General features: G+C 45.3%; 2 protein-coding genes across 2 annotated transcripts in view; both read right to left on the bottom strand.

The window, feature by feature from the left end:
* The window catches only part of LOC115461310 (gastrula zinc finger protein XlCGF26.1-like), a 56,080-nt gene extending 2,977 nt beyond the window's left edge, over positions 1-53,103 (bottom strand). Inside the window, exons 1-3 of the mRNA XM_030191060.1 lie at positions 52,963-53,103; positions 49,520-49,646; positions 1-452 (exon numbers count right to left, since the gene is read on the bottom strand). The exon at positions 1-452 is cut by the window's left edge and continues 152 nt beyond it. Coding sequence (XP_030046920.1) covers positions 1-452; positions 49,520-49,646; positions 52,963-52,986 — 603 coding nt within the window. The 5' untranslated portion in view covers positions 52,987-53,103. The remainder of the gene's footprint in view (positions 453-49,519; positions 49,647-52,962) is intronic.
* Positions 53,104-79,421: 26,318 nt separating this feature from the next.
* LOC115461242 (gastrula zinc finger protein XlCGF57.1-like) lies at positions 79,422-136,689 on the bottom strand. The gene is made up of 3 exons (XM_030190973.1): positions 136,614-136,689; positions 81,412-83,046; positions 79,422-79,510 (listed from the first exon to the last, which is right to left on the bottom strand). The coding sequence occupies exons 1-3, from the start codon at positions 136,687-136,689 to the stop codon at positions 79,422-79,424; spliced, it is 1,800 nt and encodes a 599-aa protein (XP_030046833.1).
* Positions 136,690-144,179: the final 7,490 nt, after the last annotated feature.

Here is a 144,179-nt window from a genome sequence, read left to right as displayed (position 1 = left end):
TGTAAAGGATTTCTCTCTTTCATGATTCCTTTTGTGCATTTGGAGTTCTGAAAATAAGAGGAAGCTCTTACTACATTCAGCACAAATAAAACTGATACTCCTATTGTACGCAATACATGTAAATTCTCTCTGTTGTTTTTTTCCTTTCCTCTCGCCATGGTGTAATTTAGAAGTCACTTGATCGCTATTATTAATTTGGAAGAGTCTCTGGTCCTCAGGGATGTCACTGAGCTCCTTGTCATTTCTCTCACACTTACTGGGTCCGTCTGTTGAATCTCCTGCAGGGTCTCTCTCTTCCTTTGATTCTTGCTTACAGTTCTTTGTATTAATCTTCTTAGTTCTCGGGGAAATATTCTCACAGACATTTTCTGAGTGTTTTTGGATTTGTTCCATTTCTACAGGATGTTCTCCCTGCTTCTTTTCTCTCTTCCTTTCTTGTGTGATGTGATGATCTGTTGGATATAAATAGAAGGTATTAATAAAGTGTTAGAAGACTGTGATTTCCAAGATATTTCCTCTATATAATGGCGGGATTGGTTATTTTACACAGCGATTTTCTAAGTGTGGCTTAAGAACTGGTTTGCAAGTAAGAAACAGACCATTTCATGAAGCGTTTTTCTACAGTTACTGCCACAAAGGTAGGCCAGAGCAGGGCAAAGGGCTAGACAAATATCTAAAAAGAAGAAACATTACATCCTATATAATAAAAAGCACTTTCAACGTTCTGAAGCTGACTCCATGGCACTTAAACCTTGAGCCAATCGTGCTCTCCATCTCATGAATTGACGTCAGTACTTCCAGGTACATCACCAGCGTCACTGACCAACCACATGAAAGCAGCACGAGGCACACCACAGTGTTCCCGTACGTGAATGACACACTCTGCCCTCCCACCCCTCTCGCTCCGCTTCGGAGCCCTGCTGATATGAAAAAACAGTCACCTGGATCAGTTCCTCGCGCCGTGTCCCACCCTCACGCCCCTCTCGCTCCACCCTCCCACCCCTCTCGCTATGCCCTCCCGCCCTCGGAGCACTGCTGATCTCCAGCTGAAAAGACACTGGCCGTCGCTACAGCAGCACACCTCCTGACTGAAGAAAACCTGACCCATGTGCTGCAGGCATTGATACTGCCTGCTCTGCTTCGCCTGTATTCATCGTGGAACTCCTACACTACTGCAGGCTCCATCAGTGTGCCTACCTGCTGTCGAGGTAAAAGAAGTCCAAACTACAAAAACAACTTTTGGATCAGGAGGTGATAAGGTGCAGGGCTGGGCTGCGGTGGTGTGGGGACTAGCCAGAGTTGATTTCATGTCACTCTCTCTAGGGGGGGGGGGGGGGGGGCGAGAGGGGAGGAGGGGGGACGACCCTGGAATACGGAGGAAGGGGTGACACTGGAACTGGGAGGGGTGCCCCTGGCACACACTCTCACACAGACACACTCGCACCCAGTCTCAATCTATCTCTGTCACACACACATTCACTCTCTCTCTCTCACAGTCACTCTCACACATACTCTCTCAAACATACACACTCCGAGGAAAACCTTGCTAGCGCCCGTTTCATTTGTGTCAGAAACGGGCCTGTTTTACTAGTAGTAACATAGTAAGTGACAGCAGATAAAGACCTGTATGTACGGTCCATCCAGTCTGCCCAACAAGATAAACTCATTTTAATTGATATGCGATACTTTATATATATATACCCGAGTTTGATTTGTCCTTGCCATTCACCGAAGAGAGGGACTGCTCAGACCTGTTACATAGTTTAAAAACATTAACGACAAGTGTGTGTGAACTGTGTGGCAGTGCTGATGAGAATGTATGAGAGTTTGGTGCACTTTGAGCAAAAAAATAGTGATATTATAAGCTCCTCATAGAAGGGACTGATATTATAAGCTCTTCAGAGAAGGGAATTATACATATAATTTGCCTTAAAAGAAGCCTGCATGGAGGTATGTGCTTTAACATCAGCTCCGTATTGCTGCAACATTCTCGACTTGTATTTAAAGGAGGTAAAGGAAGATACCGAATAGCTGCAGTGGGTTATGGTACAGAAACGGTCCTTGCATCCCTACTAGATGATCTTCACAGAAACTGAGACAAGGGATTCGCCTCCATGTTAGTATTGCTTGATTTCTCTGTAGCTTTTGACACCGTGGATCATGATATCATGCTAGCACGACTGACAGAAACAGGTATCAATGGAACAGTACTTGCCTGGTTCAGATCCTACCTATCAGACAGGCAACCATCCATAATGTTTGGCAGCAACTCATCACCACCATGCGGGGTACAAGGATCGATACTGTCACCTATTCTGTTCAATATCTACCTCAAACCACTAGCTGAGCTGATTTGGTCAATGGACACTCGGTTCTACATCTATGCAGATGATGTGCAGCTACTCATACCCATTCAACCTGACTTACCTACAGCCTTGAATAAACTGATTACCTGTCTAACATCAATTCAAGAATGGGCTAAACACAACAAACTTTGCCTGAACCCAAGTAAAACCGAGCTTCTCTGGGTCCCTAACACAAGTGGATACATACCTGACATCAAAATCCCTTTTGGGAAGTATGAACTCCCCCTCAAATCACAAGTCAGAAACCTTGGAATACAATTAGATTCAACAATTACACTGATTCCCCAAATCCAAGCAACCTTCAAGAGCTGCTTCTACTATTTGCGACAGCTACGCTATTTCCTTACATCGAGAAGGTACATTTTATCCCAGTTGTACATGCCATGATAACATCAAGCCTGGATTACTGCAATGCTCTATACAATGGTCTGACTACAAAGGGCCTGCACCAGCTCCAGTTGATTCGAATGCAGCAGCAAGACTCATAGAAGGTTGTAAGCGACGTGACCATATCACACCATTTTTGCAAAAACTTCATTGGCTACCAGTACAATACAGGGCTAAATTTAAAACTCTATGTCTGATCTTCAAGGCCCTGAAAGGAAATGGTCCTGAGTACCTGAAAAATAGGATGATCCTCCACACACCGCCAAGGACACTAAGGTCCTCCCAAGGACTTTCACTAACCACACCCTCTCCAAAAAACATTACATAATGTGATATCCGCAAGCGAGCCTTCTCCGGAGTAGCCCCCACACTCTGGAATGCACTGCCTGAAAGGCTGCACTCAACACAAGACTATCTCTACTTCAGGAAGCAGGTGAAAGCTTTGCTCTTCAACCAGGCCTTTACTGGAAGAAGTAACTAACTCGTTAGTCTCACTCACACACACAAGGAGTACTCAGGCTGCATATACTGCAGCAGGACATGTTTATCCACTCCTACCCTAGCTAAGATAACATTTAACCATTTCTCTGACCTCATGTGCAACTTTCTTTAAATCAATCACCTTTCTTTCTAACTCTTCCTACTTTCTTATCCTTCTATATGTTACGTCTTTGCTTTACCCTTCACTATAGTAACATAGTAACATAGTAGATGACGGCAGAAAAAGACCTGCATGGTCCATCCAGTCTGCCCAAGACAAACTCATATGTGTATACCTTACCTTGAATTTGTACCTGTCCTTTTCAGGGCACAGACCATATAAGTCTGCCCAGCAGTATTTCCCGCCTCCCAACCACCAGTCCCGCCTCCCATCACCGGCTCTTGTACAGACCGTATAAGTCTGCCCTCCCTTATCCTCGCCTCCCAACCACCACCCCCTCTTCCCCCCAACTGCTCCGCCACCCAATTTCAGCTAAGCTTCTGAGGATCCATTCCTTCTGCATAGGATTCCTCTATGCATATCCCACGCATGTTTGAACTCCGTTACCGTTTTCATCTCCACCACCTCCCGCGGGAGGGCATTCCAAGCGTCCACCACCCTCTCCGTGAAAAAATACTTCCTGATATCTTTCCTGAGTCTGCCCCCCTTCAATCTCATTTCATGTCCTCTCGTTCTACCGCCTTCCCATCTCCGGAAAAGATTCGTTTGCGGATTAATACCTTTCAAATATTTGCACGTCTGTATCATATCACCCCTGTTCCTCCTTTCCTCCAGGGTGTACATGTTCAGGTCAGCAAGCCTCTCTTCATACGTCTTGGAACGTAAATCCCATACCATCCTTGTACCTTTTCTTTGCACCGCTTCCATTTTTTTAACATCCTTCGCAAGATACGGCCTCCAAAACTGAACACAATACTCCAGGTGGGGCCTCACCAACGTCTTATACAGGGGCATTAAAACCTCCTTTCTTCTGCTGGTCACTCCTCTCTCTATACAGCCTAGCAATCTTCTAGCTACTGCCACCGCCTTGTTGCACTGTTTCGTCGCCTTCAGGTCCTCAGATACTATCACCCCAAGATCCCTCTCCCCGTCCGTGCCTATCAGACTCTCCCCGCCTAACACATACGTCTCCCTTGGATTTCTACTCCCTAAGTGCATCACTTTGCATTTCTTCGCATTGAATTTTAATTGCCAAACGTTAGACCATTCTTCTAGCTTCTTCAGATCTTTTTTCATGTTTTCCACACCCTCCGGGGTGTCCACTCTGTTGGAAATCTTGGTGTCATCCGCAAAAAGGCAAACTTTACCTTGTAACCCTTCGGCAATGTCACTCACAAATATATTGAACAGAATGGGCCCCAGCACCGATCCCTGAGGCACTCCACTACTCACCTTTCCCTCCTCCGAGCGAACTCCATTCACCACCACCCTCTGGCGTCTGTCCGTCAACCAGTTCCTAATCCAGTTCACCACTTCAGGTCCTATCTTCAGGCCGTCTAGTTTATTTAAGAGCCTCCTGTGGGGAACTGTGTCGAAAGCCTTGCTGAAATCTAAGTAGATGACGTCCATAGCACGTCCTTGATTTAGTTCTCCTGTCACCCAGTCAAAGAATTCAATGAGATTCGTTTGGCACGATTTCCCTTTGGTGAAACCATGTTGTCTCGGGTCTTGCAACTTATTGGCTTCCAGGAAATTCACTATCCTTTCCTTCAGCATGGCTTCCATTACTTTTCCAATAACCGAAGTGAGGCTTACCGGCCTGTAGTTTCCAGCTTCTTCCCTATCCCCACTTTTGTGAAGAGGGACCACCTCCGCCGTTCTCCAATCCCTCGGAACCTCTCCCGTCTCCAAGGATTTATTAAACAAATCTTTAAGAGGACCCGCCAGGACCTCTCTGAGCTCCCTCAATATTCTTGGGTGGATCCCGTCCGGTCCCATGGCTTTGTCCACCTTTAGCTTTCCAAGTTGTTGATACACACTCTCTTCCGTGAACGGTGCTATATCCATTCCATTCTCAGGTGTACTTTTGCCAGTCCCTCGCGGTCCTTCTCCAGGATTTTCTTCAGTGAAAACCGAACAAAAGTAGCTATTTAGTAAATTGGCTTTTTCTTCATCATTATCTACATAGCGGTTCGCTGTATCTTTTAGTCTCACAATTCCCTTTTTAGTCCTTCTTCTTTCACTAATATACCTGAAGAAATTTTTGTCGCCCCTCCTTACATTTCTAGCCATTTGTTCTTCCGCTTGCGCCTTCGCCAGACGTACCTCTCTCTTGGCTTCTTTCAGTTTCATCTGGTATTCCTCCCCGTGTTCCTCTTCTTGAGATTTTCTATATTTCTGGTGGTGATGGAGATGAAAACGGTAAAGGAATTCAAACATGCATGGGATAAACACAAAGGAATCCTGTTTAGAAGGAATGGATCTACAGAATCTTAGTGGAGATTGGGTGGCGATGCTGGTATTGGAGAGTAAAACCAGTGCAGGGCGGACTTCTACAGCGCAGACTGGATGGACCGTTCAGGTCTTTATTACTACTACTACTTAACATTTTTAAAGCGCTACTAGGGTTACGCAGCGCAGTACAGTTTAACAGAGAAGAACAGTCCCTGCTCAAGGAGCTTACAATCTAAAGGACAAGTGTACAGTCAGTCAAATAGGGCAGTCAAATTGGGGCAGTCTAGATTTCCTGAATAGAGGCATGTTAGGTGCCGAAGGCGACATTGAAGAGGTGGGCTTTGAGCAAAGATTTGAAGATGGGCAGGGAGGGGGCTTGGTGAATGGGCTCAAGAAGTTTATTCCAAGCACAGGGTGAGGCGAGGCAGAAAGGGCGGAGCCTGGAGTTGGTGGTGGTGGAGAAGGGTACTGAGAGGAGGGATTTGTCCTGTGAGCGGAGGTTTCGGGTGGAAACGTTAAGGGGAGATGAGGATAGAGAGGTAATGAGGGGCTGCAGATTGAGTGCATTTGTAGGTTAGGAGGAGAAGCTTGAACTGTATGCGGTACCTGATCGGAAGCCAGTGAAGTGACTTGACGAGAGGGGTGATATGAGCATATCGGTCCAGGCGGAATATAAGACGGGCAGCAGAGTTCTGCATGGATTGAAGGGGGGATAGATGGTTAAGTGGGAGGCCAGTGAGGAGTAGGTTGCAGTAGTCAAAGCGAGAGGTAATGAGAGAGTGGACGAGATTTCGGGTGGTGTGCTCAGACAGGAAAGGGCGAATTTTGCTGATGTTAAAAAGAAAGAAGCGACAGGTCTTGGCTATCTGCTGGATTTGCGCAGAGAAGGAGAGGGAGGAGTCGAAGATGACTCCGAGGTTGCGGGCAGATGAGACGGGGAGGATGAGGGTGTTATCGACTGAGAGAGTGGAGGAAGAGAAGTGGGTTTTGGTGGAAAGACGATAAGCTCAGTCTTGGCCATGTTCAGTTTCAGGTGGCGGTTGGACATCCAAGCAGCAATGTCGGATAAGCAGGCCGATACTTTGGCCTGGGTTTCCGCAGTGATGTCTGGTGTGGACAGATAAAGCTGGGTGTCGTCAGCATAAAGATGATATTGGAAACCATGCGATGAGATCAACGAGCCCAGGGAAGAGGTGTAGATTGAAAAAAGAAGGGGTGCAAGGACAGATCCCTGAGGAACTCCAACAGACAGCGGGATGGGGGTGGAAGAAGAACCATGAGAATGTACTCTGAAGGTACGGTGGGAGAGATAAGAGAAGAACCAGGAGAGAACAGAGCCCTGGAACCCAAATGAGGACAGTGTGGCAAGAAGTAACTCATGGTTGACAGTGTCAAAAGCGGCGGATAGGTCAAGGAGGATGAGGATGGAGTAGTGACCTTTGGATTTGGCAAGGAACAGGTCATTACAGACTTTAGAGAGTGCCGTTTCTGTCTAGTGTAGAGGGCGAAAACTGGATTGAAGTGGATCGAGGATGGCATGAGAGGAGAAAAAATCAAGGCAGCGGCACGTTCAAGTATCTTGGAGGGAAAGGGTAGGAGGGAGATGGGGCAGTAGTTGGAGGAACAGGTAGGATCAAGTGATGGTTTTTTGAGGACTGGTGTGACTACGGCGTGCTTGAAGGTGTCAGGGCCAGTTGCAGTGGAGAGAGAGCGGTTGAGGATATGACAGATGGGGGGGGGGGGGGTGACAGTAGGAGAGATGGTGTTAAGTAAGTCGGTGGGGATGGGGTCAGAGGAACAAGTGGTGCATTTCAAGGAGGAAAGAAGGTAGGCAGTTTCCTCTTCAGTGATATCAGGAAAAGAGGAGAAGGAGGCCTGGGTTGGTTGGTTGAGGGAGTGGGTTGAAGGGTGACGAGGAGGAGGTGGCTTGGTAGTGAACTCAAGGTTGATCTTCTGCACCTTGTCGCGGAAGTAGTCAGCCAGTGATTGAGGAGAGAGTGAGGGGGGATGGGAGCGGAGGGCACTTTGAGGAGGGAGTTAAGGGTGGCGAAGAGACGACGGGGGTTGGAGCTGAGAGAATTAGTCAATTGGGTGTAATAGTCCTGTTTGGCAAGGAATAGGGAGGACTGGAAGGAGGAGAGCATGAATTTGTAATGAAGGAAATCGGTATGGGTGCGAGATTTCCTGCCGTCATTTACTATGTTACTGACCCTGTGTGGGGACAATATGTTTATGTTCCATAAATGTATATACCTTCTACAAATCACATAGCACAGCACAGCAGAGGTAGACTTCTGTGTATGTATAAAATTTGCAGATACTGTTACAAAGCGATTACAGTAACTAGAAACCAGTTACCCAGAACCTGAGCCACAAAATCTCATCTCCCTTTGTAGGACCCCTGATTTCCCCCCATCCTCTCAGTCCCATTCCCTAGCCCCAAGTCTGCCCAGCAGTGTAATGTTCTATTACATATTGTGTTGACATTGTAAATAGTATACCATGCCATACTTTGTATTGTTTTTGAATAATTTTATTGCTGTAATTGTCTATTGCTCATGTTTGACCTATTCTTACTGTACACCGCCCTGAGTGAATTCCTTCAAAAATGCAGTAAATAAATCCTAATAAATAAACCGACTTTGGAATGTTAGGAATTTAGGGGGGGGATGATGTCTGGGTGAGACATGACAGGTGGAAAGAATAAACAGGCAGATGAGAAGGAAGGGGGAGAGAGCTGGATGAAAAACCTATAAAATGAGAGAACGCCTTAGTCCCTGGGGGAGCACCGGGGAAGCCAGCTGACTGATAGTTCTTCCCACTTCTAATCTTTTTTTTTTCTTTCTTATGTTTTAGTAAACAAAACACTTCTTGGAATCACTGTGGATTGAAATTCCATGTGTAAGGGGGAAAAGGATAATGATAGGAGTGTACTACCGTCCACCTGGCCAGGATGAACAGACGGATGCAGAAATGTTAAAGGAAATTAGGGATGCAAACAAACTGGGCAACACAATAATAATGGGTGATTTCAATTACCCCGATACTGACTGGATAAATGTAACATCGGGACACGCTAGGGAGGTAAATTCCCTGATGAAATCAAGGACAGCTTTATGGAGCAGTTGGTACAAGAACCAAGGAGAGAAGGAAAAATTCTACACCTAGTCCTTAGTGAAGCGCATGATCTGGTGCGGGAGGTAATGGTGCTAGGGCCGCTTGATAACAGTGATCATAATATGATCGGATTTGATATTAGCTTTGAAGTATACATAGGAAATCAAATACGTTAGTGTTTAACTTTAAAAAAAGGAGACTAGGGAAAGAGGGCCCGTCTGCCATTTTGTAAAGTGCTGTTACCACGCATAAAGGGGGGTTTGGGACTCCTAGACTTAAAATTGTTTTCCCTGGCCAGCAGTATGAGACATCTGTCCGACTGGTTCCGCTCTACAAATTTTTTCTCTTGTACAGAGGCAGAGGTGGCAATTCTGGGAAAAATGCAATTTTCTTATTGGCTCCATGCGCCCTCCAGAGAATTACCGGGGTTGGGCCCCTACCGACCAATCCTTTTGCCCTTGAGGGCCGCATGGAGATGGATGGGCAGGATCCTGCGGGTAGATACCAAGACTTCGGCTTTACTGCCCCAAAAGGGTAATTTGGCTTTTCCGGCGGGTGGTGCTTTGGTCCCTTTCCAGAGGCGGGCTAAAATGGGAATTAGGTACTTATTCCACGTGGTAACTGAACAAGGGACATTAAAACCATTTGAGGAATTGAAGGAAGAGTATGGTTTGAGTGTGAATGACTGGTTAGCATATACACAATTACGACACTATGTAAATTCTTTACCGGCAGAATCATTAACTAATGTTTCCTGGGAAAAACTTAATGAAATATTGGGTCTTGAGGCACAGTCACGAGTGCCCCTGAGCTATTTTCATCGTGGTTTGAGGGACTCTTTGCAACAAATTGACTGTCACCGGGTGGCACAAGCCTGGAATGAGGAATTGCAGAGTAATCTATATCCTGAGCAGATTGACAAATGCCTTAAATCTATCACTACAGTCACAGACAATGCTACCTGGTGGGAGCTACAATATAAATTTCTGCTTCGGCTACACGTCTCCCCGCACAGAGCATATAAAGCCACGCTTCGAAAATTGGACAATTGCCCAAAATGTAATGATATTACGGCTCACTTGGGGCACATGTATTGGACATGTGCGCCGGTTAAAGCCTTTTGGACTGAACTGAGTAAACATGTCTCCCAAATTTGGAACCATACATGGAAACCGACTCCTAAACTACTGTTTGATCTTTTTGAAATACAGCGGCCTGTGCCGGCAGGATTCACAGCATTCTTGAAAAGGACAGTATTAATGGCAAAGCGTGTCATATTGCAACTATGGTTGGTAACAGATCAGCCGAGTATAGCACACTGGAGGTCCGCAATGATTCAAGCTTGTGCCATAGAAAAGAAAGTTATAAGAGACTTAACCTCCAAGAGAGGTGATCAGTTTTGTCACATTTGGTCTCCATTTTGGGACACTCTCACTCCAGTGGCAAGAAGCAAAATCTTGAACTCTTGAAGTGATTTGGGGATGGGGGGGGATAGGGATAGAGGGTAGGAGGGATGGGGGGGGGGGGGAAGAGCTGTGTTCAAAAATGTAAACAATTCAGGCAGACAAATATTATGTTGTATTGTATTTTACATTGTGTGCATTTGTTGAATTGTCTGAATAAAAGGATGATTTAAAAAAAAAAAAAAAAAAAAGGAGACTATGACAAAATGAGAACGGTGAAAAACAGAGAGTAGGGTTAAATGGTCAATATTCTTAATGAAGAAGGGTAGTTAGTGGGGTTCCCTAGGGCTCTGTGCTGGGACCGCTGCTTTTTAACATATTTATCAATGACCTAGAGATGGGAGTAACTAGTGAGGTAATTAAATTTGCTGATGACACGGGGAGGAAGTGACGTCACCGTCCATGATGGCAGCCTAGCTCTATGGCTCCCGCTCCCTGCATCCGTTAAAAGCAATAACCTACGGTCAGCGGCACCTCTGGAGGAGTTAAAAGCAAAGAATTAACTCACGGAACAACAACCATCATGAACAAAGCGGTTTCCGCACGGAGCGGCAGGCGGGTGGAGGGACGAGTAAAACACCAAAGCGTCACGAGTCTCGGGCGCGGGCCTCACCGTCAGATTCGGACTCCGCGATTTCATTGGCAGAGTCCCGGCAGCCCCCTGCAAAAAAAGGCATCTTCAGCAAGCTCCGCCAGCTTTTAACTAGAATCCAGGACGATATCAAAGCGTCTAAGGAGGAGATCCTGGACCGCATGGAGGTAATGAGCACGGACCTCCAGGAGCTGGGGGGCAGGGTGGAGGAAGCAGAAATGAAGATCAAGGAGCACGCTGAATCCCTGCAGCAGCATGAGTCACAAATCCAAGCGCTGGAGTTGAAAAATGTAGAACTAGCGTACAAACTGGATGATATCGAAAACAGAGACAGAAGGAACAACCGAGGGATTCCCGAAGGTGGGGAGACAGAGGACATCCCGCAGATAGTGAAAACCTTGTGTACAACCCTGCTGGGAGCTGAGGCGGAAGCGGTGGCGACTGAACTGGACAAAGCGCATAGAGCTCTTGGCCAGCGGCAGGAGTGCAGGCCGAAGGATATAATCACCCGGATCAATAAATATGAGGTCAAAGAGCAGATACTCAACTGGGCCTGGAAGGCACAGGACTTAGAGTATGGTGGAGCTAAAATCTCTGTGTATCAGGATCTTTCGCAATATACTCTACAACAGCGACGCCAGATGAAACCGGCATTGGAAGTTCTGATTAAAGACCGCACGCCATACAGATGGGGCTTCCCGTTCTCCTTAAACTTTGAGCTGAAGGGAACCAAGTATAGAGTCCAGTCACTATCGGAGGCTTGGAAGATCCTGCATGTGGCAGGGCTGGTAGCTACGAGAACACCCCCGGGGACATTAGCACCAGCGACAAAAGAGAAGCTACAAAACGGCAGCGGGTCCCTGAATCAGCTAAGCGCAGTAACCCAAAAAGAAGAGTCGTGGTAGCTGAGACCTGAATAAGTTTGGAGAAGACTAGAGAACATTGTTCATGCAGGATGCACTGCCCTGAGGATGATCAGGGGGTTATTGGACAAAGTGTGGTAAAAGTGGGCCTGAAAGGAAGGGCTCCACAACCGGTATTATGAGTTAAGAACTTTGCTTGTTACTTTAGCCATGTAGTCTATATACGGGGGGAGTTTGTAAAGTGGGTTAGTGGGAAGAAGGGAAGGTGGGGATGGGAGAGCTGAATAGTATGTGTACAGTAAGTGGTGGGGGGGGGGGAACCCAGGGGGATGAGCAGATGATTGATGAGTGAGCGGTGGATGCGTGAGTTAGGATATGGGGTGGGATGTTGAAGACATGGGGGGGGTGCAGGGGGGTGGGGTTGGGTTGTCAGGGTTAAGGTGGGTTACTTCCTCTTTTCCTATTTAAGGGATAAGTGTCCTCTGGTTGGTGTTCGTGTTGGGGGACCAGGGGGGGATAGGGGGGGAGGGAGGGGTATCAGTAGGGTGTTGGATGGGGGGTGGGACTACTGTGTAAAGATGGAGGCTCCTACCAATTAACTGAATTGGTTCCCTGTGCAAGTTATAGGCATCACTTGTTTGCATACCCAGGCATGAGTGCTGACCTAAAAATTATATCTTATAATGTTAAAGGCTTGAACATACCTCAGAAAAGGCAGAAGTTTTTCAAGGAGTTATTGCAGTTAAAACCACATATAATTCTTTTGCAGGAGACACACCTTCGCCAGGTACACGAAAAACTCCTCTCCCACCCTAGCTACCCAAAAGCCTTCTTTACCTCATCCACTGAGGGCTACAAAAAACATGGAGTGGCGGTGTTGTTTCACTCATCGGTAGCAGCTCAAATAGTGAGGATCAAGCGAGACCCAGGTGGGCATTTCTTGTTTTTGCATATAGTTGTGGATCAGCTGGACCTAACTTTGGCGTCAATATGCGCTCCAAATGATCACCAGGGAATTTTTTTTGCCAAGGTGAAGAACATTTGTTCAGGGATCCTTGATCTTGGGGGGTGACTTCAATGCAGTAATGAATCCGGCCCTAGATAGATCAGGAGTTACCCAACAGATGGAGAACTAGGAATCACTAGCTCTGGGTTCATTAGCTTATTCCCTGGGTGCGTTGGATGTGTGGAGGTTGAATCACGCGAGGGAGCAAGACTACACATATTATTCGCCAGTGCATGCTTCTTACTCTCAAATTGATTACATTTTTCTTGATGTAGCCTTGGTTGAGGGGGGCCCGAGGGCAGGAATTGGAAGTATGACAATATCAGATCATGCCCCGGTATGGACGTTAAACATGAATGTACTGCAAGAGGCAGAGGTGGTGAAGGGCTGTAGGAAAATGTTGAAGGAGTATTTGGAGTTTAATATCAAGTCCGGGCCACCTCTTAATGTAGTCTGGGACACGATGAAGGCAGTGTCGAGGGGCTTCTTTTTGCAAATAGCTAGTAAACGTGCGAAGGTCCGGAAGGCGCAACTGACAAGTTGCTTGGAGAAAATTAGACATCTGGAAATGCAACATAAGGCTAGTGGCTCTCCAAAAGTCTTGGAGGAATTGTGCGGATTGAGACTGCAGCTAAACTCCATTTATTCAGAACACTTAAGCTTGTTGTAGTCAAGAAATAAAGTCAGCTCTTATGAGGTCACTAATAAGGCAGGACGTCTCCTTGCTATGCGGTTAAGTAGGCAAAAGCTGGACCACACAGTTACCCCTGTCCAGAATGGGAGGGGTGATATGTTACTTACCTCAGAGAGTATACGTAGGCGTTTTGGGGAATTCTTCCAAGCTCTGTATACGCAAGAGATTAGTCCATCCTCGGAGTCTATAACTGACTATTTGGCAGAGAGCGAACTCTCCTCCCTCACTTTTCAGCAGCGGGCCACCTTGGATAAACCGGTGACTCCAGTTGAGATTCAGAAGGCTATCCAAAACTTGCCTTCCTGTAAATCTCTGAGGCTGGATAGATTCCCCAATGAATTTTACAAGAAATTTGCTCCGGAGTTGGCTCCTCTCCTGGCAGATCTGTTTAACCAGATTGGCAGGGGAGTATCCTTGCCCCCGTCTATGCTGGAGGCGTGGATAGCTGTACAGCCTAAGCCAGACAAAGATCACACGGAGTGCGGCTCCTATCGTCCTATCTCAGTTTTAAATGCTGATGTAAAAATACTAGCTAAAGTGCTGGCTAACAGCCTGGCACCCTTACTACCGGCAATAATTCACCCCGACCAAGTAGAATTTGTCTCGTACAGAAAGGCAATGAATAACATACGGCGTGTAGTAGATTTAATGTATTTGGCACAGAGAGATCGGAGGCCTTTGTGCCTTCTCGGCCTGGATGATGAGAAGGCCTTTGACAGGGTCCACTGGCCATATATGTATAAGGTGATGGAAGCTTTTGGGATAGGACCACGATTTTGCGGCTGGATTCAAGCCTTTTATGATTCCCCTAAAGCATGCATGAGAGTAAATGGCGGCAACTCTGAAATGTTTACGCTACACAGAGGTACTCGACAGGGTTGCCCACTGTCCCCACTACTGTTTGCTATGGTTATGGAACCTTTTGCCTCAAGGGTACAATCGAGCCTGGATATCTCTGGAGTTACAGTAGCAGGGAGAGAGCATAAAATGGCTCAGTTCGCAGGTGATGTGTTGCTATTTGTTACGTGCCCTCTGGTTACTTTCCCCAGTCTTCTGCGAGCTATCAATGAATATTCGGTAGTATCAGGCTTTAAAGTGAATATGACGAAATCTGAGGCTTTGAATGTAACCCTTCCTGAGGAGTTGGTGGAGTCCTTAAAATCCTCTTTCGCTTTTCGGTGGGCCACCAAGGGAATTCGCTACTTGGGAGTGAATTTAACGGCTAAACTATCTGACCTTTTTACAGCAAACTACAAAGGAATGGCTAGAGTTATCTCTGCTGACTTGGAAAGGTGGGGGGACCTGGAGTTCAACTGGTTTGGCAGAATAGCCACAGTAAAGATGAATGTGTTGCCGTGCCTGCTGTATTTATTTCAAGTCCTTCCGATAATGTTGCCCAGAAAGTTCCTTGCGAACTTGCAAGATCGTATTGTCCGCTTCATTTAGGCGGGAAAACGCCCACGATTATAGCATTCCTTTCTTTATCAAGACAGGAGGTGGGGAGGGCTGGGGGTTCCCAACCTGGCCTGGTATAATCGAGCAGCTCAAGCGCGTGCAGCAATTGAATGGTTCCAGAACTACCCTGAGAGACAGTGGGTGCACTTCGAGCAACACTCTGTAGGCCCAAGACCTCTCGGGACACTTGTGTGGCTTCCAAGCTCACTTAGATCACTTGGGGAGGGATTGTGTCCTTCCATACACGTAACTCTTTCCTATTGGGACAGTCTTTTTCCACAGAAAAGGTATGTGTTATCATGTTTGTCACCTTTAGCTTATAACCCCTTGTTCTGCCCTGGGACTGAAAGAGGAGTATTCATCAGATGGTACGGTGAGGGTTTGAGAACATGGGGACAACTGTTTGAGGGCGAATCACTGCTGTCATTTCATGAGGCCTTGGCCAGGTTCCCAGTGGTGGAGAGGGACGAATCTGCCTATCTTCAATTGTCCCACTTAGTACAAGGGCAGTTCGAGAGGTGGTATCCCGGGAGAAGGGGTTTGCAACGACCAGTGGTTTAATTTCTCGTTTATACAATTGTATCAAACTGCAAACTCCACGTTACACTCTTTATTTTATTTATTTTGTTACATTTGTACCCTGCGCTTTCCCACTCATGGCAGGCTCAATGCGGTTTACATGGGGCAATGGAGGGTTAAGTGACTTGCCCAGAATCACAAGGAGCTGCCTGTGCCTGAAGTGGGAATTGAACTCAGTTCCTCGGTTCCCCAGGACCAAAGTCCACCACCCTAACCACTAGGCCACTCCTCCACTCCACTTCTGCGCCTCTGCTCTTCCTCTCTCAGATCATCACCTGATCACCTTCACACTTCATCACCCTCCCCCTCAGTCCCACCCAACACTAACCACTACTTCCAGACTGTCGACCCTCCCACATTATCCTCTCAAATCTCTAATCTCCTCCCCTCCATCATGTCCTCCGAGTCTGTTGAAAAGGCTGTCTCTACTTACAATGCCACTCTCTCCTCTGCTCTGGACGCCCTTGCACCATCCATCTCCCGTCCCACAAGACGTACTAATCCCCAGCCCTGGCTGACCTCTTGCATCCGTTACCTTCGCTCCTGCGCCCGATCTGCTGAACGCCTCTGGAGGAAATCTTGCACCCATAGCGACTTCATTCATTACAAATTCATGCTATCCTCCTTCCAGTCCTCCCTATTCCTTGCCAAACAGGACTATTACACCCAATTGACTAATTCTCTCGGCTCCAACCTTCATCGTCTCTTTGCCACCCTTAACTCGCTCCTTAAAGTGCCCTCCGCTCCCATCCCCCCCTCACTCTCTCCTCAATCACTGGCTGACTACTTCCGCTACAAGGTGCAAAAGATCAACCTCGAATTCACTACCAAGCCACCTCCTCCTCCTCACCCTTTAACCCACTCCCTCAACCAACCAACCCAGGCCTCCTTCTCCTCTTTTCCTGATATCACCGAGGAGGAAACCGCCCACCTTCTCTCCTCCTCGAAATGCACCACCTGTTCCTCCGATCCCATCCCCAACTTACTAAACACCATCTCTCCTACTGTCACCCCCCCATCTGTCACATCCTCAACCTCTCTCTCTCCACTGCAACTGTCCCCGACTCCTTCAAGCATGCTGTAGTCACACCACTCCTCAAAAAATCTTCACTAGACCTACCTGCCCTTCCAACTACCGCCCCATCTCCCTCCTACCCTTCCTCTCCAAAATACTTGAACGCGCCGTTCACAGCCGCTGCCTTGATTTTCTCTCCTCTCATGCCATCCTCGATCCGCTTCAATCCGGTTTTCGGCCTCTACACTCGACAGAAACGGCACTCACTAAAGTCTGTAATGACCTGTTCCTTACCAAATCCAAAACTACTCCATCCTCATCCTCCTCGACCTATACGCCGCTTTTGACACTGTCAATCATAAATTGCTTCTTGCTACACTATCCTCATTTGGGTTCCAGGGCTCTGTCCTCTCCTGGTACTCCTCTTATCTCTCCCACCGTACCTTCAAAGTACACTCCCCTTAAATCTTCCTCCACCCCCATCCCACTCTCTGTTGGCGTTCCTCAAGGATCAGTCCTTGGACCCCTTCTTTTTTCAATGTACACCTCTTCCCTGGGCTCACTGATCTCATCTCATGATTTCCAATATCATCTTTATGCTGACGACACCCAGCTTTATCTCTCCACACCAAACATCACTGCGGAAACCCAGGCCAAAGTATCGGCCTGCCTATCCGACACTGCTGCCTGGATGTCCAACTGCCACTTGAAAATGACCATGGCCAAGAAGACCGAGCTTATAGTCTTCCCACCCAAACCCACTTCTCCCTCCCACTTAACCATCTATCCCCCCTTCAATCTGTTCAGAACTCTGCTGCGCGTCTTATCTTCCGCCAAGACCGTTATGCTCATATCACCCCTTTCCTCAAGTCACTTCACTGGCTTCCGATCAGGTAGCGCATACAGTTCAAACTTCTCCTATTAACCTACAAATGCACTCCGATCTCAGGACAAATCCCTCCTCTCAGTACCCTTCTCCACCAACGCCAACTCCAGGCTCCGCCCTTTCTGCCTCGCCTCATCCTATGCCTGGAATAAACTCCCTGAGCCCATACACCAAGCCCATTCCCTATCCATCTTCAAATCCTTGCTCAAAGCTCACCTCTTCAATGTCGCTTTCGGCAGCTAAACATTGTACCTCTACCCAAGGAACCTAGACTGCCCCAATTTTGATTGACCGTACTTTTTTGTCCTTTAGATTGTAAGCTCCTTTGAGCAGGGTCTGTCCTTCTTTGTTATTTGTACAGCGCTGCGTAACCCTAGTAGCGCTCTAGAAATGTTAAATAGTAGTAATAGTAGTAATATAAAATCAAGCACATATGTACATACTTACAAACACAATATCATTAACAATGCTAAAAAAACAATATTAATAAGTGTAGAAATATGGTACAGCCAGAAGCCCCCACTGGAAGGGTGGAAGGCTAAACCTTAGGCTCAAGCTATTAGAAACGTTGGCTAAGTCTGAAATCTAATGGCTAGTATGGCTGGAACCTTGTTGGAAAAGCAAGGCCTAGCTTGTAGCCCAGATTGAGGCCTAAATAATATGAATTGGAAAAGTTTGGTCAAGGAATTTGAAATCAAAATGGAACCTGTCGGATACAAAATGGATTCCTTTATTTCTGTATCTGAATTAGAAAAAAACTTGTTTTTCTGAAATATCACCAGGTGCAAGAAAAAAAGGGGAAGTAGCTGTCCAAGAGGGGAGGGAGGCTTTCCTGTGAGGCAGTTGTGGTTAAGCAAGTTTGAGATAAACAACTTTAACCTTGAAGTCAATGTAAACCCATTGGTTTGAATGCAGCCAGAATAGTATAAAAAGAGCAGCAAATTTGGGTGGAGTTGGAGAAGTCCCAGATGCCATCCAGAGGTGCTATCAGTCAGAAGTCCTATTGATGTTCCTGATTGCCTTGTATTGCCTTGGTAAGAAATAAAATATATCTTTGCAATCTATCTTTCCTATCTCTTTCTTATACAATATTTAAAGTGGTAATTAATCTCTGGGGTAGAAATGGGTATAGGCGGGTGCTTATATTTCCCCCCATTTACACAGAGTCAGATGGTCAGGAGCAGCCTTCTAGAAAGTCTCTCTGGTATGTGGGCAGCTACCCAGCGTACCAGAGGGGCTCTATGGGGTAGTTTTCTCCCCGTAAAATTCATAAGTAAAATATATTAATAAATGCCAACCGAAAGCTAATGAAAGAAAGGAAATGTGGTCCTAAAACAAACAATCCTGAACTTCCAAAATGTGCCAATGTTACCTGATGATTCTAATTCTATTGGATATGTGCAACTGTCTTATTGTGCAAAATACGGGGCCTTTTTACAAAGGCGCGGTAGGCTCTACGCAGATGCGTGGAGGAGTGGCCTAGTGGTTAGGGTGGTGGACTCTGGTCCTAGGGAACTGAGTTTGATTCCCACTTCAGGCACAGTTCCCTGTGACTCAGGGAAAGTCACTTAACCCTCCATTGCCCCAGGTACAAATAAGTACCTGTATATATAAGCCGCATTGAGCCTGCCATGAGTGGGAAAGCGCGGGGTATAAATATAACTAAAATAAAAAAATAAATAAAATGCAGCTTGCGTCAAAAAGAGATTATCACCCGGCTAGCAAGCCTCCTGGTGGTAATTTCAGATTTGGCACACACCCATAACGCCATGACAAATTATAACCAGCAGAAGAAGGGAGGTGCTGATGTCCCTCTACAAGTCGTTTGTGAGGTCCCACTTGGAGCATTTTGTTCAGTTTTGGAGGCCGTATCTTGCTAGAGACATAAAAAGACTGGAAGCGGTGCAAAGAAAAGCTACAAAAATGGTATGACATTTCCATACAAGGAAACTTGCTGACCTGAACATGTATACCTTGAAGGAAAGGAGAAACAATGGTCACATGATACAGACGTTCAAATATTTGAAAGGTATTAATCTGCATAAACCTTTTCTGGAGATGGGAAGGTGGTAGGACAAGAACTGAGGTTGTAGGGGGCAGATTCAGGAGTTATGTCAAGAAGTATTTTTTCACAGAGAGGGTGGTGGATACATGGAATGCCTTTCCGCGGGAGGTGGTGGAAATGAAAACGGTAACGGAATTCAAACATGTGTGGGATAAACACAAAGAAATCTTGTTTAGAAGGAATGGATCCATTGAATCTTAGCGGAGATTGGGTGGCAACGCCAGTAATTCTCTCCTCTCCTCCGCTCTCTTTTACTCTTTCTCTTACTCTCAGCCGGTGACATCAATCCCAATCCTGGCCCTCCTCACCAACTATTATCCCAACTCTACAGATCTCACCGCGACCTCTCTAACCTCATCTCTATTCCTCTACTCCCCTCCTCTTCTCTGCCCTTCTCTTGCGCCCTATGGAATGCCCGCTCTATCTGTAACAAACTCCCCTATATCCAGGACCTCTTTATCTCGCGTCACCTCCATCTGCTCGCCATAACAGAAACCTGGCTCTGCCCTGATGACTCTGCTTCAGTCACAGCCCTCTGCCATGGTGGTTATCTTTTTTCACATACTCCTCGCCCTACCGGTCGCGGGGGCGGTGTTGGACTACTTCTCTCTCCCTCCTCCAGATTTCAACCCCTTCTTCCACCTCAATCTCACTGTTTTTCCTCCTTTGAAGTCCACTCTATCCGCCTTTTCTCTCCTCTGCCTCTTCGAATAGCGGTCATTTATCATCCCCCTGATAAGTCCCTTTCATCCTTTCTCAGTGACTTTGATGCCTGGCTTGCCTTCTTCCATGATCCTTCCTCCCCCTCTCTCATCCTTGGTGACTTTAATATTCCTGCTAATGATCCTTCCAACTCTTATATTTCCAAGTTACTCGCTTAACATCCTCCTTTAATCTCCAACTATGCTCCACCTCCCCCACTCATCAAAATGGTCACTGTCTTGATCTCATCTTCTCCTCCAACTGTTCACCCTCTAGTTTCCTTGCCTCTGATCTTCCCCTCTCTGATCACCATCTTATAACTTTCACACTTAAATCTCCTCCCTCCCAGTCCCGTCCTATTATATCTAATTTATCTAGGAATCTTCACGATATTGACCCTTCATCTCTATCCTCCCATGTTTCAAACCTCCTCTCTACTGTGGCACCATCCACGTCTGTCAACGAGGCTGTTTCTTCTTACAACAATACTCTATCCTCTGCCTTAGACACTCTTGCACCTTTGATAACCCGCCCTATAAGGCGCAAAAAACCCCAACCTTGGCTGACTTCTAATATCCGCTACCTACGTTCCTGTACCCGCTCCGCCGAACGCCTCTGGCGGAAATCTCGGGCCCTTGCTAATTTCCTACACTTTAAGTTCATGCTGACCTCCTTCCAATCTGCTCTTTTACGCGCCAAACAGGATTATTATATCCAACTGACCTACTCTCGGCTCTAACCCTCGACTTCTCTTCACCACACTGAACTCTCTCCTCAAGGTGCCCCCTCCCCCAACTCCCCCTTCATTATCTCCTCAGACCCTTGCTGAATTCTTTCACGACAAGGTTCAAAAGATAAACCTTGAATTCTCTACCTTGCCACCTCTCCCTCCACTAGTCCGTTCCCCTCTCTCTCCTTCCCCTCATTCTTTTTCCTCCTTTCCTGAAGTTACTATAGAGGAAACTACACTTCTCCTTTCTTCCTCAAAATGTACCACCTGTTCCTCTGATCCCATTCCCACCCACCTTCTTAATGCCATCTCACCTGCTCTTATTCCTTTTATCTGTCACATTCTCAACCTCTCACTTTCCACTGCAACTGTCCCTACTGCCTTTAAACATGCTGTGGTCACACCTCTCCTTAAGAAGCCTTCACTCGACCCTACTTGTCCCTCTAATTACCGACCCATCTCCCTCCTTCCTTTTCTCTCCAAATTACTTGAGCGTGCTGTTCACCGCCGCTGCCTTGATTTTCTCTCCTCACATGCTATTCTTGACCCACTACAATCTGGTTTTCGCCCTCTCCACTCAACCGAAACTGCTCTTACTAAAGTCTCCAATGACCTATTACTGGCTAAATCCAGAGGTCTCTATTCCATCCTCATTCTTCTTGATCTTTCCGCTGCTTTTGACACTGTCGATCACAGCATACTCCTCGATATCCTGTCCTCACTTGGATTCCAGGGCTCTGTCCTTTCCTGGTTCTCTTCCTACCTCTCCCTCCGCACCTTTAGTAACATAGTAGATGACGGCAGAAAAAGACCTGCACGGTCCATCCAGTCTGTTCACTCTGGTGGATCCTCTTCTACTTCTATCCCTCTGCCTGTCGGCGTACCTCAGGGTTCTGTTCTTGGTCCCCTCCTCTTTTCTATCTACACTTCTTCCCTTGGTTCATTAATCTCATCCCATGGCTTTTCCTACCATCTCTATGCTGATGACTCCCAAATCTACCTTTCTACCCCTGATATCTCACCTTGCATCCAAACCAAAGTTTCAGCGTGCTTGTCTGACATTGCTATCTGGATGTCTCAAAGCCACCTGAAATTAAACATGACCAAAACCGAACTTATTTTTCCCCCCAAACCCACCTCCCCACTCCCCCCGTTTTCTATTTCTGTTGATGGCTCTCTCATTCTCCCTGTCTCCTCAGCTCGAAACCTTGGGGTCATCTTTGACTCTTCTCTCTCCTTCTCTGCTCATATCCAGCAGATTGCCAAGACCTGTCGTTTCTTTCTTTACAACATCCGTAAAATCCGCCCCTTTCTTTCCGAGCCCTCTACCAAAACCCTCATCCACACCCTTGTCACCTCTCGTTTACACTACTGCAATCTGCTTCTTGCTGGCCTCCCACTTAGTCACCTCTCTCCTCTCCAATCGGTTCAAAACTCTGCTGCCCGTCTCGTCTTCCGCAAGGGTTGCTTTACTCATACTACCCCTCTCCTCAAGTCGCTTCACTGGCTCCCTTACCGTTTTCGCATCCTGCTCAAACTTCTTCTACTAACCTATAAATGTACTCACTCTGCTGCTCCCCAGTATCTCTCCACACTCGTCCTTCCCTACACTCCTTCCCGTGCACTCCGCTGCATGGATAAATTCTTCTTATCTGTTCCCTTCTCCACTACTGCCAACTCCAGACTTCGCGCCTTCTGTCTCGCTGCACCCTACGCCTGGAATAAACTTCCTGAGCCCCTACGTCTTGCCCCTTCCTTGGCCACCTTTAAATCTAGACTGAAAGCCCACCTCTTTAACATTGCTTTTGACTCGTAACCATTTGTAACCACCTGCCTCCACCTACCCTCCTCCTTCCTGTACACAATAATTGATTTGATTACTTTATTTTTTGTCAATTAGATTGTAAGCTCTTTGAGCAGGGACTGTCTTTCTTCTATGTTTGTGCAGCGCTGCGTATGCCTTGTAGCGCTATAGAAATGCTAAATAATAGTAGTAGTAGTAATTGGAAAGCAAAACCAGTGCTAGGTTAGACTTCTATGGTCTGTGCCCTAAAAATGGCAAGGAGAAATCAAACTCGGCTACATATATAAATTTACTATGTTATTTTTTTTATTTCCTGATGTTGGTGGGGGTGCAATTATGAAGGTCTAGATCATGCAGTTCCGATGCTGATAATATTTTGTATAAAGAATAACCATATCTACAGACGGTAAAGTGTGGACACATTTTTTCTTCTATGGTGCTGTCTCAACAATATGGATCACTTCTAATTGCGGAATATTTGTATATAAACTGTTTGGAATCGAGGATGAGCCTAATGATTAGTGCAGCAGGTTGCGGTTCCCCAGGATCTTAACCCAATGCTGTTAGGCAGCAGTGGGTTAAGATCCTAGGAAACCAGGTTCAATTCCCTTTGCAGCTCTGTGTGACCCTGGAGTCACTTAGCACTCCATTGCCCCAGGAACAATATACTTAGATCGTGAGCCCATCAAGGACAGTGAAAGTACCTGTATAGCTATATGTAAACCACCTCGATTCGTGCTTCAAAAGAGGTGGTATTTCAAATTGATAAACAACTTATATCCAAACAGACAATGGTTCAAAGACTGAACCATTGCCTTAAACAATAGGTCTTCCTGGTGGTTCAGTAGAAGACTTGTGAATCTTTGGTAACACGTAAATTGTAGGGATCACAGGATTTTTCACTATCAAACATCTCTTTCTTTCTTGGTTAGGAAGCCTCTATGATCTGCTAATTCTAAGACTTCTTCTATATCTTTTTGTATATCAGAAGATGGATCAGACTCAAGGAGCATATAGTATTGTCTATCACACAGCTGCCCATAAACTTCTGTGATATAATCATCCCTATCTTGTATCACTATTCCTCCACCTTTGTCTGCAGGCTTAATCACAGGTTCACACCGTATACAAAAACACACAACCTACAGCATAAGAGGCCAAATAGACTCGGAAACATTCTGGCAACAGATATACAATAACGGTTGGACAGCAGAAATGGACCCAATATACTACCTCTCAGAATGGGATAAAAGATGTAGAAGCATACTGGACAAAATAGCACCCATACGAACAAGAACCTCACAATCCAGGAATCTCGAACGCGCATGGAAAAAAATAAAAGATGAACACACACTCAACGCATGAAAACAAATACAAAGAAAATACAAACACGCAATAAGACAGACCAAAAAGTCTTACTATAAAACTAAAATAGGGATGGATTACAAAGACACGAAGAAATTATACCAACTCATGAACAATCTATTAGACATTACCTTGGTCACCACAACCAATACAGACATCCCATCTGCAGACAATCTTGCTAAATACTTCAACGAAAAAATTGCAAACCTACGTAAAACACTACCTCAGGACAACACTGATATCGAAAACTTCATCAATGGTTTGGACCCAACCCCTGTTGAATGCCCAGCGGACTGAACCTGGTCAAACTTCGCTCTCCTCACTGCTGAAACAGTTACCCAGGCGATTAATAGGTTCTCCAACACTCATTGCAAACTGGATACCTGCCCCAGCTACCTAACAAAATCCGTCCCCCACCGCTTCATAGCAGACCTTACATCCAACTTAAACTACATGCTTCAACAAGGTCTCTTCCCTAAGGAAAATGGCAACATCCTACTCACCCCAATACCAAAAGATACCAAGAAAAAAACAAACGAAATCATTAACTACCGCCCAGTAGCAGCTATCCCACTGGTAGTCAAACTGATGGAAACATGGTAACCAAACAACTTATTGATTGCATAAACAAATTCACAATACTACATGAATCACAATCAGGATTTCGCCCCCTCCATAGCACTGAAACAGTACTAATTACTCTCCTAGCCAAATTCAAGCAGGAAATAGCAACAGGTAAAAGCATACTTCTCCTCCAATTCAACATGTCTACTGTGTTAGACAAGGTAAACCATAAAATACTATTAAGACTCCTAGATTACTTTCTAGCAGAAATCACCAACGAAATCAAGATCAGCTTGAACATCATGGACTCATGGGCAAATGCATTTCAACTAAAACTCAACACAGATAAAACACATTGTCTCATCATCTCATCCCAATACAATATGAACAAACTCACAAACATAAACACCCCAGGTTACACCCTTCCTATCTCAGACAGCATGAAAATTCTCGGTGTTACAATCGACCGTAACACCACTCACTAGAGAACCAAGCAAAATCTACAACAAAGAAAATGTTCCACTCAATGTGGAAACTCAAACCCGTGAAACCATTCTTCCCCGAGGGAAACATTTCGCAACTTGATACAATCAATGGTACTAAGCCATGCAGACTACTGCAATGGAATCTATGCAGGATGCAAAGAACAAATAATTAAAAAAACTTCAGACCGCTCAAAACAAGACAGCCAGGCTTATATTTGGAAAAATGTGATTTGAAAGTGCCAAACCCCTCCGAGAAAAACTGCACTGGCTCCCAATCAAAGAATGTATTGCTTTCAAAATCTGCACACTGGTTCATAAAATTATCTACGGCGAAGCCCCGGGATACATGACAAACCTCATAGACCTACCAACCAGAAACACAACAGGATCAACACGTACATACCTAAATCTCCATTACCCAAGCTGCAAAGGACTCAAATACAAATCAACTTATGCATCCAGCTTTTCCTACATAAGCACACAACTATGGAACGCATTACCAAAAGCCTTGAAAACAATGTATGGCCACCTAAACTTCTGGAAATCACTAAAAACTAACCTGTTAAAAAAGCATACCCTACGGACCCAACTTAAATGCCTGAACCCTGCAACACAACGAAACCAAAGCTCGTAATGGACATAAAATAACTCTTCCTCTCTACAATTCCCTAATGTGTCTGTTACACATGAACCTTATTCTACCACAACATCACTTTCTATTTGTTCATACCGGAATTGGCGAACGCCTTTACGGTACTATGTAAGCCACATTGAGCCTGCAAATAGGTGGGAAAATGTGGGATGCAAATGTAACAAATAAATAAATAAATATTGAGTGATTGCTGGAGAGTGAACGTACGGCCTTTTCTTCAATCCTAAATAAATTGTAAAAGCGCTGTTTGTCTTTTCAAGATGTTCCACTTCACGAAGAACACACTGGTTGAAGGTATTGATAACTGGATTGATTTCTCCACGACCAATCCATGTGGAAGGTTTCTTAACGACAGAAAGATCCATGTTTGACAGTGAATTAGTGGAGAAAGCTTGTATGATCTGCAATTTTCTTGTAAATCTAAACAAGTCAACTTGTGTCTAAAATGCATTATCGTGAGTAGCAGGTACAAAGGGTAAACCTTTCTTTAAAACTTGTGTTTCTGTTTCTGTCAGTGAAATACTGAAAACTATTTCCAACTGTAGTTCCTGTGGAATTGTTGTGTGTGATACTGAAAGGGCCTGTCCTGAGGTGATCTGTGGTAACCTCTTCCCCTCCCGCTGTCCCTCTGTGGACCTTGATTTTTGAATAGGGGGGGCATTCTTGTTTCGGTCATGTACCCCATGTACCATATTTGGTCTAAAAAGGGGGGATGGCTCAATGAGTTCTAGGTACTGGACGAGTGAGTGGTGAGGTATAAGATTCACCTCATTCACTTCTGATCCTTTTCCTCCCTCTATCGGGCGATGTCTAAGTACGTGGTGGTAATCTTGTGCCCTAGGTGGTTGCACTGTACTAGAAGAAGGACCCTACAGATCTCTTTTGTTTTGTGCTACGTGTTTATTTTGGGATTTTTGTTTGGTTTATGTCTTTGCTAAGTGATATGGATAACTAGAGCCCTTTCTGTAATCTAGCTCATTTCTTTTAAACTTATTGTATTTCACACCATAAATATCATGTCTGAAACAATCAATATGTCTATTTACATCTAACTTCACAGCCTCATAGTGTTTACTGTTATCTTTAAGAAAATGTAACTTCACGTCAATCTTAAGTATCAAGTCTTCACTTTTTGTCTAGCAGTTTCTGCTAAAAGTACCATTAGGTATAAAGAACACTTATTTAAAATAGAACTCCATTGGTTTAAAAATGATTGACAAATCTAAATACATAGTTGGTGCCTTATTAATTCCAAGTCCTTTTGGTATCATCTTTGCTCTACAATAATTGATAAGAGCTATAATGTTGGTCACATCTGACAATGTCTTTTTTCATAGGAAAATGGTTTAAAAAAAAAGTTAAAAGGATCAGCTTCAAATCTTAGGACAGTAAATCAGGAATAGACATTATTCAAAAATAGAATCAACTAAAGAAACAAAAGGGGTGTGGAATCACTAATGCTTAAGCTATAACATGAAAACAATCCACAAATATTACTATTTCACACCTGTGTAGAAGCAGTGGCATACCAAGGGGGGGGGGGGAGTCCGCCCCGGGTGCACGCCGCTGGGGAGGTGCCTCACGCCTGTTGGCTCCGCGCTCGTTCCGTGCTCCCTCTGCCCTGGAACAGGTTACTTCCTGTAAAGATGCACCCGGAGAGGGGGGGGTCCTTTCACCGGGAGGGGGGGTGTCACGCTGCACCCGGGGGGGGGGGGGGCATCAGCGATCCACCCAGGGTGTCAGCCACTCTAGGAACGCCACTGTCTAGAAGTTTTCTGTTACTTTTCTTTTCAGTTCTTTGTTGCATCAGGTATAGTAGTTTCGGTTTTACTGTTCTCTGCAGATCAGCTTGCTGTGGATTTTTTTTGTGTGTTGTTCAGTGAACAGGAAGTGGTTTTTGAAGGGGAGTGGCATGTCATAGGTTAAGGCTTGGGTCAGAGGCATTCAGTGTGTTTGGAGCTGCAGCTGGAGGGGCGAAGGTCTGCTTGCAACGCTGCCAAAGGTAATGTCTGGGAGGGGAACCAACATGGGTGTAGTTTGATGGGGGGAAATGCCTCCCCCTCCCAAACAAGCTGCCTGTCAGGAAGATGAAGGGAAGGAGATAGATGCCATACGAAGGGGGGGGGGGGGGTGGCAGGAAGGAAAGAACAGAGCAAACAGATCATGGGGATCAGGGAGAGTTTAAGACCCTCCAGCTGCCTTGGCTTTGTGTTCAAGGGAGTGCTCTAGCCAAGTGTCTTGGCCCAGCTGTCTCATCAGCTCATAAGCTTGGGGTCATCTTCAAAATATTTACAGAAATTAGGAAAGCTGGCAAACTGGGAAACCTGGTGGCAGGCTCTGTCCCCACTGGTCTTTACCTCCTCCTCCCTGGGCCTGTGTGAGCCTTCTTGACCTCCCTGTTTCTCTCGCCATGAGGCATTCTCCATCTTGCTTCAGACAGCACTTGTCCTGCTTCACTCCTTGGAACAAACTTGTTTTTTTTTACCTTGAACTTCATAATGAGATATTGCACTCTCCAGTCACCCAGCTCTGAGCCACTTCTACCTGTTCAACTATTTTCTCACCTGTGCAATAAAGCTGCCTCTCTTCAAATTTTGTGAAAACAATCTACGACCATCATTAAAGACCTACTTATTCAGAAAAGCATTCCCCACCGACATAAATTAGATGCATCAACTCTGCAACACAGCAAAACCATAGACTGTACTGGACACTATATATTCCTTCCTACCCTCGATCCCTATGTACCTGAATAAACCAACCTACCCGACCTAACATCAAATTGTATTTGTTTCCATACCGGACTTGTCGATCTCCTTTATGGTACTATGTAAGCCACATTGAGCCTGCAAATAGGTGGGAAAATGTGGGATACAAATGTAACAAATAAATAAATAAATAATGGGTGATTTCAATTACCCAATACTGACTGGATACATATTACATCAGGGAGTGCCAGGGAGAGAAAAATTTCTAGATGTAATAAATGAATGCAACTTGGAGCTACTGGTCCCGGAACCGACAAGAGGGGGAACCATTTTGGATCTAGTCCTTAGTGGCATGCAGGGCATAGTGTGAGAGGTGGTGGTGTTAGGTCCCCTAGGAAACAGTGATCATAACAAAATCAAGTTTGAGCTATCTAGGATGAACCGACAAAGGAAACCTACTGTAGCTGCATTTAAATTTCGAAACGGCGACTATAATAAAATGAGGAAAATGGTTAAAAAAAAAAAAGTTAAAAGGATCAGCTGCAAAGCTTAGGACACTAAATCAGGAATGGACATTTTTCAAAAATAGAATCAACTAAAGAAACAAAAGGGGTGTGGAATCACTAATGCTGAAGCTATAACATGAAAGCAATCCACAAATATTACTATGAAACTCCAACAAATAAATAGTGTAAAAAGGAAGGGAAAGCCTCAAAGATGCTCAGACCCTGCTGGGTTTTAAGGAGCGGTAGCAATCTAAGCACATCACGACTTCATCATTGGCAAAATTTTCTGACAGCAAAATGTTCAGTGCTCTTCTGCTAACACCGAAGACACAAGCGCACATTGAGGACCACACTCACCTACGTGATGCAATATAACTCTTTCAAGCCGTACTGCCATGGTGGTGAGGAAGCATTGGGACCCAGTGAGAACTATACCTATTTTCAGTGATGTTTGCTGACGTTTTCTTTTTGCCATACAAAGAATCTAAAAGAACATGTAAGCCCCGTCGTATTACCGACTCTACAATCTGAATCTGCTATTGGCACCAGACCTGTCGGTCACTTCAAGTGCAATGCCTGTTCACTATGTGATATTATGCCGGAGACTGCAATTTTGGTTAATTCACTTGATCGCAAAACTTACCATCTTAAGACCAATACCTCTTGCAAATCTGACTACATTGTCTACTGCCTGATTTGTCCGTATAACTTGTTATATGTCGGACAAACGTCACGTGCATTGTTTACTACTACTACTTATCATTTCTATAGCGCTACTAGACGTACGCAGCGCTGTACACTTGAACATGAAGACACAGTCCCTGTTTACACATTTGACAGAACACAAGAGTGCTATACACACCAACAAGCCCGGTCTCCCTCTAGTCATGCATTGTTTTTAACAGGGCCATTCATTTCAACAGTTACGTTGGGTAGTTTTATAACACCCTTTTTCTAGAGGGGGTGATTGTCAGCACACTTTACTTCAGCTTGAGCAAAGACGGATTTTTAGACTCAACACACTTGAACCAAAGGGACTGAACACACACCTTGATTGGTGTAATTTTTTCTAACATGGATTTTCTATTCATCTTTTTTAACAAGTACCCTTTAATTCATAGCTGGTCTGTGATTGGTTGATATATTTTTTGGAGTCTGATGTCATTTCCCCTTTAAATGACGGCCATTTTTGTGCATCTTTATGCATGCACGCTCCGGATGACCTGTTGACTGGTTTTGGCGTCTGACGTCATTTCCTCTATAAATGACGGCCATTTTTGTGCATCTTTATGCATGTACGCTCCGGATGACCTGTTGACTGGTTTTGGCGTCTGACGTCATTTCCTCTATAAATGACGGCCATTTTTGTGCATCTTTATGCATGTACGCTCCGGATGACCTGTTGACTGGTTTTGGCGTCTGACGTCATTTCCTCTATAAATGACGGCCATTTTTGTGCATCTTTATGCATGCACGCTCCGGATGACCCGTTGACTATTTTTGGCGTCTGACGTCATTTCCTCTTTAAATGACGGCCATTTTTGTGCATCTTTATGCATGCACGCTCCGGATGACCTGTTGACTGGTTTTGGCGTCTGACGTCATTTCCTCTATAAATGACGGCCATTTTTGTGCATCTTTATGCATGCACGCTCCGGATGACCCGTTGAATGTGCCTACATTAAGTGTTTGCAAGTGGACCCTGTTTTTTCTTTATACTATGAAATTCTAATTTTATATATCCTTTTGTTTATTCTTCAGAAACACTTGCCATCTAGACCCCGATGCAGTTTTAACGAAATGCTGGCAATCGCTGGCCCGGGGGCAAGTCACTACTTTTGAAATCCGCCAAAAGTTGTCTCCATGCTATAAAGATAAGTTGCTCTATAAAATTTATTAAATTTGATATAACTTACAGAAAATGTTTTTGAGCACGTTTGAGCACTGGATATTTTACTGTTGGAAGGTTTTTGCCAATGATGATGTCAGGATCTGCTTAGATCGCTACCGCTCTTTAAAATCCAGTAGGGTCTGAGCGTCTTTGAGGCTTTTCCTTCCTTTTTTTCACTATTTGATGGAGTTTCATAATAATATTTGTGGACTGCTTTCATGTTATAGCTTCATTTTTCAAAAATACCATCTTGGTAGCCCAGTCCAGATGCATTCCATGCATTTGCAAAGGTGGAAAGGAGAGAAAACGACAGCCAGCATAGTTAAAAGGTGAAGTCAAAGAGGCTATTACAGCCAAAAGAATCTCATTCAAAGAATGGAAAAAGGACCAAAATTAAGAAAATAAGAAGCAACATAAGCACTGGCAAGTCAGATGCAAAGCGTTAATAAAGAAGGCTAAAAGAGAATATGAAGAGAAACTTACTGCAGAGGCTAAAACTCACAGTAACAACTTTTTCAGGTACATCGGAAGCAGAAAGCCTGCAAGGATATCCATGGGACCATTAGATCACGAAGGAGCAAAAGGGGCACTCAGGGAGGACAAGGCCATAGCGGAGAAACTGAATTCTTTGCTTTGGTCTTTATGGAAGAAGATGTGCCTGTACCGGAAATGGTTTTCAAGGGTAGGGTTAAATGGTCATTTCTCTCAATGGAGGAGGGTGAACAGTGGAGAGATCAGTTCTGGAATTAGTGCTATTTAACATATTTATAAATGATATGTAAATCAGAACGACGAGTGAGGTGATTAAATCTGCAGATGACACAAAACTATTCAAGGTTAAAACATGTGCTGACTATTTCAGAGGGCCTAACAAACATGGTGTACTGCACTGATGCTGTTCACTGGCTCCCACATCAGGAATAGCATTTAACCAACTCTGGAACTATAAGTAAAATCCTAACTTACCACAGAAAAATAAACAGGCGATTTCTGGTTTCCAGGAACAAAGCACTACAGTAAAATTCCTTGGCACAGAATATCCCCCAAATTAAAAAGTCTCTAAAACGTGAAACTGCACACTCTGACATTTTATTTTATTTAAGAGGCAGGAAAAGCAACAGAGAGGAGAGCTGCTTGGGGGGATGGGGAGGGACCTGGTACCACTATGTTTACACCCAAAAGGTTATGAGAGAAAGCCTTTGCCCCAGAAGCTCAACTGAAGCCCCAAGAAAAGGCCAGGAGCCCACCACATGAAAGGGGAAAGGTGGTGGAGGGGAAGAGAGACCTGGCACCACCAGGTTTACACCCAGAAGGCAAATTTAATAAAGCCTTTACTCCAGCTCAACTGAAACCTCAAAGGAAACAGGAGCCCACCACAGGAACCTGAGACAGAGCTGCACAGCAAGGCTCTACTGCATGCTGGAGATAGAGAGATACTGAATGGAACCTAGCGCACAGCTGCCTTATGTGGCAAAGTTCTAATTAGCTCTCTATCTCCACCTGCTAGTAGTCATAGGGTAGAATTTTCAATAAAACAGTAGTAAAACATTGTAAAGTTGGGCTTGGTAGTGTATGATAAGTTGAGCTTGATAATGTATGACTAGGATAAAAGAGGATAGACAGGATAGGATAGTATGATTTGGGAGAAAAGGGGTAAGGAGGGATAAAATTAAGTTCAAAGTTGCAGTCATTTACCGCCCCCTAATAAGTCCCTCCCTTCCTTCCTTACCGACTTCGATGCCTGGCTCTCCATCTTTCTTGAGCCCTCATACCCATCCCTCATTCTTGGTGACTTCAACATACACACTGATGACTCATCCGACTCTTACGCTTCTCAGTTCCTCACTCTAACCGCCTCCTTCAACCTCCAACTGAGCTCCACCACCCCTACTCACCAATCTGGCCACTGTCTTGACCGCGTCCTCTCCTCTACCTGCTCACCCTCCAATTTCTGCGCCTCAGCTCTTCCTCTCTCTGACCATCACCTGATCACCTTCACACTTCATCACCCTCCCCCTCAGTCCCGCCCAACACTAACCACTACTTCCAGCAATCTCCAGGCTGTCGACCCTCCCACCTTATCCTCTAGTGTCTCTAATCTCCTCCCTTCCATTATGTCCTCCGAGTCTGTCGACAAGGCTGTCTCCACTTACAATGCCACTCTCTCCTCTGCACTGGACACCCTTGCACCATCCATCTCCCGTCCCACAAGGCGTACTAATCCCTAGCCCTGGCTGACCCACTGCACCCGATACCTTCGCTCATGCGCCCGATCGGCTGAACGCCTCTGGAGGAAATCTCGCACCCATACTGATTTTATTCATTACAAATTCATGCTATCCTCCTTCCAGTCCTCCCTATTCCTCGCCAAACAGGACTATTACACCCAATTGACTAATTCCCTCAGCTCTAACCCTTGTCGTCTCTTCGCCACCCTTAACTCCCTCCTCAAAGTGCCCTCCGCTCCCACCCCCCCTAACTCTCTCCTCAATTACTAGCTGATTACTTCCGTGACAAAGTGCAGAAGATCAACCTCGAATTCACCACCAAACCATCTCCTCCTCTTCACCCTTTAACCCCCCCCCCCAACCAACCCAGGCCTCCTTCTCCTCTTTTCCTGATATCACCGAAGAGGAAACTGCCCATCTTCTCTCCTCCTCGAAATGCACCACCTGTTCCTCTGACCCCATCCCCACCAACTTACTCAACGCCATCTCTCCTACTGTCACCCACCCATCTGTCATATCCTCTCCACTGCAACTGTCCCTGACACCTTCAAGCATGCTGTAGTCACACCACTCCTCAAAAAACCATCACTTGACCCTACCTGTCCCTTCAACTACCGCCCAATCTCCCTCCTACCCAAGTTACTTGAACGCATCATTCATAGCCATTGCCTTGACTTTCTCTCCTCTCATGCCATCCTCAATCCGCTTCAATCCAGCTTTTGCCCCCTACACTCGACAGAAACGGCACTATCTAAAGTCTGCAATGACCTGTTCCTTGCCAAATCCAAAGGCCACTATTCCATCCTCATCCTCCTCGACCTATCCGCCGCTTTTGACACTGTCAATCACAATTTATTTCTTGCCACACTATCCTCATTTGGGTTCCAGGGCTCTGTCCTCTCCTGGTTCTCCTCTTATCTCTCCCACCGTACCTTCAGAGTACATTCTCATGGTTCTTCCTCCACCCCCATCCCGCTCTCTGTTGGAGTTCCTCAGGGATCTGTCCTTGGACCCCTTCTTTTTTCAATCTACACCTCTTCCCTGGGCTCCCTGATCTCATCTCATGGTTTCCAATATCATCTTTATGCTGATGACACCCAGCTTTATCTCTCCACACCGGACATCACTGCGGAAACCCAGGCCAAGGTATCGGTCGGCTTATCTGACATTGCTGCCTGGATGTCCAACCGCCACCTGAAACTGAACATGGCAAAGACCGAGCTTATTGTCTTCCCACCCAAACCCACTTCTCCTCTCCCTCCACTCTCTATCTCAGTTGATAACACCCTCATCCTCCCCGTCTCACCTGCCCGCAACCTCGGAGTCATCTTTGACTCCTCCCTCTCCTTCTCTGCGCATATCCAGCAGATAGCCAAGACCTGTCGCTTCTTCCTCTATAACATTAGCAAAATTCGCCCTTTCCTTTCTGAGCACACCACCCGAACTCTCATCCACTCTCTCATTACCTTGACTACTGCAACCTACTCCTCACTGGCCTCCCACTTACCCATCTATCCCCACTTCAGTCCATTCAGAACTCTGCTGCACGTCTTATCTTCCGCCTGGACCGATACACTCATATCACCCCTCTCCTCAAGTCACTTCACTGGCTTCCGATTAGGTACCGCATACAGTTCAAGCTTCTCCTACTAACCTACAAATGCACTCGATCTGCAGCCCCCCCCCCCCACCTCTCTACCCTCATCTCCCCCTACATTCCTACCCGTAACCTCCGCTCTCAAGACAAATCCCTCCTTTCAGTACCTTTCTCCACCACCGCCAACTCCAGGCTCCACCCTTTCTGCCTCGCCTCACCCCATGCTTGGAATAAACTCAATGAGCCCATTCGCCAGGCCCCCTCCCTGCTCATCTTCAAATCCTTGCTCAAAGCCCACCTCTTCAATGTCACCTTCAGCACCTAACCACCTACCTCTATTCAGGAAATCTATACTGCCCCAACTTGACATTTCGTCCTTTAGATTGTAAGCTCCTTTGAGCAGGGACTGTCCTTCTTTGTTAAATTGTACAGCGCTGCGTAACCCTAGTAGCGCTCTAGAAATGTTAAATAGTAGTAGTAGGTCAGTATTTAAATCAGAACAGAATTGGGAGTGGAAGTTGGTGAGATTAGGTTGGGGTATTAGGGTAGGCTTGCTTAAAGAGATGAGCTTTCAGCATTTTTCTAGAGGGCAAGTAGTCGTTTATTAATCAGATTGATCTGGGTAGAGCGTTCCAAAGCTGGCTGCCCAAAAAGGAGAAACTGGATGCGTAGTAGGTCTCGTATTTAATTCCTCTACAATTGGGAAGGTGTAGGTTAAGATAAGTTCGTGAAGAAATAGATCTGTTTCTAGCAGGGAGGTCGATCAAATCATTCATGTAGCCAGGGGATCCACCGTGGATGATCTTGTGGGTCATTGTGTTGATCTTGAAATTTATTCTTTCTTTGATGGGGAGCCAATGAAGCTTTGCTCGAAGAGGAGATGCACTTTCCAATTTTGATTTGCCAAAAATAAGTCTGGCCATGTTTTGGGAAGTTTGGAGTCCCTTCAGTATTTGGGTTTTGCATCCTAAAAAGACACTGTTGCAGTAGTCGGCATGGGTAATAACAGTAGACTGTATCAGGTTTATTTATTTATTTTATTTTAGTTACATTTGTACCCCGTGCTTTCCCACTCATGGCAGGCTCAATGCAGCTTACATATACAGGTACTTATTTGTACCTGGGGCAATGGAGGGTTAAGTGACTTGCCCAGAGTCACAAGGAGCTGTGCCTGAAGTGGGAATCGAACTCAGTTCCTCACTTCCCCAGGACCAGAGTCCACCACCCTAACCACTAGGCCACTCCTCCACTCCGGAAAGTGTTGAGTGAGAGATAGGGCTTAACTCGTTTCAATATCCACATCATATTAAACATTTTCTTTGTGGTGAGTTTAGCGTGGTTATCAAAAGATAAATGGCTGTCTATCGTTACTCCCAGTATCTTTAAGTTGTCGAATATGGGGAGTGTGACATCAGGGGTGTTGAGAGTAGTTGGGAGATAAGGGGAGTATTGGGAATTCTTGGAGTTACCATTGATTGACACCTAACACTTGAGAGTCACGCGAAAAACACAACCAAGAAGATATTCCACTCAATGTGGAAATTAAAAAGAATAAGACCTTTCTTCCCAAGGACCGTCTTCCGTAACCTGGTACAATCAATGGCACTCAGTCATTTAGACTACTGCAACGCACTCTATGATGGCTGCAAAGAGCAAATAATCAAGAAACTTCAGACATCCCAGAACACTGCAGCTAGACTCATATTCGGTAAAACAAAATATGAAAGTGCTAAACCCCTACGAGAAAAGCTTCACTGGCTCCGTCTTAAAGAATGCATCACGTTCAAAATATGTACCCTAGTTCACAAAATCATTCACGGAGTTGCCCCAGCCTACATGTCAGACCTGATAGACTTACCACCCAGGAATGCTAAAAAATCATCCCGCACATTCCTTAATCTTCATTTCCCCAACTGCAAAGGTCTAAAATACAAACTAACGCATGCGTCAACCTTTTCCTACTTGAGCACACAATTCTGGAAAGCGCTGCCGCACAACTTAAAAACGATCTATGAACTAACTTCCGCAAACTACTGAAGACCCATCTCTTTAACAAGGCATACCACAAAGATCAACAAATGTGAACTTCTCCACATATATCCAGAATTGTCTTATAATATTTGCTTGTTATACTACTATCATGCTTTATCATTATCATGTTACCCAAGATCCTTCTGTAATACTAAATGTCTATTTTCTTATATGTAAAAAGAATTGAAGCGGTGCAAAGAAAAGCTACGAGAATAGTATGGGATTTGCGTTACAAGACGTATGAGGAGAGACTTGCTGAACTAAACATGTATACTCTGGAGGAAAGGAGAAATAGAGGTGATATGATACAGACGTTCAAATATTTGAAAGGTATTAATCCACAAACAAACCTTTTCCGGAGATGGGAAGATGGTAGAACGAGAGGACATGAAATGAGATTGAAGGGGGGCAGACTCAAGAAAAATGTCAGGAAGTATTTTTTCACGGAGAGAGTAGTGGATGCTTGGAATGCCCTCCCGCGGGAGGTGGTGGAAATGAAAACGGTAACGGAATTCAAACATGCGTGGGATAAGCATAAAGGAATCCTGTGCCGAAGGAATGGATCCTCAGGAGCTTAGTCAAGATCGGGAGGCGGGGCTGGTGGTTGGGAGGCGGGGATAGTGCTGGGCAGACTTATACGGTCTGTGCCAGAGCCGGTGGTGGGAAGCGGGACTGGTGGTTGGGAGGCAGGGATAGTGCTGGACAGACTTGTACGGTCTGTGCCAGAGCCGGTGGTTGGGAGGCAGGGCTGGTGGTTGGGAGGTGAGGATAGTGCTGGGCAGACTTATACGGTCTGTGCCAGAGCCGGTGGTTGGGAGGAGGGGCTGGTGGTTGGGAGGCGGGGATAGTGCTGGGCAGACTTATACGGTCTGTGCCCTGAAGAGCACAGGTACAAATCAAAGTAGGGTATACACAAAAAGCAGCAAATATGAGTTATCTTGTTGGGCAGACTGGATGGACCGTGCAGGTCTTTTTCTGCCGTCATCTACTATGTTACTACATTTCCACCATTCATGATGTATTGTAAGCCACATTGAGCCTGCAAAGAGGTGGGAAAACGTGGGATACAAATGCAATAAATAATAATAATCTCTCTATATAAAAAGCAACACCAACGTTCTATGAAGCCTCCAGCCGGAAGTGTGAAGGGGGCGAGATATCCGGTTTCCCTATGAGTTTCTGCCTCGCCCTCTCTGTAACACAGTCAGTGAAGGAAAACAGCAGAGCACGAAATCAAATCGCTGGCTCTAACAGTGAAGGACTCAGAGGGGGGAGGGGAGAGAGGCCAGAGTTCAGGGACACACACACTCCCACATGCACACAAAAGAAAACATTCCTAGCCCCCGTTTCATTTGCATCAGAAACGGGGCTTTTTTACTAGTAAATAATAAGAGAACCAGGCACTGCGTTTTTTCAGATCTGCAGTAAACAAAACAATAACACTAACAGACTGGATTACGTGAGAAAAACTTGATCTACTATTCATCACTGAAACATGGATCCATGACCAGAAGGCCCCTATTATCTTAAACCTATGTCCCCCAGGATATAAAATCACCCACTGGACCAGAAAAGAAAAAAAAGAGGAGGGGGCATAGCACTTATATACCGATCTCATCTCACGACTGAAACCACCGCGGAATCCATAACAACCCACCTAGAAATAGCATCAATCAGAATTCACCATAAAATCCTGATCGACCACCTAAATTGTGTACTATTCTACAGGTCACCATGCAACTGGAACGAAAGTCAGATGGACTTTATGGACTTCGTTTCAAATGTATGTATATCCAACTCCAATACACTAATACTAGGAGACATTAACCTTCATTTTGAAGACCCAAACTCTACCAACGCACGAGAATGCAAGGATTTCCTTCATCTATGTGATCTTAGATGGCCACACACGCAAACAACCCATGTGAAGGGTCATACACTAGACCTCATCTCATACAAACTGTCCACCTACCAGAATATAACCATAACACAAACTAGATGGACAGAAACACCATGGTCTGACTGCTACAAATTAAATCTCTCTCTAAAATGGCGGAAAAGGGGCTCGGTCACCACACGAGAACACACAACACACCACGAGAGGCCAAATAGACCCGATTACCTTCTGGTAACAAATATACAACAATGATTGGACAACACAAACAGAATCCATATACTACCTTTCAGAATGGAACAAAAGATGCAGACACATACTAGATGAAATAGCACCCCTACAAACAAGAACTTCACACAGACACAGCTCAATACCATGGCTCAACGAAGAACTAAAAAAACTAAAAACACAAGCAAGGAAACTGGAACGCACGTGGAAAAACAACAAAAAAAAGGACGAACACACACTCAACGCATGGAAACAACAAAGAAAACACAAATACGCAATAAGGAAGACCAAAAGGTCGTACTACAAAACCAAAATTGGACCAGACTACAAAAACACAAATAATTTATACAACCTCGTGAACAAACTACTAGACACAACGCCAGTCACTTCAACCAACACAGACATCCCATCTGCCGACAACCTTGCTAAATATTTCAATGAAAAAATCATAAACTTACAAAAACTATACCTCAGAACAACACGGACATAGAAAACTCCATAAATGGCCTACACCCAACCCCTGGTGAATACCCTGCTGACCAAATATGATCAAACTTCGCTATCCTCAACACCGACACAGTTACTCAGGCGATTAAAAAATACTCCAACAGCCACTGTCAACTGGACACCTGCCCCAGTTACCTCATACAGTCTGCCCTTCACCGTTTCATAGCAGATCTCACATCCCACTTAAACTTTATGCTTCAACAGGGTAGCTACCCTAAAGAGAAAGGCAACATCCTGCTCACCCCAATCCCAAAAGACACCAAGAAAAAATCAAATGACATTACCAACTATTGCCCAGTAGCATCTATCCCATTAGTAGTCAAACTAATGGAAGGACTGGTGACCAAACTCAATGATTACATAAATAAATTCACTATACTTCATGAGTCGCAATCAGGATTTCGACCCCAACATAGCACCGAAACAGTACTACTCACTCTTCTAACCAAATTCAAGCAGGAAATAGCATTAGGCAAGAGCATTCTCCTCCTCCAATTTGACATGTCAAGTGCGTTCGACATGGTTAACCATAACATACTGCTAAGAATCCTAGAATACTTCGGAATCAGTGGCAACACCCTCAACTGGATCAAGGGTTTTCTAACTACAAGAACTTATTAAGTGAAATAAAAAACAAACACATCGCTACCGTGGAAACCAGGTTGCGGAGTGTCGCAAGGATCACCATTATCACCGATCCTCTTCAATCTCATGATGACTCCACTAGCCAAGGCCTTATCCACCCAAGGCCTAAACCCATTTATCTACACTGATGATGTTACACTATACATCCCCTACAAACAGGATTTGGCAGAAATCACCAACGAAATCAAGCTCAGCTTAAACATCATTAACTCACATATCATCCCAATACAATACATACAAACCCACAAACATTAACACCCCAGGCTACACCCTCCCTATCTCAGACAACCTGAAAACTCTCGGAGTGACAATCGACCGTAACCTATCAATAGAGACCCAAGCGAAATCCACCATAAAGAAAATGTTTTTAGCAATGTGGAAACTTAAACGTGTGAAACCATTCTTTCCGAGGGAAATATTCCGCAACCTGATGTAGTCAATGGTCACGCTGACTACTGTAATGGAATCTATGCGGGATGCAAAGATCAAATCATAAAGAACCTTCAAACCGCCCAAAACACAGCAGCCAGACTAATATTTGGAAAAACACGTTTTGACAGTGCCAAACCACTACGAGAAAAACTGCATTGGCTACCAATCAAAGAACACATCACTTTCAAAATCTGCACGACTGTTCACAAAATAATTTATGGCGAGGCACCGGGATACATGACAGATCTCATCGACCTGCCGGCCAGAAACACCACAAAATCTACACGATCATACCTAAACCTCCACTACCGAAGCAACAAAGGACTCAAATACAAATCCATCTACACAACCAGCTTGTCCTATTTAAGCGCATAACTATAGTACACACTGCCAAAAGACCCACGGCACCTCCAAAATGGCGCCCGCTGCCAACTCCGTCAGGCAAAATCATCGCCCCCCCATGCTCGTGCCAGCCTTAGCATCTAGGCAGCATGTGCTGCAAAGCCCCGCTGCTGATCTGTGTTTCCCACAGTGGGAGCAGCGCTTAACCCCTTCAGCAGCCATCAAATACAGAAAACAAAATGGCACCTTCGTGCCAAAACTTACCCCGCACAGAGCACTGTCAGTGGGAACCTCCCCGGAGGAGCTGGGCACCACTCTCACCTCAGTAGACCGAGTCAAATGAGCTTTGGTCAAGCTGCACCGAACCAGGAGCTCTGGAGAAAGCCTCAGAAATTGCCACGCTGTGAAAGAGAGCCTCTCTTTTTTTTTTTTTTTTACTGTGAGGAAAGTTAGAGGCAGGCAGCCACAGAGGAACTCCGGGAGGAGGGGGAATGGGGTAAGGCAGGACAGGGAAAACCAAGTATGCCTTTAAAGTGGGCACCATCAGCCACAATACCCCCTGCTCTACTGGCAAAGCACAGGAGCCACCCGAGGCAGAAATCCAGGAGCTGAGAAAGCAACGTCCACACCTGCTGGGAGATATACTGAAGGCAGAGGGGCCTGGGCGTCCAGGAACACCATGTGCTTTCAGTGTTCTCTATCTGCACCTGCTGGTAGGCGGATACAACTCATCGGTTAATGGATTCATCTGCTGTTGATGACAAGGAAATGGTTGTTTCAAATGAATGCACATCCCTAAAGAGTTTAGGCAACTCGATGAAAATATATACAAATATCCCACGCTAAGAGAGGACAAAGATAAATCAGTATTCACAAATTCAAAAGACTTTGCCTTCTCTTGAGGTGTGTAGGAGAAAAGTATTGAGAGGGGGTAAGTGACCACTGGGGAAGTAAGAGGAGGTGATCACCGATCCCTCCAGTGGTCATCTGGTCAGTTCGGGCACCTTTTTGTGCCTTGGTCATAAGAAAAACTGGACCAGGAAAAGTCGTCTAAACGCTCATTAGGGACGCCCTTTTTTTTCCAAATATGGGTCGAGGATGCCCATGTGTTAGGCATGCCTAAGTCCCGCCTTTGCTATGCCTCCGACACGCCCCCGGGAACTTTGGTTGTCCCCGTGACGGAAAGAAGTTGGGGACGCCCAACATCAGCTTTCGATTATACCAATTTGGGCGAACCTGTGAGGACGCCCATCTTCTGATTTGTGTCGAAAGATGGACGTCCTTCTCTTTCGAAAATAAGACTGATGGTGTACTGCCCCGATGCTGTTCACTGGCTCCCACACCAGGAATACCATTTAACCAACTCTGGAACTATAAGTAAAATCCTAACTCAACACAGTGAAGAAAACAGGCGATTCCTGGTTTCCAGGCACAAAGCACTGCAAGCTCTGACGTTATATTTTAAGAGGCAGGAAAAGCCGCAAGAGGAGACCTAGTTGGGGGGACGGAGAGGGGCCTGGTACCAACAGGTTTAAACCCAAAAGGCTATGAGAGAAAGCCTTTGCCCCAAGAAAAGGCCAAAGCCCACCACAGGAAAGGGGAGAGTTGGAGGAGGGGTTGCAGGAGAGACCTGGCACCACCAGGTTTACACCCAGAAGGCCAATTTATAAAGCTCAACTGAAACCTCATAAAGGAAAAAGAAGCCCACCACAGATCTAGCTGTCATCATTGATGATACACTGAAACCCTTTGTTCAGTGTGCAGTGGCAGCCAAGAAAGCAAACAGAATGCTAGGAATTAAGAATGGAAAACAAAAGACAATATTTTAATGCCTCGGTATCCCTCCACGGTGCAACACACCTTTGATTATTGTATGCAATTCTGGTCATCACATCACAAAACGGAAAGGGAATGGGACTTATATACCGCCTTTCTGTGTTTTTTCCCAACTATATTCAAAGCGATTTACATATTATATACATGTACTTATTTGTACCTGGGACAATGGAGGGTTAAGTGACTTGCCCAGAGTCACAAGGAGCTGCATTGAGAATCGAACCCAGTTCCCCAGGATCAGAGTCCGCTGCACTAACCACTAGGCGACTCCTCCTCCTACTACTATTAAACATTTCTATAGCGCTACTAGACTCACGCAGCGCTGTACAAATTAACATGAAAAGACAATCCCTGCTCAACAGAGCTTACAATCTAAATTGGACAGACGAACAGATAGCTAGGGGTGGGGAAATTGCAGTGGTAGGGGTGATAAGTGAGGGTGTTGAGTAAGAGAGTCATGGTTAGGAGTCAAAAGCAGTAGCAAAGAGGTGGGCTTTAAGCCTAGACTTGAAGACAGCCAGAGACTGAGCCTGACGTACTGGCTCAGGGAATCTATTCCAGGCATAGGGAGCAGCGAGATAGAAGGAACGGAGCCGGGAATTAGCAGTGGGGGAGAAGGGGGACGACAGGAGACATTTACCCAGCGAACGGAGTTCACGGGGAAGAGTGTAGGGAGAGATGAGAGCGGAAAGGTACTGAGGAGCTGCGGAGTGGATGCACTTGTAGGTCAAAAGGACCACACAGCAGAATTAGAAAAGGTACAGAGAAGGGTGACCAAAATAATAAAAGATAGAATGACTTCCTTATGAGGAAAGGCTATAGAGGTTAGGGCTTTTCCGCTTGGAGAAAAAACTGCCGAGGATAAAGGTCTATAAAATAATGAATGGATAGACATGACTAACTTGTTTACTCTTTCCAACAATAAAAGGACAAGAGGACATATAATGAAGTTACTAAACAATATATTTAGAACAAATTGGAGAAAGGATTTCACTCACTCCCTGCATTCAGAGCCCAACCTGACAGGAGCCAGCTTTGTCAGTCTCTTATATGTACAGTGCCTGCTGCCTCCACCTAAAAGGGTTTTAGCAGGTAAGAATTCCACCCGCCCGAACAGAAAAATCCTCATGAGAGATTCTCTCACCTCCTCCCAAGCACAGGTTGCTATGGAGAAGCGAAAAAGATATATTTCACTGACAGCCAGTCTTCAGCACACAGATATAGCTCATCAAAACCGACAGAGAAATCTCACAAACCAAAATGCCGGACTGCTGAAAATCTTACTCCATAGAGCTCCATTGGGATCTTGTGTGGTATAAGTGTATCATGTAAATTTCTACACTGATTGCCAAATCAAGGACACTAGCATTCCAAAGAGCATCTGTACTTCATCTTTGTGTGTGAAGTTGGTAACAAGACAAATTTACACTGACACAAGTATGAGATAAGATCTGTGGGCCTCCTTGGTTGGTGCCAGTACTTGCAGGGAGTGTGTCTGAAATAACTATGGACTTCATTGTTCTCCAGGCCTGGATGTCACCTACTGGACAGGAGGAATGTGTTATCCGATTGGGCCAAAAGAGTCACCTGAGGACAAAAATGTCCACTCTATCAAAAACCACCATATAGTAAACATGGAGGAGCATAATCGAACGCGAATGCCTATCTCCATGGGCTTCTATGTCCGAAAACGGGTACGTGAAGAGGAGGGACAGACCGTATTTTCGAAAAAAATGGACGTCTTTTTTTGTTTTTCAAAAATACGGTTTGTACGGACCAAATTCCATGGATTTGTTTGTTTCTGAGCTGGGCGTTTGTTTGTTTTTTTAGCGATAATGGAAACTAAAAACGCCCAGCTCAATAACGTCCTAATCCGAGCCATTTGGTCGTGGGAGGGGCCAGGATTCGTAGTACATTGGCCCCCCTAACATGCCAGGACACCAACTGGGCACCCTAGAGGTCAGTGCGGTGGACTTCAGAAACAGCTCCCACATGCACAGCTCCCTTACCACTGGTGCTGAGCCCCCAACCCCCCTCCCTCAAAACCCACTACCCACAAATGTACACTACCATAGCTCTTAGGGGTGAAGGGGGCACCTACATGTGGGTATAGCGGGTTTTGGAGGCCTCCCATTTACCAGCACAAGTGTTACAGGTAGGGGGGACGGGCCTGGGTCTGCCTGCCTGAAGTGCACTGCGATACCCACTAAAAGTGCTCCAGGGACCTGCATACACGCAGGCCTCTAGGACTTGTTGCTGCTGTATAACCTTGGCACACCAGTTAACACCTGAAGACTAATCGCTCCGAAAACGTCCTTTATTGGAATAAGCACATTTACTCACAATTAACTGCTGATCAGAGGTTGTGCCCCACTGGCAACGAGCCTCCCTGGTACTGAGATTAGCAGTAGGTCAGAGCTGGCAGAATGCTGTACAATGCCCTCTTTCAGCAACATTCAAAGTAAGAACTAGGTTCTCTAACGTTGCTAACACATAAAAGGGATCTAAAAGTGGCTTACAAAAATGGCCACTACCTCATGGACTACTGGAAACAAAACAGGGCACACTCTGACCCAGTAAGCAGGGGGAAAAAGCACCATGGGAGTAGAGCCTACCAACTACCAACATCGTGAGCATTTAACACAAGCTAGTGGAATCTCGGAGCCCAATACCCTACACCCACCACAATGCATTGCTGATGTGACTCTGCAGTGTGTATAACAGAAAAGGTGTCACACACAGCCCAGAGCCGCTGTCAGAGGACAGAAGACATTCTGCTGTCATGGAGGTGGGTATGGCATTTGTGGCTGGCATAGAGGCTGGAAAAAATGTTTTTGAAGTAGTTTTTTTTTTTGGTGGGAGGGGGTTAGTGTCCACTGGGGGAGTCAGGGGAGGTGATCCCCGATTCCCTCCGGTGGTCATCTGGTCAGTTGGGGCACTTTTTTGGGACTTGGACCTGAAAAAAAAAGGGTCCAAATAAAGCGGACCAAATTCTTGTCAAATACGCCCTTCTTGTTTCGATTATCAGCTAAAGACGCCCATCTCTCCTTGGCCGATAACCACGCCCAACCCTGCCTTCGCCACGCCTCCGACACGCCCCCGTCAACTTTATTCGTCTCTGCGACGGAGTGCAGTTGAAGACGAACAAAATAGGCTTTCGATTATACCGATTTGGGCGCCCACGGGAGAAATACGCCTATCTCCCGATTTGGGTCAAAATATGGGCGTCTTTCTCTTTCGAAAATAAGCTGGATAGTAACATAGTAGATGACGACAGAAAAAGACCTGCCCGGTCCATCCAGTCTGCCCAACAAGATAAGCTCATATGTGCTCCTTTATATGTATACTTGACCTTGATTTGTTTCTGCCATTTTCAGAGCACAGACCGTAGAAGTCTACCCAGCACTAGGCTCACTCTATCAAAAACCACCACCCCTGACACATTCTCCAGGCTTACTGAATCCTCAGGTTTAGTGAGGCAAAAGTGATACCCACTTGCTCCCACCTTGATGATTCCCGCTCTCAAATTAGCGGTGCGACCTCTAGTGGGAATATTGCCGAATTACTGCTAGGGGGTCAGAAGTCCATATACAGTGATGTGAAAAAGTCCTACATCACCTGTGCGATAATGATAACTTTCATCTCTCACCAGCTTTCTGCCCAAATGTAAGGTGGAAAATATTGCATATCATATGCCATTTTCAGAATTCAAGTTTGCATCAGTTGAATGTTTTTCTGATATTTTTCAGTGCCTGTAATGGTTTTTATCCCGCCCATTGGTGTTCCATTAGGAGCTTCTAAATTTGATGCATTTTTGGATTAAAAAGAACCAAAGGTGTTGAGAGTTTTTTGATATTGGCATTGAAGGAAGTGAAACTAGGAAATCAAGTACGCTAGCGTTTAACTATAGAAAAGGTGATTACGACAAAATGAGAAAAATGGTGAAAAAAAGACTGAAAGGAGCAGCTCGCAGAGTAAAAAACTTGCATCAGGCGTGGATGCTGTTTAAAAACACCATCCTGGAGGTTCAGGACAAATATATTCCACGTATTAGAAAAAAGGGAAAAAAGACTAAACGTCAGCCGGCGTGGCTAAACAGTAAGATAAAGGAAATCATTAGAGCCAAAAAACAATCCTTCAGAAAGTGGAGAAGAGAACCAACTGAAAGTAACAGGATAGATCATAAGGAATGCCAAGCCAAATGCAAAGCGGAGATAAGGAGGGCAAAAAAGGACTTTGAGAAGAAATTAGCGTTGGAAGCAAAAATACATAGTAAAAATTTTTTTAGATACATTAAAAGCAGGAAACCAGCCAAAGAGTCGGTTGGGCCGCTGGACGAAAATGGTGTTAAAGGGGCGATCAAGGAGGACAAAGCCGTAGCGGAGAAATTAAATGAATTCTTTGCTTCGGTCTTCACCGAGGAGGATTTGGGGGGGACACCGGTGCCGGAAAGAATATTTGAAGCGGGGGAGTCGGAGAAACTAAACAAATTCTCTGTAACCTTGGAGGATGTAATGGGTCAGTTCAGCAAGCTGAAGAGTAGTAAATCACCGGGACCTGATGGTATTCATCCCAGAGTATTAATAGAACTAAAAAATGAACTTGCGGAGCTACTGTTAGAAATATGCAATCTGTCCCTAAAATCGAGTGTAGTACCGGAAGATTGGAGGGTAGCCAATGTTACTCCGATTTTTAAGAAGGGTTCCAGAGGAGATCCGGGAAATTATAGACCGGTGAGTCTGACGTCGGTGCCGGGCAAGATGGTGGAGGCTATTATTAAGAATAAAATTGCAGAGCATATACAAAAACATGGACTGATGAGACAAAGTCAGCACGGATTTAGTGAAGGGTAGTCTTGCCTCACCAATCTAATGCATTTTTTTGAGGGGGTAAGCAAACATGTGGACAATGGGGAGCCGGTTGATATTGTATATCTGGATTTTCAGAAGGCGTTTGACAAAGTGCCGCACGAAAGACTCCTGAAGAAATTGCAGAGTCATGGAATCGGAGGTAGGGTATTATTATGGATTAAGAACTGGTTGAAAGATAGGAAGCAGAGAGTAGGATTGCGTGGCCAGTATTCTCAGTGGAGGAGGGTAGTTAGTGGGGTCCCGCAGGGGTCTGTGCTGGGTCCGTTGCTTTTTAATGTATTTATAAATGACCTAGAGATGGGAATAACTAGTGAGGTAATTAAATTCGCCGATGACACAAAATTATTCAGGGTCGTCAAGTCGCAGGAGGAATGTGAACGATTACAGGAGGACCTTGCGAGACTGGGAGAATGGGCGTGCAAGTGGCAGATGAAGTTCAATGTTGACAAGTGCAAAGTGATGCATGTGGGTAAGAGGAACCCGAATTATAGCTACGTCTTGCAAGGTTCCGCGTTAGGAGTTACGGATCAAGAAAGGGATCTGGGTGTCGTCGTCGATGATACGCTGAAACCTTCTGCTCAGTGTGCTGCTGCGGCTAGGAAAGCGAATAGAATATTGGGTGTTATTAGGAAGGGTATGGAGTCCAGGTGTGCGGATGTTATAATGCCGTTGTATCGCTCCATGGTGCGACCGCACCTGGAGTATTGTGTTCAGTACTGGTCTCCGTATCTCAAAAAAGATATAGTAGAATTGGAAAAGGTACAGCGAAGGGCGACGAAAATGATAGTGGGGATGGGACGACTTTCCTATGAAGAGAGGCTGAGAAGGCTAGGGCTTTTCAGCTTGGAGAAGAGACGGCTGAGGGGAGATATGATAGAAGTGTATAAAATAATGAGTGGAATGGATCGGGTGGATGTGAAGCGACTGTTCACGCTATCCAAAAATACTAGGACTAGAGGGCATGAGTTGAAGCTACAGTGTGGTAAATTTAAAACGAATCGGAGAAAATTTTTCTTCACCCAACGTGTAATTAGACTCTGGAATTCGTTGCCGGAGAACGTGGTACGGGCGGTTAGCTTGACGGAGTTTAAAAAGGGGTTAGATAGATTCCTAAAGGACAAGTCCATAGACCGCTATTAAATGGACTTGGAAAAATTCCGCATTTTTAGGTATAACTTGTCTGGAATGTTTTTACGTTTGGGGAGCGTGCCAGGTGCCCTTGACCTGGATTGGCCACTGTCGGTGACAGGATGCTGGGCTAGATGGACCTTTGGTCTTTCCCAGTATGGCACTACTTATGTACTTATGCTTTAGTTTATAGCCAAGTATTAAAGCTGATAAATTGTTTCAAACGATCCTTTTCAGGGCCACAGAATTAATACAAAAAATAATTAATAAAAAAGTAAAAGTGCTACGCTAACACTTGAACTTGTGATCTATATAACACACTTAGCATCATACTATACATGGCTCAGAAAATAGGACAGACGGCATTAAATAAAAAATGTCAATGCTAAGTACGTGCAAAATTGAATTTACAACTTATGAACTTTCAACTTACTTATGAACTTAATAATATATATGAATTTGGTTTCATTAACTCATAGAAGAAAGAGAAATAAACGAAAACATGATTTTCTGAACAGGTGATGCAGGACTTTTTCACACCACTGTATGGGCATTTTCCTGCAGGGCTTTTGGCTATATATGGACATTAGCATTATAGGCCCACCCAGGAAACTCTAACCTGTATTTCAATTAACAGACGGTAAACATCGACACAGCTGTATTTCAAGTAACTTTCACTGTTTACACAGTTTAAACACTGTCATGAAAAAATATTTTGCTTAATATACTTGACTGGTTTTAACAGGAGATATCTACTGGAGCTTATTTTTACCTAGGACTAATATGTACCAGTTTGTGAGGAGAGACTATCAATTGCTGGCTATTTGTTTTCTGATGTGATCAATTTGAGTGTGACAGTGATTCTACATAATTTTATTTTTGAGCATTAACATATTTGATTTTCTGTGTGACTTTTTGCTCTTTGTTTGCATTTTGGCTTTAAAATGATGTCCTAATACTGCTAATAAAAACAGGAAATTATCCCTTACCCAGCGAGATCAGTGTCTGATAATTCTCCTTCATCACCTCCCTGTAAAGTTCCTTCTGCTCTTCATCTAAATACTCCCACTCCTCCTGGGAGAAAGAGACAGTGATGTCCTCAAATGTCACCTCCATCTGAAATGCAAACCAGAAACTCACTCAGCATCTTTTGCATCGTGTCCATCAGGAGCACCAATGATAGCGTTCATTGGGGAAGAAAACGTTTGCTAAATGCATATAATTTAGAATTACATAACACACAATCCCACAGGATTATATATAAGACCAACAAATACAGGGGCTCAACAGAGCCGAGGGAGAGCTGTCTCTATGTACTGTTTTTATTTACCCCTCTCTAGACCCCCGTTGGACCCTTGCCCACGGAGGTGAAGAGAGGGTTTCAGAAGGCTCAAAATAAGACTGTCAAATAGTATCTCAGCTTTCTGACTTCTAATATCTAAGAGCATCTTTGTGTATCTACTCTCCCACATGTGTAAATGGGTAGGAGTTTCCTTGCTTATGTGGATATTATAGAGAATAATCTGTCTGTGTAGGTGTATTAAAAGAAATAAGTATGTAACCAAGAAATAGATACAGACAAGGGAGATAGATGCTAAAATTGATCTTTATTCTTACCCAATGCAAATTCAATCAAGCTGGCACGCTCATCAGTCAAAGTCTCAGGTTGACCGACCGTAGTTCTGCCCTCTGGGTAGAGTTGGGGAAATCTCCAAACTCCTCCCAGATTGGCATTTCTTAAATACCCTCTCCTCACTCATTAGACCCAATGGGCGCACATTTTTTTTATATATGAATCATATTTTTCTGACATTTAGCTTAACCGCAGATCGGAAGCCCATCTCCCTCCCTTCTACCTATTTCTCAATAACTGTCACATCCTGAGTTGTAAACAACCCTTCTAAAATGCAGAGACAAGCATCCATATTTCATGAAAAGGACTCCATCTTATAAAAAGGGACTCCATTTTCTTGACCTAACTCTTTACTATTCCAGCCATTTATGCCTAGGGTTACCATTCGTCCGGATTTCCCCGGACATGTCCTCTTTTTGAGGGCGCTGTCGGGAGTCCGGGCGGATTTGTTAATTTGCTGGCTTTGTCCGGGTTTTTTCTTCTACGAGACTAGTCCTGACTCCTCCCATCCGTCGTCCTCCTGCCTATGCACGCAAGCGACGTGCAGCGTGCTTGCCAGCCTGCCCCACTCAGCTGATGTTTGTAAATAATGATCCTCCTCCCTCCCTCCGTCCACGGTCTGCAGTCTTGTGAGGGAGAAATGCGCTCCTGTAATACGATCTCTTCTTGAAAGCCTGGCAAGGCAGCGTGCTGCAGACAGAAGCTGTATCAATAAGGAGCTCTGTTCCTCTCCGAAAAGGGCTTCCTGAGCTGCCTTTGATTTGCAGATTCCCTAAAGGGAGGGCCTTGTAGGAGAAGTTGCTCAGCTCAGGTTTTGGCGGCACTTCTGACTGACTGGCTTTCAAACTATCGTTTCTTGTGCTTTTTTTTGAGCTCCTGTATCTGAGTTTTCTTCCGTTTTCTTCCAATTGCAGGAATAGTAAAGAGTGTTGTTGGGTTTTTTTTTTTCTTGGACGAGAGGTGCCTCGGTGACAGCAGCTTTAAGAATGAAGTTATCATTTACAGGAGCGTAAGAGGTAGAGTCTCCACATTAATGCATGCATATATTTACAAAACTGTATGTGTACTTGTGCACATAGGTAGATTAATGTGAAATGGGAGGCAATTACTCATTGTTATTTCTCTGTAATGTTCCCCAGCTCTAAAAGGAAGGTTGACAATTAAAGATTTAGATAAAGAGTATACCTGTAACGTCATTGAGAACCTCATTTTAAGCACCTCTTTAACTTTCTGAAATTCTTTTAAATGACTGTGACACCTTTACCAACTTATCCTGGAATTGTGGTGAAACGGAAAGATATAGAAATATTTATGAAAATAGCAGTAGAAGATTTTGGACAGTGTATTCCTGCCTCTTGGAATGAAACTCTTTGGAGACAAGACTCTAAACAGCCTCTTATTCCTTAATATTTCTGGTGTTTTACCTTGTCTATGATATACTTTACTCTGGGGTTCCTCAGGGGTCTGTGCTAGGACCTCTGCTTTTTAACATATTTATAAATGATTTGGGAGTAACTAGCAAGGTAATTAAATTTGCTGATAACACAAAGTTATTCAAAGTCGTTAACTCACGACAGGATTGGGAAAAATTACAAGAGGACCTTACGAGACTGGGCGGCTAAATGGCAGATGACGTTTAATGTGAGCAAGTGCAAGGTGATGCACGTGGGGAAAAAAGAACCCGAATTATAGCTACGTAATGCAAGGTTCCACGTTAGGAGTTACGGACCAAGAAAGGGATTTGGGTGTCATCGTCGATAATACACTGAAACCTTCTGCTCAGTGTGCTGCTGCGGCTAGGAAAGCGAATAGAATGTTGGGTATCATTAGGAAAGGTATGGATGTTATAATGTCGTTGTATCGCTCCATGGTGCGACCGCACCTTGAGTATTGTGTTCAATTCTGGTCGCCGCATTTCAAGAAATATATAATAGAATTGGAAAAGGTGCAGCGAAGGGCGACTAAAATGATAGTGGGGATGGGACGACTTCCCTATGAAGAAAGACTAAGGAGGCTAGGGCTTTTCAGCTTGGAGAAGAGACGGCTGAGGGGAGGGAAACATAATAGAGGTATATAAAATATTGAGTGGAGTGGAACAGGTGGATGTGAAGCGTCTGTTCACGCTTTCCAAAAATACTAGGACAAGGGGGCATGCGATGAAACTACAGTGTAGTAAATTTAAAACAAATCAGAGAAAGTTTTTCTTCACCCAACGCATAATTAAACTCTGGAATTCGTTGCCGGAGAACGTGGTGATCCGAAAGGGACGTGTGGGCGGGGCAGGGGGCGTGGTGAGGGTGGAGCAAGGGGCGTGACATGTGTCCTCTTTTTCAGAGGACAAAATATGGTAACCCTATTTATGCCTTCATCTTGGCCCTTACACTGTTTTTAGATGTTACACTAGATCCTGATAAGGCTTGCCAGCCGGCCCCTGCTTCAGCAAGTACTCAGCTGCAAAGCCATCATCAGATTTACTGGCTTAGTCAGTGCTTCTTAGCAGCCTAGGCTATAGAGCTCGGCCCACCACTATTCCAGTGGAGGGGCCTCTAGTTGTAACACATATTAACAGTACATACTTTGTAGTCACAGAGCAGACTTCCAGTAACTAGAAACCAGTTACACACAGAACCTGGGACACAAAATCTGCCAGGGGCAATGTGTCCAAACAGGAGCCCTGATCTCTCTCATTCTCCATAGCAGTGTCTCAAGGTGTCACTCCCTACCCCTGGGTCTACTTCAGTCCGGACCGTGCAGCAGTGCTTGTCTTCATTTCCCTGTCATTTTGTTATAATCGCCTACCTGAGCAGAAGCCCTTTTAGGCATTTTATGCTCTGTTTTTGTAGTCTGCAGGGGGAAGAAACAGCAAAAACTTAGATTTAGAGCAGTAAGTTCCTGGTTAACCTGGAACAAAGAAAAGGCTCAGCGACACGTCCGCTTCCAGCTCTGCAGTGTGCACACACTGATGACATCACAAGGAGGGGCGGCGCTTTACACAGAGCTCAGTCGGGGGACTTTTTTTCTGGGATCTACTCCGTTTAGTGCTGATTGGTCAGAATGATCCATGGGGCGGGTAGACTAGAAGTGCCCGCCCCTATCACGTGCAAAACAAGAAAAAGAAAAGCGTGTTTCAGCCGGGATAGAGCTCAAATTTCCTCCTCTTCCCGCTCCCATGACTATTCTTGACTACAGTTTTAGGCTCCGTCTATCTAGCCACACAGCTGAAGTGACTCCACGGTGACGTCACCGACTCTGCCAAAGCACAGAAAACTGAAGAGCTCTCTGCGCATGTCCCTGCCTTCCCGCCACTACAGGCACTATGTATATATTGCACAATCAGTCCCGACCCCCTGGCCCCTTCATATAATTTATTTTCTTTATTCATCCCGGTGTGCTTCATGCCTCGTCAATTTTCTGACTACAATTCTATCGTCTCCGGTGTTTTAGAAGCAACGTATGATATAGCAATGCAGCTTGTCAGAAGATGTTCACAAGTTTACCATTACTTCAGGAAATTTTCAAGTCTTCCCTTGTCATGTAAATAGCTTGCTACTCCTACGGATTCTGTTAACCAGGGTTGCCAGGTGGAACATTTTTTTCCCACCCAATCCAGCCTAAAAACAGCCCAAAACCCGCCCAAACTCAAACCCCGCCCCTGACACCCCCACCCCCGTGTCATCACCCCTGCCCCCGCCGTCATCAACCCCGCCCCCGCTGTCACCGGCCCCGCCTCCCCCGTCATCGGCCCCGCCCAGAACATCACTAAACCCGCCCAAAACGTCACTAACCCCGCCCCCGCGGCCGAAAAAACCACCCGAAAAACCGCGGAAAAGAAAAAAGCCCAAAAAACCGCAAAAATTTCCTGCGGCGGGTTGCGGAAAACCGCCCACCTGGCAACACTGCTGTTAACCCTCCCGCTCTAACGCCGGGGGGGGGGGGGGGGTCAGGATCAGGTTACTCCTGCATTGGCTTTGCCACTCTTACCGATTCTGTTCACCCTCCTGCTCTAGCGCCTGGGGGTCAGGCTCAGGTTCTTCCTGCAATACACAGTATGTCCGGCGCAGTGCATGCCACTGACATGGAGGCAACCAGAGCCATGCACGATATACTGCAACATCACTCTTGATGCTGATACCGACTTCGAGCAAACATCAAAGACTTTTGGAGTTCAACCTGACAGTGCCACTCTTACCGAGGTGGAGGGGGGGAGCACAGTTTAGCCCGCCACCAACCCCACTACCACCAGGTATCTTTGCTGGCAGGGGTCCCCAACCCCCACCAGCCGAAGTCTTCAGTGCCAGTCTCCGGAGACCGGCACTGAAGAAGACTTTGGCTGGCGGGGGTTGGGGACGTCAGGACTCACAGAAACAGATCAGCGAACGTGCCGCAGACCGGCGCTGAAGAAGGCTTTGGCGGGGGTTGGGGACCCCAGGATGTCAGGACTCACAGAAACAGATCAGCGAAAGTGCCGGAGATCGGTGCTGAAGACTTCGACTGGTGGGGGTTGGGGACCCCCGCCAGCAAAGGTACCTGGCGGCGGCGGCGGAAGGAGGAATTGAAAGTGGCGGGGGAGGGTCGGCGGTGGGCTCGAAAGTAGATGTGGCCAGGGCTAAATCTGTAGGGACCCATGCCCCTGTGGCCCCACCTAGCTACACCCCTGGTTCAGGATCAGGTTCCTCTTACAATACTCACTAAGTCCGGCACTGACCATGTCGTCAACATGAGGCTACTGGAGCCATGCAGAATGCATTTTTCAACAACATGACGACTCCTCAAAGCCAATACCATCTTCCAGCAAACATCAAAGACCCTCTGGTTTTTTAACTTTTAAAGTGCCAGTGCCTGTCATAGTACTGATGAAACAGCAATGCTCTCTTACCAGAATATGAGTTCAAGACCCAAGCAGTGCTAGTTCTCGTGAGTGAACTGACATGCACAACTCCAATATATACCCTGCCAACTCAGACAGGGCAGGCCCAGGAGGGAGGAGGGACGACGGAGACTGCAGAGGAGACGATCAGCTGTTCTTCCCTGTGCAGCGCCCTCACATAGAGGTGAGAGGCGCTGCACGGCCCGGTAACAAGGAGGGGGGCACCGGTGGAGGGGGGAACGGCGGCGACGACTTCAGGGAGGGGGTGTGGCACGGGGTGGAGAATAGCGGGAGGCGGAACTGGGAAGAAAAAGAAGGGAGGGCGAGCCGGGGCAGCTTAAACTTTGGATTTTTGACAAGTGGGGAGCAGCGGCGACCTCGGGCGGTGGGGGGGGGGGGGCAAGGATGCTCATAAAGGATGCTCCTGACGAGCGCCTTTGCCCCCTCCCGAAACACACATGTTTTGGGGTTTTTTTGTTTTGTTTTGACATTTTGGGACATGCGCAGAGCAGCCAGCATAACGCTTGGCTGCTCTGCACATGCCTTACGGGCCGATTACGGACGTTTTTACCGAAGGGTTAGTGAATACAAGTGAGCTGCAACGAACAGCTCATTTGCATTCCCTATCCTTCGTGCATTCTTCGTTTCTTTACATTCAGTAACTTCTTTAACGTTTTACATTTTTTTACGTACGGTTGATGCATCTGGGCCTTGATGTGCCTGTTTGTTCTCGGTCAACAGCAACGCACACCAATTAGTGCTGCTGTTTTTCTTTTGTGTTGTACCTTCTCTAAAGATAATTGATCTACTCATTCAGTCTGGTTTTACTGTTTTTATCAGAGGGTTTCAGCCTCTTCTTGGTGTGTTTCTGCTTTCTAGACACGCATGCTATCTAAATACAAGACTTGTCTAAAGCTCAAATAAGTCAGATACAACTGTACTTCAGCTGTTTACTTAATTCTTTCTTCGGCAAGTCACCAATCTGAATGAATTGCTTTGTTCCTTAACAGGCTGATTGCAGAGTAATTTAGAAGTTGGCAGGTTAACTCTCAGTAACTTCTCCCAAATTTATGTTTTATTACAGAGGGCCTGCTTCTTCTACAACTAAAGCCTTTTATCAGATACTTTCTTCCTACAGTAACCACTACTGATCTGTAGTGTAATGGTTAGAGCATCTGCCTACTAAAGATCTAAATACTGAAACTCAAAACTGGGGGGGGGGTTCATGTTCTGCTGTCACTGTCATAATATTTTTATTAGTAATAGTATTTAATAAAATATTGACTAATTTTTCTTGTCAAATCCCCTTTGGGTGTGGAGTTTTCTGCAGAATTATTTATAAGTAATTCTGCATTCCAACACTAGGGGGTTTGTTACATAAAGATTTGTTCTGTTTTTCACAACATTGTTGGTTTCTTAACCTGTGACTTTTTTCCAATAAAATAAAAATGAACCATGTAGATTAAAGCTTTCTCAAATGGATGGGGTGGACTATCAACATTTTTTGTGTGACCTACTTCACTTTCCTACCTGGCTGTCTTCAAATCTAGGCCAAAACCTCACCTTTTTTTATGCTGTTTTTAACTCCTAACCCTTGCTTGTTCAGTACCTGTGTTTTCTCATTCCCACTTTAGTAATTCCCTCATCCCTTATTTGTCCTGTTTGTCTGTTCTAATTAGATTGTAAGCTCTGTCGAGCAGGGACTATCTGTTCATGTGTACAGCGCTGCATACGTCTAGTAGCGCTATAGAAATTATAAGTAGTAGTAAGTGGAGTAGTACGTACAGGTTACCCTCTTCTTCCGAACTCAATGTATGTATTTCCTAAGCACACACATGGATCACTCCTTTATATTTGCTGCTCATATGGTAGTCTATTATTGTGCTTCATTATAAATTTCTATCATATTGGATAATCTGTTCGAGCCATTCAGGAAAAAACAAAGACAGTCACACCTCCTTCAGTCAATCCTTGACCACTTTGAAGGTTGATGAACCTTATGCATTACCCAGCTCTTCCTAACTGCAATTAAGCAGTTTCTGAAGTACCACTGGTGTAATTTTATTGCTGTTTCATCTAACCCTGACACCATTGATGGCATACTGGCCATAGCTATTCCTTTTGCATTCTTCCTCTCGGACATTGTCTTCTCTATTTCAGGGTGCTGATAATTACTCAGAATCGCTATTAACTCAACTTCATTCATTCACCACTATGACTTCTATTTCCTTCTCTGCTCCAATGGAGCAAATACATCTGCTAGAACTGTACAGGTCCCAACTTCAAGCAGCATAAGTAAATGGAAAGCTGCATTCCACCCTAGTAATACTGGATTTTTTCATCCACATTTTTCTTATAAGAGCAGATATCAGAACAGTTATTTCAAATTGTTCTGGTTAGAACCCAATCAGGCTCAGGAGTATTTCTACTCAATCTGACATCAGCACCATAAGTGTTCACGTCATGTTTGGTCACATGTCTGACCCATTTTCATCAGAATGGAATAGATGTTTTTAAAGATGTTTAATAATGGTCTATAGACTTTTCCTATAGGAAGCCATCCAAACCTTTTTTAAACCCCGCTAAGCTAACCACCTTTATCACATTCTCTGGCAACGAATTCCAGAATTTAATGTTGATTGAAGAAAATTTTTCTCAGATTTGTTTTAAATTTACTGCTTTGTAGCTTCGTTGCATGCCCCCTAGACCTAGTATTTTTAGAAAACGTAAACAGACGCTTCACATCTACCCGTTCCACTCCACTGATTATTTTATAGACCTATATCATATCTCCCCTCAGCCGTCTTTTCTCCAAGGTGAAGAGCTCTAGCCACTTTAGCTTTTCCTAATAGGGCAGTCATCCCATCCCCTTTATAATTTTCGTCATCCTTCTCTGCACCTTTTCTAATTCCACTACATATTTTTTGAGATGCAGAGACCAGAATTGAACACAATATTTGAGGTGCAATCATGTCACACCATGGAGCGATACAAAGGCATTATAACGTCCTCATTTTTGTTATCCATACCTTTCCTAATAACATTCTATTTACTTTCTTAGCCACCAAAGCACACTAAGAGGCATATTTTCAAAGCACTTTGGGAGGCTAAGTTCCATAGGTTTCTATGGAACTTTGAGAGGCTAAGTGCTTTGAAAATGAGCCTCTATGTAGGTTTCAACATATCGACATCTAGATCCCTTTTTTGGTCGGTGATTCCTAACGTGGAACCTTGCATGACGTAGCTATAATTCGGATTCCTCTTTCCCACATGCATCACTTTGCACTTGCTCACATTAAACATCATCTGCCATTTAGATGCACAGTCTCCCAGTCTCTTAAGATTCTCTTGTAATTTTTCACAATCCTCTTGCGATTTAACAACTTTCAATAACTTTGTATCATCAGCAAATTTAATTACCTCACTAGTTACTCCCATCTCTAGGTCATTTATAAATATGTTAAAAAGCAGCAGTCCCAGCAGAGACCCCTGGAGAACCCCACTAACTACCCTTCTCCATTGAGAATACTGACCATTGAACCCTACTGTCTGTTTTCTATCTTTTAACCAATTTTTAATTCACAATAGGACACGACCTCCTATCCCATGACTCTCCAATTTCCTCTGGAGTCTTTCATGAGGTACTTTGACAAACGCCTTTTGAAACCCCAGATACACAATATCAACTGACTCACCTTTATCCACGTTTGTTCACCCTGTCAAAGAAATGTGATAGATTGGTGAGGCAACATTTCCCTTCACTAAATCCATGTTGGCTTTGTCATTAATCCATGCTTTTGAATATGCTCTGTAATTTTGTTCTTTATAATAGTCTCTACCATTTTGCCTGACACCGATGTCAGACGCACCAGTCTATAATTTCCTGGATCCCCTCTGGAACCTTTTTTAAAAATCGGAATTACATTGATCACCCCCCACTCTTCCAGTACCACCCTCTATTTTAAAGATAAATTACATATTACTAACAATATTTTTCAATTCTATCAGTACTCTGGGATGGATACCATCCGGTCCAGGAGATTTGCTACTCTTCAATTTTTCCAATTGCCCCATTACATCTTCCAGGTTTATAAAGATTCATTCAGTTTCGCCGATTCATCAGCTTTGAATACGATCTCTCTCAAATCTTCCTCGGTGAAGACCGAAGCAAAGAATTTGTTTAATATCTCCGCTATGGTCTGATTCTTTTGCTGGCTTCTTGCTTTTTAATATACCTAAAAAAATCCATTTTACTATGGGGCTTATTTTCAAAGCACTTAGCCTCCCAAAGTTCCATAGAAACGTATGGAACTTTGGGAGGCTAAGTGCTTTGAAAATATGCATCTATGTGTTTTTGCCTCCAACACAATCTTTTTTTTCAGAGTCCCTCTTTGCCTTCCTTATCAGTGCTTTGCATTTCACTTGACATTCCTTATGCTGTTTATTCTTTTCAGTCAGTTACTTTCATTTTCTGAAGGCTTTTGTTTTAGTTCTAATAGCTTCCTTCGCCTCACTTTTTAACCCGGCCAGCTGTCGTTTAGTCTTCCATCCTCCTTTTGTAATACACAGAATGTATTTGGCCTGGGCTTCCAGGATGGTATTTTTGAACAGCAGACACGCCTGATGTAAGTTTTTGCCCCTGATCTTCTCATTTTATTATAGTCTCCTTTTTGAAAGTTAAACATTAACGTATTGGATTTCCTGTATGTACTTACTCCAAAGCTAATATCAAATCTGATCATATTATGATTTCTGTTATCAAGCAGCACCAGCACCATTACCTTCTGCACCAGATCATGCACTCCACTAAGGACTAGGTCTAGAATTTTTCCGTCTCTTGTCGGCTCCTGTACCAGCTGCTCCATGAAACAGTGCTTGATTTCGTCAAGGAATTTTACCTCCCTAGCATGCCCTGATGTTACATTTACCCAGTCAATATCGGGGTAATTGAAATCACCCATTATTATTGTGTTGGCCAGTTTGTTAGCCTCCCTCATTTCCTTTAATATTTTTACATCCATCTGTTCATTCAGGCCAGGCAGACGGTAGTACACTCTTATCACTATCCTTTTCTCCTTTACACATGGAATTTCAATCAATAGGGATTCCAAGATGTGCTTTGTTTCATGCAGAATTTTCTATTTCATTCAATGCTACCCCTCTTAACATACAATGCTACCCCTCCAGCAATTCGATCCACCCTTTCACTACGATATAAATAAAATGTCCAAAGCACAAAACCTTGTTAGAAACAGCATTTTTGAAAACAAAAGATAGACATTTTTCTTTTTTGAAAATGAACTTCTTTCCTATTTAGATTTTGGACGTTTTTTTGCAAAACGTCTAAAGCCAGACAGACGTCATATCGAAAATGTCCCTCATTATATGTCAGAAGCAAAAGCCCATTATACTCACCTTCTCCTACAATGTGTGCAGGCCCTCCTTCCTTCCCTCTCTCAGCTCCCCCCCATCCTGTCTCCTCTTTCTGCAATGTGAGCACACTGAGTAACCTGTACACGGATACACACAAAACCTATGGAGAGAGTGAAAAAGGGGTTTTTTGTGTCTGCAAGATTTTATAAATCTATGTAATGGTGTAGTAAAGTGATCATCTCATGAAAATACTTGGAACTATAAACTCCTAAGTCCTCATGCGGGCTGAGAGCACCTTGCAGGCCTGCCTGGAAGAAAAAATATTAGAACCCTGTAGAAAGAAAAGAAAGAACGTTTTACTTTGTGAGTTTGTGTGAGAAAGAGAGGCCATACAAACCTTTCATGGGATTTGAAATGTGAAATAGATTTTTGTGAAAGCCCCTCCCGATATCACCATATTAACAGTACTACTACTACTTATCATTTCTATAGCGCTACTAGACGTATGCAGCGCTGTACACTGGACATGAACAGATAGTCCCTGCTCGACAGAGCTTACAATCTAATTAGAACAGACAAACAGGACAAATAAGGGATAAGGGAATTACTAAAGTGGGAATGAGAAAACACAGGTACTGAACAAGTAAGGGTTAGGAGTTAAAAACAGCATCAAAAAGGTGAGCTTTTAGCCTAGATTTGAAGACAGCCAGGTAGGAAAGTGAAGTAGGTCACACAAAAAATGTTGATAGTCCACCCCATCCATCTGAGAAATCTTTAATCTACATGGTTCATTTTTATTTTATTGGAAAAAAGTCACAGGTTAAGAAACCAACAATGTTGTGAAAAACAGAACAAATCTTTATGTAACAACCCCCCCCCCCCCTCCGCCCCGTGGTGGAATGCAGAATTACTTATAAATAATTCTGCAGAAAACTCCACACCCAAAGGGGATTTGACAAGAAAAATTAGTCAATATTTTATTAAATACTATTACCAGTGCTTTTTTTGTGCCGGTACGCGCCGGTACGGCGTACCGGCACCTTTTTTCCCTAGGGTTCCTGACTTGCGTTCCTGCCGCCCGTCGAAATCCAGCGCCCCTGCCCCAGCTGCCCGCCCTCTTTGCTTCCCGACAGCCCTGCTTTCCGGTCCAAACCTCCCCCCCCCCCCCCCCCGCGACGCGTTTCAATCTTGTATTTATTTTTTTTTTTTTACTTGCAGTCACAGCGCCGGCGTGGTTGAGAGGACCAGGCTCGCCTCCTCATGCTTTCCTTCCCTTCGATGTTCCGATTCGCTGCCTCTCAGTGTCCCGCCTTCGCGGAAACAGGAAACACGTCACAGGAAGGCGGGACACTGAGGCAGCGAATCGGAACACCGAAGGGAAGGAAAGCATGAGGAGGCGAGCCTGGTCCTCTCAACCACGCCGGCGCTGTGACTGCAAGTAAAAAAAAATAAATAAATACAAGATTGAAACGCGTCGCGGGGGGGGGAGGTTTGGACCGGAAAGCAGGGCTGTCGGGAAGCAAAGAGGGCGGGCAGCTGGGGCAGGGGCGCTGGATCTCGACGTCGGGTGGGGAGAAGGTCTGATTTGGGGGTTGGATGAATGGCAGAGCCTGGGGATGGGAGAACAGGGCACATGCTGGGCGCTAGGGGTTGAGGAGAGAGAAGGGTATTTTGCTGGGGCTGGGAGAAGGGAGCTGATTTAGGGAGAAGAGTCTGACTCTGTGGCTGGGAGAAAAAGGGACCAAGGACAGACGCTGAGGTTTGGGGCTGAGGGTCTAATGCTGGGGCTGGAGAAGAAGGGGAGGGCAGGAAAGAGAAAATTGCTGGAGAGGGGAGAGAGGATAATCAGTGGACATGGATGGCAGGGGAGGACAGGGGGCAGAGAAGAATGGGTCACGGATGGCAGGGGAGGATGGAGCAGAGAAGAATGGCTGGTCACAGATGGCAGGGGAGGACAGGGGGCAGAGAAGAATGGGTCGTGGATGGCAGGGGAGGACGGAGCAGAGAAGAATGGCTGGTCACAGATGGCAGGGGAGGACAGGGGGCAGAGAAGAATGGCTGGTCACGGATGGCAGGGGAGGACGGAGCACAGAAGAATGGATGGCAGGGGAGGACGGGGCAGAGAAGAATGGTTGGTCACGGATGGCAGGGGAGGACGGAGCACAGAAGAATGGCTGGTCACGGATGGCAGGGGAGGACAGGGGGCAGAGAAGAATGGCTGGTCATGGATGGCAGGGGAGGACAGGGGGCAGAGAAGAATAGCTGGTCACAGATGGCAGGGGAGGACGGAGCACAGAAGAATGGCTGGTCACGGATGGCAGGGGAGGACAGGGGGCAGAGAAGAATGGCTGGTCATGGATGGCAGGGGAGGACAGGGGACGGAGGAGAATGGCTGGTCATGGATGGCAGGGGAGGACAGGGGACAGAGGAGAATCGCTGGACATGGGAGGGGAGAGCAGGGGAGAGAGGAGACATGCTGGACATGGATGGATGGAGGGGTTGGCGGGGAGAGAGGAGAAATGCACTTGGATGGAGGAGAGGGGAGAGAGAATTATTTCTTTATATGGATACAGGGGAGGGAAGAGAGAGGAGAAATGCTGGACATGGATGGAGCGGAGGAAAGAAAAAAAGAAGATGCACATGGATGGAGATGAGGGAAAGGAAAGAGAGGAGAAAAACTGCACTTGGATGGAGAAAATAGGCAAAAGCTGGATCCATGTTGTACCTCCTCCAGTCAATTCCGCAGAGGAGGATCCAGCTTTTACTTATGGATGTAGGGCAAGAAATGAAGAAGAGGAAAGGAAAGAAATAAATGGAGTTAAGAGAACAGATAGAGAGCAGCAGAATCAGAGGCTGGGACCAATATGGATAGAAAAACAAAGTCACCAGACAACAAAGGTAGAAAAAATCATTTTATTTTCATTTTAGTGTTTACATCTGTTGTCTTATTTTGCACTGGGTATACTGGAGCTGTAGCAGCTTACAGAAATTATTTATAATGAAAAAAATCATGATATTTTTTTCTCCTATACTAGTATATTTTCAATGATGTCTGTTTATATGCACCATGGCTGCTATAAGGGGTGTGGCCAATGTGGGTGTGGCTATCATAAGGGGTGGAGCCATATGTGGTGACTCCGCCCACAATGAGTACTGGCACCTTTTTTTCTACAAAAAAAGCACTGACTATTACTAATAAAAAAAAATTAAAGCATTCAAAGATGTCACATTTATGGAGTACTATTTGCTGAGGTTTGATGGTAGGGCGACAGAATGGTAGAAGGTGTTAAAGTCTTTGCTGCTTTTTTACAAATTGCAATAAGAAGTTCTTTGGCCAAGGACCAGGAAAGCTTCCTGCATTCAAATAGTGAGGTGTGGTAGCCGTGTTAGTCCACTCTTAAACGTTATCAACAGAAATCAAACAAAATAAAACATGGAAAAGAAAAGATGATACCTTTTTTATTGGACATAACTTAATACAAGAAAAATCTGCTACAGTACAAAGAAAAAAAAAGCCACAGACAGAATTCCCCTTGTAGTGACATACAACCCAGAGCTGGAGAAACTGAGGAAAATCAATTACTGAAAGAGATATTCCCATCCCCACCAGTGCTGGCCTTCCGACAGCCACCAAATTTAAAACACAAGCTGATCAGAAGTAAACTTCCAACACAGACGGAAAAAGAAAAGGGCACGTTTCCGTGTAACACAGCCAGCTGCAAACTATGCCAAAACATTTCACAAGACCCCACAGTCATTCACAAAGGAAAAATATTCAACATAAAGGACTATTTTACATGCTCATCTTCCAATGTGGTATATATCATTCAGTGTAAAAAATGTAACGAAGGATGCTATATTGGAGAAACAGGCCAGATGCTTAAGACAAGATTCAATCTGCACAGACATCACATGAAAATAGCCGGTGCCAGTCAGGCCCCCACCCCTGTGGGCCAACACTTCACAAGACCAGAACACGGCCCCAGTGATTTCACAGTAAGAATACAGAAAGGTAATTTTAAAACAATACAGGAACGTAAGACCTTTGAAATAAGAATGATTGAATATTTTGACACCCAACAAACAGGACTTAATAAGGATCTGGGTTTTCTAACTCATTATAAAACATAAAGCTGTATTTCTCTGTTTATTACCCTCCTCTCACCTACCAACACCCATTCTGTTAGAATATCAATGAAATGCTTTGATGTCCCCATGCATACCCCCCCTCCCACTCTGTCAGACTGTCAAAGTAATGCTTTGATGTTTCTCTCATATATACTATCTGCTACCTCATTTGCTTATTTCCGATCTGAGGAAGAAGGGCAACCTTCAAAAGCTAATCAAGAAATGTATTATGTCCAATAAAAAAGGTATCATCTAATTTTCTTTTCCATGTTTTATTTTGTTTGATTTCTGTTGATATGCATTCAAATAAAAAGATAAGCGGGGAACTTCTCACCTAGTTCCCACCCTTTACTCCTCAAATTCTCTTTTAGGTTTTTACCCCCTGATGGCTTCGTCAGGGAGGTGGGCAAGATCTCCCAGAGGTGGGCACCTGGCAGGAGGCACGTGCAGTACCAGGTTTTAGGATGAGAGTTCTTGGTGCAGGATGCTAATTTTTCTTAGGTGTGCTTTTCTCATAGGAGTCGGTGTGTCAACTGGGACACTTTAATGCAGGCTTTCTTGGGGTATGGATACAACTCAGGTGAGGCTTCCTCCTCTTCTGGGCAGGCCTCTGCTTCATCAGGCAGACTCTCACCCGGCCAGCTTCCCTTTCTCTGCACAGGTACATATGAGACTGGACACACACACATGCCAGACTTCTCAGGGATAGGGATGTGCCACCCCCCCCCCCCCCCCCAACCATGCCACACCACACCCTTCCAAGTTTCTCTCTCTGGCCCAACTCTCCTCAGCACTGCCCAAGACTACACAGCTCCTCGTGGCCAATATGGCTCCCAGCAGAGCCCTGTTCTACTCTGTCAGATCTGCCCTAGTCTCAGCCCAGCACAGTCCCACTGGCTCCTCAGCCTCGCTGTCCATCTGGGATGGTCTCTGTTATGTCTACTAGGGCTCCTCTTCTCGGCTTGCCTGTCTTCCTGCAGTTCAGCTTCTCTTTTACCCCAGCTTGCTTCACACTTAATGGGTTGTTACTCGGTTCCCTCCGTGCCTCCGCAACAGGGACTCGGGAATTCAGCAACAAGCAGGTTTTAACAAAAAAAAAAAAAAAAAAAAAAAAAGGCCTCATATACATATTTAAAAAAAAAACAAACCAACCTCATTCTCCCTCATGTAACTCAAATTCAGTCAGGTAAGTGTCCTATGGTGAGTATATCGAACATCAGTCCACTCAGATCTGAGATTTTCTGATCTAAAATAAACAGGTAGGCACACCATGTTATTACTGGTATGTTGAGTCTCTGCTAGCTGTGCAGTTGTCTTGCGGTAAGCATCATATAGTAACATAGTAGATGATGGCAGAAAAAGACCTGCATGGTCCATCTAGTCTGACCAAGATAAACTCATATCTTGAATTTGTACCTGTCTTTTTCAGGGCACAGACCGTATAAGTCTGCCCAGCAGTATTTCCCGCCTCCCAACCACCAGTCCCGTCTCCCATCACCGGCTCTGGTACAGACCGTATAAGTCTGCCCTCCCCTATCCTAGCCTCCCAACCACCAACCCCTCTTCCCCCCACCTGCTCCGCCACTCCGTTTCACATCTCTTCGGGCGTCGGCTCACCAGCTCCACAACTCCAGGGTACCTACTAACCTACCTAACTGTAAAAACACAAAAAGAGAAAACGCTGACTCCCTGCCTTTGGTGAGTGCACCCTAGCTTCATTCAGTGGTTTCTTTGGCCAAGGACCATGAAAGTTTCCTATATTCAAATAAAAAGTGGGGAATTTCTCAACTAGTTCCCACCCTTTACCCCTCAAATTCTTTTAGGTTTTTACCCCTTGATGGAGTTGTCAGGGAGGTGGGCAAGATCTCCCAGAGGTGGGCACCTGGCAGGAGGCATGTGCAGTACCAGGTTTTAGGATGAGAGTTATTGGTGCAGGATTCTAATTTTTCTTTGGTGTGCTTTTCTCTTAGGAGTCGGTGTGTCAACTGGGACACACTTTAATGCAGGCTTTCTTGGGGTATGGACACAAATCAGGTGAGGCTTCTTCCTCTTCTGGGCAGGCCTCTGCTTCATCAGGGAGACTCTCACCCAGGCAGCTTCCCTTTCTCTGGACAGGTACATATGAGACTAGACACACACATGCCAGACTTCTCAGGGAAAGGGATGTGCCCCCCCCCCCAGCCATGCCACACCGTTCCAAGCTTCTCTCTCTGGCCCAACTCTCCTCAGCACTGCCCAAGACTACACAGCTCCACGTGGTCAATATGGCTCAGCACAGCCCTGCTCTACTCTCAGTCAGATCAAATAGTCTCAGCCCAGCACAGTCCCACTGGCTCCTCAGCCTCGCTGTCCATCTGGGATGGTCTCTGTTGTGTCTACTAGGGCTCCTCTATTCGGCTTGCCTGTCTTCCTGCAGTTCAGCTTCTCTTTTGCCCCAGCTTGCTTCAGACCCTTCCCTTCCTCTTCTTGCCTGCTTCAGTGCTTTGCACCTCCCAGGACTTGCCTGCAGCTCTCACTCTCTTTCACAAATTAGGGTACAACAACTGCTGGGCTTTTCTCTCTCTCTCTAGACTACTTACAGTTCAGCATTTCTTCTCATGTGCAGGCTTGCCTTTCCAGTTCTTCAGCTGGTATCTCCTCTGTTCAGGCTTGCCTCTCCTTTCCAGCCTGCAGCCTCCTTTCTCCTCAGACTCCCTTCTCTGCCTCCAGCCTGCCTGCTACCTCTCCTGCCCGGTCTTGTTTCTGTCCTGAAAGCATACAGCTTCTAGGTTGGCTTACTCTCTGCCAACCTCCAGCTGCTTCTGCCCGGGCTTCTCTCCTGCCAGCGTGCTGCCACGATCTGCCCAGGCATGTCCCGTCTTACCTCCTGATTCCTGATTTGTCCACATTTGCGCCCTTTTTCAGGCTACCAAGGCTCTTTGCTGCCTCCTAGCCTCTAACTGGCTGCTCACTGCCCCTCTATCCCCAGCTTTCTCCAGTCCTCTATCTCCCAGCACATACTGGGGCAATTAAAGCTCCCAGTGTCCTCCAGGGTCTTGAACATAAACAAAACAAAGTTAACATAGCTTGCTTGCTTGCTCTAGTAGTTTTTATGAAAAATTGTTACAGAACAAGTCTTTATACATGGATTGTTTGCTCTAATAGTTTTTATGGAAAAAGAAATTATAGAACAAACCTTTAAACATGGATTGCTTGATCTAGTAGGTTGGGGGGGGGGGGGTTGGTTTTTTAAACATACAAGGTTTTGAGAACAAAACACATGAGGGGTGGACATGAAAACTTTTACCACAGATAGCCTTTTGAATTTTTAAGAATGTGGCTATGAGCCACTGGGCCTTGTTCATGAGAATCCCTTTTTGCTGAATAGATTTTTTTTTCTCTTTAACTGTGGGCACCTGAGGATTGTAATCCAAAACTAGTTCTTTAAAACTCAAAAATTGATTTTCTCAGTTTTCACTGTTAAATGTAATCCCTTTTGGGGAGGAGTCAAGATGGCGGCTCCGCGGTCACATAACTACTACTACTTAACATTTCTAAAGCTTTACTAGGGTTACGCAGCACTGTACAGTTTAACAAAGAAGGCCAGTCCCTACTCAAAGGAGCTTACAATCTAAAGGACGAAGAGGCAGATGCAGCAACCAAACGTAAAAAAATCTAAATCGTTAAAGTCCCTAACGATTTTAAAATAACGAATTATGCACCAAAAAAAAAAGTCACACATGCTGGAATCGGTATTGAAACGTACAATGTATCAAAGAATCACAATACACATCGTTAATCGGCCCCCAAATCATGCGCAGAGCAGCCAAGCGTTATGTTAGCTGCTCTGCGCATGCCACAAACAGTCAAATCACAAGCACATGGCAAATTGAATTGACACATAAAAAAATAAAACTAAAAAAAGGATCGGGAGGGGGCAAGGGCGCTCATCAGGAGCGTCCTGTACAGACGGCCTTGCCCCCCCCCCCCCCGCCGCTGCTCCCCACTTTCCGCCGCTCCCCCCACCCCGAAAAAGCAAAATTGTAGCAGCCCCTGCCCCCCTCCCTTCCTCACTACTCTCAGCTCCGCCTCCCGACATCCTCCGTCTGTGCCCCGCCCCCTTTGGGGGGTCGTCGCCGCCATTCCCCTTCTCCATCGGGCCCCCCTCCCTCTTACCGGGCCCGTGCAGCGCCTCTCTCCTCTGTCCGAAGGCGCTGCACGGGCAAGAAGAACGCTGAATCAGCTGATGCCTGCCTTCGCGATAGAGCGTCTTTCTCCTCCTGGGCCCGCCCCTGTCTGACGTCAGTAACCTACGTAGGTTACTGACGTCAGACAGGGGCGGGCGCAGCAGGAGAAAGACGCGCCATCGCGAAGGCAGGCATCAGCTGATTCAGCGTTCTTCTTGCCCGTGCAGCGCCTTCGGACAGAGGAGAGAGGCGCTGCACGGGCCCGGTAAGAGGGAGGGGGGCCCGATGGAGAAGGGGAATGGCGGCGACGACCCCCAAAGGGGGCGGGGCACAGACGGAGGATGTCGGGAGGCGGAGCTGAGAGTAGTGAGGAAGGGAGGGGGGCAGGGGCTGCTACAATTTTGCTTTTTCGGGGTGGGGGAGCGGCGGAAAGTGGGGAGCAGCGGCGGGGGGGGGGGGGGCAAGGCCGTCCGTACAGGACGCTCCTGATGAGCGCCCTTGCCCCCTCCCGATCCTTTTTTAGTTTTATTTTTTTATGTGTTTTCTGAGGTCCTTTGGACCAATCACAGCGCTTTTAGCTCTGCTAATGCGCTGGGATTGGCTCAAAGTTTGTTTATTTTTTCACTTAACACTTTTTCCTGGCACAGAGCTGTCCTAACGAGAGGTCCAGACCTCTCGTTAGTTTTCCTGCCTTTTTCCTGCGTAAAGGCAATCGGAAAAGGTTAGTGCATGTCGTTTCAATGGGGTTTTCACACTAATTGCTCATCTCCATTCCGTTTTCGTTAGCTGCTACTGTCGTCGGAAAATAGGCTTAAGTGCATGGAAAGGATCGGAAATTCTTCCCCGAGGGCTCATTTAACGATGAAAAACGTTTAGTGCATCTGCCTCGAAATGTCAAGCTGGGCAGTCTAGATTTCCTGAGTAGAGGTAAAAGGTTAGGTGCCGAAGGCGACATTGAAGAGGTGGGCTTTGAGCAAGGATTTGAAGATGGGCAGGGAGGGGGCTTGGCGTATAGGCTCAGGGAGTTTATTCCAAGCATAGGGTGAGGCGAGGCAGAAAGGGCGGAGCCTGGAGTTGGCGGTGGTGGAGAAGGGTGCTGAGAGGAGGGATTTGTCCTGTGAGCGGAGGTTTTGGGTAGGAACGTAAGGGGAGATGAGGGTAGAGATGTAATGAGGGGCTGCAGGTCGAGTGCATTTGTAGGTTAGTAGGAGAAGCATGAACTGTATGCAGTACCTGATCGGAAGCCAGTGAAGTGACTTGAGGAGAGGTGTGATATGAGCATATTGGTCCAGACGGAAGATAAGACACGCAGCAGAGTTCTGAACAGATTGAAGGGGGGATAGATGGCTAAGTGGGAGGCCAGTGAGGAGTAGGTTGCAGTAGTCAAGGCGAGAGGTAATGAGAGAGTGGACGAGAGTTCGGGTGGTGTGCTGAATCTCTGTTTTTAGTTACTTTGTTTCATTATGCCGCATACAAAGAGGAAGGGGGCAGTGAAGGGTATACCACCGTCAGCCCAATCACTGCCCCCGAGTCAGCAAACGCTCCTGTGGTTTGCCACAAGCACCCCAGCAAGTACTGACGAGAGGGATCCTGCTGTTGGACTCGTCGGAGGAGTGGCGTCTCCACTTGGGACAGAGACATCATTGTCCCCGCCAGATCTTAATCCACCGCTTTGCCCTGCAGCCCTTCGGACGAGTGAGGAGGACTCGATGGGACTGGAAGTCGGTAACAAAAGGGCCTTAGATGGAGGAGCTCTACCTCAGGATGCAGATGGTGTGGTCACAGAACCACCGGTTCCCCAAGCAGTGACTCTACATACTATCTGGGCAGCTATTCAGCAATTAACAACTGCGGTCACAAAAACTTCTCAGAATACAGCTTTGCTGGTAAACAAGTTTGATTCTTTAACATCAGCCCTTGAAACTGTTAAGACTGAATTATCTAGTCAAAAGTCTGAAACATTATCATTAAAAACTGTAACAGACACTCTGATAAAGGATAAAATGAAAGTTTCCTTAAAACTAGAACACCTGGAAAATTATAACAGAAGATTAAATTTGAGGCTTTTGAATTTCCCCTTTTCAATTGGAATAACTCCAATGGTTTTTCTTAAAAAGTATCTACTAGAAGTTTTGGCTTATCCTCACTCCGCAATTCCACCTATTAATAAAATCTACTATTTGCCTGATAAACTCTCCAAAGCGAATCCAGTTGAAAGTAATCAAGCTTCAGAAATAAATCTTCAGGATATATCTGTGTTTCTAGAAGAATCTATTTCAGAAATAACTACTCGAAAGACACTATTGATATCCTTTGTTTTTGAGCAGGATTTGAAAGCGATGTTAAGACTTTATTTTAAAAACGCACATAAACTTTTCCATGGTCAAAAAATCTGGATTTTTCCAGACGTCATTAGAACTACTCAGGATCGCAGGAGAGCTTTTCTTGTATATAGAGAGGAGGTTTAAAGCTATGGGGGCTACTTTTTTGTTAGCTTACCCGTGCAAATGCTGTATCAAATACTTAGGGAACAAATACATCTTTTTTGAACCAGACCAGCTGAAACTGTTTATAGATAGCAAAAAATTGACCAAGTAATGTTTCAATATTTTTATTGATGACATAATACAAAGGCAATTTAAACAACGCAATAGTAACCTCTCATGTTTCAAAGTTAAAGAAAGTGCATATCAGCCATCAAATTTGTGGTTTAACAACTTTTTCTCCCCCCCAACCCCCTTTACCCACCATCCCCCCCTTCTCAAGTTGTTATGCTTCTATAGATACTTAATGATATTAGCATACATCATCCAGAAATTTCTTTGTATCAGAAGGTAACACCATGGAACATATTGAAACATGGGTAATATAGACAATATGAAATCCTTATTAACAGAACCACCCAAAACTCTTCTTCCCTATCTCCCAGAACCTCCCCCCTCCCCGAACACTGCTCAGATTCAAATTCCCTTCACTGGTTCCAAGGAAGTCTATTCAAAATATGACTTCTCGCCTTAGACGAGATAGTGTTTATGTATGCCCCCCATATTGCTAGGAACCTCCGCTGCCTTCCCAGTGACCGACCCGCCCCTCTAGATTCCCATGTCAATAATTCATGAAGTTGATTCCTCCAGTGCCAAAAGGAGGGCGGGCAATCACTAGTCCAGTAAAGGAGGATGCATTTTTTTCCCAATATGCAGGCCTTTCCAAGAAACAATTTCTCCCCCTTTGTGGATCCCATCCAGAGCCTAGGCACGCTAAATACGGCTCTTTCAAAGGTTAAATTTATTGTGCGCCCCAGCACTTTGGTTAAGTATTTGCCAATTGCCAACCAGAATAGTGATATTGGCCTACATTGCCAGATCCCATGAAAGAAGTTTGCCTCCAATCTGTGGCACTTCCTGCAATGCTGTATAGTCGATACTCCTGCTCTAAAAGCTTGTCTCTGAGTGAAATATGCTCGATGGATAGTGCGAAAGTGACACTCCTGTAATTCTGCACTGTGTACCATGGCCACCCCACTCTGAAGAGCTGATGATATCAGTTGTGTACAAATGTCTTTGCCCGACTCTATACTCCAACTATTTGCTACCTCTGTCAAATCCCGCTCCATTGAGAGCCTACCCAATTTGCCATAAAACCAGGACACTGAAATTTGCCCCGCTGCATCTCCTTCTAATAATTCTCTTAATTGTCTCCCGAACTGTGGGCGCAGACTATCCGGTGGGAGGGTACTCACATAATGAGACAACTGCCTGTACGCCAACCAGGCCGCCGTCCCCTGCCCACATTTCTCCAAAATGTCAGTGTACGAGAGCAGAGATCCATCTTCCATTACCAGCTTTTCCAACGAATGGATTCCCTTATTCTCTAATAGTCGGAAGATCCTATTTTCATCTCCAGGCCTAAATGATACATTCCCCCTCAAAGGTAACCATACGCCCCCAACATGTGAGCACTGTCTTCCAAACATGCCACATTGACTTTAACAATACACTTCCTCTTACTCTTTCTGGCAAATCTCTCCTTGGAGAATGTAACAGGGAAACCAGATGCCAAGGCCTAAAGTGGTCTCGTTCAAGTTCCACATGTGTGTAAACATCTGAATCCATCAACCAGTCTCTCAGATGCCTTAACAGGCATGCCTGATTATATTTCCGAATGTCCGGGAGCCCTAAACCACCCATCTTTTGTGCCCCTAATAAATATTTCCACCTCACTTTAGATTTTCCACCCCCCCCAACAGAATTTAATCACTAATTTCCTAAGGGCTTCTAAGTCTTTTTTGAACAACCATAGAGGAAGGGTCTGTAGAAGGTAGAGCCATCTAGGGAATACCATCATTCTAAACAAATGTAATCGTCCCAATAAAGTTAATGGCAAGTTAGCCCAATTCATCAGCTGCTCCTTTGTCTCCCGGAGGAACCTTGGAACATTGATTTCATATATCTTTGTCGGATTCATTGCCAATTGTATCCCAAGATATTTAAATGAGTAGTTTGCCCACTGTAATGGGAACCCCACTCCCCACAATCTCCGCAGATCATCTGAACTAGCCAACGCCTCCGATTTTGAAAGATTCAATCGGAAACCAGAGAAATCCCCATACTCCTCCAGGCTCTCCATCAGGTAATGCAGGGAGTCTCTAGGCTCAGTTATTAATACCAATAAGTCATCTGCAAAAGCAGCTGTTTTAAAGAGAAAATCCCCAATATGTATCCCTTTCATATCGGAATTAAGCTGCAACTCCCGCAACAGCGGATCTAAAGTTAATACAAGCAATAATGGGGAGAGCGGCCATCCCTGCCTAGTCCCTCTTCTGATCTTAAATCTATCTGAGGTAATACCATTTGCACGCACACACACACGCCTCGGGGTCCTCATACAGCGTCCGCACAGCCTCATTAAACCAGCCTTCTATCCCTTAAGCCTTTAATATACCAAACAAGAAGCCCCAGTCCACTCTATCAAACACTTTTTCCGCGTCAAAACTGATAAGTAAAGCTGGATGCCCTTCCAATCTGATTGTCTCCAGAGCCGCTAGAATCCGTCTTATGTTTTTGGCTATTACCCTTCCCCGTGTGAACCCTACTTGGGGCTCAGCCAGTAAGTATGGTAAGACTCTCTCTCGCCAATCTGTTTACCAATATCTTGGCCAAAAGCTCAACCTCAGTGTTAAGCAGGGAGATGGGAAGGTAAGATTCTTGTTGATCCTCAGGTTTACCAGGTTTTCGTAATACTATGATCTGTGCCGTATTCAAATGTACTGGGAGCGTTCCTTGTTGGATAGATTTCTGAAAGACTTCTGTCAAAACCGGACTAATATCGTCCTGTAATAGTTTATAAAACTCATTGCGGAGTCCGTCGGGACCAGGTGCCTTACCAAGAGCACTTTGCTTGATTACCCATGCCACTTCCTCCGTGTCTATTGGTGCGCTCAACTGAGATAACTCTTCACGCGATACCTGTGGAAGCTCTATGCTATTCAAATATCACTATCTACCAACTGAGATTGCTGGGACTCATATAGTTTAGTAAAAAAGTCCCTAAGCACTTTATTGATTGCCTTGTCGTCATTCACTCGCTTCCCTCTAGAGTCCACCAATGTGGTTATCTTACTCTGACCCGTACTACCCTTTGCTAATCTAGCCAGTAAAGCGCTACCCTTATTTGCGAACTTATAGAGCTGAAATTTATAAGCCCATGATTTCTTTGCCTCTGTATGTATTAGCTCATTTAAAGTTTGCTGGGTTTCCAATAATTGCTTCTTAATTCGCAATGAGTGACTTGCTCCCTACTGCTGTCTTAAGATGGTCACTTGTTTTTCTAGGCGCAAAAGCTCTCATTTCCTCACCTTTGGTGACTCACGTATGAAATAATTTCTCCCCAGAGAACCACTTTTGCTGTCTCCCAAAACAATGTTACATCTAATCTATGCTGCTCATTGTCAATTTTATATTGTTGCCACTTGGAGAGTAAAAATGGAGGAAATTTACTGTCTCTATATAGATGAGAGGGGAATCTCCAACCGCTCTGATTGCCTAGAGTGCCCTCCTTGGAAGCTTAACTCTACCCACGCATGGTCAGATATCATTATAGGCCCTATTTTTGTGCTTTCAACCTGTGTAAAAAGTTCTCTGGATATTAGCAAATAATCTATTCTGGAGAGTGTGGAGTGAGCCCTTGACACATGTGTAAAGTCCTTCTCCAAAGGATTAAGAGTTCGCCACACATCCACCAGTCCCAATGCTGACCCTAGAAGGTTTACCCCTCTCACTGTCCTTGCTAGTTCTCTATCTGTAGGTTGAGATCTATCTATCTGAGGGTCTGCTACATCATTAAGATCTCCTCCTAATATTATCGGGATATCACCCAGCTCCAATATCTGTCTGATCACCTTTGTATAAAATGCTCGATCAAAGGTATTTGGGGCATAGAGGTTGCACAATAGTATAGGTTGACGCTCAAGGATTATTGAGGCCAGAACATATCTACCCTCTGGATCTGTAATGACTTTCTTAATCTCTAAATGCAAACCCTTCCTGAATAAGATTACCACACCTCCCTTCCTTCCCACTGCCGGGGCTTCTACAAGGTCACCCACCCACCATCTTTTAAGTTTGGCATGCTCTGTCGCGGAAAGATGTGTCTCCTGCAGAAAGGCAACGGAGGTCCCCCTATCTCTAAGTACTTTCAAAATTTTATGCCTCTTAATTGGGGATTGGATCCCTCCAACATTCCAAGTGATAAATGTTAGATTAGGCATGTTATCCTACCCCTAATCTCTCCTTATAGGCAATACCCCCAAGTGTCTTCCATCTCTGATTTGTGAGTGTCCCAGCCTCCACCCCCCCCCCCCCACCAGATTTGCATATTCCCCATTCCCTACTTTCTCCCAGTCCAGTATCTCTACATACTTTGAGCAACGCCCTCCCCCTCTAAGACCCTCCCGACTCTCCAAACTCCCCCCTCCCCCCAGTCCTCCCATTCGGTTCCCTGAATCCATTCCGTTCTGGACTTGGAGCTACCCCCCTTTTTTATTATACAGAACACCCAATCCCTCCTCCTCTATTCGGATCCATCTCTGCCCTCTGCTCTTTTAAGCATAAACATTGTCCCTCAGATATCTTTCAATCATGCATCCTATCAGCCGCTCCTCAGGTTTTCCTCTTCCCCTATATGGCCTAGTATATGGACCTAAAGAATAGTAACTATAATAGCTATTCACTCAGCTCTCCCCATTCCAGTTTTGCATTCAGTTCTTGATTTCTCAACCAGACCATCCTTGACCGCTCATAGCTGTAGGAGATGGCATCATTTTGTAGTTTCTGCTACTCTCTGTAGTGTAAGCCAGTGCCACTCCGCCCCGTATAAGTATAACGTCCTAGGCTGTCTTCTATCTCCATAATAACGAAACTATGGACAATATCCGCTCAGCTCCAGTCCGTTACCGCTTCTGACTGAGCAGTTGATCAATCGAAAATAGGAAGTTCGCACTCTAACTTAGGTAAGCCTGAACAGCCTCCCCAATAGCATTCAGTCATTCATTCATTACCTTGTAAAGCGGTCTCATATTGATGTCCTGCACTGATCCGCATATGACCATGTGTCCTCCACATGTATAAGATGGAGCAATGGTCTTTGTCTAAACTCTCTATTATATAGACCATTGCAGGGTACAGCGGGATTACATTTCAGATACTCTTAGACTTATAAACATTACCCCCCTCGCTTCACTCAACTCTTCATTCATCCAATCGTTCAGACATTCAAACAACCATCCCTCCAATCATTATCTTGCCCAACATGCTAATAATCAATATACAGGTAACCTACTATGTTCAGTATTGAATACGTGTTTTTGAAGCACTGTATTTAGTGAACTGTACTGTCCCGACCAGACAGTATCCACTCATCTGGTTCTTTTCAGTTTATTGGTGTCTTCTGTCAGATATGCCCTTTATTACAACTGTTTCCTGCGGTCAGGGTCCATACTGCTATGTCCCGCAACCTCCAATCCTTCTGCAGGGCACGCAGAATCCAGCCCATCTCATCTTATATCTTAATGGCTTGCTGCTGCCAAACAGAAGATTTTTCACCTACTTTAAAGTTAAATCGCATCAGTCTCCACTTATTGTACCTGCCTTTCCTTATAGTGCTGTTTATGTGGATTGCTGTCTGTCGCCCTGCAATTTGTTCACATAGGCCTTCGCTTCTTCCACGCGATCAAAGAAGACCACTTTTCCTCCATCTTGAATTCGCAGTCGTGCCGGGTACAGAAGGCTAAAACGGCAGTTCATTTCAAACAATTTCGAGCAAAGTGGTACAAAAGCCTTTCTTGCAATCGATACCTTTGCTGAATAGTCCTGGAAACAGGATTTTTTGGTTCTGGTACTGCAAGTGTTTCCCGCCTCGCAGCGCTTGTAAAATCTTCATTTTATGGGCATAGTTAAGCGCTTTGAAGATAACTGTTCTGGGGCGATCTCCTGCCGGCCGCTGTCCCAGCCGATGTGCTCGCTCCACTTTAAATTCGCCAGCCATATCCGGGAGTGCTGCTGCTTGCGGGATCCAAGTTTCCAAGAAATTCTGCAGATCTTTGTCATGCAAGGCCTCTGGGAGCCCAACCAGGCGCAGATTGTTTCGCCTCGATCGGTTCTCCAGGTCATCAATTTTTTCTTCTAGTTCTTGAACCCGTCGAGACAACTTTGGGTGCTCTGTAGATATTTTCTGCAGCTCATCCTCCACCGTCCCGAGCCGCTGCTGCGCCGCTTGTATATCCGCCATCATGGACACGTGCCTCTCCTCCATGCCATCTAATTTATCGATGATTTTTTGTAGCTGGTGTCCATAGCATGTTCCACAGCTTCTTTCACTTCTGTGATTATTTCCGTGGTCCACAGCGAACTCAGTGTGGGGGACGGCGAATTTTTCTCCGCCATCTTGGGTTCCACAACCCGCCCTTTTTCGCGATTCTCCTTTCGTGCCGATTTCGTTGCCATCCACCCTCACTCAGTCTCCTCACCACTTCCTTTCGAATACAGGTTCGTTTACGCTAGGCTTTGGGCTATTAGGCTGGGTTTAGGTGCCGAATATTTTGATGGTTTCTCTGGTGCTCCAGAGCAGCGATACTTCCCCTCCTCACTCCTCCATAGCCCAACCGGAAGTCAAAATTGACCAAGTAATGTGTAGAGAATATTAAGAAAGTGAAATTATGCTGGGGGATTAAGAATCAAGCCATTTACTAATCTTTTTGAATTCTTTAGTTTTTATCTCCTATAATTGCATTTCTCTTCCCCTCTAATTAGTTGTGGTCTAAGAAAGCAAATTAAGTTCTACAGTTACTTTTCTTTTAGGGAATGCTAAATATTATTTTTTCTTTAGAATAAGTTTATTTGTTGTGGTATAGAACCCATGTAAACATTTACTGCTGTGTTACCATTTATAAGTATATCTTGTAAATTTTGAAAAATAAATAAATAAGAAAAAAAATGTAATCCCTTTTACTTTCAGACATGTCCCTACCCACTGAATAATATATAGCCATATGTTTTGGGGCCAGCCGAGACAAATTCTGTGAATTGCTCACCCGTTGGGATTTCACTTGTTAATTCACCTAAATAATCTCACAGTCTGTGTTGTGGTAAGGACAGTGCATGTTTATGTATTCTGCAAAGGAGTTGGTAGCTTATTGTTCAAAACGCCTGACCTCATAGATTTCAGCAATCACATACCCTTTAGTGAAACCTACTTCCATTTCTACGGTACACTAAGTTCCCACCAGGGCTCTCTCACTATTACTGTAAGCGCATTTCTCCCTCTGACCTGTCTTGGCGCACATACAACACAATAGAAATATGAGTTTTCCATGCAGCCTCACATGTAACATTGGTAAAAAGAGCCCATGTGGAGAATACATCTTGACTTTCACAAGCCCGAAATAATCAGAGAGGGGGCCAAAATTTTCACAAATAATTTGTGGTGACCTATTGGATATTCTTTAGTTTTACTGATAAATGGATATAGGCTGGTAAAGTAATAATAGGATATTTTCTTGCTCTGCTTAGCCTGGTAGTACAGACAAGGGGCCCTGTTTACTAAGGCATGTTAGCATTTTTAATGTGCCTACAATTAGTGTGCGCTAACCGTGTAGGTGCCTATTGGGATATTGGAGGCGCATGCAGTGTTAATGTGTGTACATGGTTAACACATGTTAAAAACGCTAACATGCCTATAACACGGCTCAGTAAATAGGGCCCAAAGTTTGTTCTACCTCCAAAAAATGGCATCGCCAGGAACATTTAAATACATTTTGTTAGAGGAACATTAAATAATGCACCAGAGTAGATCTTGACCTAAGAGATTAACAGGAAAAGAAGGCTGAGAAGGAAGGCATGATGATCCAAAATAGATCCCAGAAAGACAGTTAAAAGTTGAGAGACAGAATAAGGTACTTCTATCTGGTTACGTCCCCTATTGCGTCCACAACTAAAGGGGCCAAAGGGACATCGGGGAAACTCTTGGACTTGTAGAGCAGTACACCATGCTCCAGTACAAGACATGATTGATTATGCACCACACATAGGGGGAAATTTTATTAATGGCAGGTGATGAATGCAGTGGTACCATGATTGGCTGTAGATAATAACTAAATTTAATGCTGAGAAAGTCCCTGATACCAAGATTGCAGCATGTATATAGTATAAAACAAAGAACAATGTCCATATTCATTCTTCATACTCTTGCAACATGGCCTTGGCACTAGTGACAGGTCCATAGTGCTTTGAAGAAGAAGCCATGATGGTTTGGTTCTGGCCTCATATGCACACCAAAAGGTTGTTCAGGCTGAGGTCCTAGGCCAACCAAATTTCAGTTTTGGCTTCAGTGCCAAAACCAAGCTGCAATCCACATTCAGACTTGTTTTAGTTTTCTCTAAAAATGCTGATGCATTTTTGGCTGAGACCGCCTCCCTTCACCCCCCCCCCCCCCCCCCCCCCCCCCGCCTACTGGCAGTACTCCCCCCCCTCCCCGATCCCATTCGTAGGCCACCAACTGCTGCCCCTCTGCTTACCTTACCACTCTGTTGATCTGGTGGCATGTTGAGGCAAGATCAATCCCTAGTCTCTCCTGCCCAACCAGTATCTCCAGTCAAAATCAGTGCTGCAATTTTCAATGGCAGTCTTGCAAGATTGCTGCTGGAGGTAATGGAAGCATTTTGGGACTGGAGCCAGCACGGGGAGGAGCCAGTCTACAATACCGAAGCTAAAGGAGAGCGCATTAGTGCCAATTGATTAATAGCCAGTATCTACTATCCTACGTGGATTATTTTGTGACTTCTTAGATGTGACAACTGAGTGATGCTTTTATTACAGTCAGTACAAGTAAGTAGTTTTAATCCTGTGTAAATAATTTTGTGAAGTATTAGACTTGAAAACACAGAAAAGCTTTTATTACACTCAGTTGACTGCTGTGTGAATCTTTTGGTGAAATGTTAGACTTGAAAGCTGTGTAAAGTTTTATTACATTCAGCACATGTAAATGGTTGGTCTCCCTTGTGGATCCTTTTGTAGCATGATATGAAGTTAATTGTCAGAATTATTGATTTTGCTGGATCAGATACAAATATATATATATATAAATAAAACATGCAGCTGCAAAGACTTTACTTCCCCCTTCCACCTGGACTGCAGTTAACAAAAGACAGTGAAACTCCACCTATTCTCAGACAAAGAAGCCATACACACATATCCAAAGAATAAAACTCTGAAGATGGACAGCAATCAGAGACTACAGTCAACAAAAGATAGTGAAACTCCACCTATTCTCAAACTAACTCTGAAAAGCCCATCTATCTGACAAAAGAAGCCCACCTACTTCACAGACACAGACTCTTGTAATCCTGTCAGATGCCTTATTGATGTGTATCTGCCACAGCAGAGTCCAGACAGGAAGTCTTATGATGTAATTAAACATGGGAACAGTTACCATGCCCCATCTCAAAACTAGATGAAACCAGTTTTCAGCTATCCCCGAGTTTTCATTGGATCGAGTACATCCCTCTTGACTTCAGCCTAGGGTCCAGCAAGAAAATATAAAATGCCCAGCTCTCTTGGGAGCTCTCTCTTCTTTGGACCTGCCTCCTGGCTCTCTGCTGGACTTCATAGACACCCTGAGAAGAATTCTCCAGGCAACAACCACAACTTTGCAAGAAAAGACTTCTTCAGCAGAGGGGATCTGCTTCACCACTTCAACGAGCTACCAGCAGCCTCTATCAAAGTGAGTTACCATTATCCAGCATAATTTATATTTCAGACCTTTCAATCTTGAAAAGCACATTTCCGCTTGTGATAAGATTCTTAAAAAAACTGCCTCTCTCTCTTGTAACATTATTACATTATCTGTATTGTAAATAAACCTTTTTAAAAGTTAATTATATGGTTTTTATGTTCTGAGCAGATGTCTGTAAACCTTACAGAGCATGTTAATGTAATTCAACAAATATAATATTTGATTCCCCCTTTTTCTTACATATCCTTATCTTATTACCTTATAGGTAATTGGTGGAGAATAGAATAAAAAATATATATTATTCCTACACTTTGGTGAATTTTTATTTTTGATAGCTGAGTAAAGATTCAGTACATGTAAATGGTTTGTCTCCTGTGTGGACCATTTTGTGTCTTTTTAGATTTGAAAGCTGAGTGAAGTTTTTATTACACTCAGTACATGTAAATGGTTTGTATCCTGTGTGGACCATGTTGTGTCTTTGTAGATCTGAAAGCTGAGTGAAGCTTTTATTACACTCAGTACATGTAAATTGATTTTCTCCTCTGTGAATCTTTTGGTGAAATTTTAGACGTGAAAGCAGAGTGAATCTTTTATTACACTCAGTACATGTAAATGGTTTGTCTGCTATGTGGACCATTTTGTGTCTTTTTAGATTTGAAAGCTGAGTGAAGTTTTTATTACACTCAGTACATGTAAATGGTTTGTATCCTGTGTGGACCATGTTGTGTTTTTGTAGATCTGAAAGCCGAGTGAAGCTTTTATTACACTCAGTACATGTAAATTGATTTTCTTCTCTGTGAATCTTTTGGTGAAATTTTAGACGTGAAAGCAGAGTGAATCTTTTATTACACTCAGTACATGTAAATGGTTTGTCTCCTGTGTGGACCATTTTGTGTCTTTTTAGATTTGAAAGCTGAGTGAATCTTTTATTACACTCAGTACATGTAAATGGTTTGTATCCTGTGTGGACCATGTTGTGTCTTTGTAGATCTGAAAGCTGAGTGAAGCTTTTATTACACTCAGTACATGTAAATTGATTTTCTCCTCTGTGAATCTTTTGGTGAAATTTTAGACGTGAAAGCAGAGTGAATCTTTTATTACACTCAGTACATGTAAATGGTTTGTCTCCTGTGTGGACCATTTTGTGTCTTTTTAGATTTGAAAGCTGAGTGAATCTTTTATTACACTCAGTACATGTAAATGGTTTGTATCCTGTGTGGACCATTTTATGACTTTTTAGACTTGAAAGCTGAGTGAAGTTTTTATTACACTCAGTACATGTAAATGGTTTGTATCCTGTGTGGACCATGTTGTGTCTTTGTAGATCTGAAAGCTGAGTGAAGCTTTTATTACACTCAGTACATGTAAATTGATTTTCTCCTCTGTGAATCTTTTGGTGAAATTTTAGACGTGAAAGCAGAGTGAATCTTTTATTACACTCAGTACATGTAAATGGTTTGTCTCCTGTGTGGACCATTTTGTGTCTTTTTAGATTTGAAAGCTGAGTGAATCTTTTATTACACTCAGTACATGTAAATGGTTTGTATCCTGTGTGGACCATTTTGTGTTTTTTTAGATCTGAACGACAAGTAAAGCTTTTATTACACACAGTACATGTAAAGGATTTCTCTTTTTCATGATTCCTTTTGTGCATTTGGAGTTCTGAAAATAAGAGGAAGCTCTTACTACATTCAGGACAAATAAAACTGATACTCCTATTGTACGCAATACATGTAAATTCTTTCTGTTGTTTTTCTCCTTTCCTTTTGCAATGGTGTAATTTAGAAGTCACTTGATCACTATTATTAATTTGGAAGGGTCTCTGGTCATCAGGGATGTCACTGAGCTCCTTGTCATTTCTCTCACACTTACTGGGTCCGTCTGTTGAATCTCCTGCAAGGTCTCTCTCTTCCTTTGATTCTTGCTTACAATTCTTTGTATTAATCTCCTTAGTTCTCGGGGAAATATTCTCACAGACATTTTCTGAGTGTTTTTGGATTTGTTCCTTTTCTACAGGATGTTCTCCCTGCTTTTCTCTCTTCCTTTCTCGTGTGATGTGATGATCTATTGGATATAAATAGAAGGTATTAATAAAGTGTTAGAAGACTGTGATTTCCAAGATATTACTTATATATAATGGCGGGATTGGTTATTTTACACAGCAATTTTCTAAGTGTGGCTTAAGAACTGGTTTGCAAGTAAGAAAGGTAAAATTATGTATCATACCTGATAATTTTCTTTCCATTAATCATAGCCGATCAATCCATAGACTGGCGGGTTGTGTCCATCTACCAGCAGGTGGAGATAGCAATCCTTTTGTCTCCCTATATGTGGTCATGTGCTGCCGGAAACTCCTCAGTATGTCGATATCAAAGCTCCATCCGCAGGACTCAGCACTTAGAGAATTACACCCACAAAGGGATGACACTCTGCCCAGCTCACCACCGCCGAAACGGGGGAGGGGAATCAACCCAGCTCATCCCCACACAAGTGGGGGAGGGGAATCCATCCAGCTCATCCCCGTGGAGCGGGGGAGGGACATCACACCCGCAGATGCGGGGGGATCTGGCTTATCCTGCAACCGCAACCGCGGGAGGAGCTGACTGACCCTAACACCGCCGAAGCGGGAGGGGTACAAAGCTGCCCTACAGCCGCACGAAGCGGGAGGGAGCGCCGGCAGAATTTAGGTCTCAATCCAGCCCCGTAAAACGGAGGGGAGAGGAATGCAGCAGCTCACTGTAACACAAAATCGTCTCAACTCCTGAAGAATCCAATTGAAAAAACTTGAACACGAAGTCCTCCTGTACAGGAACTGAAGACTAAACTTGAACCTGAAATGCAACAAGAATATAAACAGTACAGATATCTGGGAGGGGCTATGGATTGATCGGCTATGATTAATGGATAGAAAATTATCAGGTATGATACATAATTTTACCTTCCATATCATCATGCTGATCAATCCATAGACTGGTGGGATGTACTGAAGCAGTACTCACCCAGGGTGGGACATAGAAATCCCTGACCGCAACACTGAAGCTCCAAACCGGGCCTCCGCCCGAGCAGCCACAGTCAAGCGGTAATGCCTGGAGAAGGTATGAGCCGATGCCCAAGTTGCCGCCCTATAAATCTCTTCCAAGGAGAAGGACCCGGCTTCTGCCATAGAGGCTGCCTGTGCTCTAGTGGAGTGAGCCTTCAGCTGGATAGGCGGCACCTTCCCCGCGGCCACATAAGCCGCTGCAATGGTTTCCTTGACCCATCGTGCCACTGTAGGCTTCGCATCCTGCAGACCCCTACGAGGACCTGCGAACAGCACAAACAGATGATCCGACTTCCGGAAATCATTGGTCACTTCCAAGTATCTGATGATGACTCATCTCACATCTAGATATTTGAGAGCAGAGTACTCCTCTGGGTAGTCCTCCCTACGAAAGGAGGGTAGACAGAGCTGCTGATTCACATGGAAGCGAGAAACAATCTTGGGCAGGAAGGAAGGCACTGTGCGAATAGACACTCCTGCCTCAGTGAACTGCAGAAAGGGCTCTCGACATGATAGCGCCTGGAGCTCGGAAACTCTTCTGGCTGAAGTGATAGCCACCAAAAAGACTGCTTTCAACGTCAGGTCTTTCAGAGATGCCCTCGACAAGGGTTCAAAAGGCGGCTTCTGCAAGGCTCTTAGCACCAGATTGAGATTCCACGCAGGTACCACTGAGTGCAAAGGAGGGTGCAGGTGATTAACTCCCTTGAGAAAGCGCACCACATCTGGCTGCGAGGCCAGGGAAGCACCCTTCTGGTGACCCCTGAAGCAAGCAAGAGCCGCTACCTGGACCTTAAGGGAACTGAGCGACAGGCCTTTTTCCAGACCTTCTTGCAGGAACGCCAACACTGAAGAAATTGGAGCAGTGAAGGGAGAAAGTGAGCCTGCCTCACACCACGAAGCAAAGGTACGCCAGAAGTAGAGCGCTTCCTCGCTCTCAGCATAGTGGCGATGACCTTGTCTGAGAAGCCCTTCTTCCTCACACGCTGCCGCTCAATAGCCAGGCTGCAAGACCAAAGGGGGAGGGATCCTCCATCACCACGGGACCCTGATGCAACAGGCCCCGTTCCGCTGGCAGCTGCAGAGGGTCGTCCACTGAGAGCCTGATCAAGTCCACATACCAGGGACGTCTGGGCCAATCCGGACTCACCAGGATTATCCGGCCCGGATGCTTTGCCACCCGGCCTAGCACCCTGCCCAACATGGGCCAAGGCGGGAACACACAGAGAAGCTCCTGTGTCGGCCACTGTTGGAGAAGAGCATCTACTCCCAGAGATCGAGGGTCCCGTCCTCTGCTGAAAAAGCGCGGCACTTGGCAATTGGCTGATGACGCCATCAGATCTAGGCTCGGCTGGCCCCAGCGCTTCGTGATGTCCAAGAACGCCTGCGCAGTATTCATGACTCCCGCAATGTGGGCCGCCGACAGCTGTTCCAGGTTTGCTTCCGCCTACAGGCATAGCTTCATGGCCTCCTTGGCTAGAGGGGCACTCCTGGTACCTCCCTGGCGATTGACATAGGCCACAGCCGTGGCATTGTCCGACAGGACCCGTACTGGCTTCAGCGCCAGGACCGGGAGAAACTCCAAAGGCGCCAACCGAATGGCTCTGAGTTCCAGGAGGTTTAAAGACCACTTTGCCTCTGCAGGGGACCAGAGCCCCTGCGCTGTCCTTCCCAAGCAGTGGGCTCCCCAGCCCGACAAAGAGGCGTCCACCGCGACGACAACCCACTCCGGGGTCATAAGAGGCATTCCTGCGGACAGCTTGTCTGGCCTCGGCCACCAGCTCAGCGCCTTGCGCACCGCTAGGTCCAAGGGAAGGTGCATAGCGTAATCCTCCGAAGCTGGAGTCCATCACTGCAGCAGAGAGAGCTGTATAGGTCTCATATGGGCCCTGGCCCAGGGCACTACTTCCATCGTGGCCGTCAGAGAGCCCAACAGCTGCACATAGTCCCAAGCCCGAAGAGGACAGGCTGCTAGGAACTTGTCCACCTGAGCCTGAAGCTTGACAATCCGATTGTCTGGCAGGAACACTCTGCCCACTTGGGAGTGGAATCGAACTCCCAGATACTCCAGGGACTGAGTCGGACGCAGCTGGCTTTACTCCCAGTTGATGATCCACCCCAGGGAGCTCAAAAGAGCAATCACCTGGTCTGAAGCTCTGCCGCACTCTGCATAAGAGGGGGCTCGGATCAACCAGTCGTCCAGATAAGGATGGACTTGTACTCCTTTCTTGCGTAGGAAGGCCGCGATGACCACCATTACTTTGGAGAAGGTCCGTGGAGCAGTAGCCAACCCGAACGGGAGGGCTCTGAACTGGAAGTGTCGGCTCAGAACTGTAAAACGCAGAAAGTGTTGATGAGGAGGCCAGATGGGAATATGCAAGTAAGCTTCCTTGATGTCCAAGGATGCCAGGAACTCCCCTGCCTGCACTGCCGCTATAACAGAGCGGAGAGTCTCCATCCGGAAGTGCCGAACTTTCAAGGCCCGATTGACCCCTTGAGGTCGAGGAAAGGCCGGACAGAACCTCCTTTCTTTGGTACCACAAAGTAAATGGAGTAATGTCCCTTGCCAAGCTGATCTTCTGGCACCGGAACGACCGCACCCAGGCGGATCAGATCATCCAAGGTCTGCTGCACTGCCACAGCTTTGACCGGAGACTTGCAGGGAGAGTGCACAAACCCGTCTCTTAAGGGTCGGCAGAACTCTAGCTTGTAGCCGTCTCTGATGACTTCCAGCACCCAAGCGTCTGAAGTTACCCTGGTCCACTCGTCCAGAAACGAGGATAGGCATCCTCCAATCTGCTCTGGGCCATGGACCAGCGCCCCGTCATTGGGTACGAGACCCTGGGGGAGGACCGGAGGAGGCACCTCCGGGACGGCGGTCTCTGCGAAAGAAATGCTGCTTGGGGGAAAAGTTCCCTATGAAGGTAAAGGGGGCAGAGGAGCCCGACTTGCTCGGGCGATACCGACGGGCTTCCTGAAACCGTCCTTTGGAGGAACCGGGGCGGGCACCACCAGCCCGGGCCCTGACCTCCGGTAACCTCTTACCCTTAGACGTGCTGAGATCGGTCACAATCTTGTCCAGCTCCACCCCAAAGAGCAGCTTGCCTTTAAAAGGCAACTTAGCCAGGCGAGACTTAGAGGCGTGGTCAGCAGACCAATGCTTCAGCCAAAGCCAGCACCGTGCAGAGACTGTCTGAGCCATACCTTTAGCCGAGGCTCTCAAGACATCATACAGCAGCCTGCCAAGTAGGCCAAGCCCGATTCCAGGGCTGGCCAATCAGCCCTCAAGGAAGGATCCGAGGGGGAAGCCCGCTGCACAAGCGTCAGGCACGCCCTGGCCACATAGGAGCCGCAAATTGAGGCCTGCAAAATTAAAGCAGCCGCCTCGAAGGACGACTTTAAAGCCATCTCCAATTTCCTGTCTTGGGCGTCCTTTAGGGCCATGCCACCTTCCATCGGCAACGCCGTTTTCTTAGTCACCGCAGTGATTAAAGAATCCACGGTAGGCCCAAGAAAGGCCTCCCGTTCACCTTCAGGCAGAGGATAGAGGCGGGACATAGCCCTAGCCACTTTAAGGCTCACTTCTGGGAAATCCCATTGAGCCGAAATCAAGGTGTGCATGGCTTCATGCACGTGGAAGGTTCTAGTCGGGCGCTTCGTCCCCAGCATAATGGCAGAGCCAACAGAGGCTGAGGGAGAGACGTCCTCTGGAGAGGAAATCTTCAAAATGCTCATGGCCTGCACTAACAGGTTGGGCAAATCCTCTGAGCGAAAGATCCGTGCTGCAGAGGGGTAATCCGCTCCATCCGAGCGGGAATCCCCAAAGGACCGTTGAGAGAACTCAGATACGCTGCCCTCATCTACATCAGAGGAGACAGAGTCCTCTAGGGCCTGGAAGACCACCCGAGGGCGTTTGCTTCCGGAGGCCTCAACCTCTTGATCGGGGGGGGAGCCAGGGCAGCGTTTAGCATAAGAAAAGCCTGATGCAGCAGCAAAATGAACTCAGGGGAGAAACCCCCTAGACTGTGCACTTCTGCCACCTGGGCCACGGCCCTAGACGCACCCTCAACCAGCGCTCGCAAGAGCGGGGGAGAAACATGCTGCGCATCCAAAATGGTGTCCGGCGTGAAACTCCGAGAAGGAGCCACGCGGGAAGAACAGCGCTTAACTTTCGCCGCTTTCTTGCCGTCGCCCGAATCAAGGGCGACCATAGCATTAACGTCTCCCACCTCGAGGGCGGCCCAAGAACAAGCCGTCCGAGCAGAGTGGCCGGTCAAAATGGGGGGGGGGGGGGGGCGAGCAGCGGGGGATGGGCACTTTTGGCAGGAAAAACCGCCACACCGGAGGAAGAACCGGGACACTGACCGGACTCCAAACTGACGCCCAAAAAAGGCGAGTCAGGCTTTGAAAACCCCCGCACCCCGCTAGACGCACACAGGCGGTCCGGGGAGCGAATCTTCGCGCCCTCGCCCTCCAACGCCATAAGCCACGTGGAGCCCGAACGGGGAACCCCCTGCCCACTATAAAAGGTAAAATGACCTGCTTCTCGCTCCGAGCTGTAACGAATTGGTGTCCCAGTGAGCAGCTGCAATAAACGCCGATATAAACGTTGAAATAAACGCCCTTAAAGGACGTCCAAATTTTTTTTTTTTTTTTTAACGGAGCCAGCAGGAGAGGGGAGAAAAGGAGGGACCTGGCACTACCAGGTTTGCACTTGCTGAAGAAGAGCCCTCAACCCCAGGTACTCAACAAAACCTAAGAATTAGGCTTGGAGACCTAGCCAGAGCTGCTTCTGTGTGTGACCACCACCTGCTGAGATAGAGAACATACGGAGGAATTTCCAGCAGCACATGACCACATATAGGGAGACAAAAGGGTTGCTCTCTATCTCCACCTGCTGGTAGATGGACACAACCCACCAGTCTATGGATTGATCGGCATGATGATATGGAACTGACCATTTCATGAAGTGTTTTTCTACAGTTACCGCCACAAAGGTAGGCCAGAGCAGGGCAATGAGCTAGACAAATATCTAAAAAGAAGAAACATTACATCCTATATAATAAAAAGCACCTCCAACGTTCTGAAGCTGACTCGATGGCACTTAAACCTTGAGCCAATCGTGCTCTCCATCTCATGAATTGACGTCAGTACTTCCAGGTACATCACCAGCGACACTGACCAACCACATGAAAGCAGCACGAGGCACACCACAGCGTTCCCGAACGTGAACGACACACTCCACCCCTCTTGCTCCGCCTCGGAGCCCTGCTGATATGAAAAAACAGCCACCTCGCTCAGTTCCTCGCACCATGTCCCGCCCCTCTCACTCTGCCCTCCAGCCCTCAGAGCCCTGCTGACCTGAAGACACAGCCACCTGGATCAGTTCCTCACGCCGTGTTCCACCCTCACGCCCCTCTCGCTCTGCCCTCCTGCCTCTCTCGCTACGCCCTCCTGCCTCTCGCGCTGCGCCCTCCCGCCCTCGGAGCACTGCTGATCTCCAGCTGCAAAGACACTGGCCGTCGCTACAGCAGCACACCTCTTGACTGAAGAAAACCTGTCCCATGTGCTGTTGGCATTGATACTGCCTGCTCTGCTTCACCTGTATTCATCGTGGAACTCCTACATTACTGCAGGCTCCATCAGTGTGCCTACCTGCTGTCGAGGTAAAAGAAATCCAAACTACAAAAACAACTTTTGGATCAGGACGTGATAAGGTGCAGGGCTGGGCTGCGGTGGTGTGAGGACTAGCCAGAGTTGATTTCATGTCACTCTCTTTAGGGGGGGGGGGGGGCTGGAACCCGGGGGAGGGAGGGGAGTGTCTGGAACTCAGTGGAGGAGAGGGGTTTGGAACTCGGGGGAGGGGACGACGATGACCCTGGAATACGGAGGAAGGGGTGACACGAACTGGGAGGGGGGACCCCTGGCACACTCTCACACACACACTCTCTCTCTCTCACACAGACACACTCACAGTCGAGAAATAAAGTCAGCTCTTATGAGTTCACTAATAAGGCAGGACGTCTCCTTGCTATGTGGTTACTTAGGCAAAAGCTGGACCACGCAGTTACCCGTGTCCGGGATGGGAGGGGTGATATGTTACTTACCTCAGAGAGTATACGTAGGCATTTTGTGGAATTCTACTAAGCTCTGTATGCGCAAGAGATTAGTCCATCCTCGGAGTCTATAACTGACTATTTGGCAGAGAGTGAACTCTCCTCCCTGACTTTTCAGCAGTGGGCCACCTTGGATAAACCGGTGACTCCAGCTGAGATTCAGAAAGCTATCCAAAACTTGCCTTCCTGTAAATCTCCGGGGCTGGATGGATTCCCCAATGAATTTTACAAGAAATTTGCTCCGGAGTTGGCTCCTCTCCTGGCAGATCTGTTTAACCAGATTGGCAGGGGAGAATCCTTGCCCCCGTCTATGCTGCAGGCGTGGATAGCTGTACTGCCTAAGCCAGCCAAAGATCACACGGAGTGCGGCTCCTATCGTCCTATCTCAGTTTTAAATGCTGATGTAAAAATACTAGCTAAAGTGCTGGCTAACCGCCTGGCACCCTTACTACTGGCAATAATTCACCCTGACCAAGTAGGATTTGTCTCGTACAGAAAGGCAATGGATAACATACGGCGTGAAGTAGATTTAATGTATTTGGCCCAGAGAGATCGGAGGCCTTTGTGCCTTCTTGGCCTGGATGCTGAGAAGGCCTTTGACAGAGTCCACTGGCCATATATGTATAAGGTGATGGAAGCTTTTGGGATAGGACCGCGCTTTTGCGGCTGGATTTAAGCCTTTTATGATTCCCCTAAAGTGTGCGTTGTATATAATGTATGTGCAGAAGTAAAGATAAAGAAATGCAAGGAACTGTAGTGAAGTGTTTTTAGACATATGCCAGATGCCTATAACTCAGAGGAAGTATGTGAGGCAGTAAAAGAGAACAAAGATAAGCAGGGTGGAGGAGGGGGCGGTTGGAAATTAGCAGAGAAAAAGCATGGGAACGGAATCTGCTGACATTTGCAAAAGAAATTTATAGATTAGCTTTGACATACACAAGGCTAACCATTGTGTAAAATGTATATAAAAGAGTGATACTCAAATGTAACCAAGCAAAACTTGATCTATCCTGTATGTCTGAAACTGCTGTAGTAAGTATTTTTGCTTCCTGTATAATGTTCTTATACAGCCTCTGTCCAAGGGAGGACAGTTGAAATAAACCTTTTTCTTGAACTTTATTGTTTATGTGATGTTTTTATACCTTAAAGCGCTATAATTAGCAAATTGGCGACCACGGCAGGACGCTGCTCGCTGGTCAGTACGGATCTAGTAGGATCCTTGGAATTGAAGTGAAGAAATTAAGTTAATATTTTTGTGCCTCTTTCCCTATTATCTTCAGAAATGGCCAGTCTGGAGTGAGTAGGTGTCAGGGCATACTTCATCGAAACTGTAAGTAGAAACTGAAGCAAAGATACAGATTTTGTTTTGATTTCCATTGTGGCATTGTTTTTATATTTGCTGATATCTGTTCTTCTATTTGTGTGTTATTTCCTCTTTCTCTTTTGGCTTGGTTTCTGTATTATGAAGCGTTTCAGTTCTAAATCCAAAGGGACTGCCCCAGAGATGTCTGGTGCAGCCGGGAATGTCCCTCCAGATACTCCTTATGTGCTATATATAGATAGCCGCAAGAGTTGTTCCCCCCCTTGTCCATGTTAGGGAAACTTTCCCCTTTGATTCAAAGCTTATTGCAGAAACCTGTGTTAAATGGGTCAAATATGCGGTTAAAGATCCTTTCCTTGCCTGGTCTGTTACTGGCTCTTTTAAGAAATCAGATCTCATGTCTTTATTAAACTTTTTACAGCAGAATAAAAAGGGAAAATCAGGCCAGAAACATCTTCATGTATTGAATCTTTTTACAAGTCTCCTTCTGTTTCTTTTCAAATTGAACAAATGGTACTCCGGAAGAACTTCACTCACAAAACGTGGAAGGATCCGGTTTACATTGGACCGTTCACTATTAAGGAATTAACCGCTACTGCAGCCCGACTCACGGACCACACAACATGGGTTCATTTGGCAGACCTCCGCCCCTGTCCGTCACCATCCTCCTCCTCAGCATAGTCCTAGTTTTCTTATTGCCCGGACACACCTCTGCTAACACCTACATTGAGCACATTCAAATGGCAGCTAAGACATTGAACTTGACTGACTGTATTATATGTACTCCTGTGATGTCATCTTTTTCTTCTGTTCCCGCTACAATCTTTGGACATACTATGATAAATTTGAGTGGTCATCACATCTGTTTTTCCAATAATACATGTCGCAGAGATGATGGACAAGTTCTCTGAAATGAAACTTTTGATCTATGTCATTTTAATGCTACCTCATCAACAGCCAGAGGTCCGTGAATACTCCCTCAGCAGTGCCCTCTGCAAGCACTGATGATGAAGCATTACAGTTAGCTTTAGATTATATTAATTCCACATCTCTCTATATAAAAGGCAAAACCAACGTTCTATGAAGCCTCCAGCCGGAAGTGTGAAGGGGGCGAGATATCCGGTTTCCCTATGAGTGTCTGCCCCGCCCTCTCTGTAACACAGTCAGTGAAGGAAAACAGCAGAGCACGAAATCAAATCGCTGGCTCTGTAACAGTGAAGGACTCAGAGGGGGGAGGGGAGAGAGGCCAGAGGGCACGGACACACACACTCCCACATGCACACAGAAGAAAACATTGCTAGCCCCCGTTTCATTTGCATCAGAAACGGGGCTTTTTTACTAGTATCCATTAACTAAAACACGTTTAGATGCTTTATCTGCTACTGCTTGGCTCCCCTTTGCTGGCTCTGCTGTAGCTGCTGAGTTAGGTATGTCTATACGCAGACTACAGTCTCTTTTGCATGTAGTAACACATGAGTTAGACATTGTTGTAAATACTTTGCAAAGCCAAAATGATGACACTGCTCGTCATGCCATGCATACCCGTATAGCTGTTGATTTTTTATTAGCCCAACAGGGTGGTGTATGTGCTATTGTCAATGATACATCCTGTTGCACAGTGATAAGGAATCAATCTATTATAGTAAAGAATGCAATGCAAAGGATCCTTTCCCTTGCTAAATTGAAGTTATCAGATTATGAGGGATTATTGGATGGTTCTTGGTGGGATACAATTACATCATGGTTTAAGAATTTGACCCCATGGTTAAAAGGTATACTCATGTTCTTCCTTACTGTGTTTATAGTGCTACTGGTGTTGTTATGTTGTACTCCTTGTCTTATGGCCATTTGTTGCAAGGTATGTGAACAAACACTTAATTTGACAGTTCCAGTTCATGTGAATGAACAGTATGATATGCTGCACATCGCAGAAGCAAACAAATATGACAATTTGAAAAGTAATATAAACCATGCACAACGAAGTATCACTGTACGGTTTGATAATGCCCAGGTTTGATAGAAACTGTTGTGAAACGCCATGACGGCCTGATGAGCGCATGTTATACATAGTGTTCACTAGCTAACAGTGTGTCCAACTATAACCTGGTCAAGCCTATGGTGAACCTTGTGGCAAGGTTCAAGGGAGGATTTGTATATAATGTATGTGCAGAAGTAAAGATAAAGAAATGCAAGGAACTGTAGTGAAATGTTTTTAGACATATGCCAGATGCCTATAACTAAGAGGAAGTATGTGAGGCAATAAAAGAGAACAAAGATAAGCAGGGTGGAGGAGGGGGCGGTTGGAAATTAGCAGAGAAAAAGCATGGGAACGGAATCTGCTGACATTTGCAAAAGAAATTTATAGATTAGCTTTGACATACACAAGGCTAACCATTGTGTAAAATGTATATAAAAAGAGTGATACTCAAATGTAACCAAGCAAAACTTGATCTATCCTGTATGTCTGAAACTGCTGTAGTAAGTATTTTTGCTTCCTGTATAATGTTCTTATACAGCCTCTGTCCAAGGGAGGACAGTTGAAATAAACCTTTTTCTTGAACTTTATTGTTTATGTGATGTTTTTATACCTTAAAGCGCTATAATTAGCAGCGTGAGAGTAAATGGGGGCAACTCTGAAATGTTTACACTACATAGAGGTACTTGACAGGGCTGCCCACTGTCCCCACTACTGCTTGCTATGGTTATGGAACCTTTTGCCTCAAGGGTACGATTGAGCCTGGATATCTCTAGAGTTACAGTAGCAGGGAGAGAGCATAAAATGGCTATGTTCGCAGACGTTGTGTTACTATTTGTTACGCGCCCTCTGGTTACTTTCCCCAGTTTTCTGCAAGCTATCAATGAATATTCGGTAGTATCAGGCTTTAAAGTGAATATAACGAAATCTGAGGCTTTGAATGTAACCCTTCCTGAGGAGTTGGTGGAGTCCTTAAAATCCTCTTTTGCTTTTCGGTGGGCCACCAAGGAAATTCGCTACTTGGGAGTGAATTTAACGGCTAAACTATCTGACCTTTTTACAGCAAACTACAAAGGAATGGCTAGAGTTATCTCTGCTGACTTGGAAAGGTGGGGGGACCTGGCGTTCTCCTGGTTTGGCAGAATAGCCACAGTAAAGATGAATGTGTTGCCGCGCCTGCTGTATTTATTTCAAGTCCTTCCGATAATGTTGCCCAGAAAGTTCCTTGCGAACTTGCAAGATCGTATTGTCCGCTTCATCTGGGCAGGAAAACGCCCACGATTATCGCGCTCCTTTCTTTATCAAGACAGGAGGTGGGGAGGGCTGGGGGTTCCCAACCTGGCCTGGTATTATCAAGCAGCTCAAGCGCGTGCAGCAATTGAATGCTTCCAGGACTACCCTGATACACAGTGGGTGCACTTAGAGCAACATTCTGTAGGCCCGAGACCTTTCGGGACACTTGTGTGGCTTCCAAGCTCGCTTAGATCACTTGGGGAGGGATTGTGTCCTTCCATACACGTAACTCTTTCCTATTGGGACAGTCTTTTTCCACGGAAAAGGTGTGTGTTATCACGTTTGTCACCTTTAGCTTATAACCCCTTGTTCTACCCTGGGACTGAAAGAGGAGTATTCACCAGATAGTACGGTGAGGGTTTGAGAACATGGGGACAACTGTTTGAGGGCGAATCACTGCTGTCATTTCATGAGGCCGTGGCCAGGTTCCCAGTGGTGGGGAGGGACGAATTTGCCTATCTTCAATTGTCCAACTTTCTTAGTACGAGGGCAGTTCGGGAGGTGGTATCCCGGGAGAAGTTATCTATGGAAGAAGCATGTGAGGGGTCTGCAACGACCAGTGGTTTAATTTCTCGTTTATACAATTGTATCAGACTGCAAACTCCGCGTTACACTCTTCACAGAAGAGGCTGGCAGAGGGAGCTGGGTCTAGAGCTGGCAGAGGCTGAGTGGGAGAGGACAGAACGGGCAGCGGAGGGGGTGTTCTCTCATGTACCTTTCAAGGAAAATGCAGTAAAGGTGCTGTTCAGGTGGTAACTGATGCCTGAGCGCCTTCAGCGCATATACCCTGCATCGTCGCATTTGTGCTGGAGAGGTTGTGGTGTCAGAGGCACCATGGGGCATGTTTGGTGGGCATGTGTGAAAATAAGGGCTTTCTGGAAATCGATACAGAGTAGGTTGCAAAAGTGGCTGGGGTGCTCGATCCCTTGGAATCCTGCCTTTTTCCTTTTTTCAGCTAAGGAGGCAAATCTTTCACAAGACAAGTGGTATTGATATGGTATGCAACAAGTGCAGCTAGGATTGTAATAGCCTCCTGCTGGAAGTTGTCTTTGACTCCTCCAATAACGAGATGGCTTCATAAGCTGAGGTATGTCTATGAGATGGAGAGGCTCCTAGCGGAGCAGCGTAACCAGACACATAGATGGCACAGGATCTGGGAACCATGTATCATCCATGCATAATGCAAGCGGACACGGAAGATGGAGCCTTGAAAGTTGGTTGGGGTATTCTGGAAGGGGGGAGGGAGGGGGGGATCTAGGGGGGGGGAGCCGGGTACTTGGAACTTTTAAAAAAGTTTATAAAATATTGAAGGAAACTGAAAGAAGCCAAGAGAGAGATACGTCTGGCGAAGGCGAAAGCAGAAGAAAAAATGGCTAGAAATGTAAGGAGGGGGTGACAAAAACTTCTTCAGGTATATTAGTGAAAGGAGGAAGACAAATAAGGGAATTGTGAGACTGAAAGACGCTGCGAACCGCTATGTAGATAATGATGAAGAAAAAAGCAAATTTGCTAAATAGATACTTTTGTTCTGTATTCACAGAAGAAAATCCTGGAGAAGGACCGCGATGGACTGGCAAAAGTGCAAATGAAAATGGAGTAGATATAGCACCGTTCACGGAAGAGAGTGTGTATAAACAACTTGAAAAGCTAAAGGTGGACAAAGCCATGGGACCGGACGGGATCCACCCCAGGATATTAAAAGAGCAAAGAGAGGTTCTGGCGGGTCCTCTTAAAGATTTGTTTAATAAATCAGTGGAAACGGGAGAGGTTCCGTGGGATTGGAGAACGGCAGAGGTGGTCCCTCTTCACAAAAGTGGTGATAGGGAAGAAGCTGGAAACTACAGTCCCGTAAGCCTCACTTCGGTTATTGAAAAAGTAATGGAAGCGATGCTGAAGGAAAGGATAGTGAATTTCCTGGAAGCCAATAAGTTGCAAGATCCGAGACAACATGGTTTTACCAAAGGTAAATCATGCCAAACAAATCTCATTGAATTCTGTGACTGGGTGACTGGAGAATTGAATCATGGACATGCTATAGATGTAATCTACTTAGATTTCAGCAAAGCGTTTGACACGGTTCCCCACAGGAGGCTCTTGAACAAACTGGATGGGCTGAAGATAGGACCTGAAGTGGTGAACTGGATTAGGAACTGGTTGACGGACAGACGCCAGAGGGTGGTAGTAAATGGAATTCGCTCGGAGGGAAAGGTGAGTAGTGGAGTGCCTCAGGGATCGGTGCTGGGACCGATTCTGTTCAATATATTTGTGAGTGACATTGCTGAAGGGTTAGAAGGTAAAGTTTGCCTTTTTGCGGATGATACTAAGATTTGTAACAGAGTGGACACCCGGGAGGGAGTGGAAAACATGAAAAAGGATCTGCGGAAGCTAGAAGAATGGTCTAAGGTTTGGCAATTAAAGTTCAATGCGAAAAAATGCAAAGTGATGCACTTAGGGAGTAGAAATCCACGGGAGACGTATGTGTTAGGCGGGGAGAGTCTGATAGGTACCGATGGGGAGAGGGATCTTGGGGTGATAGTATCTGAGGATCTGAAGGCGACAAAACAGTGTGACAAGGCGGTGGCCGTAAGTAGAAGGTTGCTAGGATGCATAGAGAGGGGAGTGACCAGCAGAAGAAAAGAGGTTTTAATGCCCCTGTATAAGTCGTTGGTGAGACCCCACCTGGAGTATTGTGTTCAGTTCTGGAGGCCGTATCTTGCTAAGGATGTAAAAAGAATTGAAGCGGTGCAAAGAAAAGCTACGAGAATGGTACGGGATTTGCGTTCCAAGATGTATGAGGAGAGACTTTCTGACCTGAACATGTATACCCTGGAGGAAAGGAGAAACAGGGGTGACATGATGCAGACGTTCAAAGTATTAATCCGCAAACGAACCTTTTCCGGAGATGGGAAGGCGGTAGAACTAGAGGGCACGATACGAGATTGAAGGGGGGCAGACTCAAGAAAAATGTCAGGAAGTATTTTTTCACGGAGAGAGTGGTGGATGCTTGGAATGCCCTCCCACGGGAGGTGGTGGAGAGGAAAACGGTAACGGAATTCAAACATGCGTGGGATAAACATAAAGGAATCCTGTTCCGAGGGAACGGATCCTCAGAAACTTAGCTGAGATTAGGTGGCAGAGCCGGTGGTGGGAGGTGGGGCTGGTGGTTGGGAGGCGAGGATATTGCTGGGCAGACTTATACAGTCTGTGCCAGAGAAGGTGGTTGGGAGGCAGGGATAGTGCTGGGCAGACTTATACGGTCTGTACCCTGAAAATGACAGATACAAATCAAAGTAAGGTTTACAGAAAAAGGGAAAATTAGGTTCTTACCATGATAATTTTCTTTCCTTTAGTCATAGCAGATGAAGCCATTACGTATGGGTTGTGTCCATCAACCAGTAGGGGGAGATAGAGAGCACTCAACTTTTCTCAGTGCCTCATGGCCAGCTAGCTCCACTGCCTCTTCAGTATTTGAAGCTTCCAAAGCAGTATGGCAAACCGCAATGGGAATAACATGAACTTTCCTCACAGCGAACGATTGCCCCTTAACAAGAGCATGAACTCAAAAAAGGAGGGAATGAACTCATCCTCCTAGAAGGAATAAACTCGTCCTCCACTTTGTATAAACGGAGGGAATACTTGCATCCTCCTGGAGGGAATAAACTCATCCTCCCAAAACATGAACTGGAGGGAATGAACTCATCCTCCTATAACTGTAACAAGAATCCTGAAGACTGTTTTCTGACTCCCCAAGGAAGGAATATAACTTTAGGAAACAAGAACAGCACCCAAAATCAGAATCACTGCAATACAGACACTCATACAGGGAGGGCTCATGGCTTCATCTGCTATGATTAAAGGAAAGAAAATTATCATGGTAAGAACCTAATTTTCCCCTTCCTTGTCATCAAGCAGATGAAGCCATTACGTATGGGATGTAACAAAGCAATCCCTAAATAGGGTGGGAACAAGCCACACCACGCGCTAGCACCTGTGCTCCAAAATGCGCATCCCTCCTGGCAGCCACATCCAGCCTGTAATGTCGGGCGAAAGAGAGCTTAGAAGCCCATGTTGCAGCACTGCAAATCTCATGAAGAGATAGTGTTCCAGTTTCCGCCCAGGAAGAGGAAATCGCTCTTGTGGAATGTGCCTTAAAGGCTTCAGGCGGAGCCCGGCCAGACAGCAGATATGCTGAAAAGATAGCTTCTTTGAGCCAATGGGCAATAGTGGCTTTAGACGCTGAAGATCCTCTGCGAGGACCTGCAAACAGCACAAAAAGATGATCAGAGGTCCTGAAAGAATTTGTAATTCGCAAATACTGCAACAGAGTCCTGCGCACATCCAAAAGGTGCAACTGCCCAAATGAACCTGGAAACTCCTCCTCAACAAAGGAGGGGAAAAAAACAGCCTGGTTTAGGTGAAACGCTGAAACCACCTTAGGCATGAAGGAAGGCATGGTCCGAACCGTGACCCCTGAGAATTGCAGAAAAGGGTCTCTACAGGACAGCGCCTGGAGCTCTGACACCCGTCTCGCCGAGGTAATGGCCACTAAAAAGACGGCCTTCAGTGTCAAACCTTTCTCTGAAGCACGCCAAAGCGGTTCAAAGGGAGCCCCCTGAAGGGCCTTCAATACTAACCCCAGGTTCCAAGCTGGACAAGGTGCCCGCACGGGAGGACGGAGCCGAAGCACCCCTCTAAGAAACCGTGCCACATCTGGATGAGCAGCTAAGGACATGCCTTCAACCTTGCCACGCAGGGAGGCCAATGCTGCCACTTGCACCCGCAGGGAATTATAGGCCAAGCCTTTGTGTACACCATCCTGCAAAAAGTCCAGAATCGGCAAGACAGGAGCCCGCAACGGAGAAAGCGCTCTTGAAACACACCAGACTTCAAACTGGCGCCAAATCCTGGCATAAGCCACGGAAGTGGAGCACTTACGGGCCTGCAGGAGAGTGGAAATTACCTTATTTGAGTAGCCTTTATCTCTCAATTGCGCCCTCTCAATCGCCATGCCATAAGACCAAAGCGGAAGGCGTCCTCCATGGCCACCGGACCCTGTGACAACAGGTGCGGAACCAGAGGTAACGGAAAGGGAGCCTCCAACAGCATCTGTCAGAGGTCCGCATACCAAGGCCTCCTGGGCCAATCCGGGGCGATGAGCACCACTTCTCCTGGATGCAGCAGGAGCACTCGCCCTATCAAGGGCCACGGAGGGAAGACATACAGCAAGCCCAGAGGCCAGGGTTGAGCCAAGGCATCCAAAACGGCAGTAGTCGTTTATTAATCAGATTGGTCTGGGTAGAGCGTTCCAAAGCTGGCTGCTCAAAAAGGAGAAACTGGATGCGTAGTAGGTCTTGTATTTAATTCCTGTACAATTGGGAAGGTGTAGGTTAAGATAAGTTCGTGAAGAAATAGATCTGTTTCTAGCAGGGAGGTCGATCAAATCATTCATGTAGCCAGGGGATTCACCGTGGATGATCTTGTGGGTCATTGTGTTGATCTTGAAATTTATTCTTTCTTTGATGGGGAGCCAGTGAAGGTTTGCTCGAAGAGCAGATGCACTTTCAAATTTTGATTTGCCAAAAATAAGTCTGGCTGCCATGTTTTGGGCAGTTTGAAGTCTCTTCAGTATTTGGGTTTTACATCCTAAAAATACACTGCTGCAGTAGTCGACGTGGGTAATAACAGTAGACTGTATCAGGTTCCGGAAAGTGTTGAGTGGGAGATAGGGCTTAACTCGTTTCAATATCCACATCATATTAAACATTTTCTTTGTGGTGAGTTTAGCGTGGTTATCAAAAGATAAATGGCTGTCTATCGTTACTCCCAGTATCTTTAAGTTGTCGAATATGGGGAGTGTGACATCAGGGGTGTTGAGAGTAGTCGGGAGATAAGGGGAGTATTGGGAATTCTTGGAGTTACCATTGATCGACACCTAACACTTGAGAGTCACGCGAAAAACACAACACAACCAAGAAGATGTTCCACTCAATGTGGAATTAAAAAGAGTAAGACCTTTCTTCCCAAGGACCGTCTTCCGTAACCTGGTACAATCAATGGTACTCAGTCATTTAGACTACTGCAATGCACTCTATGCTGGCTGTAAAGAGCAAATAATCAAGAAACTTCAGACAGCCCAGAACACTGCAGCTAGACTCATATTCGGTAAAACAAAATATGAAAGTGCTAAACCCCTACGAGAAAAGCTACACTGGCTCCCTCTTAAAGAACGCATCACGTTCAAAATATGTACCCTAGTTCACAAAATCATTCACGTAGATGCCCCAGCCTACATGTCAGACCTGATAGACTTACCACCCAGGAATGCTAAAAAATCATCCTGCACATTCCTTAATCTTCATTGCCCCAACTGCAAAGGTCTAAAATACAAACTAACACATGCGTCAACCTTTTCCTACTTGAGCACACAATTCTGGAACGTGCTGCCGCACAACTTAAAAAAGATCTACAAACTAACTAACTTCCACAAACTACTGAAGACCCATCTCTTTAACAAGGCATACCACAAAGATCAACAAATGTGAACTCCTCCACATATATCCAGAATTGTCTTATATTTGCTTGTTATACTACTATCATGTTTTATCATTATGTTACCCAAGATCCTTATGTAATACTAAATGTCTATTTTCTTATATAGTTCCACCATTCATGATGTATTGTAAGCCACATTGAGCCTGCAAAGAGGTGGGAAAATGTGGGATACAAATGCAATAAATAATAATAATAAATAATAAGAGAACCAGGCACTGCGTTTTTTTCAGATCCGCAGTAAACAAAACAATAATACTAACAGACTGGATTACATCAGAGAAACTCGATCTACTATTCATCACTGAAACATGGATCCATGACCAGAAGGACCCTATTATCTTAAACATATGTCCCCAGGATATAAAATCACCCACTGGACCAGAAAAGAAAAAAAAGGAGGGGGGGGGGGGCATAGCACTTATATACCGATCTCATCTCACGACTGAAAGCACCGCGGAATCCATAACAACCCACCTCGAAATAGCATCAATCAGAATTCACCATAAAACCCTGATCGACCACCTAAATTGTGTACTATTCTACAGGGTACCATGCAACTGGAACGAAAGTCAGACGGACTTTATGGACTTCGTTTCAAATGTATGTATATCCAACACCAATACACTAATACTAGGAGACATTAACCTTCATCTTGAAGACCCAAACTCTACCAACGCACGAGAATGCAAGGATTTCTTTCATCTATGTGGGCTTACATGGCCATAAGTACATAAGTAATGCCACATTGGGAAAAGACCAAGGGTCCATCGAGCCCAGCATCCTGTCCTCGACAGTGGCCAATCCAGGCCAAGGGTACCTGGCAAGCTTCCCAAACGTACAAACATTCTATACATGTTATTCCTGGAATTGTGGATTTTTCCCAAGTCCATTTAGTAGCGGTTTATGGACTTGTCCTTTAGGAAACCGTCTAACCCCTTTTTAAACTCTGCCAAGCTAACCGCCTTCACCACGTTCTCCAGCAACGAATTCCAGAGTTTAATTACGCGTTGGGTGAAGAAGATTTTCTCAGATTTTTTTTAAATTTACTACACTGTAGATTCATCGCATGCCCCCTAGTCCTAGTATTTTTGGAAAGCGTGAACAGACGCTTCACATCCACCTGTTCCACTCCACTCATTATTTTATATACCTCTATCATGTCTCCCCTCAGCCGTCTCTTCTCCAAGCTGAAAAGCCCTATCCTCCTTAGTCTTTCTTCATAGGGAAGTCGTCCCATCCCCGCAATCATTTTAGTCGGCCTTCGCTGCACCTTTTCCAATTCCACTATATCTTTCTTGAGATGCGGCGACCAGAATTGGACACAATACTCAAGGTGCGGTCGCACTATGGAGCGATATAACGGCATTATAACATCCTCACACCTGTTTTCCATACCTTTCCTAATAATACCCAACATTCTATTCGCTTTTCGAGCCACAGCAGCACACTGAGCAGAAGATTTCAGTGTATTATCGACGACAACACCCAGATCCCTTTCTTGGTCCGTAACTCCTAACGTGGAACCTTGCATGACGTAGCTATAATTCGGGTTCTTTTTTTCCCACATGCATCACCTTGCACTTGCTCCCATTAAACATCATCTGCCATTTAGCCACCCAGTCTCCCAAGGTCCTTCTGTAATTTTTCACAATCCTGTCGCGAGTTAACGATTTTGAATAACTTTGTGTCATCAGCAAATTTAATTACCTCGCTAGTTACTCCCATTTCTAAATCATTTATAAATATATTAAAAAGCAGCAGTCCTAGCACAGACCCCTGAGGAACCCCACTAACTACCCTTCTCCATTGTGAATACTGACCATTTAACCCCACTCTCTGTTTCCTATCCTTCACCAGTTTTTAATCCACAATAGGACTTTTCCTCCTATCCCACGACCCTCCAATTTCCTCTGTAGCCTTTCATGAGGTACCTTGTCAAACGCCTTTTGAAAATCCAGGTACACAACATCAACCGGCTCCCCTTTGTCCACATGTTTGTTTACTCCTTCAAAGAATTGAAGTAAATTAGTCAGGCAAGATTTCCCCACACAAAAGCCGTGCTGGCTTGGTCTCAGTAATCCATGTCCTCGGATGTGCTCTGTAATTTTGTTTTTAATAATAGCCTCTACCATTTTCCCTGGCACCGACGTCAGACTCACCGGTCTATAATTTCCCGGACCTCCCCACACACGCAAACAACCCACGTGAAGGGTCATACATTAGACCTCATCTCATACAAACTGTCCACTGACCAGAATATAACCATATCACAAACTAGATGGACAGAAACACCATGGTCTGACCGCTACAAATTAAATCTCTCTCTAAAATGGCGGAAAAGGGGCTCGCTCACCACACGAGAACACACAACACACCACGAGAGGCCAAATAGACCCGATTACCTTCTGGCAACAAATATACAACAATGATTGGACAACACAAACAGAATCCATATTCTACCTTTCAGAATGGGACAAAAGATGCAGACACATACTAGATGAAATAGCACCCCTACAAACAAGAACTTCACGCAGACACAGCTCAATACCAACGAAGAACTGATATCATGGAATGATTATGTCATAACCAAACTCTGTAAACCACATTGAGCCTGCAAATAGGTGGGAAAATGTGGGATACAAATGCAATAAATAAATAAAACTAAAAACACAAGCAAGGAAACTGGAACGCACGTGGAAAAAAAAAAAAGGACGAACACACACTCAACGCATGGAAACAACAAAGAAAATACAAATACACAATAAGGAAGACCAAAAGGTCATACTACAAAACCAAAATTGGACCAGACTACAAAAACACAAATAATTTATACAACCTCGTGAACAAACTACTAGACACAACGCCAGTCACTTCAACCAACACCGACATCCCATCTGCCAACAACCCTGCTAAATATTTCAATGAAAAAATCATAAACTTACAGAAACTATACCTCAGAACAACATGGACATAGAAAACGTCATAAATGGCCTAGACCCAACCCCTGGTGAATACCCTGCTGACCGAATATGGTCAAACTTCGCTATCTCAACACCGACACAGTTACTCAGGCGATGTTACGTCTGTGACTCACCTCACCCTCTGGTGGCCAGAACCAGTGGCTGCTATGGACTATCACCCATTCCAGATTTCTGCTCAGTCCAGTCCGGATCTTCCAGGCTGCCAGGTTTGCTTGTGTTGTTTGAGCCTGCACAGCACCCGTAGTGGCCTGGTGATTGCTGCAGCTGAGTTCTAGGTACTGCTGGGCTTATTAGCCTTTTGGAATCTCTCTGCAGTTGCCTTTGCATGGTCTAAGGCCCTGGTATGTTTGGGTGCTGGTGCACTTCTGCTGTTTCCAGTTTCTAGTTTATTCCTGCCTTGATTCTTGTCTGTTCTTGCTAGTCTGTGGATAGTTAGATTAGATTGTTGTTTGTTTGCTTGTCTTGTCTCTGGGTTGTAGTTCTGTGTTTAGTCCTTGTTTGCTTGTATTTTACTGGCTGCTTTGCAGCTTTTAGTTTTGTGTCTTGTTAGTCAGTATTTTGCTCCCTGTTTTAGTGGCTGTTTTCAGCTTTCAGTCCTGTCCTTTATTGTACCCATTCCTGGCCCTGCTGTCCCTGTACGTTCCTTTTCCCTCTGACCCTCAGTCCCTGTACTGCTTAGCTGTTATCCAGTCCCGGTCCTGCCGGCCACCTGAAGCCAGAAGCTCAACTTCTGGTGAAAAGCGGCCAGGTGCAGGTGAAGCCTAACTGTTCATTAAAGCTCTGCCTTGTCACTGGTGTGGGGTGGTTTTGCCTGCCACTCCTCGGCAGTGGCCCAAGGGCTCAGAACCTAGGTTCCTGCTTTGGATATGTGACAGGCGATTAAAAAATACTCCAACAGCCACTATCAACTGGACACCTGCCCCAGTTACCTCATACAGTCTGCCCTTCACCGTTTCATAACAGGTCTCACATCCCACTTAAACTTTATGCTTCAACAGGGTACCCTAAAGAGAAAGGCAACATCCTGCTCACCCCAATACCAAAAGACACCAAGAAAAAATCAAATGACATTACCAACTATCACCCAGTAGCATCTATCCCATTAGTAGTCAAACTAATGGAAGGACTGGTGACCAAACAACTCAACGATTACATAAATAAATTCACTATACTTCATGAGTTGCAATCAGGATTTCGACCCCAACATAGCACCGAAACAGTACTACTCACTCTTCTAACTAAATTCAAGCAGGAAATAGCATTAGGCAAGCGCATTCTCCTCCTCCAATTTGACATGTCAAGTGCGTTCGACATGGTTAACCATAACATACTGCTATGAATCCTAGAATACTTCGGAATCAGTGGCAACACCCTCAACTGGATCAAGGGTTTTCTAACTACAAGAACATATTAAGTGAAATAAAAAACAAGCACATCGCTACCGTGGAAACCAGGTTGCGGAGTGTCGCAAGGATCACCATTATCACCGATCCTCTTCAACCTCATGATGACTCCACTAGCCAAGGCCTTATCCACCCAAGGTCTAAACCCATTTATCTACGCTGATGACGTTACACTATACATCCCCTACAAACATGATTTGGCAGAAATCACCAACGAAATCAAGCTCAGCTTAAACGTCATGAACTCATGGGCAAACGCATTCCAATTAAAACTCAACAAAGAAAAAACACACTGTCTCACCATATCATCCCAATACAATACATACAAACCCACAAACATTAACACCCCAGGCTACACCCTCCCTATCTCAGACAACCTGAAAATTCTCGGAGTGACAATTGACCGTAACCTATCAATAGAGACCCAAGCGAAGTCCACCATAAAGAAAATGTTTTTAGCAACGTGGAAACTTAAACGTGTGAAACCATTCTTTCCAAGGGAAATATTCTGCAACCTGATGTAGTCAATGGTCACGCTGACTACTGTAATGGAATCTATGCAGGATGCAAAGATCAAATCATAAAGAAACTTCAAACCGCCCAAAACACAGCAGCCAGACTAATATTTGGAAAAACGCGTTTTGACAGTGCCAAACCACTACGAAAAAAACTGCATTGGCTACCAATCAAAGAACGCATCACTTTCCAAATCTGCACGGCTGTTCACGAAATAATTTACGGCGAGGCACCGGGATACATGACAGATCTCATCGACCTGCCGGCCAGAAACACCACAAAATCTACACGATCATACGTAAACCTCCACTACCCAAGCAACAAAGGACTCAAATACAAATCCATCTACGCAATCAGCTTGTCCTATTTAAGTGCACAACTATAGAACACACTGCCAAAAGACCCACGGAGCCTCCAAAATGGCTCCTGCTGCCAACTCCGTCAGGCAGGAAGAATCATCGCCCCTCCCCCCAAACATGCTCGTGCCAGCCTTAGCATCTAGGCAGCATGTGCTGCAAAGCCCCGCTGCTGATCTGCGTTTCCCACAGTGGGAGCAGCGCTTAACCCCTTTAGCAGCCATCAAATACAGAAAACAAAGTGGTGCCTTCGTGCCAAAACTTACCCCGCACAGAGCGCTGTCAGCGGGAACCTCCCCGGAGGAGCTGGGCACCACTCTCACCTCAGTAGACCGAGTCAAATGAGCTTTGGTCAAGCTGCACCGAACCAGGAGCTCTGGAGAAAGCCTCAGAAATTGCCACGCTGTGAAAGCGAGCCTCTCTTATTTTTTTTTACTGTGAGGAAAGTTAGAGGCAGGCAGCCACAGAGGAACTCCGGGAGGAGGGGGAATGGGGTAAGGCAGGGACAGGGAAAACCAAGTATGCCTTTAAAGTGGGCACCATCAGCCACAATACCCCCTGCTCTACTGGCAAAACAGGAGCCACCCGAGGCAGAAATCCAGGAGCTGAGAAAGCGATGTCCACACCTGCTGGGAGATAGAAATATACTGAAGGCAGAGGGGCCTGGGCGTCCAGAACACCATGTGCATTCAGTGTTCTCTATCTGCACCTGCTGGTAGGTGGATACAACCCATCGGTTAATGGATTCATCTGCTGTTGATGACAAGGAAATGGTTGTTTCAAATGAATGCACATCCCTAAAGAGTTTAGGCAACTCGATGAAAATATATACAAATATCCCACGCTAAGAGAGGACAAAGATAAATCAGTATTCACAAATTCAAAAGACTTTGCCTTCTCTTGAGGTGTGTAGGAGAAAAGTATTGTCACGGCTCTGCCATACCTTACCCCGGCACACCCCGTCTGACCTTACCTTGTGTGCTGAGCCCCCCAAACCCCACAACTGTACACCAGTACCATAGCCCTTATGGGTGAAGGGGGGCACCTAGATGTGGGTACAGTGGGGTTTGGAGGGCTCACATTTACCACCACAAACGTAACAGGTGGGGGGGGGATGGGCCTGGGTCCGCCTGCTTGAAGTGTGATGGACCCGAGTATGACATTTGAGGCTGCCATAGAGGCTGGCACAAAATATTTTTAAAGTTCTTTTTTTGAGAGTGGGAGGGGGTTAGTGACCACTGGGGAAGTAAGGGGAGGTGATCCTCGATCCCTCCAGTGGTCATCTGGTCAGTTCGGGCACCTTTATGTGCCTTGGTCATAAGAAAAACTGGACCAGGTAAAGTCGTCTAAACGCTCGTCAGGGACGCCCTTTCTTTTCCATTATGGGTCGAGGACACCCACGTGTTAGGCACGCCCAAGTCCCTCCTTTACTATGCCTCCGACACGCCCCCAGGAACTTTGGTCGTCCCCGCGACGGAAAGCAGTTGGGGACGCCCCAAATCGGCTTTCGATTATACCGATTTGGGCAACCCTGTGAGGAGGACGCCCATCTTCCGATTTGTCAAAAGATGGGCGTCCTTCTCTTTCAAAAATAAGCCTGATGGTGTACTGCCCCAATGCTGTTCACTGGCTCCCACACCAGGAATAACATTTAACCTACTCTGGAACTATAAGTAAAATCCTAACTCAACACAGTGAAGAAAACAGGCGATTCCTGGTTTCCAGGCACAAAGCACTGCAGTAAAATTCCTTGGCAGAGAATATTCCCCAAATTAAAGTCTCTAAAAAGAGAAACTGCAAGCTCTGACCTTATATTTTATTTTATATTTTAAGAGGCAGGAAAAGCCGCAGAGAGGAGACCTAGTTGGGGGGATGGGGAGGGATCTGGTACCAACAGGTTTACACCCAAAAGGCTATGAGAGAAAGCCTTTGCCCCAAAAAAAGGGCAAAGCCCACCACAGGAAAGGGGAGAGTTGGAGGAGGGGTGGAAGGAGACACCTGGCACCACCAGGTTTACACCCAGAAGGCCAATTTATAAAGCCTTTACCCCAGCTCAACTGAAACCTCATAACAGAAACAGGAGCCCACCACGGATCTAGCTGTCATCATTGATGATACACTGAAATTCTTTGTTCAGTGTGCAGTGGCAGCCAAGAAAGCAAACAGAATGCTAGGAATTAAGAACGGAAAACAAAAGACAATATTTTAATGCCTCAGTATCCCTCCATGGTGCAACACACCTTTGATTATTGTATGCAATTCTGGTCATCACATCACAAAAGGGAAAGGGAATGGGACATATATACCGCCTTTCTGTGGTTTTTCCAACTACATTCAAAGCGGTTTACATATTATATACAGGTACTTATTTGTACCTGGGACAATGGGAGGGTTAAGTGACTTGCCCAGAGTCACAAGGCGCTGCAGTAGGAATTGAACCCAGTTCCCCAGGATCAGAGTCCACTGCACTAACCACTAGGTGACTCCTCCACACAGCAGAATTAGAAAAGGTAGAGAAGGGTGACCAAAATAATAAAAGAGATAGAATGACTTCCTTATGAGGAAAGGCCTAGACTACTGCAATTTGCTTCTCGCTGGTCTCCTGCTCAGCCATCTATCTCCCCTTCAATCTGTCCGAAACTCTGCTGCGCGTCTTTATTCCGTCAGAATCGCTATATTCACATTAGCCCTCTCCTCAAGTCGCTTCACTGGCTCCCTATCTGCTTCCGCATACGGTTCAAACTTCTCCTTTTGACCTACAAGTGCATCCACTCCGCAGCTCCTCAGTACCTTTCCGCTCTCATCTCTCCCTACACTCCTCCCCGTGAACTCCGTTCACTGGGTAAATGTCTCCTGTCGTCCCCCTTCTCCCCCACTGCTAACTCCCGTCTCCGTTCCTTCTATCTCGCTGCTCCCTATGCCTGGAATAGACTCCCTGAGCCAGTACGTCAGGCTCAGTCTCTGGCTGTCTTCAAGTCTAGGCTTAAAGCCCACCTCTTTGCTACTGCTTTCGACTCCTAACCATGACTCTCTTACTCAACACCCTCACTTATCACCCCTACCACTGCAATTTCCCGACCCCTAGCTGTCTGTTCGTCTGTCCAACTTAGATTGTAAGCTCTGTTGAGCAGGGACTGTCTTTTCATGTTCATTTGTACAGCGCTGCGTAAGTCTAGTAGCGCTATAGAAATCTCTCTATATAAAACGCACCTCCAACGTTCCATGAAGCCTCTTTTAGCCAAAAGTGAAGGGGGTGAGATCCCATTGTCTGCCCCGCCCACGCGTCAAACGTGATGACGTCAAGGGCGGAGCAATGACACTCAACCAATCGCATCGCTCGGCAGCGAAGCGTCAGGGAAGGAGGCGGCGCTCTCGCCGTCTAGCCTTCCCTTCGCTGTGTTCCGCCTTCTTCTGACGTCAAGGATGACGTCAAAAGAAGGCGGAACACAGCGAAGGGAAACCTAGACGTCGGGAGCGCCGCCTCCTTCCCTGACGCTTCGCTGCCGGAACCGCCACGGAGGTAAATTTTAAAAGAAGAAGAAGAAAAAAAAAAAAAAAACCCGATGCATGGATGCGAAGGGGGGGGCATGGATGCGAAGGGGGGGGGGGGCATGGATGCGAAGGGGGGGAGGAGAAGAGGGCGGGCCAGGCTGGGACATGGGAGAGAGAGGAGCATGGATGCGAGGGGGGGGTCATGGAAGGGAGAGAGGGGACTTGCTGGAAAAGGATGAATGGAGGTGGCAGGGGACAGAGGAGCATGGATTGCAGGGCAGGCCTCAGGCAGAGAGGGGAAATGCTGGATAGGGATGAATGGAGGGGGCAGGTGACAGAGTAACATGGATGGCCATGGATTGGGACGGCAGGGCTCAGGGAAAGGGGAATTGCTGGATAGGGATGAATGGAGGGGACAGATGGGCATGGATGGATATGGATTGCAGGCCAGGCCTCAGGCAGAGAGGGGAAATGCTGGATAGGGATGAATGGAGGGGGCAGGTGACAGAGGAGCATGGATGGGCATGGATTGGAAGGGCAGGACTCAGGGACAGGGGATTTGCTGGATAGGGATGAATGGAGGGGACAGATGGGCATGGATGGATATGGATTGCAGGGCAGGCCTCAGGCAGAGAGGGGAAATGCTGGATAGGGATGAATGGAGGGGGCAGGTGACAGAGGAGCATGGATGGGCATGGATTGGAAGGGCAGGACTCAGGGACAGGGGACTTGCTGGATAGGGATGAATGGAGGGGACAGATGGGCATGGATGGATATGGATTGCAGGGCAGGCCTCAGGCAGAGAGGGGAAATGCTGGATAGGGATGAATGGAGGGGGCAGTGCCCATGGAGAGAGAGGAATTGCTGGAAATGGATGAATGGAGGGGGCAGGAGACAGAGTAACATGGATGGCCATGGATTGGGAGGGCAGGGCTCAGGGAAAGGAGAATTGCTGGATAGGGATGAATGAAGGGGACAGATGGGCATGGATGGATATGGATTGCAGGACAGGCCTCAGGCACAGAGGGGAAATGCTGGAAAGGGATGAATGCAGGGGGCAGGGGACAGAGGAGCATGGATTGCAGGGCAGGCCTCAGGCAGAGAGGGGAATGCTGGATAGGGATGAATGGAGGGGGCAGGTGACAGAGTAACATGGATGGCCATGGATTGGGAGGGCAGGGCTCAGGGAAAGGGGAATTGCTGGATAGGGATGAATGAAGGGGACAGATGGGCATGGATGGATATGGATTGCAGGACAGGCCTCAGGCACAGAGGGGAAATGCTGGAAAGGGATGAATGGAGGGGGCAGGGGACAGAGGAGCATGGATTGCAGGGCAGGCCTCAGGCAGAGAGGGGAATGCTGGATAGGGATGAATGGAGGGGGCAGGTGACAGAGTAACATGGATGGCCATGGATTGGGACGGCAGGGCTCAGGGAAAGGGGAATTGCTGGATACGGATGAATGGAGGGGACAGATGGGCATGGATGGATATGGATTGCAGGGCAGGCCTCAGGCACAGAGGGGAAATGCTGGAAAGGGATGAATGGAGGGGGCAGGGGACAGAGTAACATGGATGGACATGGATTGGGAGGGCAGGGCTCAGGGAAAGGGGAATTGCTGGATAGGGATGAATGAAGGGGACAGATGGGCATGGATGGATATGGATTGCAGGACAGGCCTCAGGCAGAGAGGGGAAATGCTGGAAAGGGATGAATGGAGGGGGCAGGGGACAGAGGAGCATGGATTGCAGGCCAGGCCTCAGGCAAATGCTGGATAGGGATGAATGCAGGGGGCAGGTGACAGAGTAACATGGATGGCCATGGATTGGGACGGCAGGGCTCAGGGAAAGGGGAATTGCTGGATACGGATGAATGGAGGGGACAGATGGCCATGGATGGATATGGATTGCAGGGCAGGCCTCAGGCAAAGAGGGGAAATGCTGGAAAGGGATGAATGGAGGGGGCAGGGGACAGAGGAGCATGGATGGCCACACACACACACTCTCTATCACACTGTGTCTCACATACACACTTGCACACACTCTCATTCTCACACACACACTCTCTCACAAACACACTCACACCCAGACTCACTCTCTCTCTCACACACTCACACTTTCACTCTGACTCTCAAACAGTCACTCTCACATACACTCTCCCAAACATACATACTCCGAAGAAAACCTTGCTAGCGCCCGTTTCATTTGTGTCAGAAACGGGCCTTTTTTACTAGTGTTTAATAGTAGTAGTAGTAGTAGTAGTAGGTTAGGGTTCTTCCGCTTGGAGAAAAAACAGCCGAGGATAAAGGTCTATAAAATAATGAATGGATAGACATGACTAACTTGTTTACTCTTTCCAACAATAAAAGGACAAGAGGACATATAATGAAGTTACTAAACAATATATTTAGAACAAATTGGAGAAAGGATTTCACTCACTCCCTGCATTCAGAGCCCAACCTGACAGGAGCCAGCTTTGTCAGTCCCTTATATGTACAGTGCCTGCTGCCTCCACCTAAAAGGGTTTTAGCAGGTAAGAATTCCACCCGCCCGAACAGAAAAATCCTCATGAGAGATTCTCTCACCTCCTCCCAAGCACAGGTTGCTATGGAGAAGCGAAAAAGATATATTTCACTGACAACCAGTCTTCAGCACACAGATATAGCTCATCAAAACTGACAGAGAAATCTCACAAACCAAAATGCCAGACTGCTGAAAATCTTACTCCATAGAGCTCCATTGGGATCTTGTGGGGTATAAGAGTCTCATGTAAATTTCTACACATTGCCAAATCAAGGACACTAGCATTCCAAAGAGCATCTGTACTTCACCTTTGTGTGTGAAGTTGGTAACAAGACAAATTTACACTGACACAAGTACGAGATAAGATTTGTGGGCCTCCTTGGTTGGTGCTAGTACTTGCAGGGAGTGTGTCTGAAATAACTATGAACCTAATTGTTCTCCAGGCCTGGATTTCACCTGCTGGACAGGAGGAATGTGTTATCCGATTGGGCCAAAAGAGTCACCTGAGGACAAAAATGTCCACTCTATCAAAAACCACCACATAGTAAACTTAGAGGCATATTTTCAAAGCACTCAGCCTTCCAAAGTTCCATAGCAACCTATGGAACTTTGGAAGGCTAAGTGTTTTGAAAATATGCCTCATAGAGGCATATTTTCAAAGCACTTTGGGAGGCTAAGTTCCATAGGTTTCTATGGAACTTTGGGAGGCTAAGTGCTTTGAAAATGAGCTTAATCGTAACATAGTAGATGACGGCAGAAAAAGACCTTTCCGGTCCATCCAGTCTGCCCAACAAGATAAGCTCACATGTGCTACTTTATGTGTATATTTGACCTTGATTTGTTTCTGCCATTTTCAGAGCACAGACCGTAGACGTCTGCCCAGCACTAGGCCCACTCTATCAAAAGCCACCACCCCTGACACATTCTCCGGGCTTACCGAGGGTGAGGAGGATCCTCAGGTTAAGTGAGGCAAAAGTGATACCCACTTGCTCCCACCTTGATGATTCCCGCTCTCAAATTAGCAGTGCGACCTCTAGTGGGAATATTGCCGAATTACTGCTAGGGGTCAGAAGTCCATATACAGTGATGTGAAAAAGTCCTACATCACCTGTGCGATAATGATAACTTTCATCTCTCACCAGCTTTCTGCCCAAATGTAAGGTGGAAAATATTGCATATCATATGCCATTTTCAGAATTCAAGTTTGCATCGGTTGAATGCTTTTCTGATATTTTTCAGTGCCTGTAATGGTTTTTATCCCGCCCATTGGTGTTCCATTAGGAGCTTCTAAATTTGATGCATTTTTGGATTAAAAAGAACCAATGGTGTTGAGAGTTTTTTTTATCCAATGAATATGCATTAGTTTATAGCCAAGTATTAAAGTTGATAAATTGTTTCAAACGATCCTTTTCAGGGCCACAGAATTAATACAAAAAATAATTAATAAAAAAAGTAAAAGTGCTGGGGGGTCAAGTGGTTGGAACGAAATCCTGATTGGGATTCGTGTAGTATTGAGAACTTGTTTAGATAGTCTGTGAGTTGTTTGGTTACCATCCCTTCTGTTATTTTGGTTATTAAGGGAATGAATGCTACTGGTCTACAGTTGGTTAATTTGCTCGTATTTTTCTTTGCATCTTTCGGTATGGGGGTAAGTAGAATGTTTCCTTTCTCCTTTGGGAAGAGTCCATTTTGTAACATAAAATTCACGTGTTTCGTTAGATCTGCTATAAAGTGTTGGGGGGCCGATTTCATAAGGTTGTTTGGGCATATATCTAGTTTGCAATGAGATTTGGCAAATCTTTTAAGCGTTTGGGAGATGAGATCTTCCGACAGTATCTCGAATTCGGTCCAAATCCTATCTGCTGGGTATACTCCAGGGTCTGGGTCTAGACAGTCTAGGACTGCAGCGTGTTCGATGGGGCTCACAGGTATTTTAAGTCGCAGTTGTACTATTTTCTCTTTGAAGTACTTCGCGAGGTTATCAGCTCCTGGTGTATCTTTGCTGTTGTTTGTGACTGGTGTGGTGTCTAGTAGTTTATTCACGAGTTGGAAGAGTTTGTGTGTGTCCTTGTAATTCACTTGTAAATCACTGAGGGAAGAGAAAGAGAAACCAAAACCCGGAGAAGACAAAATTGCGGCCCCGACAAGCCCGTCAGGAGCCTCGGTCAGCTCAGCCTGGGCGAATGAAATTGTTGGGGAAGTCACCAGTGCGGTTGAAGCTATCCTTGATAAAAAAAACTCCAAGGACTCGATTCGAAGCTGGAAGGGCTTAAAACATCCATGGCACAAATGAGCCAAGATATATCCTCATTCCAACAGAGGACCGGGGCGCTGGAAGACAAGGTAACTGCGATGGAACAGCAAAATGCAAAACTCCTAAAACTGGTAGACACGCAGGCAGAGAAAATCGAGGACCTAGAGAACAGGTCAAGGCGGAATAACCTAAGATTTGTTGGCCTCCCCGAGGCACTTAGCGTACATTCCTGGAAACTTGGCTGACAAAAGAACTCAAACTGCCAGCAGACATGGGTCCGCTTCTAATCAAGTGGGCGCATAGATTAGGACCGGCGAAACAAGCTACAAACAAACCTAGAGTGGTTATCTGCAGGCTGCTTAATTTCGCCCAAAAGACTGAGGTCATGCAACGAATCAGAGCAGGAGCAGGCCTAAGGTACAATAATCAAAGAATCCTGTGCTTTCGGGATTATTCCTTGGCGGTAGCCACGCAGAGGAAAACCTTCTCGCCGGTCTGCACACAGTTGGTGCAACATAAAATAAGATTCGCCTTACTCTATCCGGCAAAATTGAAGATAAACCATCAGTCCACTGTAAAAATATGCACTACTGTACCAGAAGCCCAAGAGTATGTAAAGCGTATATTAAGCAACAGAGATGAGTGACACGCTATCGGGTGAGGACAGTGGAGGAAAACACTAAGCAGCGGCTGATGTTGCTATTGGGCTGCAAAAGTAGTTTAAAATATAGCGATGAGTGAAGGCAGAATAATGACAGATATTTGCTTATGGAGTTTAATCAGTTACATGCTGGACTTAGTTTGGGAATTCTTTCAGACCTTGACGGGGATCCACATCAACCGGAAGCTAATATGGAGGCCCACTTAAGACGGAAACACGGAACCAAAAGTACACTAACGGACGGGGGACAGCAGCTGATGTGTGAGGAAGAAGGTGATTCTCTAGCTGACTGGAGAGACGGTAGTGTTGGACTGTGGCACAGACTAACCATCGGGCTAAGACGGACCCCTCAACGGACAAGGAGAATGAGTCTGGTAGGAAACTGCGCAACCAGACGGGAACATTAGTTGCCTGACCCTAAGGGATATATTCTAGACAAGTGGTATTATCGGATCCGGGGACAATGGAAATGAACATGCTGGATCAAGTCACGTTGCTAAATCTGCTATGCATAAGTTTAAACTGCTTACAAGTTGGTTTATGGTTAAAAGAGTAAATTAAATATATAAGGATTAGATAGCTCAGGATGTGCTTAGTTATGGAGGGAGGGATCAGGTTGGGGTTAAGGTAATAATGTGAGAATGTGAATACATATTGGGGGGGGGTGTTGTAACGTGACTAGTTCCATAGGAACTGGGAACCAGGGGAGCGAGGGGAGGGGTAAAAAACTGAGAGAAGGAACACATTGGAGGGGAGAGGGTACAGGGATTAGGGGGAGGGAAGAGTGGAGGCAACGAGGTAAAGGCAGATAGGGTTAGAGGATGGGAGGCAAATTTTACTAATGTTGAAACTGTTGAATTTCGTGCATTTACACTGTGCTACATGAGTGGACGGGGCAGCCATGGGCTGGGGTGGCTGACCCGGGAAGATGAAGAGTTTATGTGGTATGTATGTTGTCAACATATTACTTGAAATGGTTAAAATACTTAGTTGGAATGTAGTAGGCATAAATTCCCCTGTAAAACACTCAAAAATACTGAAATACTTGCAGAGAAACCAAGCAGATGTGGTCTTACTACAGGAGACGCATTTGACTGGAGCTGAACATGCTAAGCTCAAAAAGTGGTGGGTCGAGGAGTGTGTAGATGCACCAACAAAGGGAAAGAAAGGTGGAGTGGCTATTTTATTTAGAACAGGATTGGCTGGGCAAATTACTAATGTGATCAAAGATCCAGAAAGGAGATACATTTTTTTGTAAAGCCGTAGTGGCAAGGAAGCAAGTATTGCTGGGAAGTATCTATGCACCAAACCAATTTGATGCTAAATTTTATCCAAAATTGCTAGGACATCTGGCGAAAGAGGAGTCGACCCCCCTGATTTTGGGGGGAGACTTTAATATGGTTTGGGATCCACAAATGGATAAATCCCGGGCTACTCCCACACCGTCGCGCTGGTCTAGGAGGGGCCTCCCAAATTTCAGTACCTTGCTGGACCTACTAGATATATGGCGAGTGCTACATCCCCAAGAAAAAGATTACACACATTTATCAAGGGCCCATAACACGCAATCAAGAATAGACTATCTGTTGGTGTCACGAACCCTACTGGGAGAAATAAATGAAGCCCAGATAGGTCCATACAAACTCTCGGACCACGCAGAGGTTTTGGTGACTTGGAACCCAGGGGGACTGGGGGCAAGACCAAGGCAATGGACATTCCCTGGATACTTGGGTAATCATCGGGGGTTCCAAGAACATCTACAAAATAGCTGGGCAGAATATAAACGCCATAATGCAGATATGACTACTGACCCCATAATATTCTGGGAGTCTGCTAAGGCAGTGTTGAGAGGAGAAATCATTAGTTATGTGAGCCAGTTTAAAAGAAAAAGAGATAATGAAATACTGAGACTAGAACAACAGATTAAAACCATGAGAAAGAGATATGGAGACCACCTGTCTATACAATTAAGGAAATACTTGGTAGCTACACAGGTGACACTTAACACACTTATATACAAGAGAGACAGGTGAAATCACAGGCCTATTATAAATTTCAATTGTATAAACATGGAAACAAGGGGGGGGGGGAGATGCTGGCTAGACTGATTGCCCGAAAGCAAGCCTCGAGATCAGTAATATCATTAGAAGACCACTCTGGCAAGGTGTGTCACTCGGATTCTGAAATTAGAGAAATATTTAAGACTTTTTATCAAAAGTTGTATGCAGCAGATAATGAGGCAGGTCTCCCTGGGGAAGGCTGTCTTTTCTGAATCCGAACAGGTGGGATTGAACGCTCCCATCACTACAGATGAGATACACTGGGCAATAGGTAAAAGTCAGGGGGGGAAGGCTCCGGGGCCGGACGGATACCGGTTGGCGTTCTATAAAAACCTGGGAAAAGCTATTGAGCCCACACTGATGGAAACTTTTAATGCCTGGGTGGAGGGGGGCCTTCTTCCTAGACAAATGAACGTAGCACAAATTATTTTGATCCCTAAACCAAAAAGAAATCCTACACTACCAGAATCATACCGGCCAATCTCCTTGCTGAATTGTGAGGTAAAGCTGCTGGCAAAAATTTTAGCAAATTGTATGAGCCGTGTACTGCCGGGCCTTGTGCAGGTACAGGCAAGTCGGGTTTGTTAAGGGATTGTAAGCTCTTTGAGCAGGGACTGTCTTTCTTCTATGTTTGTGCAGCGCTGCGTAATCTTTGTAGCGCTATATAAATGCTAAATAGTAGTAGTAGTAGGGAAGACCATTTCGAAGAACCTTAGAAGGATTCTAGCAGCACTAGAAAAAATTGGGTTGGAATCAGAACCTACAATAATGATCAGCTTCAATGCTGAAAAGGCGTTTGATCGTGTGAACTGGGGGTTTCTGTTTATCACACTGCAGAAATACGGGTTTGGGGGATGGTTTCTGAAGGCGATAGAGACGTTGTACACCTTGCCAACAGCAAGAATTATGGTTAATGACAGCCACACGGAGGAATTTTAAATAAAAAGAGGTACTAAACAGGGATGCCCCCTCTCGCCGTTGCTGTTTGCCTTATATCTAGACCTGCTAATAAGAGACAACACCAGGGATAAAGGGGGGTAACAATTGGAAATCACACATTTAAATTGGCAGCATTTGCAGATGACCTACTTGTTATGCTTACGAATCCGGTAGAATCATTGCAATCACTGTTAGAGGTGTTTCATGAGTTTGGTGACTATTCGGGATTCAAGCTCAACCTGGAAAAGTCGGAGGCGGTAGCTATTAATGGTGATATTGCCGCAATTTGGCCAGAACAGTTCCCACTGAAATGGGCGGGGAGTTCGTTCCACTATTTGGGAATATTGCTGACTCCCGTTGTCAAAGATTTATATTCTATCAACGTGAGCCTACTGCTTACACAGACTAGACAACAATTGGAAAGTTGGAGTGAGCTGCCACTGCCACTAATAGGACGGTTGAGTCTCATACGTATGGTGATATTCCCCAGGTGGCTTTATGTCATGCAGACCATACCAACATATCTGCTGGGTAAAGACTTAAGAGCTTTCTATAAGCTGGTAATGAAATTCTGTTGGGCACACAAAAAAAGCCAAGATGAGGTATCAATTGATGATGGGGGGATGACAGCAAGGAGGATTGGGCTTGCCCGACCTGAGGCTCTATAATATGGCTTGCTTGCTGAGACATATTCGAGATTGGATCTTTGCCTCAACATATTATACGCCAATCGACATGGAGGACGCCCTCTTTCACCCACATCGACTGCAGGCCCTAATACAGTTAGGGAATGAATGGGTACCAGCGAGACACAAAAACAGTGTTCTGGTGCGACCATTGAGGCAGGCGTTACGATTTTTGGGGACTAACTTGAAATTGGGAAATGAAATAACAGAGTTAATGCCTATAAGAGGGAATCCTATGTTTGAACCAGGAGTTGAGAATATTACTTTCCGGCACTGGGAAGTTCAGGGACTGGTCTGTTTGGGGGATGTGGTGAAGGACAATGGGGAGATTCAGCCACTGGACCAGTTGCTGGGTAGAGACATATACGCACACTGCCAATTAAAGCATTACATCCAGTCTATAGGAAATGGTAGACTCGGCCAAAAACCGGGAGATAAATTGAAACAATTTTTTGAAGGTATATCAGACGAAGAGCCTTCTATTTCTGGCATACATGAGGCATTGTGGCGGGACAGGGCCCCTAATACGTTCACCCAGCTGAAAAGCTGAAAAGAAGACTTGGGAATTAATTTGGCAACCTGGAACATCACTCAGTATATGAATGGGATCCCCAAACTGATAAGTGGAGCCCAGTATAGGGAGTGTGCATTCCGGGTGATACACCGAGCCTACATGGCCCAAGCGCAACTAGCAAAAATTGGAGGGGTGCAGACTTCGAAGTGCAAGCGATGCGGGAGTGCAGATAATGTAGGATAATCACGCAATTTTGGAGGAAGACTACTAATTATGTGGCAAATTTATTGGGAAGGGAGATAAAGGGGACGCCGGAGCAACTACTGTTAGATAAGCCAGGATCATTTAGAGGGGCAAACCCGGAAGAAACATTGCTATTTCAAAAGCTTGCCTTGCTAACAAAGAAAAGTATATTGCAATATTGGACGGCCGACGCAGGTCCGGAGTACTGGCATTGGCGTAATCTTGTACACCAGTTGATGGTGTGGGAGGCTAAGGAAGTCAGTAGATCACCAAAAAAGAAAAAATACGTTTCTTAAGATCTGGGGTGCCTACATAGATACTTTATCGCATAGGGGGAAGAGTTTAGTGCTTAACGTGTTGTAGCAGAAAGTGGAGTGCTTATGCGACAATAACATTGATAAGAGTGCCAGAGGGGGAGGGGGACGGGGAGGGTGGAGGACGGGGTGAGGGATTGGGAAGTGGAAACGGTCTACACAACATGAACCATCACGATGAGAGATGTGGACTTGTACTGTGAACTTTTTTTTTTTTTTGGGGGGGGGGGGGGGTAAAATGAAAATCTGATGACTGTAACTAGCACAGAGACATAATTGTAAAGTTATACCTGAGTGAGTTTTTGTACAGTAGAGCGTGGAATGTGATATTGTTTTGATTTGTCATCAATAAAATGTTGAAACATGAAAAGTAAAAGTGCTACTCTAACACATGAACTTGTGATATATATAACACACTTAGCATCATACTATACATGGCTCAGAAAATAGGATAGACGGCGCTAAATAAAAAATGTCAATGCTAAGTACGTGCAAATTTGAATTTACAACTTACTTATGACATTTCAACTTACTTATAAACTTAATATTTATTTATTTATTGCATTTGTATCCCACATTTTCCCACCTCTTTGCAGGCTCAATGTGGCTTACAATACATCATGAAGAGTGGAGATATATGAGAAATAAACATTTAGTATTATAGATAGATCTTGGGTAACATGATAATGATAGAGCATGAATTAATATAACAAGCAAATAGTAAAGACAATTCTAGGTGTGTGTGAAGGAGTTCATATTTGTTGGTCTTTGTGGTATATCTTGTTAAAGAGATGGGTCTTCAATAGTTTGCGGAAGTTGGTTAGTTGATGGATCGATCTCAGGTTGCATGGCACTGCGTTCCAGAACTGTGTGCTCAAGTAGGAGAAGGTTGATGCATGCATTATTTTGTATTTGAGCCTTTTACAGTTGGGGAAATGAAGGTTGAAGAAAGTGCGGGACAATGTCTTAGCATTCCTAGGTGGTAAGTCTATGAGGTCTGACATGTAGGCTGGGGCATCTCCGTGAATGATTTTGTGGCCCAGGGTGCATATTTTGAACGTGATGCGTTCTTTAAGAGGGAGCCAGTGTAGCTTTTCTCATAGGGGTTTAGCATTCTCATATTTTGTTTTACCGAATATGAGTCTAGCTGTCGTGTTCTGGGCTGTCTGAAGTTTCTTGATGCATCCAGCGTAGAGTGCGTTGCAGTAGTCTAAATGACTACCATTGATTGTACCAGGCCTCGGAAGACGTTCCTTGGGAAGAAAGGTCTTACTCTTTTTAGTTTCCACATTGAGCTGAACATCTTCTTGGTTGTGTTTTTCGCGTGATTCTCAAGTGTTGGGTGTCGATCAATGGTGACTCCAAGGATTTTTAGAGTGTCCGAGATTGGAAGATTCAGTGTGGGTGTGTTAATGGTGGTGAAATTGTTCGTGTTGAGAGGTGAGTATTAGGCATTGGGTTTTTTCTGCATTTAGTTTCAGCCGAAAAGCGTCCGCCCATGAATGCATGATATGTAGACTTTGGTTGATGTCACTGGAAATTTCCTTTAGATCTTGTTTGAATGGGATGTAGATCGTTATGTCGTCTGCGTAAATGTATGGGTTGAGGTTTTGGTTTGATAGTAGTTTAGCCAAGGGTATCATCATTAAGTTGAATAAGGTCGGTGAGAGGGGGGATCCCTGTGGGACTCCACATTCAGGTGTCCATGTGGCTGATGTAGTCGAATTAGATGTCACTTGGTATGATCGTGTGGTTAGGAACCCCTTGAACCAATTGAGAACGTTGCCACCTATTCCGAAGTACTCGAGGATATGTAGTAGTATTCCATGATCAACCATGTCGAAGGCGCTAGACATGTCAAATTGTAGGAGTAGTATGTTTTTGCCAGTTGCAATCATTTGTTTGAACTTAGTCATGAGAGTAACTAGTACAGTTTCAGTGCTGTGGTTGGTTCGGAATCCTGACTGGGAGTCGTATAGTATTGAGAATTTGTCTAGATAATTAGTGAGTTGTTTGGTCACTATCCCTTCCATTAGTTTGGTTATTAAGGGAATGGATGCTACTGGTCTATAATTGGTTAGTTCATTAGCACTTTTCTTTGCGTTTTTGGGTATGTGAGTAGAATATTTCCTTTCTCCTTCGGGAAGAGTCCACTTTGTAACATATAGTTCAAGTGGTTCGTTAAGTCTGTTATAAATTGTTGAGGGGCGAATGTCATTAGGTTGTTTGGGCATATGTCTAATTTGCAGTGAGATCTGGCGAATCTTTTGAACGTTTGTGAGGTGAGATCTTCCGATAATATCTCGAAGTTGGTCCAGGTTCTGTCTGCTGGGTATACACCAGGGCTTGGGTCAAGGCAATCTAGGAGTACGGTGTAGTCAATGGTACTGACAGGTATTTTAAGTCGTAGTTGTATTATTTTCTCATTGAAGTATTTTGCAAGTTTGTCTGATACTGGTGTATCTGGTCCATAAACCGCTACTAAACGGACTTGGAAAACTCCAAAATTCCAGGAATAACATGTATAGAATGTTTGTACGTTTGGGAAGCTTGCCAGGTGCCCTTGGCCTGGATTGGCCGCTGTCGTGGACAGGATGCTGGGCTCGATGGACCCTTGGTCTTTTCCCAGTATGGCATTACTTATGTACTTATGTTGGTTGTGACTGGTGTGATATCTAGTAGCTTGTTCACGAGTTGGAAGAGCTTATGTGTGTCTTTGTAATTTGGTTCAATTTTGGTTTTGTAATATAATTTTTTGGTAATACTGTATATGAATTTGGTTTCATTAACTCATAGAAGAAAGAGAAATAAACAAAAACATGATTATCTGAACAGGTGATGCAGGACTTTTTCACACCACTGTATGGGCATTTTCCTGCAGGGCTTTTGGCTATATATGAACAGTAGCATTATAGGCCCACCCAGGAAACTCCCTCTCCCCACCTAACCTGTATTTCAATTAACTGATGGTAAACATCGACACAGTTGTATTTCAAGTAACTTTCACTGTTGACTGGTTTTAACAGGAGGTTATCTACTGGAATTTATTTTTACCTATGATTAATATGTGCCAGTTTGTGAGGAGAGAATATCAATTGCTGGCTACTTTTTTTCTGATGTGATCAATTTGAGTGTGACAGTGATTCTACATCATTTTATTTTTGAGCATTTAACATATTTGATTTTCTGTGAGACTTTTTGCTCTTTGTTTGTGTGTTTGCCTTTATAATGATGTCCTGATACTGCTAATAAAAACAGGAAATTATCCCTTACCCAGTGAGATCAGAGTCTGATAATTCTCCTTCATCACCTCCCCATAAAGCTCCTTCTGCTCTTCATCTAAACACTCCCACTCCTCCTGAGAGAAAAAGACAGTGATGTCCTCAAATGTCACCTCCATCTGAAATGCAAACCAGAAACTCACTCAGCATCTTCTGCATCGTATCCATCAGGAGCACCAAAGATAGTGTTCATTGGGGAAGGAAAAGTTTGCTGAATGCATATAATTTAGAATTACATAACACACAATCCCACAGGTTATGAGACCAACAGAGCCGAGGAAGAGCTGTCTCCATGTACATACTTTGTAGTCACAGTCAGAGAACAGAGTTCCAGTAACTAGAAACCAGTTACACACAGAACCTGGGACACAAAATCTCCCAGGGGCAATGTGTCCAAACAGGACCCCTGATCTCTCTCATTCTCCATAGCAGTGTCTCAAGGTGTCACTCCCTACCCCTGGGTCTACTTGGCCTCCGGACCGTGCAGCAGTGCTTGTCCTCATCATCTCCCTGTCATCTACCTGAGCAGAAGCCCCTTTAGGCATTTTATGCTCTGCTTTTGTAGTCTGCAGGATGGAAAAAAACTGCAAAAAGTTAAGATTTAGAGCAGGAAGTTCCTGGTTAACCTCTTGCAACAAACAAAAGACTCAGCGCGTCCAGCCGCCTCGTGTCCTGCTCTGCACAGACTGATGACATCACAAGGGAGGGGCGGAGCTGTAAACCGAGCTCAGTTGAGGGAGTTTTTTTCTGGAATCTACTCCGTTTAGTGCTGATTGGTCAGAATAGTCCATGGGGCGGGTAGAATACAAGAGTCCGCCCCTATCACGTGTAAAACAAGAAAAAGAAAAACGCCGCGATAGAGCTCAAATTTCCTCCTCTCTTCCCGCTCCCAGGACTATTCTACAGTTTTAGAAATTGAGTTGAGGCTCCGTCTATCTAGCCACACAGCTGAAGTGACTCCACGGTGACGTCACCGACCCTGCCAAAGCACAGAAAACTGAAGAGCTCTCTGCGCATGTCCCTGCCTTCCCGCCACTGACAGGCACTATATATATATATTGCACAATCAGTCCCCACCCCCCTTCATATAATTTATTTTCTTCAAATTCTTTATTCATCCCGGTGTGCTTCATGCCTCGTCAATTTTCTGACTACAATTCTATCGTCTCCGGTGTTTTAGAAGCAACGTATGATATAGCAATGCAGCTTGTCAGATGTTCACAAGTTTATTTTATTATTTTTATTTATTGTATTTGTACCCCACATTTTCCCACCTTTTTGCAGGCTCAATGTGGCTTACAGAGTATGGAAATGAGAACGTCATTACATGATTTAAGAAAACAGTCGATCATAAGCTGAGGCAGTGGCGTAGCTACGTGGGGCCTGAGGGGGCCGGGCCCCCGCAGATTCACCCCAGGACCCCCCTCCCGGCGAACCCACCCCCGCCGCCGCCTACCTTTACTTTTGCTGGCGGGGGATCCCACTCCCCGCCAGCCGACGTCTTCTCAGTCCTTCCTGCTCTTCAATTTGTTTGCTGACGTCCTGCACGTAATTGTACGTGCAGGACGTCAGACTCAGCGAACAGTTCTGTTCTCTGAGTCTGACGTCCTGCACGTACAACGTGCAGGACGTCAGTAAACAAATTGAAGAGCGGGAAGCGACTAAGAAGAAGACGTCGGCTGGCGGGGAGTGGGATCCCCCGCCTGCAAAAGTAAAGGTAGGCTGCAGCGGCGGCGGGGTCGCGGTGGGAGGGGGGGCGGCAATTTTGGCTGTGGGGGGGGCGGCGCCGGGGGGAGGGCTAAAATGTGCCCCCTCCCCCCGGGCTCTGGACCCCTCACCCACGGAAGGCTGGCTACGCCCCTGAGCTGAGGTGAAAGAGGAATGAAGGTAGAAGTTTACCATTACATCAGGAAAATTTCAGACGTCTTCCCTTGTCATGTAAATGGGAATGTCTGTCATCCTTTTAAAGTAGCTTGCTACTCCTACCGATTCTGTTAACCCTCCCGCTCTAACGCCCGGGATTCAGCCGCTCAGGTTACTCCTGCATTGGCTTTGCCACTCTTACCGATTCGGTTCACACCCCCAGCTCTAGCGCCTGGGGGTCAGGATCAGGTTCTTCCTGCAATACACAAATTCAGTGGCGTAGCCAGACAGCCAATTTTGGGTGGGCCTGAGCCCAAAGTGGGTGGGCATCAGGGTTGCCAGGTGGAAAATTTTTTTCCCACCCAATCCAGCCTAAAAACAGCCCAAAACCCGCCCAAACTCAAACCCCGCCCCTGACACCCCCAGCCCTGCGTCATCGGCCCCGCCTCCCCCGTCGCCGGCCCCGGCTCCCTCGTCATCGGCCCCGCCCAGAACGTCACTAACCCCGCCCAAAACGTCACTAGCCCCGACCCCCGTGGCCGAAAAAAACGCCTGAAAACCGCCCAAAAGAAAAAAAAGAAGCCCAAAAAACCGCAACCCACGGCGGGTCGCAGAAAACCGCCCAATTGGGTGGTAAAACCGCCCACCTGGCAACACTGGTGGGCACAAAATTTTCTCTCTGTCCCGCCTCCTTCCTCCCCCTATTTTCCACCTCTCCCCCAGCACCTCCCAACTCAAAATAGAAACAAACACTTTAGCTCATGAGGATCCCCAAACACTATCAGCTGATTTCCTCTGAAGAACTCCATTTTACCAAGCTTGGCAGGCTGCTTGAGCTACTGATGTTGGCACCCCAGGCATGCTTAGTTATTGGTGACTCGAGGATGTGAAGTGCTGCGTACGACTGGTAGCGCTATAGAAATGATTTATAGTAGTAGTAGTTACCGCCGCCTGCTAAGCTTAGTAGAAGGAAGTTTTGGCTGCCGTCAGAGGAGCACCTCAGCTTATGGGGATTAGGGATCCCCTCCAGCCACAGCAAAGGTCAGGACTGGTGTTTGACATGCTAGGGCCCAGGGCAGAAAATAAACAAGGTCCCCCCCCCCCAATTCCCTCCCCTCCAATCTCCCCACCTGCCATTGCAATCACACCAACAGACCCTCACCAAATACAGAACAAGTGATCACAAATTAGAAATAAAAATATGTAGACAAAAATTGAACTGGGAACCTTGGCATATACTGCAGGAAAGTGAGAGGTTGAGAATGTGACAGATAAAAGGAATAAGAGCAGGTGAGATGGCATTAAGAAGGTGGGTGGGAATGGGGTCAGAGGAACAGGTGGTACATTTTGAGGAAGAAAGGAGAAGTGTAGTTTCCTCTATAGTAACGTCAGGAAAGGAGGAATGAGGGGAAGGAGAGAGAGGGGAACGGACAAGTGGAGGGAGAGGTGGCGAGGTAGAGAATTCAAGGTTCATCTTTTGAACCTTGTCGTGAAAGAATTCAGCAAGGGTCTGAGGAGATAACGAAGGGGGAGTTGGGGGAGGGGGCACCTTGAAGAGAGAGTTCAATGTGGTGAAGAGAAGTCGAGGGTTAGAGCCAAGAGAGTTGGTCAGTTGGATATAATAATCCTGTTTGGCGTGTAAAAGAGCAGATTGGAAAGAGGTCAGCATGAACTTAAAGTGTAAGAAATCAGCAAGGGCCCGAGATTTCCGCCAGAGGCGTTCGGCGGAGTGAGTACAAGAACATAGGTAGCGGATATTAGAAATCAGCCAAGGTTGGGGTTTTGTACGCCTTATAGGGCGGGTCATCAAAGGTGCAAGAGTGTCTAAGGCAGAGGATAGAGTATTGTTGTAAGACAAAACAGCCTCGTTGACAGACGTGGATGGTGCCACAGTAGAGAGGATACGTCATTGAACAGCTGATATTTAATTGGGACTCTAAACACGCCGTCGCCATCTTCGTTGAGAAAACTATTGGCAGAGTTGGCGCTAAAACAAAGACTGGGTAAGCGTTAGAAAGAATTGTTTAAAGTGTGGTTTGTCCCAGGACATTAGTTAATTGCTGGAGTACAGGGAGAGACTGAGGTTAATCTATATGTATATATATTTTTATGTTTATAGGGGTTTGTCCTTGAGACAGCTCGTGGGATCGAGCGAAACATGTCGGACACCAGTACCCCCGAGTCCGACTAAATAAGATAAGTAACGATCTCTAAGTGAATAAATCATTAGAAATAAAAAGAACTAATAAGTTGTGTACATGAAATATAAATTATAGCAGTGTACCTATGAAGAAGCTGATGTTCGGATACAGCCCCATGTAAATCCTATAAGGGTGGTGGGTGGTGAACATCACTGAGGTCACTTTGAGAAAATTATATATACAACTGTTTTGTTAAATCACCTTTGCTGAAGAGGAAAAGGAGAGTATTGATTTAAAACCGGTTAAAAGATGTCTGAAGATGTGCTGACTGGATACTAGAAAGTTGAAGGGGATTTTGGATCAGTACCAGTTTAAACTTTATAAATTTGCCATTTGCTGAGTATACAACTCCAATATATAGGCATGTTCTATATAATAAAAAGCACCTCCAACATTCTGCAGCTGACTCCGTGGCACTGTAGGGTTCGTAAGTCTGTAGTTCACCGTTTCATTGGCTCTCACAAGACCGCAACATCAGAAGACCGAGGAGCCAATCAACGGTCTGAAACAAACGCCCAACCCGCGTGCCCGGACCATCATTGCCACACAATTCTTCTCTGTCCCCTGCCCCCCAATCCAGGCACCCACCGATTCTCCGTCGCTCCTTTGAAAGCCCTGCCCGTCTGTAGCCTTCCCTTCCAGTTCATTCCCTCAGAGTCCTGCCCTCACGGAAAGAGGAAATGACATCAGAAGGCAGGACTCACAGGGAACGAACTCGAAGGAAAGGCTACAGACAGGCAGGGCTTTCAAAGGAGCAACAAAGAATTGGTGGGTGCCTGGAGGGGGGCAGGGGAGAGAGGAGAATTGCAGGGTGGCTATGGGGGGCAGGGGACAGAGAAGAATCGCTGGGTGCCTGGAGGTGGGGCAGGGGAGAAAGGAGAATCACAGGGTGGCTGGAGGGGGGCAGGGGAGAGAGGACAATCGCAAAGTGGCTGGAGGGGGGGCAGGGGAGAGGAGACTCGCTAGGTGGCTGGAGAGGGGGGGCAGGGGAGAGAGGAGACTCGGTGGGTGGCTGGAGAGGGGGGGCAGGGGATAGAGAAGAATCGCTGGGTGGCTGGAGAGGGGGGCAGGGGAGAGAGGAGAATCGCTGGGTGCCTGGAGGGGGAGCAGGGGAGAGAGAAGAATCGCTGAGTGGCTGGAGGGGGCGCATTGGACAGAGGAGACAGTCTCTCTCTCTGTCACACACATAGGAGCCGACTCTGTGGGTGCTTGAGCACCCCCAATATTGAGAAAATTCCTTGTATGTGTCCAGGGAGGGGTTATTTCCATTGGGTTTAGCACCCCCAATAATTTTGAAAAGTTGGCTCCTATGGTCACACACACACTTGCACATTCACTCTCTCACATACAGTCGCTGTCAAGCACACTCTGTCAAACATACACACTCCGAGGAAAACCTTGCTAGTGCCCATTTCATTTCTGTTAGAAATGGGCCTTTTTTTACTAGTATACACACAAAAAGTCAGTTATCAGAGTTGACATTTTGATGTTGGTAAGAGACCTGGATGCCGTCAACTAGGATTCACAACTGTTAGTTTATTTGTTCCTTTCCATGTATTTTTCATTAGGGGATCAGATTAGCTTCCGTGCATAAACATGCATAGATATTGGGAGGAATCCATTGAAATCAAGGGCAACACTTCGATCTAGATGATCCTCTCAGTCACTAAAGAGGTACCACACTAAGGCAGTGTGCTTACTTGATGTCTTGTGCCTATTTGTTCTCAGTCAACCACAACACACACCAATTAGTGCTGCTGTTTTTCTTTTGTGTTGTACATTCTCTAAAGATAATTGATCTACTCATTCAGTCTGGTTTTATTGTTTTTATCAGAGAGTTTCAGCCTCTTCTTGGTGTGTTTCTGCTTTCTAGACACGCATGCTATCTAAATACAAGACTTGTCTAAAGCTCAAATAAGTCAGATACAACTGTACTTCAGCTGTTTACTTAATTCTTTCTTCGACAACAGTCACTAATCTGAATGAACTGCTTTGTTCCTTAACAGGGTGATTGCAGAGCAATTTAGAAGTTGACAGGTTAACTCTCACTAACTTCTCCCAAATTTATGTTTTATTACAGAGGGCCTGCTTCTTCTACAACTAAAGCCTTTTATCAGATACTTTCTTCCTACAGTAACCACTACTGATCTGTAGTGTAATGGTTAGAGCATCTGCCTAAAGATCTAAATACTGAAACTCAAGACTGGAGGGTTCAAGTCCTGCTGTCACTGTCATATTTTACTACCAGTTTTCTCCTTTCATTAAGTACCGGAATCACAGTTGTTCTATACTTATTTCCATGCTATTGCAGCAACTTGTACATCAATGGAAGTCTTTCTTTCTGGATGTATTGGTGATAGTCTTTATCACAGCCTCTACAACTGTATCAGTGAATACTCAACTTGCAATGAGGCTGTTTCTAGAATTAGAGGGCACTTTTATTGCACTTGACTGCTAGTGTTGCATTTTCAAGATATAGATAGAACTCCTATTGCACTGCCACATCAATACAGTACAGCTTTATACATTAAGGCAGATTAGGCATTTCCTTCATGCAACATATAGTGTTCCACATAATTATGGGTATAATAACCAATTATATAGCCTCATACTTCACTGTTTTTGCATTCAGTCTTGAGGGATAATGAATGCATAAGGTACGTGCAGGTTACCCTCTTCTTCCGAACTCAATGTATATACTTCCTAAGCACACACATGGATCACTCCTTTATATTTGCTGCTCATATGGTAGTCTATTATTGTGCTTCATTATAAATTTCTATCATATCGGATAATCTGTTCGTGCCATTCAGGAAAAATCAAAGACAGTCACACCTCCTTCAGTCAATCTTTGGCCACTTTGAAGGTTGTTGAACCTTATGCATTACCCAGCTCTTCCTAATTGCAATTAGGCAGTTTCTGAAGTACCACTGGTGTAATTTTATTCTGTTTCATCTAACCCTGACACCATTGACGGCATGCTGGCCATAGCTATTCCTTTTGCTATCTTCCTCTCGGACATTGTCTTCTCTATTTTAGGGTGCTGATAATTACTCAGAATCGCTATTAACTCAACTTCATTCGTTCACCACTATGACTTCTATTTCTTTCTCTGCTCCAATGGAGCAAATACATCTGCTAGAACTGTACAGGTCCCAGCTTAAAGCAGCATAAGTAAATGGAAAGCTGCATTCCACCCTAGTAATACTGGATTTTTTCATCCACATTTTTCTTATAAGAGCAGATATCAGAACAGTTATTTCAAATTGTTCTGGTTACAACCCAATCAGGCTCAGGAGTACTTCTACTCAATCTCACATCAGCACCATAAGTGTTCACATCATGTTTGGTCACATCTCTGACCCATTTTCATCAGAATGGAATAGATGTTCTTAAAGATGTTTAATAATTGTCTAGATTTTTCCTATAGGAAGTCATCCAAACCTTTTTTAAACTCCGCTAAGCTAACCACCTTTATCACATTCTCTGGCAACAAATTCCAGAATTTAATGTTGATTGAAGAAACATTTTCTCAGATTTGTTTTAAATTTACTGCTTTGTAGCTTCGTTGCATGCCCCTAGTATTTTTGGAAAACATAAACAGACGCTTTACGTCTACCCGTTCCACTCCACTGATTATTTTATAGCCCTATATCATATCTCCCCTCAGCCGTCTTCTCCAAGGTGAAGAGCTCTAGCCACTTTAGTCTTTCCTAATAGGGCAGTCATCCCATCCCCTTTATCATTTTCGTCATCCTTCTCTGCACCTTTTCTAATTCCACTATATCTTTTTTGAGATGCAGAGACCAGAATTGAACACAATTTTTGAGGTGCAGCCAGGTCACACCATGGAGCGATACAAAGGCATTATAACGTCCTCATTTTTGTTATCCATACCTTTCTTAATAATACCTAACATTCTATTTGCTTTCTTAGCTACCAAAGCACACTGAGTAGGTTTCAACATATCTTGGTCGGTGATTCCTAACGTGGAACCCTGCGTGACGTAGCTATAATTCGGGTTCCTTTGTCTCACATGCATCACTTTGCACTTGCTCACATTAAACATCATCTGCCATTTAGATGCACAGTCTCCCAGTCTCTTCTCATGTAATTTTTCACAATCCTCTTGCGATTTAACAACTTTCAATAACTTTGTATCATCAGCAAATTTAATTACCTCACTAGGTACTCCCATCTCTAGGTCATTTATAAATATGTTAAAAAGCAGCGGCCCCAGCACAGACCCCTGGGGAACCCCACTAACTACCCTTCTCCATTGAGAATACTGACCATTGAACCCTACTGACTGTTTTCTATCTTTTTTTTTAACATATTTTTATTATTTTCCATAAAGCCATCTGCAAAACATCATCCAATAATGCATCATAATACAAAAAAAAAATTCCAAGATCTATTGCCATAAACATGTTCCCCAACTACCCTCTCCCTCCCCCCTTCCCCTCGCCAGGAGTAACTTCAGACTAATCATTTATTCTCCTCTCTAGAGGCTCAACAGCAATTAAACAGATATCCCTCTCCATGTCATATATGAGGACCAATTTTTAAAGAATTCACCACTCAACCTCTTTTCACAGCTGTCATTTTGTCCATTATACAACAAAAGTCCACTTTAGCAAATACTTGTTCCAATGATGGTGCCATGGTTTGCTTCCAAAGTCTCGCTATTAAAGTCCGGGCTGCTGTAACCGCATGGGACAGAAGACAGTGAAATGAACTATGTATACCTGGCACCGGTATATTGAGTAAACAAAGCCCTGGGTCCAAAGCAATAGCTATCCCCAACTTACTTTGTAGGTGTGCAAGTAAATTTGTCCAAAACGTCTTTATAATCGGGCAATCCCACCACATATGCTAGAAAATGCCCTTGGCCCCACATCCTCGCCAACAAGTCACCTTCCCAGTCTTTAAGATTCGTGTTAGTCTGTGAGGGGTGAGGTACCATTGATATAACATCTTATATCAGTTTTCTACCAGGGGTGTCGCCACAGAGAAAGACAGAAGTTTTTTTTAAATATCTTGAGCCATTTATCTTGCTCATATTTCACTGATAAAGGTGCCTCCCATTTATCTGTATATTGGGTTAGGGGGACAGATTGATGTAATAACGCTTTGTATATCCTGGATATTCCACCCTTTCCTGCCCCCGCTCCCATCGCCCTCTCTAACTCTGTCACTGTTAGCCCTAGTTCATCCTTGGCTTTCCGGTATATGAAATCCCGAACCTGCATGTATTGGAATATATCTTTATTTGCTAGGCCATACTCCTCCTGTAGAAATTCAAACGAGTGGCATTTACCTTCATCCCAGAGTTGTCCCAACACCCGCAAAGATGAAGCTGACCATTGTCCATACACTCCCTCCTCTCTACCAGGTGGGAAGTCCACTGCATATATAATAGGGGTATTCAAGTGATATTTCCTTCCTGGGAACCACGCGGCCCTACATCGAGCCCATTCTCTAAGTGCTACCCCCATTTGGCCTTTCATTCCCGATATTAAGTTCTTCAACAGAGTCAAGGGAAGCCATGGAGCCGCCCACAACGGGACCCCCTGCAAGCCCCACTGAGCCGCATATGACCAGGGTTTATCTATCCCCCTCTGTCCTATAGCTAACATTTGGAACAGTGCTGCTCTATAATATAACCAGAAGTTTGGAACCCCCATCCCTCCATCCTTTCTAGACTGGTGCAAGACCTTCCTATTTACTCGTGGGGGTCTTTTCCACCAAATGAAGGCAAAAACTTTCCTATTAAGCATCTGGAAAAAGGATTTCGGGATTACGATAGGAATTGCCAAAAAAAGATATAGCAACTTAGGGAGTAAAGACATTTTTATTGCTGCTATTCTCCCCATCCGTGACATCCCCAATCCTCCCCATCGCTCTAATTCTTTAAACAATTCTTGCATTTTAGTGTCAAAGTTTGTTTTCTATCTTTTAACCAATTTTTAATTCACAATAGAACAAGACCTCCTATCCCATGACTCTCCAATTTCCTCTGGAGTCTTTCATGAGGTACTTTGACAAACGCCTGTTGAAACCCCAGATACACAATATCAACTGACTCACCTTTATCCACGTTTGTTCACCCTGTCAAAGAAATGTGATAGATTGGTGAGGCAACATTTCCCTTCACTAAATCCATGTTGGCTTTGTCATTAATCCATGCTTTTGAATATGCTCTATAATTTTGTTCTTTATAATAGTCTCTACCATTTTGCCTGGCACCGATGTCAGACGCACCAGTCTATAATTTCCTGGATCTCCTCTGGAACCTTTTTTAAAAATTGGAATTACATTGACCACCCTCCACTCTTGTAGTACCACCCTCTATTTTAAAGATAAATTACATATTACTAACAATAGATTGTTAGTAACATATTACTAACAAATGCTAAATAGTAGTAGTAGTAGTAGTATCAGTACTCTGGGATGGATACCATGCGGTCCAGGAGATTTGCTACTCTTCAATTTTTCCAATTGCCCCATTACATCCTCCAGGTTTATAAAGATTTCATTCAGTTTCTCTGATTCATCAGCTTTGAATATGATTTCTGGCACCGGTATCTCTCCCAAATCTTCCTCGGTTAAGACCGAAGCAAAGAATTCGTTTAATATCTCTGCTATGGCTTTGTCTTCCCTGATTGCCTTTTACCTCTTCGTCATATAGTGGTCTGATTCTTTTGCTGGCTTCTTGCTTTTTTTTTTTTTTTTTTTTAACTGTTTTATTTATATAGTTTAACATACACATCAGAAGATATTGCTGTGATCTACATACAAAAACTCCCATATCCCCTCCCCCATCCCTCCCCTCCCCAACTCCCTGCCCTTGTGTCTCTTCTATTTTCATCCTGCAATAGTCCCGATACTGCTGCCCCGTGGCTAGGTATATGGTATATTTCAGTTCATGCGCGTTTAGCAACGTTCAAAGTCGCGGTGTCATCAACTGGGGCGCATCAAGGTCAATCCCAGCCTGGTGTCTCCATTCCTTGTAATTATCCCACATTTTTGAGAACTGGGCTAATTGTCCATTTTTTACCGCCGTCAATTTAGACATTTGGTAGAAGTAGTCCATTTTATATATCACTTTCACTGCTGGGGGGGTTAGTTGTTGCTTCCATGCTGATGCCACTGCAATCTTGCTCGCCGCCAAAAACATGGAGGCCAATCGATGTAAAGGTTTCGAAAGTCCTGTGGGTCGAAAGTGTAGTATGCAGTGGTCCATTGTCAGTGGATATTCTTTGCCCAGTATTTGTTTAAGCACACCAAGCAGTTCTCTCCAGTAACTTTGTATTTTTGGGCACGTCCACCAGATGTGTAGCATGTCTCCTTTCACTGTACACCCCCTCCAGCATTGATTCGACGCTTCTGGTAACATTTTGGCTATTCTGTCCGGGGTGTAGTACCAGCGATATAGTATCTTGTATCCATTCTCTATGATGGCACTACTCACAGAGCTACTTAGCAAAAAGCCTCATGCTCGCTCCCAGCTGTGTACATCGTGTCTAGTACCTATGTCTTGTTCCCATCTCTGTGTGTATTTCAGTATGGGTGTTCTATGTGCTAATAATGCTGCATATATATTCGGGTTATGCATCCCTTGGTGCTACTCCCTCCCATTGCCCATTCCAGCTCTGTTTCCTCACCCTGTAGTTCTGCCTTTGCTTTTAGAAGAATGTAATTTCTAATTCTTGAGTAGTAAATTAAATGATGCGGTTGAAGGTCGTATTCCTCCTGTAGCTCATCATAGGGACGTACTACCCCCTCTTCCCATATTTGTCCTAGCTGTTTTAGCCCTCTCTGTTCCCATTGTTTATACACTGCGTCCCCCTCTTCCCATGCAAAACCTGGCGCTCACCTAATGTGCATTTTTTGGAAATATGTTCTATTTGGGCAAAACTGCTGACGCATCGTGCTCCAAGTCAGGAGTGGTAATCGAATTGCCATTGGTAGGAGTGTTGCCATTGCTCTGATTCGCTTTCTAGGTTGCCATAGCAGCATGGCAGGTTGATGCATACCCACCCATTGTTTTTCTATCTGAAGCCATGGTTTTGTTTCAGCGTTAACCCATGTTACCAGTATCCTCAACTGTGCTGCTTGATAATATCGATAATAATCTGGTACTCCCATACCCCCTTTTTTTTTTTGATTGATAGAGCATTTCCGCTCAAACTCGTGGTGGCTTATGCTTCCATATATATGCAAATGTTTTACATTTTAATTGTCGGAAAAATTTATTGGGGATCGGCAGCGGCAATGCCATGAAAAGATACAATATCTTAGGCAGAATCATCATTTTTACCGCTTGTATCCTGCCTATCCATGATAGCTCCAACCCCTCCCATCGATCTAGATCTTTGAATAACTCCCGCATTTTGGGGGGAAAATTTGCTTCATATAGGTCTGATAAATTGGGTGTGAGATTGACTCCCAAATATCTCAAAGAGCGAGTTACCCATCGTAGTGGGTATTGCTGTTTTATGGCCTTGGTGGTTTATCCGGTCAGGTTCAGGCCCATTAATTCTGACTTGGTCATATTTATTTTAAACCCTGCTATTTCCCCAAATTGCTGCAGGTTTTGTATTATTCCCTCCATGGAGGCCTGGGGATCCGTCACAGTGAGCGAGATATCATCTGCAAATAACATGATTTTATGTATCTTTTGTCCAATTCGGATGCCCTGTATATTGGGGTGTATTCGAATTTCTTGGGCTAGGGGTTCTAGTGTTAGGGCAAAAAGCAGGGGAGATAGGGCGCACCCCTGGCGCGTCCCCCTCCCCAGTGTAAAGGTTTCAGAGCACTCCCCGTTAATAATCAAGGCGGCTAGTGGTTGTTTATATAGTTGTCTTATCCATGCTATAAAGCTGCCTGTTATCCCCATCTTCTTTAGCACTTCAAACATGTAGGGCCAGTGGACTCTATCGAACGCTTTTTCGGCGTCGAGTGAAAGAAGTACCGCTGGTTGTTGTGTGCTATTGATCTACTGTATGAGATGGATGGCTCTTCTTATGTTATCAAATGTTTGCCTACCCTCTATAAACCCTGTTTGGTCATCTCGTACTAGCTGTGGCATGAACATCTGCAAGCGTTTGGCTAGGATCTTCATGAAGATTTTGTAGTCTGTGTTTAATAACGATATTGGGCGATATGAGCCGCAGTGTTTCGGGTCTTTCCCCGGCTTTAACAATATGATTATATGCGCTAATCTCCATGAGTAGGGTAGTTCCTCCTGATGTTCAATCCCATTTAAAACTCGGGTCAGTAGGGGGGGCTAATATATTCCTAAAGCTCTTATAAAATTTATTTGTGAACCCGTCTGGCCCCAGCGCTTTACCATTTGGTAGGTTACTAATGGCCCACTCTATCTCTTTTAACTCTATCGGCGCCGAGAGTACGGCGTTTTGGTCTGGGGTGATTTGGGGGAGCTCTACCTTTTCCAGGTAGGTCTGTGTTGTTTGAGGATCTGTGTGGGCCTCGTCCCTATACAAGTGTTTATAGAAATCCAGAAAGGCCCGGCTAATTCCCTTAGTGGTGATTGATCTTTGTCCTGTGCTTTCTTCTATTGTATGAATATAATTTTTGCTTTTATGCTGCTTTAGCTTATATGCTAACAATCGGGATGCTTTATTACCAAATTCAAAATGGCGTTGTTGAGTTTTTTGTAGGGTTTCCGCCACTTCTGCTAATTGGAGTTCCCTAAGTTCCATTTGTACTTGGTGGCACCTCCCCGCTGTGTTAGATGGTGGGTTTCCATTAGCCACTGTTTTTTGCAGTGTTTCTAATTCTGCATGTAATTGTTGTGTTTTTGCTTGCTTCTGTCGGTTCCTATAGGCCTGCAATGATATAATTTGGCCTCTTAGAACTGCTTTTAGGCCCTCCCACAATATCTCATCTCCTACTGACATCAGCAACTTGACATTTCGTCCTTTAGATTGTAAGCTCCTTTGAGCAGGGACTGTCCTTCTTTGTTAAACTGTACAGCGCTGCGTAACCCTAGTAGCGCTCTAGAAATGTCAAGCAGTACTTCTCCCGTATCATTATCTCTGATGTAATTTTTTATATCCTCTTCCAATTGTTTTATAACATTTTGATCTGCTAATGTACTATCATCCATGCGCCATGTCGGGGGGGGACAGTCTACTAGTTGCACATTTTAGTTGTAAGGTGAGCGGGGCATGATCCGACCACGTTCTATTCTGTATTTGAATTGCTTGCACCTGCTGCAGTAAAGCTCGCCCTCCTAGCCATAAATCTATTCTGGAGTATGATGCATGCACTGCTGAGTAATAAGTGTAGCTGCGAGATGTGAGGTTATAATGCCTCCATATATCTATCATCTGCCATTTGGATAGAAACGTATGCAGTTTAGCTCGATCTGTACGTGCATAGCGTATCCCCTGTGTGGAATTATCCATCGACGGGTGGGGCATTAGGTTAAAATCCCCTCCAATCAGTAGCTCTCCCTCTATGTGTTTTGCTATAAGTTCAGATATTTCCTCATAGAAGGAGCCCTGATGCTCATTTGGGGCATAGATGTTCACTAGGGTAAAGACTTCCGTCCCCAAGCTTATTATCAGTAATATATATCGGCCACCTCTATCTCTCACCACTTTCCGCACCTGCCATGGATGTTTATGTGTCAGTGCTATCAGTACCCCCTTTTTTTTGTTCTCTATGTGATTGGATGCAAAATATATATCCTTATATTGTCCATGCTTACATAACTTTTCATGTTTTGGTAGCAGATGCGTTTCTTGCGCAAAAATGATATCTGCCCTGAGGCGCATCGCCTCCTTAAAAAGGAGTTGGCGTTTTGCCGGGGAGTTTAAGCCCTTCACATTGATAGTGAGTAAGTCAATGGTACCCATTATGCCCTCTCTTGTTAATCTCTGCCTTATCCTCTCCTTCCATGGTGCTCCCGTAGCCCCTTTGCCTCAGAAAACCACATCTTTTTTGGTGCAGCAGTATCAGTGAATATTTCCCCCCTCTATCCCCATGTATCCCTCTCTCATAACCATTATCACCTGCCATATTTGGATCAGGTGTGTCAGGGTAAAATGTGACCATCCCGTGTCCCTCTGCTTATCTGTTAGCTATATCGTGTACTGTTAGCCCACTGTGTGCATTTGAACATAGTTAAACATTTTGAACTCTCGTCTAGTGCAACATTAACATGTTAATCTTTATAAACCTGTTTTAACTTAACAGTGGCATTTCAGTTCAATTACTACCTTTCAGTCCTTAATAGTAGCTATGCTGTGTGCTCCATTGCATATCCTCTATTGCAGTGCCTCCTGGCTGATTGATTCTGTGTTGCCGATCTAAGTTCAGGTGGTTGTCCGTCCTCCACTTCTCAATGCGGCATCCGACTGCTGACGCTGTAGCCGTCCTTTTCCAGTTGTCACTCTCTGCCATTTGGGTCTCTCTCTATGCCTTGTCCCCGTCCCCGTCTCCTGCCTTGGCGCCATCGCATTGTACAGCTCTTTTTCTGGAAATATCGTTGCCGCTTCTGCCGCCTCTCTGATTTGATGTAGTTTACCTTCTTTATAGAAGCGTAGGGCGAAAGGGTGGCTCCATCTATACTGAATGTTCTGCGTGCGTAGATATTGAGTGATCGGGCGTAGTTCTGCCCGTCGTCGCAGCGTAGATGCCGCCAAATCCTGATAATGTTGAATCTGATGTGTATAAACAAAAAAAACAGCACCACGGGCCTTTAAAAATGGAACACAGTTCTTTAATGAATGAGCCTTGACAAAAAGACCCGACACGGGCCGTGTTTCGGTGACTAGCACCTGCGTCAGGGGTCTACATAGAATACAAAACATATTATTGCTTATGAAAATCATTTTTGCTATGTTCTAAAAGAAATATTGAAGACATTTTATTAAATGAATGCTGATGTGAGAAACATATGTATGTGAACAAAAGCCCTGTTAACCCTTTGTCACTATTCAAGATGCCATTTGTATAATTAATTGTGATTGGCAGATAACAAAATAAATGCAAATTTTAAAGGTATTTTGTCACTAGCTAAAATACCATTAGCAGTTACAAATAAAATTTACATAATTAATTGTAATTGGCAGATAACGAAACAAATATACCCAGAGCTCCAAAAGATAATAGAAGCCCTGTTAATGCTATAATATGTATGTGTATGTATGCATGCACACACATACATATGTATATATATGTGTGTGTGTGTGTGTATGTGTATATATATATATATATATATATATATATATATACACATACACATATAGTGACAAAATGTTGTTTTTTTTTAATTAAGATCAAGTAATGCCACTAGATATTATAATTTTGGCTTTTTTATATTTGAAGATGTATATTCGAGTTATTCCCCAAGTTTTCCACGTCATCACTGTGGTGAGTTACCATTTTTGTTTTGATTAATTATCCATTTATTTTCAAATTACTATATAATAATATATGAGAATGTTAAAATATTAAATGCAATGTTAAAATATTAAATGCTTTAGGTGTTTATATAGGCATATATATGTATGCTTGATGAGTCTAAATATTAATCTTTGGTTTTACTCATTATATTTAAAAAAAAATTTAAAAAATATATTATTTCTATGTTTTGTATTCTATGTAGACCCCTGACGCAGGTGCTAGTCACCGAAACACGGCCCGTGTCGGGTCTTTTTGTCAAGGCTCATTCATTAAAGAACTGTGTTCCATTTTTAAAGGCCCGTGGTGCTGTTTTTTTTGTTTGGACTTTAGTTTGCACTTTGTTCCCTCTCTTTTGTTATATCCGAATCTGATGTGTATCCCATTTGAAATTCGGCTTTTCTCGTGCTGCCTGCATTATTTTTTCTTTCAGCTTATAGTCCACAAAGCAGGCTATCATATCTTTCGGCTGATTATTCCTGGGTGCTCCGAGCGCTCGATGTGCCCTCTCAATTTGTATCTCCGAGGGATCCTTATCTATTTGTATTTCCTTCAGGATGGCGCTTGCTATTTGCTGCACTGTATGTTCACAGTCCGCATATAGGGGGGTCTCTGGAATACCTCGGAGTCTGATGTTATGATGTCTGCTTCGGTTTTCTATATCCTCCATTTTGTCCCATATCTGTTGCATATTTTTCCTTTCCTCCGCCTGTTGCTCCGTTAAAGTTTGTAGCAGTTCGCTTTGGTCATCTAAGCGCTCTTCCGTTTCTGCTACTCGAGTTCCTAATGCTGCAATGTCTCCTCTCAGATCCGCACCCAGAGTGTTTAAATCAGAGCGGAGGGCTTTCAGTTCTCCTGTTATTTCTTTCAGCCAGTCTCGAATCTCTAGTATTGGCTCATTTTTGTCCGTCAGCGATTCCTCCTGTGTAAAGAGAGCCTGGGATTCCTGCGGTATCTGTTCTTGTTGAACCGACCGCACCTCCGCTGGGCCTTCCGCCATGCTGTTTTTCTTTTGTACCGCGGCCTGCTGTGTCGTCGCGCTGGAGCCTGTATACGCGAAACCCGCCAGCGAGTGCTTTAATATTCGAGCTGCCATGCATTTTTCGATCAGCTGATGTTCCGCTGTTTTTCGCGATCGTTGATTTTATTGTAGCTTCGCGCTAACTGCTTTTATTTTCCACTTTTCTTCATGGGACAGCCAGAGCTCTTTGCTCAAGCAGCCATCTTGGCTCGGTGACGTCCTGGCTTCTTGCTTTTTAATATACATAAAAAATTTTTTACTATCTGTTTTTGCCTCCAATACAATCTTTTTTTTTCAGAGTCCCTCTTTGCCTTCCTTATCAGTGTTTTGCATTTCACTTGACATTCCTTATGCTGTTTCTTATTATTTTCAGTCAGTTCCTTCTTTCATTTTCTGAAGGATTTTGTTTTAGTTCTAATAACTTCCTTCACCTCACTTTTTAACCAGGCCGGCTGTCGTTTGGTCTTCCATCCTCCTTTTTTAATACGCAGAATGTATTTGGCCTGGGCTTCCAGGATGGTATTTTTGAACAGCAGCCACGCCTGATGTAAGTTTTTGCCCCTGTTCTTCTCATTTTATTATAGTCTCCTTTTTGAAAGTTAAACATTAACATATTGGATTTCCTGCATGTACTTACTCCAAAGCTAATATCAAATCTGATCATATTATGATTTCTGTTATCAAGCAGCACCAGCACCATTACCTTCTGCACCAGATCATGCGCTCCATTAAGGACTAGGTCTAGAATTTTTCCGTCTCTTGTTGGCTCCTGTACCAGCTGATCCATGAAACAGTGCTTGGTTTCGTCAAGGAATTTTACCTCCCTAGCACATCCTGATGTTACATTTACCCAGTCAATATCGGGGTAATTGAAATCACCCATTATTATTGTGTTGGCCAGTTTGTTAGCCTCCCTCGTTTCCTTTAACATTTTTACATCCGTCTGTTCATCCGGGCCAGGCAGACGGTAGTACACTCCTATCAATATCCTTTTCTCCTTTACATATGGAATTTCAATCAATATGAATTCCAAGATGTGTTTTGTTTCCTGCAGAATTTTCAATCTATTTCATTCAAGGCCCTCCTTAACATACAATACTACCCCTCCAGCAATTCAATCCACCCTCTCACTACAATATAAATAAAACGTTCAAAGCACAAAACCCTGGTAGAAACAGCATTTTCGAAAACAAAAGATAGACGTTTTTCTTTTTTGAAAATGAACTTCTTTCCTATTCAGATTTTGGACTTTTTTTTTTTTTGCAAAACATCTAAAGCCAGACAGATGTCATATCAAAAATGTCCCTCATTATATGTCAGAAGCAAAAGCCCATTATACTCACCTTCTCCTACAATGTGTGTAGGCCCTCCCTCCTTCCCTCTCTCAGCTCCCCCCATCCTCTCTCCTCTTTCTGCAATGTGAGCCCACTGAGTAACCTGTACACAGATACACACAAAACCTATGGAGAGAGTGAGAAAGGGGTTTTTTGTGTCTGCAAGATTTTATAAATCTATGTAATGGTGTAGTAAAGTGATCATCTCATGAAAATACTTGGAACTATAAACTCCTAAGTCCTCATGCGGGCTGAGAGCACCTTGCAGGCCTGCCTGGAAGAAAAATATTTTTGTAGAACCCTGTAGAAAGAAAAGAAAGAATGTTTTACTTTGTGAGTTTGTGTGAGGAAGAGAGGCCATACAAACCTGTCATGGGATTTGAAATGTGAAATAGATCTTTGTGAAAGGCCCTCCCGATATCCCCATATTAACAGTACTACTACTACTTATCATTTCTATAGCACTACTAGACGTACGCAGCGCTTGTTACATCTGTGCTCACCTCGCCCTCTGGTGGCCAGAATTGGTGGCTGCTATGGACTATCACCCGTTCCAGACTTTAGCCCAGTCCAGTCCGGATCTTCCAGGCTGCCAGACTTATCTGTCTTGTTTGACCCTGCACAGCTCCCGTAGCTGCCTGGTGATTGATGCAGCTGAGCTTCAGCTGCTGCTGGGCTTATTAGCCATTTTGAAACTTTCTGCCTTTGCATCGCCTAAGGTCCTGGTATGTTGGGGTGCTGGAGCACTTCTGCCTAGTCCAGTTGATAGTCTGTTTGCTTGCCTTGATTCCTGCCTGTTTCTAGTTAGTCTGTGTTTAGTTTAGTCTAGGTTTTGCTTGTTTTCCTTGCCTGGTTTCTTGTTTGTATTTCTGTGTTTAGTTTCTGTTTGTCTGTGCTCTGGCTTTGTGGCTGCTTGCAGCTTTTAGTTCTGTGTCTTGTTAGTCAGTGTTTGTTCCCTGTTTAGTGGCTGTTCTGCAGCTTTCAGTTCTGCCCTTTAGCTTTCCCTTCCTTGCCGTGCTGCCCCTGTTTGTTCCTGTCCCCTCTGACCCTCAGTCCTGGTTCAGCCTAGTGGGTTTCCAGTCCTGCCTTGCCCAGTAAGTCCTGCCGGCCACCTGCAGCCTGGAGCTCAACTCTTGGTGAAAAGTGGCCAAGTGCAGGTGAAGTTTTAGGGTACCGGCTCTGCTTAGTCCTGCCTGTTTGCCTCTGCTGCAACTCCAGTCCAGAGTTCCAGTCCTGTTCTGCCTAGTCTCCGGTGTGGGGTGGTTTTGCCTGCCACTGTCGCTCCTCGGCAGTGGCCCAAGGGCTCACAACCTAGTTTCCAGCTTTGAGAACGTGACAGCGCTGTACACTGGACATGAACAGACAGTCCCTGCTCGACAGAGCTTACAATCTAATTAGAGCACACAAACAGGACAAATAAGGGATAAGGGAATTACTAAAGTAGGAATGAGAAAACACAGGTACTGAACAAGTAAGGGTTAGGAGTTAAAAACAGCATCAAAAAGGTGAGCTTTTAGCCTAGATTTGAAGACAGCCAGGTAGGAAAGTGAAGTAGGTCACAAAAGAAATGTTGATAGTCCACCCCATTATCACATTTACAAAGCTGGAACTGGGTTTGTGAGCCCTTGGGCCACTGCTGAGGAGCGGCAGTGGCAGGCAAAACCACCCCACACTAGAGACAGGGCAGATCTCTGACAAACAGGCTACACCTGCACCTGGCCGCTTTTCACCAGAAGTTGAGCTCCTGGCTTCAGGTGGCCAGCAGGACTTTACTGGACAATGCCGGGACTGGATATCAGCTAGGCAGCACAGGGACTGAGGGTC

Source organism: Microcaecilia unicolor, chromosome 1 (genome assembly GCF_901765095.1).
Source record: "Microcaecilia unicolor chromosome 1, aMicUni1.1, whole genome shotgun sequence".
Lineage (NCBI taxonomy): Eukaryota > Metazoa > Chordata > Amphibia > Gymnophiona > Siphonopidae > Microcaecilia > Microcaecilia unicolor.
Note: the sequence above shows the minus strand (reverse complement) of the source record. Positions and strands in the feature narration are given on the sequence as shown.

Coding starts and splice junctions, on each gene's coding strand:
- LOC115461242 (XM_030190973.1), bottom strand. CDS start 136,689: ATGAAGATCCTAGCCAAACGCTTGCAGATGTTCATGCCACAGCTAGTA. Junction 83,047..136,613: donor CCAAACAGGGTTTATAGAGG/GTAGGCAAACAT, acceptor TATATCCAATAG/ATCATCACATCACACGAGAA. Junction 79,511..81,411: donor ACCATTTACATGTACTGAGT/GTAATAAAAACT, acceptor TGTGCATATGAG/GCCAGAACCAAACCATCATG.